The 122,688-nt window shown below is 46.6% G+C and overlaps 7 protein-coding genes and 1 non-coding gene across 23 annotated transcripts; 4 read left to right on the top strand and 4 right to left on the bottom strand.

Moving 5' to 3' along the window:
* Positions 1 to 12,941: 12,941 nt before the first annotated feature.
* Positions 12,942 to 36,455, top strand: gulp1b (GULP PTB domain containing engulfment adaptor 1b). 5 transcript variants are annotated; one of them, XM_035527298.2, is made up of 12 exons: positions 12,942 to 13,242; positions 23,245 to 23,339; positions 26,816 to 26,878; positions 29,586 to 29,647; positions 30,431 to 30,502; positions 31,248 to 31,346; positions 31,505 to 31,642; positions 31,742 to 31,858; positions 32,114 to 32,200; positions 33,234 to 33,369; positions 33,561 to 33,655; positions 35,556 to 36,455. In XM_035527298.2, exons 3-12 carry the CDS (start codon positions 26,851 to 26,853, stop codon positions 35,622 to 35,624), a joined length of 903 nt encoding a protein of 300 aa, XP_035383191.1. In that variant the 5' UTR covers positions 12,942 to 13,242; positions 23,245 to 23,339; positions 26,816 to 26,850; the 3' UTR covers positions 35,625 to 36,455. The 5 variants fall into 5 exon arrangements, with proteins under 5 accessions (XP_035383191.1, XP_035383189.1, XP_081566447.1 ...); XM_035527296.2 differs by lacking the exon at positions 23,245 to 23,339 and having other exon boundaries at positions 12,943 to 13,242; XM_081710321.1 differs by lacking the exons at positions 12,942 to 13,242; positions 23,245 to 23,339; positions 35,556 to 36,455 and adding exons at positions 25,112 to 25,335; positions 34,716 to 35,270.
* col5a2b (collagen, type V, alpha 2b) lies at positions 36,449 to 57,600 on the bottom strand. Of its 2 annotated transcripts, none has more exons than XM_081710319.1 (55): positions 57,466 to 57,600; positions 56,993 to 57,287; positions 51,299 to 51,535; positions 51,018 to 51,034; positions 50,889 to 50,921; positions 50,757 to 50,789; positions 50,539 to 50,592; positions 50,300 to 50,389; positions 49,688 to 49,765; positions 49,474 to 49,518; positions 49,339 to 49,392; positions 49,099 to 49,152; positions 48,879 to 48,932; positions 48,721 to 48,774; positions 48,453 to 48,506; positions 48,268 to 48,312; positions 48,052 to 48,105; positions 47,833 to 47,877; positions 47,634 to 47,687; positions 47,360 to 47,458; positions 47,224 to 47,268; positions 46,966 to 47,064; positions 46,730 to 46,783; positions 46,436 to 46,543; positions 46,242 to 46,295; positions 46,044 to 46,142; positions 45,848 to 45,901; positions 45,405 to 45,503; positions 45,015 to 45,068; positions 44,862 to 44,915; positions 44,705 to 44,758; positions 44,268 to 44,321; positions 44,114 to 44,158; positions 43,928 to 44,026; positions 43,560 to 43,667; positions 43,170 to 43,223; positions 42,990 to 43,043; positions 42,793 to 42,846; positions 42,630 to 42,683; positions 42,428 to 42,535; positions 42,142 to 42,195; positions 42,002 to 42,055; positions 41,622 to 41,783; positions 41,137 to 41,244; positions 40,652 to 40,759; positions 40,504 to 40,557; positions 40,215 to 40,322; positions 40,059 to 40,112; positions 39,863 to 39,970; positions 39,685 to 39,738; positions 39,387 to 39,494; positions 38,914 to 39,226; positions 38,076 to 38,263; positions 37,625 to 37,867; positions 36,449 to 37,272 (listed from the first exon to the last, which is right to left on the bottom strand). In XM_081710319.1, exons 2-55 carry the CDS (start codon positions 57,081 to 57,083, stop codon positions 37,126 to 37,128), a joined length of 4,512 nt encoding a protein of 1,503 aa, XP_081566445.1. In that variant the 5' UTR covers positions 57,084 to 57,287; positions 57,466 to 57,600; the 3' UTR covers positions 36,449 to 37,125. The 2 variants fall into 2 exon arrangements, with proteins under 2 accessions (XP_081566445.1, XP_035383178.1); XM_035527285.2 differs by having other exon boundaries at positions 51,299 to 51,511.
* A 1,467-nt stretch (positions 57,601 to 59,067) lies between these two features.
* On the top strand, positions 59,068 to 62,439 carry pjvk (pejvakin). Its single transcript, XM_027018701.3, has 6 exons — positions 59,068 to 60,153; positions 60,414 to 60,609; positions 60,782 to 60,923; positions 60,991 to 61,108; positions 61,392 to 61,535; positions 61,735 to 62,439. Exons 1-6 carry the CDS (start codon positions 59,943 to 59,945, stop codon positions 62,031 to 62,033), a joined length of 1,110 nt encoding a protein of 369 aa, XP_026874502.2. The 5' UTR covers positions 59,068 to 59,942; the 3' UTR covers positions 62,034 to 62,439.
* A 2,079-nt stretch (positions 62,440 to 64,518) lies between these two features.
* senp2 (SUMO specific peptidase 2) lies at positions 64,519 to 71,308 on the bottom strand. Of its 2 annotated transcripts, XM_027018700.3 has the most exons (17): positions 70,938 to 71,298; positions 70,090 to 70,145; positions 69,838 to 69,950; positions 69,648 to 69,732; positions 69,462 to 69,549; positions 69,174 to 69,324; positions 68,974 to 69,080; positions 68,706 to 68,779; positions 68,457 to 68,514; positions 68,287 to 68,368; positions 68,048 to 68,203; positions 67,558 to 67,689; positions 67,193 to 67,399; positions 66,830 to 66,909; positions 66,654 to 66,738; positions 66,443 to 66,538; positions 64,519 to 66,361 (listed from the first exon to the last, which is right to left on the bottom strand). In XM_027018700.3, the coding sequence occupies exons 1-17, from the start codon at positions 71,102 to 71,104 to the stop codon at positions 66,296 to 66,298; spliced, it is 1,803 nt and encodes a 600-aa protein (XP_026874501.2). In that variant the 5' UTR covers positions 71,105 to 71,298; the 3' UTR covers positions 64,519 to 66,295. The 2 variants fall into 2 exon arrangements, with proteins under 2 accessions (XP_026874501.2, XP_081566446.1); XM_081710320.1 differs by having other exon boundaries at positions 64,519 to 66,538; positions 70,938 to 71,308.
* Positions 71,309 to 71,458: 150 nt separating this feature from the next.
* Positions 71,459 to 74,742, bottom strand: c3h21orf58 (chromosome 3 C21orf58 homolog). Its single transcript, XM_027018729.3, has 7 exons — positions 74,374 to 74,742; positions 73,563 to 73,620; positions 73,231 to 73,304; positions 72,892 to 73,077; positions 72,547 to 72,658; positions 72,102 to 72,226; positions 71,459 to 71,991 (listed from the first exon to the last, which is right to left on the bottom strand). Exons 1-7 carry the CDS (start codon positions 74,428 to 74,430, stop codon positions 71,815 to 71,817), a joined length of 789 nt encoding a protein of 262 aa, XP_026874530.2. The 5' UTR covers positions 74,431 to 74,742; the 3' UTR covers positions 71,459 to 71,814.
* A 2,405-nt stretch (positions 74,743 to 77,147) lies between these two features.
* Positions 77,148 to 106,024, top strand: pcnt (pericentrin). 7 transcript variants are annotated; one of them, XM_027018691.3, is made up of 54 exons: positions 77,148 to 77,324; positions 78,871 to 79,044; positions 79,962 to 80,147; positions 80,937 to 81,086; positions 81,368 to 81,460; positions 81,577 to 83,574; positions 83,721 to 83,909; positions 84,001 to 84,096; positions 84,169 to 84,312; positions 84,527 to 84,770; positions 84,879 to 84,958; positions 85,066 to 85,297; positions 85,401 to 85,501; positions 85,605 to 85,716; positions 85,798 to 86,029; positions 86,319 to 86,397; positions 86,570 to 86,786; positions 87,051 to 87,292; positions 87,475 to 87,908; positions 88,074 to 88,668; positions 89,083 to 89,283; positions 89,393 to 89,545; positions 90,075 to 90,221; positions 91,265 to 91,425; positions 91,563 to 91,741; positions 91,833 to 92,056; positions 92,207 to 92,369; positions 92,465 to 92,656; positions 94,141 to 94,373; positions 94,551 to 94,670; positions 94,823 to 94,843; positions 95,392 to 95,628; positions 95,762 to 95,926; positions 96,055 to 96,207; positions 96,502 to 96,666; positions 96,881 to 97,849; positions 98,580 to 98,750; positions 98,844 to 99,308; positions 99,401 to 99,503; positions 99,604 to 99,773; positions 99,859 to 100,053; positions 100,211 to 100,378; positions 100,505 to 100,700; positions 101,460 to 101,682; positions 101,783 to 101,933; positions 102,054 to 102,716; positions 102,826 to 102,990; positions 103,126 to 103,269; positions 103,559 to 103,705; positions 103,801 to 104,027; positions 104,114 to 104,178; positions 104,288 to 104,471; positions 104,573 to 104,703; positions 105,587 to 106,024. In XM_027018691.3, the coding sequence occupies exons 1-54, from the start codon at positions 77,277 to 77,279 to the stop codon at positions 105,628 to 105,630; spliced, it is 12,741 nt and encodes a 4,246-aa protein (XP_026874492.3). In that variant the 5' UTR covers positions 77,148 to 77,276; the 3' UTR covers positions 105,631 to 106,024. The 7 variants fall into 7 exon arrangements, with proteins under 7 accessions (XP_026874492.3, XP_081566443.1, XP_081566444.1 ...); XM_081710317.1 differs by having other exon boundaries at positions 81,667 to 83,574; positions 84,001 to 84,312; XM_081710318.1 differs by lacking the exon at positions 94,823 to 94,843.
* Positions 106,025 to 108,033: 2,009 nt separating this feature from the next.
* Positions 108,034 to 108,106, top strand: trnak-uuu (transfer RNA lysine (anticodon UUU)). The gene has a single exon. It is a non-coding gene; the product is annotated as a tRNA-Lys (tRNA).
* A 166-nt stretch (positions 108,107 to 108,272) lies between these two features.
* atg9a (ATG9 autophagy related 9 homolog A (S. cerevisiae)) lies at positions 108,273 to 115,010 on the bottom strand. 4 transcript variants are annotated; one of them, XM_027018708.2, is made up of 16 exons: positions 114,858 to 115,010; positions 114,473 to 114,615; positions 114,107 to 114,237; positions 113,958 to 114,001; positions 113,715 to 113,779; positions 113,401 to 113,550; positions 113,158 to 113,299; positions 112,213 to 112,961; positions 111,956 to 112,109; positions 111,246 to 111,425; positions 110,918 to 111,157; positions 110,530 to 110,768; positions 110,222 to 110,339; positions 109,916 to 110,111; positions 109,575 to 109,717; positions 108,273 to 109,485 (listed from the first exon to the last, which is right to left on the bottom strand). In XM_027018708.2, the coding sequence occupies exons 3-16, from the start codon at positions 114,207 to 114,209 to the stop codon at positions 109,477 to 109,479; spliced, it is 2,532 nt and encodes an 843-aa protein (XP_026874509.2). In that variant the 5' UTR covers positions 114,210 to 114,237; positions 114,473 to 114,615; positions 114,858 to 115,010; the 3' UTR covers positions 108,273 to 109,476. The 4 variants fall into 4 exon arrangements, 3 of the variants coding, with proteins under 3 accessions (XP_026874509.2, XP_026874508.2, XP_081566438.1); XM_027018707.2 differs by lacking the exon at positions 114,858 to 115,010 and having other exon boundaries at positions 114,473 to 114,851; XM_081710312.1 differs by lacking the exon at positions 114,858 to 115,010 and having other exon boundaries at positions 108,273 to 109,393; positions 114,473 to 114,851.
* Positions 115,011 to 122,688: the final 7,678 nt, after the last annotated feature.

Here is a 122,688-nt window from a genome sequence, read left to right as displayed (position 1 = left end):
TAAATTTCATGCACTTCAGTTGGAAATTGATTCGTTTGCTTTTTAAAATGTCTCCAAAAAGCAATTTGGAGCAGAATTCATTAAACGTTTTAATACTTCAAATTTCCTACAATGCCTAGGTAGCTGTGAAATAATTGAGGTCTGAAACAAGATCTAAATGTACAGTCTATTCTCTGAAAGCATATTTCATGGTCTAGCAATGCTATTTCCGAAAGCAATCTTTTCAAGAACGCTAAAGCTTTTATGTTATTTACCTAAAAGGGAAACGTCTTTTCCACTACATTAAGAAACTCGTGATCTTGCTTAGGTCGGAGAGGAAGCTTTGGATGTAGTGGTTGCGGTTCTGGAGGATTACTCGCGTTCAGCCCATCACGTTGGACACTCAGCACTTTAACAACATTGTACTGCTACAGTCGATTCCATTGCAATCAACACCATTACAGCCAACAGAGCAAGAGCACTGTCCAGCACGTGCACAATCCGCTTTCCCACGCATGCGAAAACGGAGCAACGGTATTGTTCTGCTGACGCATCACTTCCCACGGTGTAACAGCATGTCAGTAATGGTGTGGTTTTGCACGGGCTGTTTGATGCGTTTGTAAGCTGCAGACATTTAAAAGTCAATAGGTGACTAGACTGCGCGTGAGCACGCGAGTCTCCAAATACATCACCAGTGTTCAGATCAGCTTATATAATTATTTTACATTTCACTGAGATCTTCAGGCCAGTCTATTTGACCCTTTCCCCATGAAGATTAGCAACAGCTCATTTCAGTTTCGTCTATTTTTGTGGAAGTTGAGGTTATAGTGCAGAATATCGGATGCGGTACAGGCCACGAGCGTCAGTGATATCAATCTGTTTAAATGTTTGGAGGAAAACCGTAAGTTTGGGTTGTTATTTGTGTTTACATACAAATAGTGTTGCTCACTGTGAAAGTGGAAAAAAGCAGAACATTGCAGCATGATAACGAGTTTGAGAAGGCTTACTATCAATAATGGCTAAGAATTCAAGACTGCAGACAATAACATGTGGACCCTAACAATTCCAACTGCTTCCAGTAGAGGGAGCTCCACAATTACAAAAACTTAATAATAAAGGCAAATCTTAATAAATAACGCAAATTGAAACGAATAATCCGTTTCTTAATAAATTAATTAATTTATCGAAGGAATAAAATAAAGGCATGTTTATTTATATAATACCTTTCATACACTGAGGTAATCCAATGTGCTTTACAAATGAGAAAAACAACAGAATAGAGTTCAACAGGGTGCATCACAGAGTGTTTTGTATGATGAGCCTTTTCTGAAATGAGTAATGGGGCATGGGGCATGGGGCAGCACCAGACTGGGCCGAGTCCCTCCTCTCTGAGAGACGTGGAATTACACACACCACAAATCATTAAAAAGCCTTTTTTTAAAAAGCCTTTCAATCATCCTCACGGGCGGGAACTCCGGGACGAGCCGCCTCTAGCAAACAAGGAGAGAAAATGCAAATCACAGCCGTTTTTGTAATTTTATTAAGAAACCCTGGATAAGACGCATGGAATAATTTCAGCAATTAAATCGGACCTTGATTGTGCTGGAGTTTATTAAGCGGATACCAATTTGCAGAAGATTGTATTTTGTGGTTGTGGAATGAGAGGTGTGTGTGTGTGTGTGTGTTGGGGGGCTGTTGATCACTTGTGTCTAATCATTGGATGTGATCGCCAGCTGTCCCCAGTCCTTGTGTGCTGTGATGAGTCACTAGATGGAGACAAAAACATGCACTGCTTCCAAAGCTAGAACCCCAGGCCATGTGACCACAGCTAGAACCCTAGGCCATGTGACCATAATTGGCCATGTGACCACAGCTAGAACCCCAGGCCATGTGACCACAGCTAGAACCCCAGGCCATGTTACCATAATTGGACACCAGGCTACGTGACCACAGCTAGAACCCCAGGCCATGCTACGTGAGCTCATTAGTCTTTAATTCTTTCTTGGGACTCAGAATGTTATGGCAGTAAAATGTAAGCAAATGTTTACATTTTATAAACAGAGAACATATCATTATAAAATAAAATGTTTATAAATTCACAACTAATAGTTTTAATTGTAAAATACTGTATTTGAGTAATATTTATAATCCTAAACTACTCTTCCCATGACAAACAATTCATGGTCAGATTTCTCTTTTACAGAATGACTGTTTTAATCCCTTTTCCATCATTTTTGAGGCTTTTTATTAAAATGAGGTCCAGGGTTATCAGATCTCTAATCAGTTTGACATTGATTGCTGTTGTTCTTTCTCTCTGGAACATTCAGTGAAGTATGAAATGACATTCTCTCTACACTCTAATGACAGTGGACTAAGAGGCTAGCCCTGTCCTGCTCCGAAACCGAAGTGCTTTCTGCAGGCTACATAATTGGTGACCTCTATGACAAAAATGAATTCCTATTATTCCCAAATCTCATTTCCATCCGTCTCAGTCCTATATTCTTAGAAACTACACATTTTTTATTTTCGATTTTCTTTCCAAAACTACATAATTTTATACATTTTCGGCATATGATCTTATCAAAGCAACTTTTGTATATATATTTATCAGTACAACAGTGTGTGTGGATCAAAGCAATGACCTTGGTGTTGCTGGCATCTTGCTCTGCCAGGGAAGATACAGGAGCACTATGTCAGTAAGCTTTCTCAAGGTACACTTTCACAAAGACATCTTCTGATATAAACATTTTAGGAGTTTAAAAAAGTGTTTCCATAACAGAGGGGGACAGGGGACCATGACAGACCACCCAGCCAGTTGTTATTAAGGGGACAGGGGACCATGACAGACCACCCAACCAGTTGTTATTAGGGGGAGAGGGGACCACAGTAGACCACCCAGCCAGATGTTATTAGGGGGACAGGGGACCATGATAGACCACCCAGCCAGTTATTATTAGGGGGAGAGGGGACCATAACAGACCACCCATCCAGTTGTTATTAGGGGGACAGGGGACCATGATAGACCACCCAGCCAGTTGTTATTAGGGGGACAGGGGACCACGACAGACCACCCAACCTGTGGAATGTGGGAATGTGGGAGCACATGGGTTATAGGTGATGCGGGTTAAAAGTTGAGGCTGTGCTCTTTAAGCGTTGGCAACGAGGGGACATATTAATCAGTAGCTCTCTCTCAGTGGATAGAACCATCTGTTATGGTAGTGGGAAATATGATTACTAAGGTAACAATGTTGTTGCGATATTCTTGATCTTGCAGTATGTACATGTAATGACTTCACAAAAACTTCACAAAAGAAAAAATTCTCTGTCACTCTTGTTATATGACTATCTTGTAGCACCTCACTGTATAATAGACTATTCTGGTGTAAATCAACACATTATTTCCTTCCTTCAGACATTTAAACTTTTGTTTCAACTGGGATTATCATGTACCAAACTCAGATGAGCTCTACTAATATGAGTGGCCTTTGTGAACTCTCTCACTTATTACCGGCTCACTTCCTTTAAATCGTGGGACGTCCTAAGAGCTTTGCAGTTTCAGATTTCTCTTTCCTTATGTCCAGCAGACTTAGGCCCTTATGTGACAAGCTGGCGTTAAGACCCCAAAAAACGCCTCATTTCCTTCTCCTGTGCGACTCTATTCTTCTTTGATGCTAAACCCTGTCCTTGCACACAGATCTGGGAGGTGGATGGCCTTACACTTCCTGTTGATGCTCTGTTTGGGCTGTTAGACCTAAAAACCCGACATCCGTCTTTCTCTGGTGTCGTACCTCGAGATCCTTGGGGCTGCAGCGGATCATCTTTGATCGGATCAGGGACTTCACACTTGGAACCATATCAGGAACTGTCCGGCTTGGTCTCCTTCTTACTGCTGCAGCTACGTTAGGTCACGATTTGGAGGTCTGTTAAAAACACACACAGAGAACAGAGCGCCTGGAGCCCGTGAGGTGCAGAAACAAAGACCACTTCTGCTGAGGGTTTTCCTTTAAGACCCTTCTCCTCAGTTCTCCCTCATCTTGCCGAGAGCTACATGCCGTTTCCACTTTGTAGGAAATCGCATTTTCCCCCCAATATTTCTCTTCCTCTCCTCATAGCTGCCGATCAAAAATCTTGGAAGTTGGAAAGGCATCCAGATCCTCACGCTTGCCTCTTGGAAGTTTTATTTTTATCCTTGTGATGGAAAGAAATTTTAGGTCAGAGTTTGTTGCTGTACGCCTTGTCTGTGATTCCAGCTCTGATTGGAGTGAAAAAGGTTACAACGGCTCCGTGAGAGGTGAGACCTGTTTAGGGAAGGGTCAGCATGCGCAGCAGGCTCGAACTCTAACAAATCACGCCTCACCTGAGATTTTTTTTCTTTCTTTTTATAAAATTGAGTCCAAGTCCTAATTTATTTATTTACATTTTCTCACCACCTGCACATATGGTGGATTTGTGAATTAGAGCATCATCGCTGATTCGGTTTGCTTCAGGTCTGGATCTCTTCATCAGTGCTCTCTCTCTCTGTCTGTCTGTCTGTGTGTGTGTGTACACACCTGTCCATATGGCGTATGTCTGGGCCTCGCTCTCCCAGTCGGCTCTGGCTCGCCACGAGACCCTGCGGCATTTGGCGACCGTAACCGCGCATGGCGAATCAATCAATAAAGCACGTCAAATCCCAGTGAACGGTGAGCAGCCGTATCACTCCGAGGAAAAGAGGTCTAAATAGAGAAGTGCCACCAAAATGGGGAAAGATAACAGAGAGGAGGCTCATTTGAGGCTCTGGCGGATTCTAGTTTGCAAGGTTTTTTTGTTTTGTTTTTTTTTTGCATTGTTTAGTTTTTCACAGGCCGATAAAGGGATTCCAGGAAGAAGTTATTCACTTATCTTAGCTCGTGACAGGCGGTGATGCCTGCTGAAAAGATCCTTTTTCCATGAAAAGCGGCAGGCGCTACAGCGTCACGCCAGAAACTCTAGGGAGAGGCACACGCGCGAGGAACGCGAAAAGGAACGCGCAGGCTATCTCCACCCGCGTGCCGCGGCTGCATACATAATGCACGGCTCGGGAAGCGCACTTCAATCACGGGAGGCGCGCTGCAACCTCGGGGGATTATCGGTAACGAGATGACACGAGGCATCCGTAATCGATTGGTCAGTCGTTCTTTGTTGCAATTTTTCTTTCTGCCTCATTAGCATAATGCACAATTCATGAGGCTTTATGTTAATATCGAAGGGTTCATCAGGCACACATAATCGATGGCCGACATTGCCATCGACCAGGGTCTTTTGACTATCAATATAATTGCAACATACGTATCGGTATGTGTAAATGAACAAGGTGCGTTCCTCGCCTTGATTTGCGTCTGGTTTTCTGTAAACAACCCCCCCCCCCAAAAAAAGAAGAGAGAACTCAATAGAGTGCTAATGCAGCAGTTTGAATGTCTGGGTCTTTGTTCGCAGGGCCAGAAATACCCGTCTACTTTAATGAAGCTGTTAATATTTCACGCCCTAGAGACAATGAGGCAAAATGGGAGCCGCGTTTACAAATGTAGGTTGAAACACATCGCAGACGCGTCTCAAACGTGCCGTTAGACAGGTCGGAAACACATCGCAGACGCGTCTCAAACGTGCCGTTAGACAGGTCGGAGCTGCAGCGGGTCCTCACGCCGCGCGGGGCTCGCGTTCTCCGGGCTTCACAAGCAAACGGTCTCGCCCAAGACCTTCGCGCGAGCTCCGACAAGCCGCCTGTCTTCGACCCGCGATGCCTGCTGCTCTGTGCGCGCAGAGAATCCTGGTTGCCAGGTTCGCACAAATGCAAACGTGCACGTGAATGATACGGGAAAACCCTGCTGTCCACTCACGCCGCCCCGTGGTCTGTGCACTTTACAGTCTAATTCGCATCGCATCTATATCCCTCTTTTCCGATGGTCGAGGCCCACTTTAACTCCACCCCCTTTTGCCTGCATCACAGGTAACTACATTCTTAGCTCAATGCAAACTGATTACAGCTTAGAGGCCTGAAAGACACACGAGAGCTTTTCTCAATCACATTTAAGAGCGGGGTTCTCTTATAAATGCCCTTTGCCTCTAACAGATCATCACAGAATGTGATGAAAGGATTGTAAATTCAGACCCAGTCAGAAAGTCAGTTTTTTTCAGCCGCCATCATCCCAGACAAGAGCCCGGCACGCTGAAGACTGCAATTACCAGCAATTATTCAAAGGGAACTAATGTGCAATTGTAGTTGCTGCTGGAGGGTCACGGATGCGGTGAGGTTAAAACCGATGATGGAAACAGCTCAGAAGTGCGAGCGCACGAACAGACACGGATAATGGAAGCCGCTGATTGTTCAGCCAGACTTTTTTTTAAACTAGATGAAAGTTATGCATTCATAAATGGATTTTCAAGACTGCCAATTATGTTGTTTTTTTTAAATCTTTTTTTAAAACTATGTATTGTAGAAGGAGTTCCTTGTGGCATATTCAGTCAGGCAGTATTTTAACAGTTTTATTCATTTTGCTTAACAACTGGTGGCATGTCTGAGTCATCTAAAGAAAATTACCACAAACCGGAGGACTGCACTCAGATTACAGTTAGTAGTGTTTACAGTATATTTAGATATACATACACTCTAAGTGCTACTGACAATTTGATGATGATGACAATGATGAAGAGGAGGAGTATCACAACCATGATAATGACCATGGCAACAGTGATCATTGGCAGTAAACATTCATTCAGAACTCTTGGGTTTACAGTGTTACCCTTTAATTGTAATCTATGGGTCTATTTTGGTGAAATACACAAAATGCTAATGGATTAACTACATGAAAGCAGTTCTATATCTGGCTATGAGCAGCAATTTATCCCGATTCTAAATTTCTCCGTGAGCACTTTTTATGATGCTTCGTGAGGTTTACAGCCCTCCTCTAATGAACAGCTAAATCCCACCGGCAAAAAGAAACATTATAGATTAAAGTCCAAGAAGCAGCCTTGTGCCTTTTTAATGGTGTGTGTAGTGATCTTAACACCATATAGCAACGTTAGACATATCCATTTGAAAGGAGTGAAAGAGCCATTTGTTGGATATTACCATTAGAGATTGATAAGAGACTCCAGCACCATGTATTCTTTCGTGTGGTGTGTGCAGTACAGTTGACGGCAGAAACAGAAAGATAACCTATCTCTAGCTCCCTTTCCATTCTTGTTGGTGCTTTCTGTGCACATATTGCACACATTGCACACATTGCACACATCTTTACGTGATGCTGCAGCTGAGTTTCCCAGGTTGATGTTTCTATTGGCTGAGCTCCCTGCTGACAGTGATCTACAGCGCAGGGCAGACGAGAGAGAGAGACAACTGGCTGATCGATCCGTCTTATATCTGTGGGTGGCCCAGGGCTCTCTGATTGTGTGCTAAGGCAACAAGATTCCACTGCAGGACAACACGTCACACTTTCAATGAAGTGTCACCGAAAATCAATAACAGGTTATACTAACCTTGGGGTATTTTTCACTTAATACAGCACAGCCTGCATGGCTCCAGATAGAGAGAAATGCGATGACACATAAAATCTTTTTTGTTTCTCTCTGAGTTTGTTGAGATGGACATGTCACTGAAAAAGATGCATCTGTATTTTGTGAAGAAACTTTGTGACTTTTGAATCCGCGCTGTCACGGTACATCTCTGGTCTATGGTCCGCAAAGTTCCAGGTTCAGATGTTCCTGGGGAAGATTCAAACACATTTGTGTGCGACCCACACATCTTTTGTCTGACATTTGATTTCTGTCTCCTTAAAATACCATATCACTACAAAAGAGCAGTCATGTATACTTCACATATGACAGGTGAAACAACACTCACTTAAGTCAACACACGCTTAACTCAATACACCCTAACTCAACACACACTTAACTCAATACCCACTTAACACACACTTAGCATACACTTAACTCAATGCACCCTAACTCAACACATACTTAACTCAACATACACTTAACACACACTTAACTCAATGCACCCTAACTCAACACACACTTAACTCAATACCCATTTAACACACACTTAACTCAACACACACTTAACACACACTTAACTCAACACTTGCTTAACTCAGTTTATCTCTATATTCATCTACATATGCTATATTGAATCATTGAGGATATAATGATGGTATACGTTATATAGTTACTCAACACCTATCAAATACCTACACATCTTATCCACATTATTACAAACACTTATCACTTACCCACACGTCTTGCCCACATTATTACAAACACCTATCAAATACCTACAAGTACCATGGTAAATAGAGTTGCATTGATATGAGCGTATGTTCGGCACGGCAGGTGCACGCTCCTGTTTCACTATTACTCGGTGTACTGTGACTACTTTTTAAACAGCTCTTGCGAAAACTTTTTATTTTTTGTCATTTTTTGCCCAAACAGAAGTTGTCACACCTTAAATGCTCTTAAAGAATAAAATGTAACTCTTTTATGATATTCATTAAGTGTGTAAAGTCATGTTAATTCCTGCAAAGGTTAATTTAATTCAGTTTAGCTTTACCGTAAAAACACAAATATGCAAAACATCTTAAACACTTTCCTGCATCATAGAATATTTAAATAATTTAAATAAATTACATTTAATACATGATAGCATTAAGGCCTGAAGCCTACTTTAAGTACAACTGCAGGAAGTGTGAGGAGCCTGCTGGAGAGTGCCCAGGATGTGTAGAAAACACCTGCCAGGCAGTGGCAACGCAGTCATGTGGTTTAGTGTTTGGCCTTAGGGGCTGAGAGAGGAATGCAGCTTGGGATGCATTTGCATCGCTCTGCTCTCTACTTCAGATGTCTGCCGCCTGTTGTGATCGAGGGGGAGAGGGGACGGACTGGAGACAGAGAGTTTGGAGTGGCGGGGGACGGATGCTGAGTGGGGAGGGATGATTCGCGTTGAAGCTCGACAGCAAAACGAGTCTTAGATTACAGACGCACTGTGATGTAATGGATTCCAACGAATCTTATAAAGGACCTAGTCTGTTTTAAAGTGATACAAATTATAGAAGGTGAACGCTTTACATTTTGTAAATCTTTTAATAGTATTAGACGACTTATGGTTCAACCAATACAACACGCAGCTAAAAATAAATAAACAAGGAATAGTGAATAATGAATAAGAAATTGTGTTTGTGTATACGCACAGTGTGTGTGTTTGGTCCTTCCAAGTGCATGTGGTGTCTGTGTGTGTGTGTGTGTGTGTGTGTGTGTGTGTGTGTTTGTGATTAAGAAATACAGTGTAGCAACACCAACATTTTCCTGATGTCCTGGTGTTTACTTAAGCCTTGGATTAGTGTACCGCAGAGTCTCCGCAAATAATCAGGTTGCTCTATACGTCATGCTTCAAATCAGTTTTACATCCTCCTTATCTTTCAAACACACAGAAACACATGCAGACACATATACACATGCACTCGCACTCACACACACACACGCACCCACACACTCACACACTTAATCCACTTACTGTAAAAGATAGATCAAGGGTCCTGAGTGCACTGTGGTTGTTGTGTCTGTTCCAGGAGCCAGTAAAGATTAAAGCCTCCATCTAATCCCATGAAGATGCACCAGATTTGGGAGAGACAGAAGGGGAAACTGAAAGTGTGTGATTGTGCTCATGTGACAACGAGAACAAAAAGGTCTCGGCTGGACCAACGCCGTTGTGTTAACCTCGGCAACACACTGCATTCTTTGGTCACCTTTCCATCAAGCACCTTTAAAAAGTGTGTGTAGATATCTCAGTGTGTGTATAAGCAGTGCGACTGTTCTCCCGTGCTAATCGAATCAACACAGCCTTTATGCACTGATCTTTATCTACATAATCCAGACTACATCAGCAACACAAAGCAACGTTAAAAGAGAGGTTTTATCGCTGACAAAGGAATAAATTGGACCTGCTTTGAAACTAAGAACGTGAATTCATGACCTAATTTATTTACCCCTCAAATCCTCAGATCTCTTTTTTGCTTTTCCTGATGTTATATCAAATCATCACTGAATTGGATGAAATGGAATTATTTTTGCATGCAGCAGTGATCACAGCCAGCACTAAACAGTTATGATAATGCAATCTTAAATACAACTCGTGAAAACACCCAAACTCTCCAGGTCAAGCTTTATGGACAAAATCCCAGTTAACACAACCAAAAATGAATGAATGAATGAATTTATCTATCTATCTATCTATCTATCTATCTATCTATCTATCTATCTATCTATCTATCTATCTATCTATCTATCTATCTGTCTGTCTGTCTGTCTGTCTGTCTGTCTGTCTGTCTGTCTGTCTGTCTGTCTGTCTGTCTGTCTATCGATCTATCGATCTGTCTGTCTGTCTATCTATCGATCTGTCTGTCTGTCTGTCTGTCTATCTGTCTGTCTGTCTATCTGTCTGTCTGTCTCTCCTTCCTCCCTCTGTCCCTCTATCTCTGTCTCTGTCTCTCTCTCTTTCTCCTCTGTCTCTCTCCCAGGGTTATTTTCAAATATTCACTTTGTCTTGTGTCTGTCCCCCTATCAAACGACCACCTGACAGCTGTTAATGTTTATGCTGCCGCTGCCTGGGGTCTCACGTACATCATTTCCATCACTGTCTACAACAGCCTCCCCAAGGAGTCACAACCAGAGAGAGAGAGAGAGAGGGAGAGAGAGGGAGAGAGCGAGAGAGCGAGAGAGAGAGAGAGAAGGGGAGAGAGAGAGAGAGAGAGGGAGAGAGAGAGAGGGAGAGAGAGGGAGAGAGAGGGAGAGAGAGAGAGAGCGGGAGGGGGCAGGACTGAGAGGGTGGGAGAGGGGCGGAGGGAGAAGCCACGCTAGTATTAGGGAAACTAACCATGGTCCTCTGAGTTTAAACCACACCGTTAGTCTGTCCGTGTGATGCAATTCTCAGACACCCTCACTGCCTCCTCTGTGGAGAACGACTCAGTTGTGACATCCCATGGTTACACGGTTACCGTGACAGCAACAAAAGGTAACAGTTATTCCTAGGCAACCTCTTCAATTAGCCTTTTAAGAACTTGCTCTCAGTTGCACTTTTTATTAATGAGGCCTAATTTGTACCTATACTCACTGGACACTTCTAATGATCTAAGCACAAAGACTATGACTTTTGGCCACACTTTGTAATCGTGATGAGTTCATAAGAAACCTATAAGCTTGTTTGATAATAAACTGATCAGGAACAAATCAAGTATTTCAGTTATTTGTAATGTACATTCACGAACAACTTCCCTACCCATATTATGGTGATATTGGAGATGGACATATTGATACAGGCATTCTTAATCAAGCTAAGATGCCTTTATCTTAATTTTAGTCACCCGTAATCTGAAAATGCCAAAGGAGTTGACAGGTTTGATGTGCCATGCAGCCACTCCTGCTCATCCGGATGTGCTGCTCCTAGATCATTACTATGACAACAATGTTTCCACATGGCATGTTTGATCCAGACTGGTGCAAAGGTAGCCCGAACTGCTCAGGAAGAGGATGAGAGAGGTGGGACGAAGATGATGAAGGTACTAATCATTGATAACGTACTAAATACCTGTTTTCTAACATGTTTAATGAATTATAAAATAAAAGCTCATAGATGTATTTAAACCAATGCTAATTAGGAAAGTTTTACTGACTTATAATGAACATAATGTAACATCAACCAACAAACTTACAGTAAATTATTCTACAAATGTGTCAGCAAAAACTATTTATATCCATAATGCGGTGCAATGGGTATGTGTATCTGCAATACCAAAAAAACTGATGCAACTACAAATTATATTCAGGGATACTCAGAGAGTCCTATGACTGACCTTTTAAAAGTTATTTCTCACTGAAGCAAAGAACAAGATGACAACATTAAACTGAAGAACCAAATTAACTAATGTAGGCCAAACTGTCATGATACCACCCAGGAGTCTCAGAGAGAGAGAGAGAGAGAGAGAGAGAGAGAGAGAGAGAGAGAGAGAGAGAGAGAGAGAGTGTGCGTGTTCTTCCGTGCTGACGGACGGGGTAAACTCTCAAGTGTGTATCTGATTCATTTCGTCTGTAATTTGGTTTATTTGAGAGATACGCTTTCAAATTATATTTGTAATTTGTGTTTTGTCATGAGAATTCCGACCGCAGGCTGTTTCGACATGCAGTTCATTGCGAGCTCTCTGAAACGTCGATCTGCACACCTGCCGCGCTTTGGTTTAATAAAATATTCACACAAAATACATTTTAATGTCTGTATGCAAATTTATTGTAGGCTATTTGCTTGCTCATTAATTTAGCGAGCATAGTATTCAGAATGGTAGTGTTTCCCAATAACACCTTAAAATGTCTCGTGATACGGCTTCGTTCTACTTTTAAAGTTTTGATCGAATTTCTGCAGCGTTCCATAAAACATTATATTCCAAATAAACTAATTACTATTAGGATGAACATATCAGTGCCATGCTGCCACAGCAGAGAAATCTTACAATAAACAACGCAGTTGGTTAATAAAGGGACTGAAAGCAAAGAGAGTTCTGACCGCGCGTCCGGTTGGCACGGAACACGACATGCGTTTTAACCGAGATCGGCTCTTGTTTATGCTCGTGACTAACATGTGCAAATGCACAGAAATGAAACAGGCAAACACAGGTGAACGGTATGCACCAATCACCTCTGCAACAGCTGACTGGCAGCAACACCCAAAACACTTTTTTCACATCATTGTGTGTCATTTAGGCTACTTGGACTCAGTCTCGAGTTTGCCCAAGTTTCAAACCAAAAAGTCCACCTGTAAAAACAAACGGCACGCGCTCGTTGTGTCGAAGCAACGCGCGACGCCTCCGCTATCCTGTCCTTTGCCTACGCACGTCGCCGTCATAAACTGGGCTACGGAGGCCACACGTGGAGCCCTGCAATCTCATCCATTACAGCACGGCCCCGAAGCGCGAGGCGAGCGCGAGCAGCGCACAACATTCCGCACTGCGAAGTGTCTTTATGCATCGTGAGCGCTCGTGTGGTTTTATTAAAAACATCTACAAGAGCGTCGTTCTTCTGAGAGGATATAGCGTGCGGCCCCTTTAAACTGGTGGCAGGTTGTATATTCCAGTAGAAAAGCGCCGTTTTTAATGTCTTCCTGACGTCATTAAACTTTTTTATTAGCTAGAGTAAAGCCAGGAGTGAGCGCGCGCCGACTGCTAGTAGCTGGGCGCAGCTGGCGCGGAACTACAAAAGGAATCACCACTTGTGAGTTATTCTTTGACTACATATACAAGCTACATTTACCCTGCAGCCTGTGCTTTTGATGGTTTCCTTTATGCTTAACGATGTTCCAAATATGTGGAAGGCATTTAAAGTTGAAGTTAACTTTGTTATTCCGTGTTTAACGTCTTAACTTGCTCTGAAACCACTTTCAAAAGCTTGATGCATTTAAATTTAGACCATTGCTTTGTTGTTTGCATGATGTATCGGCGTCAGACAACGATATCGTAGCCAAGTCGGTGTTAAACGTGTGGAGCTACGACACGGAGCGAGACAGCGCGTGTGGCGCGTGTGCGGCTGGGTTGTGGTGGACGGTGATAATAAAATGTGCGCTGCCGTTTTTTTTTAAACCTTGTTTAAATATTTCGTGCAATTGAAAAATAAAACAACAACGTCTACATTCCACAAATAAAGTGGTTGGAAGTGCACAGTAATCCCAACGTGTCGGTTCAAGTTACCTGCGTCGTTGCGCGCTAGCTCCAGAAGAACCATCCTACATGGGTGTTTAAGACTTACAGTGCTCGTGACATGCTTCTTGTTGTGCAGGTGTCCTTGAACAGTCACCGAGAGGACGACACGGTTAGATTTTTTACCTCAGGCTTGTCGATGGGGAGCAACTTGCCCCTTTCTCAACGACACCATGATCCATGTCTGTCTCGAGAGCCTGGAAGGTACAAATGGAAGCATAAAAGCTCCTTAAAATAGTGGGGTTTTTAACTGGGGGAAAAAAAGTCAGCGTGGTACTTAATCAAATGTTTCCTCATGTTAATTTAGTTACAGGGGCTGGGAATACATGCATAATTACCAGAGGATAATTTGCATGCACCCAAGGGTCCCGTGTACACAGATCCATTTGCATAGGACACATTGCTCTACCAATGTGAACATGTTCATTACTGTGGTGCTCACGTTATCGGGCGCTCTCAATGTTTCTGAAACCGCTGCCAGACGTTGTCTCTGCTGTAGACACTGGTATGTCTTACAGTCATGATGTGTGGACACAGACCAGGGCCACTCAGTGCAGTTTATTAATCATCATAATTGATTGATGATAATTGTTTATAATGGTTATGTCATCGGGTTAATAATAATATATTGGTTACTGGTAATTGTGAGGGTGTAGTCACAGTTTTGTGGTTGCTTGATTAGTTTTTGTAACTAATTCTTTTCCTTTCAGTCTTCTTCATTACATGGCCATTCTGTCTTGTACAGTGTCTTTTAAATGCGTCCATAAGCTGGCTCGTGTTTCTTTGCTGTCTACATCTTCACTACTGTCCTATTTGTGTGGCGGGGTGTAGCCCCCGGAGACTACTGTAGCGTGCGCACAAACTCAGCTTTCTTCACCATGCGTTACAGTACCACTCGATCGCTAAATCGCGCATGCGCATACGTGGGGGGACATTTACGGTCAGTAACGGCTTCTAGGCCGCCACTCCTCCACGTTGGTGCTGTAAGAAGTCAGATTCATCTGACCTCAAACTGGTCCCTGTTGCTTTTTTTTGTTTGTTGTATAACTGGCTGTTATGGCAGAGCTCATTACCGAATCACAGACCATTAGATCAGGCGAGCTCCTCCACGGCCATTATGTGCTATTACGGCATCTGTGCTGCGCTGTTATTTTAGCAGGGAGGTGGAACACGGGAGAAAGAAACAGACATGCATTCTGTGCAGAGGCTCTGACAAAAACAGCTGGAGACTTAGAATTAAGGCTAGTACGAGCTACGCTTGCCGTAAACCCTCCAGTAAAAGGCTGGAAGCTGTTGGAGGTCTTCATCCATTCCCGTGCCAACACACACACACACGGAGATGAGGCGACCCGGGCAGTGAAGAGTGCTGTCTGACAGAGTAATCCGTTCCTTTTGTGCTGCCGTCAGACGTTAAGAAGTATTTTTGACGCAGGAATTTGCAAGTTCCGCTTTCCGGCAGCTCAGTAAGCTGGATTGGTCAGGTTCCAGCTTCTGCCTGTGAACGGTCACTACACTCCACTACGAAGGGTTACCAGACATGGAAGAGTCATCACTACACTCCACTACGAAGGGTTACCAGACATGGAAGAGTCATCACTACACTCCACTACGAGGGGTTACCAGACATGGAAGAGTCAAGCGCATTTGGGCTTTTTGGGGGGGTTTATTTTCAGCTTCTGCATGTTACAGGCAATCGAACGTGAGCCTCCCATCTGCTCAGATCTGCTCGGATCGTCTTCCTAGGAGGGCCGCTGTCCGCAGCACGCGTTCAAAGCGCTCGCTGTCTTTTGACCCATAGAGAAGTACGTCCGAGACGTGCGTGATGTTGCGCTGCTCTCCTGCTAATGGCTGAGCAGGCCCAGGGTATGCCTAGCCGCGCATACTGTGATCCTCGACGTGGTGATTTGATAAGAGTGCTTTATTGATCTGAGATTAAACAAGAATTGCAGTGAGTGTGTTTCCTTTTTTTTTGTTTTCCTCTGACGTGCTGTGGCCATGTTGATTTCTCAAGGTAAATTAATGACTTATTTCTTCCCATAATGGGAAAAACTGATCCATGGAAGAATCATCTCATGCATTTGCAGGGTTGTGTGTGTGTGAGGATGGTGTTTAATACTGACAAAGCTATTAGTGTTCACTCCATCATGTCTGGCACCCGCCAGTGTGTTATCGATACGTTTTGTTCAGATTTACTGAACAACTTTCTAACAACTGTCCTTTTTCTCAGTAGGACGGTTGTTGTGTTTCCCGGCCATGACAGGATGGTCTTAATCACAAAGACCTTAATAAATAGACAGAATTATTTCATACCTCATAAACAGGTATAAAATAATACAGCCAGGACATGATACAATTCATAACACAGAGCAGGCTTCACGACACACTATCTCTATAATATATTATTCTCTTCTGTCACATTATATTGCACTATACCATTACAATGAAAATTTATTTGACTAGAAATACCTTTTTCCCAGAAGTTTGCCCTTTAGGACACAGTTTCGTTAAAGTTGGGACAATCAAACGGGGCGGTGCTGTTTCAGTTTGAGTTCTAATCTCAGTCATTCAGCACTTTCCTATCGCAATTTCTGATACAAAGCACAAAGACGTGCCCCACCAAATGATGAACATCTATGTTTTAATGTGCTATTGCTTTGAACGCGTTTAGCTCCCTCAAAGATTGGATTCCTCTCCTATGTTTACATCAAGCTGGGACACACACATGCATTTCTCAAGGCCCTTTTCAGGGCAGCCTGGTGAGTGCTGTCCTCCGTAACCCAGTGAAACGGCTGCTCTGTTATGTACCATCTCAAGAAGGAGAAGTTTAGAACCTGCCTGCTCCATTCTGCTGATGCAACCTGGACTCTCAACTATTACACATTCTTTCATCTAGTGTCCACCACGCTTGAGCGTCTGTTCCAGAACGTCGAGTTTTCAGTATACGTGTTTTTCGTGTGTCTGAAGTCATCTAAAACTCATTTGTTCATAATGAATTGGGTTGGTAAGCGAAAGCCACTGTTTAATGACAATAATGATTCAATCCACTTAAATTTAGATGTTCAATTAAAGATTGTTTCTTTGTGATTTGGTGCGTAGATACTGATGCCCGACCCCTGAGACAATCAGTCTGACAGCATGATTTAAACAGAAAAAAATTTTTTCCCTGTGGGGTACAATTAGTTAATAATATCAAAAGGCCATCAAAAATGCACTGTATTGACTGCAAAAAACAGGATCTTTACACGTTATTATAGGCAATGCTCTGGAGTTCTGTGGTGAACATTCAGTGCATTCCCGCTATACGCAGCGCCTCCGTCTCGCTCTAACGGCTCTTGATGGTTATTCACAACCGGACTTACTGGTGGATTGAATGAATATACCCTTCTAATGACATGTAATTAACACACCTTATGTGACAGCCTTGCAGGTCTACGTTAATAACCCAGTACACTCTGCCCATCTTATTGACTACGCTTTATGCGCTCAGGCGGTCACTGCATTACTGCAGTCTTAGAAGTGTCTCCTTTATTTGGTTTCCAAAAGTTGTTCATCTCCAGTCCCGAATAATCATGAGGCTGTTTTTCGGGGGGGGGGTTGCCAACCCTGAACTCCCAGTAGCATCAGGCATCCTTTTAACTTCAATTAACGTAGCAACAGTGCGGCTCGTGCCGTCCGAAGGCGCGTGCATTTACGAGACTTGCCTGAGTCAGACACTGAGATGAAGGGAGCGTTTGTGGGCCCACCACATTGATCAGACCTGCTACCTCAGGGAACCTCAAGGATGGTTTGTTTTAGAGGCTGGGCAAGTGGATGCTAAAAGGTGTCAGTTAGACGCAGGCCAGCACCGGCGATAGGCTCCTAAAGAAGCTGTATGTAGGTCACGCGCCACAGCAAAATGCAGCGAGACGGAGGGGCAGCTTTTCTGCAGCAATGCGCGGAGTGCTCTAAGCTCACTGGGGCAGAGATGACCTGTACATCACCACCTGAGTGGGCGATGCTCTCAGTGCAGGGGACCCAGGTGAGATGAACCCTGGAAGTCATTGTGGCCCAACAGGGCACCACAGAGAAGCAGTCACATGATCCTCCCAAGGCCTTCTTAGAAGCGCCTGTCTGGCCCCAATCTGAGCAAACCGCGGCCCTTCCCAGGAAGGGCGAGACATCTGCGCTCACTAGCGCCCGCTTCCCCTCGGACATGCATTCTTTTACACAATTTCCTCTGTGGGGGGAAAACAGGAAGTGCCTTGTGGGAGATAGAAGATGATGGAAGTTATCTAAAATTAACATGGGTGTATGAGCCTTTTTTTCAGGGTTTTGGGTTTTGCTGTTTGGTGAAAGATCAGATATGTGAAAACAAACCAATTGCTAGTGGCTGCCTTGGAACCAAAACAGATATTTTACATTTTAGGAAATGTTTGCAAACCATTTGTAATTACATGGCTGTCTGCATGCCATGTTGTCTGATCTTTATTCAAGTCAGAAATAATTACAAAGGTTATTTCACATTACCATTTTTTATTAAACAAATGGCTTAAATGTTTATTGGTAGAAAAGGTACACGAACCTCTAGGAGAATAACAACTTGAAAAGAGGGCAATCAGAGTTAGGTATTCAAGTCAATTCAGACATGGACTTGTATTATGCAATATTCTAGAAGACCCCAGATGACGAGTTCTTTAGGTTTTAAGACCTGGGTTTTTGTCGGTCCACCATTAGGCACCAGAACTTGAGCACCACTGGTACTTCACCTGGAAGCAGGCCTCTCACAATCAAACAAACAAGACCACGCTGTGGAATTAACTGAAGCCAATGAACTCTGACTTGTGTGAGGATTCTGCACTAGAACGTCAAGGCATGTTTCTGCTGTCCAAACACTGAACGCAAGACATCTAAAAATATACACTTATGCTGAAATAGACTTGCATAGAGTGGCAGGCTGAAGAACTTTCCAACTGCTGTGATGGACTTAATGTGTGCAACACAGCTGAGGTTATTGCCAGTGACTAACCAGATATAATGATTCAGACCAACAGTGACCATAAATGATCCTGATTGGTTAAGCCGTTTGTCTAATAAGGACGTGGCACTGTACATTCCTGTGTGCTGATAGTTCATTTATGATTTAATTGAAGATAAGACGTCATTTTAGGAATAATTCACGGAGAAGTCTAGAATATTCCAATGTATTCACAGACTTGTTCCTGTCTGCTTATGTTTGGCAGTGTTTTAAAACTTCATTCATAATGATCTGAGCACTGTAAATCTGAACAAAATCCCAAGCCCTTTGTGTTGCGTGACGCCTTTGAAATTTCAAAGCCGTGAGTCGGATCAGATAACGTGCTTACGTATTAGTGAGAGATGCTGATTATTTTAAGTAGTAAAGGAAACCAGGTGTGATCCAACATGAGATTTTTAGTATAACAGGGATGGGTTTGAATCCCCACCGTGCCATGTGCTGTAAACATGCACATGACGTGTCTATGTCAGCTGCTTACCAAAGAAAACACACTGAAAATGGTATGTGGTGAAAAACTCAATCATTGTGGTCTACGCCACGCACGGGGTGTGCCACCTGGGCGTTCTCGTTGCTTCCAGAGCTATAGTTTCGCTCGTCAAGGCGTGAAATTGCGGGCTAAATTGCAGTCATATTTCCTGTGAGGTCTCTTAATTCTGCATTCATTTGCCGGTATCTTGAAGACACGTGTCTTGGTTCGTGCGTTCCGTTTTATGAGTAATGAATTCTCAGCCTTTGTGTTTTATCGGATGGTCAAACGAGGCCATGGGGGGGGGGGGGGGGATGTCTAATGAAAGAAACCAGTGCAGAAGACAGAGAGGCCAGCCGATGCAATGCCGTCGAGGCAGAGGTACAGCTGAAGCTTCCGGTGTTCCGCCGCATCCATCACGCGGGGAGCCCATTATGAAAATGAACGACCATTTGCACATCCGTATAGTCCGTAAAGTAGAGAACGCCACGCGCATTTTTCACTGTTGCATCGTGCCTTCTTATGCAAACCTAGACCATCGTTCACTGTGAGAGACCGACAGCCCACATGCTGGTACCTGTATAAATTAGGGTATTGTGAGCAGTACATTAAAGCTAAATAGAAGAGCTAACTAGGTATTGGCCTCTGATGAAAGTCCTGTTCAAAGCACTTGGAAGTACGAATTCCTATTTGGGAGTATGATTTCTTCAGAATTCTTGAAATGTGCTTTAAAGCTGACGTTCGGGTTTGAGTTCCAGTCCTGCTGTGGTCAACAATGCAGGGTAATAACGATGGGTAATTTAGGCTGTAGGGTCATGTAAATTTTAGCCATTGTATCACAGACAAGGGTCAGAGTTGTGTCCTAACAGTGTAGCCCTGGGTACAGTCTGTTTCCTGAGCCCCACTGGCACAATACCAGGTGCTTCGCTACCTGGGCAGGAGGAGGCCCCCTGCAAACACACACACACACACACACACACACACCCCCGCATGTCTGCAGAAAAGAGCCCTATGCCAACAGTTTCAGCTTAGCCAGAACATTCCCAGCCTCCCGTAGTGGTGCTATCGTGTGTTTCCTGAGCCAGCATGGTCTCCAGTGGTGCACAGGAAATAATGTGGCATTGTTGGGAAAAGTGCACTGTGTGTGTGTGTGTGTGTGTGTGTTTGTGTGTGTGAGGCCCCCACGCTGTTTGTGCTGGCCCAAGTTTGTTGTGCTTCTTCTGAACATTCAGTAAACAAGAAGAAAAAGTGAATGTAAAATATCAATCACTGTTCTGCTTATTGTGTGTACAGCAGAAGCACAAGTTTGAGTTAGTTGAAGTCATGGCTAAATAAAAACTTTATTTGTGTGTGTGTAACCAGGGCTATGTTTGTTGTCTGTGTGGTATTAGTTTCAAGGATTTGTTGTCCACCCATAAAATGCTTATTTTAATGGAAATGCGCTTAGAATTAACTACCAAATTATGACATTTCGTAATGGAATTATTCTTAAGAAATACAGTATTACTGATCAGCAAGCAGGATTATGAAACCCACCGAGCCTGGCGTTAACCCAGTCTCACACACACACACACAGACACACACACACACACACACACACACACACACAGCTGCTGGCTTGGTTTCAGTAGTTGCACAAGCTGAAATGGATGGCTGTAATTTCTCTGCTATTAAATTCCTGACAGAGTCCATTTAGCATTAAGGTATGATGGATGATACGGACGAGGGTGATGAGACTGCCCTGTCCGTTTCAAATTTAACTCCCCCTCCATAAACCGCGCGTTCAAAACAACACTTCCCACTTTGCAACGCGAGGACCGAATCTCATAAACTGAGATTATGAAACAAATCTGAAAGTTCAAGTGCTTTTTTTCCTTCTTGAATCCACAACATCTGTCCTCACGAGGAGCGTAACGCGCAGCACACGTTCACGTTTTCAATCCTGCGAGGATTCGGAGTGGAACTCAGCCACGATGCTCTGGAGTTCTGGGGAGCGGTTCAGCCAGATGAGCAGTTTTTCATTATTCAGTGTGGTAATGCCAAAAGCCTTTTATTATTTAGCGCAGTGAATTATGAATTTGCTGCCATTTGCTTTAGTGATGCAGGTCCTTTTGCAGACAGGATGGGTGGGAGCACACAACGTTTAGGCCCCTGAGTCTTAAATTTCATCATGAAGTCACTGTCAAATGAATATAATGTCTAAGCGAATCATTTTCTTCAGCCATTTATTAAGTCACACCTAATTTTAATGCAAAAAAAGAGCACAGAAGAAGACAGGCGTAGCTTTCATACAAGGACACACTCTTGGAGATGAAGAAAGAGAAAAGACCTCATCTGTTATTTTGACGACAAGCTGTTATTGGGTAAAGACGCTACATTTAACCAAAGGCACTGTTGTTAAGGCTCCATTGCTTAACGGATCGTGTGGAGCTTCACTGTTCTCAGACAGACTGGTGCTCTGCTTCTGGGGACACACCAGTTCTTTAGCATCACCTTTTTTTTGTTGTTGTACTATTTTTATTTTTGATGCTCTTGTTCAGAACAGATGAATTTGCAGACGTATTGCACCATCTCAGCTCCGATTTAGAACACAGCAGGGCCCTTTTGTCTGTAGAAACAATGTCGCAGTGGCGTTTGTTTGTTTACTTGTTTTCCCGTGTTGATCCGCTCAGCTACAGGGTTGCGGCGCCACTGTGCCACCCTGCCTGGCGCTTCTCCAAGCATGCAGACCTCAGACAGCAGCAGAATAAGTGGCACTGTGCCATTTCTACATCAATTCAATTTGGCTGGGCGTGGAAACCCGCTCGGCCCGTTCCGTCGGATCCCCTTCTCTGTTCGAGACGGCATCGCACCGCCCCATTCTCATCACTCCTTTATACGCATTTCTTATAAACTCTGCGCTCGAGCAAAGCACCCAAACTACCCAAGCGTTTTACGGTTTGTCTGACAGCCCACACAACAAAGACAAACACAGATGAGTGCGACGTGGGGTGTCAGGACTGCTAAATCGTGTATCGTCGTGTTTGTTTTCTCTCTGAAGGCCTCATTAAAGCTCGAGCGCTGTAGGCCTCGCGAGCGTCTCTTTGCCCTAGCAGGCAGGCCACATCCCAGCTGGGTACAGTTACAGGTACCTTCCTCTCCACGTGTCCTTTCAATAATATGCAAGAGAAGGGAAACAGGACACGTTTATTTCGGCCGCCCTTGGACTCACACTGTGGAGGGAAAGTGACAAACCCACTGGCTCGGGAACGGACAGATGACAGCGAGACTTGGGCACGTTTGAAGTGAAGTGGACATCCGCGGAGCTGTGTGAGGGCCGCGTCCTTATCACGCAGAAACAGGCCCGAAGATTACGGGGAAGTTATTCAAACGGATTTTAGCTCAGAACGGGCACTCCCGCCATCACCGCCCAAAGATTTATGGACCTGCCTCGTTATTCGCCAGCGATTTGTCTTGCCAAGAAGGTGAGGCAGTGCCCCTATGATCCGCGTGCTGCTGATACATTTTGTATAAGGGCTTCATTCTTCTGCCTGATTACCAGAACACAAGAATGTTCACTTCATTAGTACCCAGTCAGTATACATGAGTCATGCATCATTGCTTGAATACAGGTCAAGTCTTCTAAGTAAACAGCACCACTGATCAATGTCTACCACTGTGTCTTTGCTGACATAATTATATCCTGCTGTATAGCCAGATGAGCTGTGCATTGTGTGTCTTTTATATGGAAATGCCATTCAATGTAAAACCATAGAGAGAGAGCGAGATCTCAGTTGAAAATATATATTTGTCAATTAGAATAACATTAAATTACTTGCTTATAACAGTAATTGGTCACTTCAATGAAAGTTTGTTATGAATATATTGATAACGCTGACCTTAAAGGGGATTTGACCCAGTGTTTCTCTAATGGGTCCACCACAGGACAGCAGAACATGAAAACTAGAGCCAGTGCATCTGCATATTCCACATTTAGTCATTCCCCATGCGCCGCTGTGTTCTAATTGGTTTTCCTAACTGTCCGTTTAATGAGATTACAGGCACCGTGAAGCATGTCATCACCCCGCCTCTGAACCCCGTATATGTGGAAAACTCTGGCCCGCCTTCTTAGCTGGAAAGGAGCACGGATGAAATGGTGTGTCAGTAGTTCTTGTTTATACCTGTTCATGTATTGCTGGTCATTGCATAAAGCTGCACAAACATCACCAATGCTTTGAAAATTAATTGCACTTTTCAATGAATCTAAGCAAATTAATTAATTGCTGGTTTTTCTCCTAATTTCCATGATTTCAAATGATTTCATTCACCTGTTGCAACTGACAGGAGCACGCGAGAGCACTTAATATGCGGACACGTGAGATGATGTGCCTCACGACAAACGTGGCGCAAGCAAGAATGCTACACACTTCCATGTGGCTCGTGGTTCCCCAGAAATGAGCTCCACCGACTGGAAATCCAGATCGCTTGTGAAACGCTAAGCGGTGCTCGGCTGGTTTGATCAAATCGAGCTCAGCTTTTAACGGGACGGCAGTGCGCGTGAGGCAAATGTGCGCAGCCATCCTCGGTCTGCGAGCGGTGAGCGTCACTCATGGCACACAGACTCCGTGTGTGACTTAGTGACTTATTTTAGCCCTGGCCCATCAGGATTGCGGGCTTGTCAGCTTTTTTAATAAGCTATCCGTCACCCTTGCGCACATACCTCTGGGCTGTTTTGTGTGGCACACGACTGGATTTTAGGGGACATTGCAAAAGTCATTACAGGACATGCAGCCCAGAATATTAAAACCAGACGGAAAGGTGATACAGGACATTCACTGGAGCAAAACTGGGGTCATGTTCATTCATCTGGAGGCTTTAAAATCTAATAATAAATATGCGTTCTGCTTGTTGCGATTACGGTTGCAATTGCGGCATTTCCGTGATTGGCTGATGAGCCACAGTATAATTAGTGCATGTCCAATACACGCTTGCAGTATTAGAATATTTAAATTGAGGTCCATGTTTGGCTCTCACCAGACCTTGTTCCGGTAATCCCTGTGTGGAGTGTTGGGGTCAGCAGGGCCCCTCTGGTTATGCAGCACCCCAACACACCAAACTGCGATGCTCAGGGTAATTTATGCTAATACAGCTCTTCTGTGCGATCGGACTAAGTGTTGGCTTTCGCTCCAAACACACACTCAGCCCTGTGCCCCGTTCCCATCACCAGTTCACTGGTTGTCCTTCCTTCGTGGGTACTAACCACTGTGCACTGGGAACACCCCATGAGACCCGGCGTTTTGGAGACGCTCGGACCCAGTCTGGCCACCACAATTTGGTCCTTGCCAGAAATACTCATGCTCGCTGATTTTATGGATTCCAACACATCAGCTTCAAGAACCGACGGTTTACTACTTAAAGGACTGTAGTGTAAAAAACTCCATCTGTTTGCCACAATGTCAAAGAATTTTAGTCAAGCAGGTTGTGGCGTGATTATTGTTCTGAGTACCAGGGCAAAAGTCTTGCAGTCTTGCCTTCGGATGCTGGTGTGTGCTGTATGTTGCAGTAAAAGATTTGTAGGTTTGTATTTAGGGCACGTGAGTCATCTCTGTTCAGGACACCCCGAGACAGGGGCATGCATGCGCGTGACACGCGTTGATATTCACGAAGCGGCACGCAATCGCAGCACCGCGCGATTTAAATTCCCGATTTAAATGTGGTGGAGTTGTGTTTGATCCGAAAGACGATTGAACTGGGGTTGGTTTTTTCAGCCGCCCGGTTTTCGAGTCCAACTTTGAAACGACCCCGTCAAGGTTGCTCTGCGCTTTCCACGTTTCTTCCGCGCGCGGAACGTAATTAAATGGACATTACGTTACACTGCACACGTTCCTCGCGACTCCGCGCTCTGTTTAACCATGCAAAAGCCTCGCTTGCCCGGCAGCTCGCGACGATAAGTCCCACCGTAACGCTCTTTGACGAGACACTTAAGTAAAAGTACATTTTGATGGTCTGAAATGGACCGCCGGTACTGGAGGCGCGTCAATAACCGTTATTCTCCACCGCCGAGGACATCGATCTCCACGGAATAACTGTCCCGGTCCAACCGTGCGCCGTTAGGTCTCCTTTCTTCTCCACTGGGCTCTTCACACGGATGGGTATGTTCCACCTGAAGGCTACAGACTCGACGCTTGCTTTTAACATTTTCTTTCCCTGCTTTTATTAAACGTTGTTTGATAAACGCAACATAAGAGGTCACAAAAGACATTAACGAGGAGACAAAAGGAAAGATATTCGCAGGCAGCGTCAACTGAGCAAACAAATGGGATGAAAGTCAAAAGAGACAATTAAATCTGATTTGAAATCTTTGCCAAAGTTAGAAGCGGACGAAAAAGAGTCCCAAAAAAAAAACAACAATAGAAAAAACAAGGAAAGAAACTAAATAAATAGGCGTGTCTTTATAACCAGGAATTCTGAGAATAGAGTGCTTTAAAAACAACATCATTAAAAACTGTAATCCAGGCTAAATCCAAGATAAAACTGTTATTTGTCTCTTTAAATAGCATGTTTTCAAATACTGCAGACTTTTATACAGTAAGAGCTTGCTGACAGCTGCCTGGCCGATGCAACAACACTGGGTGAGAAACCAGTCTCAGCATTGCCAAGGCAGATCTTGGTGGTGGCTTGCTAATAATGCATACTGTTTTGGAAGGAGCAGCACTTCAAACACACACTTCACAACACAGGAGTCGAGTTACAAAACGGCAGGTTTAGTCGCAACAGCAGTCTGTGGTCATGACAGCAGTGTTCCTTTTCACCGGTCACTGCTGAGTTTCTTGGCATGCTGTCGTGTCAGGGCTTTCAGCGCACCTGGTTAAAGGTAAGTATCAAGTGCACAAGGGGTCCCTCTGACATGTCTATTTGAGAGCGATCTCAATCTTGCAGTGGTAAATTCAGGCTGAGTGCTCTTAATCTGTGTTAGATGATGTGCACACTGGCATAAAGCAAAGGTTGTCATTTCCACCTCTTCCCTATCAGTGTGACGAGTGTTCTGGTTGTGGGCAGATTTCAGTGTTTAAGAGGGAAAAAAAAAGAAGACCCTACTGGGCAGGAACCAGGAAGGCCACTGTGTCAGGGTCATGTCTGTAACCCACTGGGACTTCTGCATCTTCAAACTGCCTCTCTCTTCTGTGGCAGAACCTACTATTATAAGATATACATGACACTTTTATCCAAAGCAATTTACAATCATGACTGACTACAGGAGCTCAGCAGTGGTGGGGCTCGAACCAGTAACCTTCCAATTACTGGTCAAGTACCTTAACCACTGAGCTAAGTCATGTATCCTGACTTATTAAGATTAAGTTAATTCATTCTGTCACTTTACCTGCCGGCCTGAAATGTTCTCAGTGTCCATGACGTCACTTATAAAGTCTCCGATCCGTGCTTTATTCTTGTTGCATTCACTGGAATTGCAGGAATCGCATTTTCTGTTGCAAGTCTGTCTGCAGGGCCGATTCAATTGCACTGCATCAATTAAACAAGCTGTTGATATAGTTCATTTTGGCCACTGATGCAATCAAGATAGGTTACTCCTCTTTTACAGTCTCGCTCTCTCTCTCTCTCTCTCTCCCTCAGGTGGACCCTCCCCAGATCATCTCAGCCTCTTCACAATGAACAAAGCCTTCGGCAGGAAGAGGGGTAGGAAATTAGCCAACCGTTTGATTGACACCTCCAGCCAGTTGATAATCCTTCTCTTCCACCGGGTTCGGCACTTCCCCGAGACACACATGCCGAGGGCCGCCCTGTTGACTCTGCACTGGCCATGACCGGAGCCGCTGTCGAAATTCCGAGCAGGAAGTGAGCTGTCAGGGACCCGCGCTGACTAAACGGGAGTGCGGAGAGTGCCAACGCCATGCATTTCTCCCCCACAGCGCCCAGCGGTGCTTGGCCTAGATAAAAGCCAGGCCCAACACTTCACAGATCCGTCAGAGAATCGCCACAGTGTGTAATTTAGTGCAGGCATGATGTGTGACCGGGCCCTGGGCCTGTTGAAGCTCTTACAAACGAGGGGTGTCTGCCCCCAGCCAGCACCGGGGCTTTGGATTCTTTTAATCATTTTTATGTCCCCCTGCTAAGACAATAAACCATTTCCTTCCAAACAGTGCGAAAAACAGCACTGAAATGAAGCCCTCACCTAAAATGACCCCGCAAAAGCTATGATTTCACCGCGTCTCAGGCGAGGCAGATTTATTAGCATGATAACTTGCTACAAAAGTCATAAAATGTCATTCCAAATCCCTTTAGCAGCCTTTTCCTGGGTTTCCTTTCTTAGTCTCGGACAAATTAAAACAAGACGGATGGGATGTCTGGAATCCTAGTCATGCCCGTTCCTTCAGGCGGGCGGCTCACAGCCTGCGCAAAGCCTGTCTTGCAGACTGATGTTATATTAATGGTGGCGGCCTCTACACCTATCTGTCGAGTCTGCCCACGCTAGCTGGAGGTTATCTCCTGCTCCGGTCTCTCCTGGAGGCGGGTCGGAATAGCTCCTGGATCCTGTTGGGATTCTCTGCTCGGCAGAAAGTCCTTAGTTTCAGCGTGCGCGCCCTCGCTCGTGCAGAAGAAGATAATGATTCCTTAACAAGGTTGGTTTTTGCTGAGAGTCGCATGTTGTATCGCTTTATTGACATGTGCGACACCTGAAATCAGTGGATCGGGTGAAACTTTGTGTTGAAACGCCTGAATGTCCTGAACTTAATAACCATTCAGGTTTGTGTTGCTGAACACACTTTGGAATGTCATCTTTTATGTGAAAGGGTGGTATGTTGGTTGAACATCCAGGAAATGATTACTTGTAACTTTTGACTTTTACATGACAAAAATCCGACATTACTTAAGAAATACGCATGAGGCCTGTTTTTTTGTTAATGGTTTAATAAGTAATATAAATGACCTTCTGATCTCACAAACAGACAAGAAGGTTGCAGTTCAGAAACATTTAACTATTTCTACAATAATTTGTTTAATTCCTTCTGGAAATCATGAGTGCCAAAATACGGGGGAACTCCACGTGCCAACGCTTCCACCTTCCTGACCAAAGATCAGTTTGCAACTCCTCATACCTGTAGCATGCTCACCAATCTGGACCACTGAGTGTTTTGCATTCAGGTATGATTAGTGATGATCAGTGTTTCTCTCTGTGCCTAATGGCCATAATAGAGCAACTCTTTTACTCAAGAGAGGAAAAAAAGTCACCCAGTAGCCCTGTAACCTTTCTCCGGGCAACACAAATTCTACTGCGCAGGTCTCATGTGTCCTAAAACATCCACACCGCCCAACGTTGGACGTGGGCGATGCCTAAAAAGCATCTGTGTTGTTGTTGAGCAATTGATTTGCTGGTAACGTAATCGCAGTAGCGGTATGCCGCTATAATCGGTTGTGTTTTCCCTGCTTGGACAGTTTCGTTTAGTGCCCGGGTGATTTTATGTGCTTTCTTGTTTTATTGCCGTCGACTCCGAGTGAGAGTGCGCCGTGGTCCCGTCAGTCCCCTTGACCGTACTGCTTTAACTGCAGTGCTCGGGCCAGATGGAAACTGCACTAACAGACGGGTCTGTGACAGCCAGAGAAGGGGGTTCTATCGGCTCTCTGATTGAGGTGTCAAATAAACAGTGTTCTTGTCGAGCACTTCATTTTACAAAGAGCTGTTTTTGGACAGTGTTGTGGCGTTGCTCTGTGACTCTAGGGAACACTTTCTCTCTCTCCCTCTCTCTCCCCACGTCCCTCTCTAAACCAAGCCTGCTGACTCAGGTCAACACAGTGGCCACAGTCCACCCACATGCCGTTCATCAGTGTACGTTTTCCCCTCCCATACGGAGAGGTGCGGGGGAAGCAGCGAGCGCATGCGCGACATGTTTGTCCCCCTGCGCACTGGCAACAGCAGCACACCCCAGATACTTACTGCATGGGCAGAGCAAGATTTATACCTTATAAAGATACACTACACACTTCCTCCCTGAGGAGGGTTGGACTACAAAGCAAAGTCATTAGAAAACGGTGTTGAATAAAGCAGGTTTTCCAGCTTTCTGGACTGATGATGGTAAAAAAACAAATTCCTCAGGCTGACAATAAGCACATGACTGCTCATAAACGGAGAAAATCAACTCTGCAGTGATGTTGAAAATGTCAGCATAAGCCATATTTTTTGCTAATGCTGGCAGATCGGTATGAAGGATGACTTTCAGTCATGTGTAAGTCTCTGCCTATAAACACCACAGCTAGTGTTCCACTTCCTGTATTTTGGGCCAAAATGCTTGCACTATATATATATATATATATATATATATATAAAGTGGCACTACAAGTTGTATTACTTTATTTTTCAACTTGATCTCTTTGTGGTTTTTTGCAGATAAACCCAGCATGCATAACCCCGAAGTCCTCGTCCAGCACCACGTGACCTACAGCGCTAAGGTGGTGTAAGGGTGGAGTAAGATGGTGTAAGGGTGGAGTAGGACGGTGTAAAGAGCTGTAAGGGTGGTGGAATAGGGTGGAGTAAGGTGGTGTAAGGGTGGAGTATTGCTCTCTCTCTGTCTCTGTTATGAGCTCTGTGTGGTGTGCATTCGGCTCATTACAGAAAAATCAGTATCAAACTGATTAAACTTTTATTACAATCACACTGTAATACATCAACCTGAGCGATTTAGTCTAGACTCAGCAGTGCGAACCTTGAACAGTTCTTGCCATAGAAAGGAATACACACACATGCACTTCTATCACCTTACTGTGCTGCTGTGTGACATTGTATATATTCTATACAGTGCAGTATAGAGTACTGTACAATGCACTTACTGTGTGTGTGTGCCTGTGTGCCTATAAATACAGGTATTCTATAAAGTATACCATTTGTTCATAGCAGATTTACAAAAGATGCGCAGATGCTTCATTTGCTCTTAACGAGGATGATGTTAAATGCTTAACGAGGATGATGTTAAATGCTTAACGAGGATGATGTTAAGTGCTTAACGAGGATGATGTTGAGATCTTATGGGGGGTTAATGGCTGGAGCAGCTTAAAGACCCCTTCAGCACCCTCCTCTTCCTCACTGCCTGCACAACTCGCATGATTTCCCCTCCCCTTCTGAACAGAAACGTAAACACATATGGGCATTGAGGTCCTCTACAGTAATGAAGTAGTAAGATTTGGAAATGTATTGAAATGTTTTTTCTTTGTGTGTGTGTCTATTTGTTCATGCAGTTTTTGGGAATCACAGAGGTCGACCAACCAAAAGGCACAGATGTTGTTCGCATAGCTGTAAGAAAACTGAAGGTATGTGTGAGAGAGAAAGAGAGAGAGAGAGAGAGAGAGAGAGAGAGAAAACCACACATTATTCACTGAATTTACAGAACATAAATATTTGCTGACTGTTTTTTTAATGTTCCCAAGTGTGAAGCTGTAATTTCCACACTAATTAAAAATCAATCTTCAGACATTTTAACGGGCAAGTTCATTTTAATCTTCTAGCCCCTACCAAATCTTAACCCTAGGAATGTGGATAAAAGTGCAGCTTTAGTTGACTGAAGTTCCACAGGTCTTGGCTCTGATTATAATGAGGTTTTATCACCTTAACCTGACATGCCCTCGGGGCAGTTTTTCTGATAATGTGGATTTTCAGACAGTGATAAAAGAGATTCACCTTTTCAGCTAATAAAGTGGGTAAAATTCAACACCTGAACTAGAAGGCTCTGATTGGAATTTAAATCCTGATTATACTAATAATTTATTGTAAAACTGATGTGTATTTTTAAACTGATGTAAATCATGTTGACGTTTACTTAGTCCATATCCAATTAAAACTGCTCATTTTATTAGACAAACGTTTGGTTCTTCAAATATATTGGACGACGCACAAATTTATGATGATTTTTTTATGATGGTTTTCTGAATTTTTGTTGCCCTCTAGTGGCCCTCTAGCATCATTGACTGTTATGGACTGTCCTGTTGAAACAACACGTAATGATGGGATTGGTTGGTTGGTTGGTTGGTTTGTTTGTTTGTTCGTGTTTTCCCCCAGTTCCAAAGCCACATTAGAAAGTCAGAGGGGGAAAAAATTCCCAAAGTTGAGTTACAAATCTCTATATATGGAGTGAAAATACTGGATCCAAAAACAAAGGTAACCAGTAACGGCCCTTGCACACAGACCTACTGCATAGTTTATGTTAGTAATATATAGTACATTGTTATATTAGTCTTATAGGGTTAATACTGTCACGATGTTCCGGGTGTAAAGACCCCACAGGTGTCTGTAATCTCACTCCTCGTGCTCTTCAGGATATCCTGCACAACAGCCAGCTACACCGAATGTCGTTCTGCGCTGACGACAAAACCGACGAGCGAATCTTCGCATACATCTGCACGGAGCTCAACACCAAAAAGCACCTGTGCTACGTGTTCGACAGTGAGAAATGCGTACGTCTGTGTCGCCACCGTAACAACGCCCGTTAACGGCGATGCACTGTACACGCGCTCCTGTTATTAACCGCCCCTGTGGGCGATTGGCTGTCTCAGGCGGAGGAGATCACGGTCGCTATCGGGCAGGCGTTTGACCTGGCATATACAAAGTTCCTGGAGTCTGGAGGGAAGGACGTGGAAACGAGACAACAGATAGGCAACTTCCAGAAGCGGGTGAGATGAAGACTTGGCACGCGCGTTTCCTAACTAACTGCACGAATGCAAATCCAAAACCACAAGAATTAATTACTACTACTGTACATATGTGTGAATTTGTGTCTATGAAAAGAAGTGTTTTGACTACAATTACAGTTTCAATTACAAGCAGTTGTAAACATGAATTTGATTAGTTTTTGTTAAATAGATGTGCATTATCAAGGATAGGACATTTTATGGAAAAAATATTTTTTGTTGTTGTTGCTATTTTAGATTCAGGACTTGGAAATGGAAAACTCAAAGCTCAAAAAGCAACTTCAGGAACTGGAAGATCAACTGTTGAGCACCCAGGCATCACCAGTAGGCCCACATCAGATTATTTAGAAGATTTGTTAATTTGTTGAATTATTAAATGTATAGAAGACCCAACTACTAACTGCACATCCTTTTGACCTTTCTAAAGAATGTTTAGCACTTTTATTCTGTAGTAAACAAGGTCAGTTGTCTCACTGTGTCTCTTCTGTCTGCTTCTGCTTCGTGTACCATGTTGTCTCCCGATTTCTGTTCCACACTTCTGTAACTGACACGCCTGGTGTGTTCTGTTCTTTTGTAACTGCAGCTGTTACGTGTTGACTCACCTGGTGTGTTCTGTTCTTTTGTAACTGCAGCTGTTACGTGTTGACTCACCTGGTGTGTTCTGTTCTTTTGTAACTGCAGCTGTTACGTGTTGACTCACCTGGTGTGTTCTGTTCTTTTGTAACTGCAGCTGTTACGTGTTGACTCACCTGGTGTGTTCCGTTCTTTTGTAACTGCAGCTGTTACATGTTGACTCACCTGGTGTGGCGCATCTGCTGCAGAGGCCCTCTCCTTCCAGCTGTGGAGATGATGTCACCTCCGTGTCCTCTCTAGAGATTTCCTCTGTCACACTAACACCTGTCAGTTCACCTGAATCCAACCAGTCGGCAGACCTGTTAACCCCACCTCCCGCTAAGCCCGCCCACTTTCAGATGTTGAATGAACTCAGTATTCCTCGACCTCGTGTAAAAGTGTTTTTCTGCTTGGCTGTTAAGTGTTTGATTCACATGTATTAACTGTATTAACAATATATGTATTAACAATATATGAGCCAATGGTATAATGAATATACCATGAACAATGTATGTGTGTGTGTGTGTGTGTGTGTGTGTGTGTGTGTGTTTCTATATATATATATATATATATATATATATATATATATATATATATATATATATATATATATATATATATATATATATATATGTGTATGTGTGTGTATATATAATGTGTATGTGTGTGTATATATAATGTGTATATGCTTTTTCTATTGTTTACAATGTACGGTATAACATAAGGATCTTGCCCATGTTCTCAGGCCGGGAGCATCCCAGCGAGAGTGCCCTCTACAGACATATTTGACATGGTGCCATTCACGCCCACGTCTCCTGTGTCAAGGATACCGATCTGTAATGTGACTCTGCCTCTTCCCTTGCTGTCCCCCAAAAACAGAGGTGGGTCCCCATCATTCAGACACACACACGCAGGAAAAGATGCTCCTCAATAAACAATGAGTGCAGATTTCCACAAATAGGTCCCATTTATCAGACTGCACCTGCCCGTGCGCCCGAAGCAGGTGTGAAACAAAGCGTGATGGTTGTTGTAATGTCTAATAAACTTAGTCATGGCCCTCACTGCTCCCCAGGTGTGGATCTGTTTGGCGCGGAGCCCTTTGACCCGTTCATCTGCGGCTTCGCTGACTACACACCTGACATCCAGTCCAAGCTGGACGAGATACAGGTGGGCTCGTCACACTGCGCTCAGAAGAGCGACAGCGTCGCACAGAGCAGGCTCTCCACAAGAGTTCAGTTAGCCCGTTCACAGCTGTGGAGATGTGCTGGTGATGGTCGCTGCATAGAAATGGCTTTTCAGTGGAGGTAGACATAAGAGCCAAGCTCTTCAGTGGAGGTAGATATAAGAGCCAAGCTCTTCAGTGGAGGTAGATATAAGAGCCAAGCTCTTCAGTGGAGGTAGACATGAGAGCCAAGCTCTTCAGTGGAGGTAGACATGAGAGCCAAGCTCTTCAGTGGAGGTAGACATGAGAGCCAAGCTCTTCAGTGGAGGTAGACATGAGAGCCAAGCTCTTCAGTGGAGGTAGACATGAGAGCCAAGCTCTTCAGTGGAGGTAGACATGAGAGCCAAGCTCTTCAGTGGAGGTAGACATGAGAGCCAAGCTCTTCAGTGGAGGTAGACATGAGAGCCAAGCTCTTCAGTGGAGGTAGACATGAGAGCCAAGCTCTTCAGTGGAGGTAGACATGAGAGCCAAGCTCTTCAGTGGAGGTAGACATGAGAGCCAAGCTCACCCTTAGATCAGCTTGAGTCGATTCTTCAGACAAATGTTTTGGCGCGATGTGTGTAAAGATGACTTTTAAAATATGCAGCCCTGACACTTTGAAGTGGGATGAAGACAGCAATCCTAATCTAGGGAAGAGGGAAATATCAGGCACGTGTGTTCATCACAGACTCCAGACATTTTTTTTCAAAAACAGGCCAACGGTGTTAGTAGATCAAATAGATCATGCAGGCAACAGCCACTTGACTAAGTCTCTCTGGATGTGCACACCTTTCAACTTTTAATATCCCCTAATGTAGAATTATTCATGAATATTAAGGAGGTTCTGGGTCTAAGACCACTCAGGCTGTTATCTCCTGAGAATGGCATTTATATGCAGCATCAGTAAATTTAGAAGCGAATATTAAATGACCTCCCACTCTATCGCTCTTTCTTTCTCTCTTTCTTTCTCTCTTTCTCACTCTCTTATTCCCTTTCCCTCACCTCCTGCTCTCCCCTCCCACACAGCGGCAGAGATGGTTCGTAAAGTGTTCATAAACCCCCCCACCCCACTAATCACACACATCACATCCTCTTCTCCTTCATGATGTGAGGTGCTTGGTGGGTTTAATAGAAGCGCATTTGCAACTGCGACAGGACGCACCCGCTGCGATGACACAGCCCGTCGATATTGCCCTGCATGGCGACGTTTCCATGTTGCACGAGTGTGCTGCGCTTGGCGTGCTGTGAAGCATGGTATACATCGAGACAGCCAAGGGCCGTGCACACCCGAGTGTTTGAGCACGTTTCAGTTGTGCCGTCCTCGTTAGACCCGCAGCGAGACGTGTCTGCGGGAGCCGGCGACCCGCCGGCAGGACGAAATTGCATGTGAACGTTTCAGTTGCAGTGCACACTTATTTGGTCCACCTGGCCCCACTGTGACATGTGCATGCCTTCAGGGTTTGGGCCCTCGTGTGTTGTAATGAAGACCTCATTTCCTTCATGAGTTAAACTAGACCTAGTTCTCCATGATAATGAACACACAAAGTGTGTAAAAAAAAAAAAAAAAAAAAGTAAAACAAATTACAGATTCAGAATACAAGAAACATATGAAACCAACTCTGTTAATTTACCATAAACACACTGGTGCAGCTTAAGATATAAAATCCATCTCTTTAGATTTTAATTTTCATCCTGTAATTATACACCCAATGTGATAAACTCAATTTCTTTGGATAAATTTTATTCATGTGCTTGTTGAATAAATTTCCATATCATTATCATGCCCAGTCCATATCACAGCAGTTGTAGCTGCTAACAGCGTTTGCTGCGGTCTCGCCGCTCCGGTACTGTGTTTTACTCTATTAGGAAGGGTTCCAGATGGGTCTGACTTTGGAGGGCACCATATTTTCCACGGATCAAGCAGACAGATACTGATGTCCAAGACCATGTCTGTGTGGACATCTAAACTTCTAACAACGTTGGAGAGCTTCTATTTACATTTGACAAAGCCATGGGACAGGTTGTTTCTATTTTTATACTGTATATAATCAGACTACAGAGATTTTCCATATAATTTTACTGATGATCATTGTTTGTATTATCTGAATGTTACAGTTAAGGAATTGTTGAGACTCATACCAAGACTTAGAACTGAATTCACTGAAAGTACTGTTTCCAGCGTACAAGCCCACACATGCTTTTGGCTTCAGGGGTGATTGCCAGAAAACTGGGTTCCAGCTTCTTGAGAAGTCCTGGAAACTATAAAGGGTTGCCCTGGAAACTGCTAGGGGTTGCCCTGGAAACTACCAGGGCTTGTAACAGTGGGAAGCTCCACAAGATTTTAGTGTTAATTTTTAGATGGATTTTTCTCTTTTTCACAGAGACATTTGCATTTTCTCTCATACTACTACTGACGTGTGCGCATACAGTAATTAGTGCAGATGTCTTTTTGCTTTATAATGTGTTCAATATTATATTCAGTAAATACTCACTGATCATTAAATATTTTTATCTTTACCAAAGATATTCACTTTTAAAGTGTTTTAAAAAAAATATATTGCTACACTTGATAGTTTTCAATAAGTATTGATTTGCGTTGTATTTGATATGCCATGTATTAAATTTGCTTTTAATATTCTTAAGCCATCTGGATCCTGATATGAAGATTAATATATTCTGATGGAAAAACAAAAATAGTGATGTCATGATAAGCATGTGTATATAAAAGATTATATCACAAATTAATACAATCATTCTTTAATGAAACACTGTGTTCAGAGAAAGTTTAAAAAAGACCTATTAATGTTCACGTGTAAATTAATTCTCAGTCAAATGGTTCCTTACTGACCGAAGCACCATCTCTCGGAGGTAGCACATATGAAGTTTACACAATGGTCCAATTTTGCAGTTTTGTTTTCCTCTCCAGCGAAAGATTGTTGGGAGCAGCCAGGGAAGAGGTGTAGAGGTCTCATGTGAGAGTCCTTTATAACTGCATTTAAAATTATTTGTAGTTCCTGTTAGTATCAAATTACTCTGTGAAGCACCTTTTTGCAACTTAAAGTGGAATTTGATGACTGTGATAAAATCAAACAGAGGGTGTTATTGTGGCCCTGACATTAAAATGTAATACTCATCTGTACTTTTTCAACTAGAAAACATACTAATTTATTAATATTACACAACAGTGCATGGGGCACATGATTTATGATCAAGGCATATATAAATTAACAGGTCCATATAGTCTCTCAAATATTCATCTGTCCCAAGCTAGCGGAATTCCGTAATAAAGAACAATAGTGTGGGTGTTGGTATACTACTGTGGCTCATCGATCTGGACGCGCTGGCAGAGAGCTGAAGTCCTAAGATTGGGCTGTGCAGTGTCCACATGTGGGGCCACAAGGATGGGCCCAGTGGGGGCCCTCTGTCCTCAGGGGCCTCATGAGAAACACACTAGGCCAATGTCGATGCCAAACTCCTGGTGCGCACCGCCCACGTCCACTGGAGCCATGTCCACAATGGGCAGCCTCGACGGCTTCTGGGTACGATACTGGAAGACGGTCTTGCCCCACTCGCCGTTGGATTTCTGAGGGAAGGAGACAGGAGAAAAGGACAGAATGAGTGCAAGTGTAGGTGCACAGGCAGGATTTGTGAATGAAAATATATAGCCCTACACGTGACTACGGTCATGCTCTGGGTCCGTTACTATATATGTAAAAAAACAAAATTAAAAATTTTAAGTTTGGCACAGTTTCTTAATTGTGATGGACTGAACTTAAAAGTTGGACATATTTCTAAGTTCTCAAAGAAACAAAGATTATAATTCATGACTGACATAGTACCAACTCAAATGAACAATTCTTATTTCTCAGAAAAGTCAGGAGCATCATTTGACTCATGACGGGCAACACATTTTCGCTGGAGAGCCGTCCCCTCACCGAGCAGCTGTCCTCGCTGACGGTGTACTTCAGGCGGTTGTTGCTGTATGCTTTGATCTCCTGCCCGTCAGCGGACTTGAGGATGACGGACTTCTTTAGGTTGCTGCTTTTCTCGTCCATGTAGGCCACACTGTTCTTGCAGTGGTAGGTGATGTTCTGGGATGCCTCTTCGGAGAGGAGACGCAGGAAACGCAGCTGGATGGCCACCGTGTTGACAGACGCCTCTTTGCTCCCGTAGGCGAACTGGAAGGGACAGTTCATGTGTGGCATTGTGAGGCGAAGGAATTACGTGAAATACCGAGAGAAGGTTGAATGACTAGTGCAGAGTATCTCAGGGCAGACAAGTGAATGAAAAATAACATTTTAATCACTTTGATGAAATAAAAATGTGTTTTATTTGCTAGTTTGAAAACGGTAGCGTCCGGTAGTTTGAGCATTAGGGTGCACCAACCTTCATTCCTCTATTCATGGTGGCCCCAAACCAGACAGGTTTCGGCGTACTGGAGCGGGAAATCCACCAGGTCTTGCGGGGGACACTGGCAGGTTGGGCAGGTAGGCACGTCTCCCCTGTCTCCATGTTGCAGTGCACCTGGACGGCATCGTTGGGACTTCCCTCGTTAGGGTCCACCCAGTAATCACCTGCAGGGTCAAGAGTTCCAGAAGTGATCGTGCGTTCACACACACAGGAGTTCACATCTGTTCACATGGGAGTCCTGTATCCAGAGATTTTTATTTAACCTTTTTTGGTGCTTCTTAAGGAAAACTAACCCACGATTGGAATCAGAGAACAAGACGAAATAGATCCTGTCCTCACAAATGCTAAGTTACTCCATCTAAAACTGCACAACTCCTACGTCTGATGAAGTGGCAAACAACAGCTTTGTACATCCTCTTCACAGGCTTGATGTTATTCTGCAGTGTGGAGAGCAAAACCAAATACGTCACCCAGGACACGTGAAAAAAAGCTGCAACATCTTGAACTGCTGCTCATGCAGTGACAGAGGTGCTGGACCACAGTTCATATATGATATTAGCCATGACTGCCTGACTTTCTGTAAATTCACAAAGTCCCAACTCAACAGCGAATTGGAGCACTTATCAGCAACCTGCTAATTGCTAATCAGCTCATCTCATATCAGCTCAGCTCATCTTGCCTGAGCTCATCTCAGCTCATCTTGGCCTCATCGCAAATCATCTCAGCTCATCTCAAATCATCTCAGGTCAGCTCAGCTCATCTCATCTCAGCAAGTCTCCACCCCTACAGAGTGCTCCCCAGCCTTGCTCCTCACCGCTCCTCTTTAGTGGATAGTACTGCTTCAGGTCCAGGCAGGTCCGTGCCGGGTGCTGGCGGCGTCCGTCAGGACTGCGAATGCCATCCAGCTGGCCGCCCAGGGCCTTCAGTGAGGCGTGGACACCGCCGTCTGAGTGGATCACACCCGAGGTTTTCCCAGGCCTCGCTTCGTCCTCGTTAAACTCCGGAGGGGGCGGGGCCTCAGGCTCGCCATAGTAGTTGAGCATCGCGCCAAAAAGGTCATCCACAGCAGCTGTAGGGGGGCCAGGCGCACCAGGGGGACCTGGGGGTCCGGGTTCTCCTGGAGGTCCCTTAACAGAGAAATAAAGATTAGGACTGAATGACACTTCCTTAAACTTACATCGCTAACAAAACAAAAGGTTTTGCTCATTGTTTGCTCCTTGTTCATGTCCCTGGGTGAGGTCATTTTTTTGCTGACATTTCTAAGAAGAAGTTACTCTTGCTTCTCACCTCCGGTCCGATGTCTCCGGGAGCACCCCGAGTTCCAGGTGACCCCATTGGTCCTGGAAGTCCCATGATACCTTCTTTTCCAGTAGGCCCAACAGGTCCTGGAAGTCCCTAAATACAACACAGAATTTCAAGCCTTCACTGAATGGAGGTAACTCCTACAACATTTGTGTACTATTTATAAAATGCAGCAGAGCTCAACTGAACACTAACACTATATTATAAATTTTTTAGCCTTCCTATGTAACTAATAAGAGTCTCCTGATATTGTTAGTAATGTGAATCACAGTAGGGAACTTACTCTTTGGCCACTTGGCCCAATGATTCCTCTTGCACCTGCATCTCCTGTAACTCCCTGTGTGCAGAGGTTGGTGTAAGCATCTAACAGGCAGCATCATCACCTCTGATCATCATTGGCGTGATCCTCATCACTACTGATCTTCTTTCAGCGAGATGCAGTGTCACCATCTTGTACTTACCGTTGTTCCTGGGAGGCCTTGCAATCCAGTGAACCCGCGGTGACCTTTCTGACCTCTCTCACCAGAGTCTCCTTTATCTCCTTTGTCTCCGAGAGGTCCTTGAGGTCCCTGAGGTCAATCAGACAGTAATCTATCAAATGCACTCCCATAACCGTTTATACAAATGCAGTATATGAAGTTAAGGCAGCTATGCAACCTTCTTTCCTCGGGTGCCTGGCTGGCCAGCTGAGCCATGAGGACCCCTTGAACCCTGTAACCAAGACATCCATTAGCTCAGAAACCACTCTAGAATATATACACACCGTATTGAGTGGTAAAAATTGACAAACGCTGCACAGGTCGATTAACTCACCTGATCTCCTCTGAGTCCTGGACCTCCAGGAGTTCCCACCGGTCCAGGAGGTCCTGCAGCACCCTGGGCTCCTGCCAGACCCTCGGCACCAGGATTTCCTCTGTTGCCCTGAAAACACACATCCACCAGTTTATCCTCAGGCTTGTGTTTGGCATAAATGCCAGTACAGATGGAGAATTAACTCCAGAAAAGGAGTTTCAAAAACCAGTCAGCATTGATTTGCTACTTTTTTTTTTTTCAACAGATGACTTGCTTTGACTTGTGCTGATTTACATCAGGTCTCACTTACTCTGATTCCAATTGTACCGTCAGCACCAGGGATTCCATCTGCTCCTGTAAGACCCTTGCAATAAAGGCGAAAGACAATGTAAATATGAAAATATGAGGCATTTCAAACAACCTCACTGAGCAGACCGTCTCAGACTGACAGTTCAGACCTCTGGGCCAGCATCTCCTCGAGGTCCAGTTGTTCCAGGCAGTCCAATGGGGCCTGTAGCTCCTTTGACTCCCTGAGGTCCTGCAAGGCCTGGCTTCCCAGGTGCTCCCTGGAGGAGGAGTCATAAGTGTGAGCGCAGGTATATGCTCAAAATAGTGAAGAAGGCACTGAACATTGAAATGAAGATTAAAAATAAAAAACTTTATGTAAATTTTACTGATTTAATTCTTGGCTGGGAGTGGGAGTGATCTGAGCTTTGAACTGAAAGCTCTCTGCCTCCAATGATCTTCAAATGCCAATAAATAACAGCATACTCATTAAGCTAATAACCATCTGTCTTGACAGCAAAGAAAAGTATCCACTTAATGACTCATCAAGTGATGAATTTCTTATAGAATTACATAATTGCATAACTGCATCTCTCACTAGTAGCTGCACGTTAGCGTGAACCTGTAGTTGGAGTTCTGTAGTGGTGGCCATACTTACAGCAGGACCAGGGAGGCCCTCCATCCCACGCTCTCCTCTCATTCCTGGCAGACCCACCAATCCTCTTTGTCCTGAGGTTCCCACAGGTCCTGGAGGCCCAGCAGGGCCCTGAGCAATTTCAAAAGGTGGATTAAAAAGAGCACCCAATTCCAATCCTGGAGGACCCCAGGTTTAATATTTCTTGGTTTTGCCACACTCCTTGTCCAGCTCAGTTAACTTAGGTAAAGCAAGATTTACTGAATTTGGGGGCATTTGGTTGGATCTGTGCAGTAAAGGCACTTTTAACATTCTGAACTTGAACCATGTGACTAGTGTTACATTTTAAATCCTTCATGCCACAACCCAAAGCCAAACACCACATATCGTGTCTCAGTTTAGGCACTTACAAACTACATTGCATACAGCAACCAATTCAGACTGACATTGCAAAAATAAAGACTGATCTTAATATTGGTGACTGCATCTGTGTGGAACTTGGATATTACCGGTAGTCCATCTTCTCCAGAATCGCCTTTATCTCCAGGGCTTCCAGCAGGTCCAGGGTTCCCACGCTCCCCTTGATGTCCAGTCACTCCTGGATCTCCTCGCAGTCCAGGTGGACCTTCCTTTCCTGGGGTACCTTGTGGCCCAGGCTCCCCAACTGGACCCTGGCCAAAATGTGTTGCCCACGTAACATTCAGCCATGTCCTGCTTCAATTTACTGAAGTGAACATGTTATTAAGCAACCACAATGAATTATTCAGTAGCTCCCCTGAAACCAATATGTCACTTATGCCTTTACAAGAGTGAAAGAATGAATGTCTAGACCCTTCCATAAGGGCTTTAATGACAAACACATTAAGGTTTCAATCTATCAAGAACTCACAACCAAGCCAGGTGGGCCTACTCCTCCTGGAGACCCTGGGAAGCCACTGGGGCCCTGAAGGTACATAGAGAAACAGCCCAGGCTGAGCATGAAAGAACACACTGATGGTCATGTTCAGGAGAGGTTCGTCTGAGACTTACAGCAGCCCCCTGAGTGCCTCTGCCTCCTTTTAGCCCAGATACACCAGTCGCACCCTGAAGAACAATGGGACATTTATTCATTACCAGTTTCATCTGCATAGCATAGACTGTCATAATAAATTGTTCCCTATGAAGGTCATATGACTAGTGTGTGTGTGTGTTATATATATGAACCTCTGTCTGAAACATCCTGGATGCCCCAACTGGGATTTAAACCAGGAACCCTCACTTGTCACTGCAATATGGGAGCAAGGATAAAGCCTTCCATGTACGTCTACTCACACACCTGAGGACCTGGTTTTCCAGCTGTTCCCTGTGGGCCCGGGGACCCTGTGTCACCTTTCACCCCTGGCTCTCCTGTCTCACCTTTGACACCAGGTTGACCATCAGGACCCTGCCAAAGGAATACAATACAGTATGTAGTTGACTAAAGTAGCGATGGATGGATGGCTGGATGGATGGCTGGATGGATGGATGGAAATACTCACAGGCGGCCCAGCAAAACCAGCTGGACCAGTGGGACCAGGCTCACCAGAAGAACCCTGACATACAGAACAAGGGGAAACACAAAGTCATCCCATCAACAACGTTCCATCAGTAACCTGGCAGGTGGGACATTCTCTCTGGGTGTGTAAGACACATCATACTCACTGCCATCGCTCTGGAACCTGCAGGTCCAGGGGGCCCTCTAGGACCTGACTCTCCCTGAAACCAAAACACAAGAGGTCTGCTCAATAAGCACTGGCTTCTTCTATAAGGCCAAAGTACGGACCGATGGAAACCTATAAGGTTTATTTACTAACAATAGCAAACAAGCATAAATAAATGGCTAAACAGGTCTTTCTTGCCTTTTCTCCAGATGGCCCAGCTGGTCCTGTTGGTCCGGTTGGTCCAGGGAGACCCTGCAAAAAACAGATGCGTTTTACCATTGTTCTTTCCCCACAGGAGTTTGGAGCAAAGTGTTTAGAAAGCGACAGCTGTCCCACTACAATATTTGCTATGCATAATAATTCATCCATATGACTCACTCGAGGGCCATCGTTACCAGCAGTTCCCTCAGCTCCTTTCTCACCAACTGAACCCTGGAACAAGAAGACACAGGGGCTCTGAAACCACACAGCAGCATATGGAACAAGCATTTTTGATGGTTGGATATTTCATATAGCCATGATTTCCAAAATCCATAGTGTATCAGTTTTTTGTTTTTTTTTAAATAAAATTGGACGTGTCGTAGCTATCATCAGTATTCGCTTTTACGTCTTCATCCAAGCCTCTCGTTCAGACTGTCTCACGTCACAGACACCCTTCATCATTTCACCAACTTTCTGTTTCTCGGCTGCATCACTTGGCTTTTTATTCCTGCAAAATTTAGTGGCAGTTCGATGCATCTCATCACACACACATGCAGTCATACTCACCCGTTCTCCTTTTGGTCCTGCGGGGCCAGGGATCCCTCTCTCTCCAGGCATCCCCTGTAGGCCAGGGGGACCGGGCTCCCCTATCACCCCCGCCAGTCCTGAGTTACCCTGTAGGACACGAGCAGCACACGTTTACTGGGCCAGGACACAAACCTCTCAAACACCATCATTCATGTGTGGTGTCTTCACATTTAGAATACTGCCGTCCAAAATGAGGTGCAGTCAGGGCATGTCTGCACGTGGTGGTGCAATCGCCCCTATTGGAGCTGTCTGTCAAATTGAAATGCGTAGCTAGTACAGATCAAACATAAGGTAGAGGCAGACAATGCCTTTCATATGCTTGATAGGGGATGGTGGAAGTGAATGACCTTTGGTCCATCATGGCCAGGGCTCCCCTGACTGCCTTTGGACCCAGGGAGGCCATTTGGACCTGGGTCTCCTCTTTCTCCAGGGGTCCCACGTTCACCCTACAGGGCAAGTAAAGAGGCCGTAAGAGGTATAATACAGTACATAGTATATGGTGTTCTGTTTTGACCAATGTAACATGAACTTACTCTAGGACCAGTTTGGCCAGCAGAGCCTGCTTCTCCATGGACACCCTGAACGGAGAATAATGCCACAGTAGAACAGTTAATATACACCTCACACAGCAAAACCATAAGTTTCCTGATGGTGTGGCAGATGGGTTAAAAAACATGGTACACTCACCTCATCACCTGGTTTGCCTGACTCTCCAGGTGGGCCTGGGGGTCCAGGTAAACCCTGAAATGTAAGATGTTACAGATACCTGGTTAAGTTTCAAAATAACAAAATAACTATTCTCTGACAGTCAGTTGAGGCTACAAGACTTGGCAAGTTTCATGATGAGATTATCACTAATCAGCTATGCTAAGCAGTGCTAACCAATCAAGTCCTTAGTCAACTTCCTCAGAGTGCCCATAGCTTATTGACTATAAGCTCCTTTTTAAAATGTACATGTATGTGCACATAGTTTCAAAAGCCATGGACTCACTACCCAAAGAGAAGATCAAGACACACAAGCCTTCACTCATGAAGAATTCAGCTTCATTTATCAATAGAGGACTATCAGTAAAAGACCCCACATCTGTCCCCGTGTGTGTCAGCGTTTGGTTTATTTTACACACCTGAAAACCTGTCAGACCAGGAGGACCTTGTTCTCCTCTCTTTCCTGCTACACCCTGAAAACAAAACATGCGGGTAAACGGATTACAGATGCAGATCTAATGTGCGACACTCCAGATGAGTCAGTGATCCATTCGTGATGCATCTGAGAACGCTCACAGGCGGTCCGGTGGCCCCTGCAGGACCCTCCTCTCCGTCCTTCCCACTGGGCCCCTGGGAAAATGACATATAGCTCCGTCTCATGCCATAAAGACTACAACTTCTCTATATCCCAGCGTTTTCCTGAGTAGTGTGATCTGTAGCAGTGCTCACCCTCTGCCCTGGAACTCCCGCAGTGCCAACCTCTCCCGGCTTCCCTGGATCTCCCTGCATATCAAAAGACAAATAACATATGTTAAAACATGGAAAACTCACTTTCTCATGCAGGAGGCTAGGAATATGTTGCCATGCTGCAGCGGTTCAGTACCGAGTCCACGTGGGCCCTTAGCCAGTCCACATATTTACTCTGTTCCAGCTCTCAGAACAACCTGGCCACATTAATTGCAGCCCTTGATTATCTGTTTCACCCCTGGGAGAAGCAGGAACAAAACAAAAACCTGGACTGGCATAGGGTCTGCCAGGACTGGACTGAGAACCTCTGCCACACTGAAGTATCTACAGTATCAAGCATGGTTTAATTTTGTAAAAATGTTGATGGATTACACTGAAGCCTTTTGGTCCAGGCAGACCCATAGATCCTGCCAGGCCTCTGACTCCAGTAGAGCCAGCAGGGCCTGGACTGCCATCGTCTCCTGGTGCTCCCTACAGAAAACAGTCCATAGCACAGAGACGAAAGCATGAATAATACACTTTCATGTTTTTCAGGTGTGTCTTATCAAAACCGTTTCCAGAGTCATGCTAATCATAACTCATGCATATGAATGAAGGATTTTTACCTAATTACGACATTAAAATGTTTCAGTCATCCAGGTTACAATGCATTAATTTCTTGAAATTACTCAGCCCTTGCCATTACAAATAAAGATCATCCTTTCATGAAGAATGTTTTCTCTGTTAAAGGCCACTACAGTCATATCTTAGTTTCTGAAATAATTAGTGATGAGGTTAGCTCATATATTTTTCTTCAATATGGTGAAATGAATTACCTGATGTCCAATTTTTCCTTCTGGTCCTTGGAGTCCAAGAATACCAGTCAGACCCTTGAGAAAGGGTAAAGAGTATAAGCGTGATGCATAACGATGACACACTTTGGGAACAAACACAGGCTCACTGATGCAAAGCACCATTCTTACACAGCTCCCACTTGCCTGCGAAGCGCAGGTCTCACAGGCGCTTTCTTACCCTTGCTCCTGGAATGCCAGGTTCACCGAGGCGACCAGGATCGCCGCTTGCACCTTTCGTCCCTGCAGAGCCAAGGCCGCCACGCTCTCCTTGAGCACCCTGGTGATGAGAACCATAAAAGAGCAATCTGAAATACCGCAGGACAACAAAAGCAGAAGGGCAGTTTTACGTGCTAAAAAGAAGAGAATCTTTGCATACCTTCGGTCCAGGTAACCCATCGGCACCTGGGAAGCCGCGATTTCCTGGGGCTCCCTAAAAACATTGACCAAAACATTGACCAAAAGAACAACTTCACGAAATTCAACAAAAGCCCACATGTAACGATGCACAGTCCATAATGCCTTGATATAGCAGAAGTTGCTTATGGTAAGTCAGCTGAATTTGGACCTTACTCTCTCTCCAGCTGGCCCCGGAGGGCCGAGAGCGCCAGGATCGCCTCGCGGCCCACGCTTCCCTTCCTCCCCCATTGGTCCAACCTCTCCGTGAGCTCCAGTTAGTCCCTGGGAAAAAACGTGAGCTTAATCAAAAGAGTAATGAGCCAGGTCACAGTGGAGTCAGAGAGAACTGATGCACTACTGATCTAGAATCGCATTTATTCATGTACACACCTACACCTACACCTAGAATGGGAATTGTGCACATTAAAGAAGAGCTCATTAGATTTAGCAAGTGTTTTAAAAACTTACAGGTTCTCCTTTTAATCCAGGTTCTCCTTTGAAACCCGGGGAACCCAAGTCACCCTATAAGTGCACAAATATAAACAGATGCAGGATCTTAAGTCATACATGCTGCCAAATTTGGCCTGTAAATCATTGAAGAAATTATATTTTTAGAAAAATATGAATAGATCTCAGCACTGAGAGGTATGGATGACATACCCTTAAAAAAAAGTTACATATTCTTTTAAAGAGTGTGTCATTACCACTTGACCTTTGATCCCGGAAGGTCCTGTCGTTCCCTGTGGTCCAGGAGGACCAGGCTGTCCAATCAGTCCGACCGGCCCCTGCACGCCAGGCACACCCTACAACAAGTAGCAAAAAAATCCACTGCATACCACATACTCAACGGAACTGACAAGCAAAGCATTACTGCGCAACACTTGGACATTCAGAAGTTTAATTGGTGTGAATTTTAAAGTGACAACAGTGACAGCCTTGATGGATGAGAGGCTGGGACTCACTGATGACCCTCTGGCACCAGGGGCACCGTCCATGCCTGATGGCCCCTGGGAATGACAACACGCACGTATGTCACGCTTGTCACCGTGTCATAATACATACAGCGGTGCTGACAAGGACAGGCAAGTGAAGGCAAACCTGGTTTCCCTGAGCTCCAGATAGGCCCTGACGTCCTGGCTCTCCTCTAGGGCCCTGGAGCCCACCCGGACCTCGAGGTCCTGTTGCCCCTGGTTGGCCCTGTAGCATGACAGCAACCAATATCATGCCTGACCATACACATCGCACCAGTTGCTCTTTCAGTGTATGTTATTAACCACAATTAAATGGAATTTTCAGAACTTTAGCTGGCATGTTGATTGGACTGAGGAATGACGAATTACTGTGCCTTTATAAAACAAACAGTCAGGCTAACCTTCATGCCTGGTCCACCAGGAAACCCAGGAGCTCCAGTGATACCCATGGGCCCCTGTGAAGAATACAAAACTAATAACTCCACACTAACTACAACTGATGTTGCGGTGTCCTTTGGTTTTAATGTGAGTTAATGGGTTTTGTGTATGATGGAGTAAGTACTCAGACAGCGAAAAGAGCAAAAGCTGCATTTAACATACCAGTGCTCCCCGTTTTCCAACATTTCCTGAGATGCCACGTTTTCCCTAGGGGGAAAAACATGTAACTTTTTTTTTTTATCTTGGGCATCTTTCAATGACAATCGCCATACAAGTCCAACAGACCAGTTTAACAGGCAGTGATATACGAGCTTAATCGTCTGTGGATTCCAGTGTCAATCACATACAAGCACATGTAGCGGAAAACAAGCGTAATCTTACCACAGGGCCAGTGTGACCGATTCTGCCCCTCTCACCCGCCATTCCCGCCGGACCCTAGAAAAGTGAAAAATAATAATAAGCCTGACATTCATTTTTACTACATGGATTTTAGCATGATAAAAGCTGACACGATGTTCATTACCACTTAAGAATGTTAATATATTACTGTCTGAACTGATTTTGATTCATGACAGTCAAAATCACACGGTTACATACCGGTGGACCAACAAGACCCATAGTACCAGGAACACCCGATTCACCCTAAAACAAAGCAACCACTTATAAGCACTCAAATCCAATATTCTCTGCTAAAACTTTCAAAGATGACGAACAAGTGATATAAATTACTGAAGCATTCTGTATGTTACAGTAGGTAATAAAATGGGTGGTGTGTATCTGACCTTTGAGCCAACAGCACCTGCTTCTCCTCTTGGTCCTTGTGTACCTGGGTGCCCCTGAAATAATAAAATTAGACATCACTGTTTGAACTTCTGCACAAGTGGCTTTCGCTTCTTCAGTCAAAACAACATGTTGATTGACACGAGGTAAAAGACCACGCACAGAGCTTCCTTTCTGAAATTTCTTAGGCTGCTTCTTTAATTTAGATCAACCCACAAGACAATTTGTAACCACATAAATTTGGCAATCTTGCATCCAACTCCATCTCACCCTGTGACCCTTTATTCCTGGTTGCCCTGGTAACCCTGGAAAACCTCTGGCGCCCTGAAACCAAGCATCATAAAATTAGGATCCGACCTGAGCGTTCGTACGCACACATGCGTTAGCTCTGTGCATGGGAACCTTGTAAAATAGAGGGAGAGATTTACCACGGAGCCTGGATATCCGACTTCTCCTTGCTTCCCCGGAGATCCGGATTCGCCCTGACAGGAAAACGCACACACACACGCACACACACACACACACACATGCTAGCATTATGGGGAGAATGCATGCCCTCAGTACTCTTACGTAGGTAGATGGCATTAGTGCAGTGACGGTCCATCAGTGCAGTGAGATGTAGGTGAGCAAGCTGTCTGGACTACGTACATCTGGGCCGGGCTTTCCAGGAGCCCCGTCTGGACCTCTAGAGCCATGGGGTCCCTGTAAGGACAGCAAAACCAGTTCCTTACTACATAAGAACTGCTTAACTGCTTTTTTTACAGCCTTCTTCTTTAACAGATCTTGCACACTGGATTAGTTTATTCAGTAACATTCCAAGCAAGCACCAATATATAAGCTATTCAACACATGGGCTAAATATCAGCTTCTATCCAGTTCTTCTCTTACCATGGGTCCAGGTTCGCCTGCATCTCCTGGGGTACCCTGAGCTCCAGTAGCGCCCTGGGGACACAGAAAACATTGTTGCACTGCCAACTGCTTTGCATCCTAGATGCCCTGATAGGTCTGGAGGTGGGGACTTACTGGGGGCCCTGCTGGTCCTGGGTGTCCCCTTGGTCCTGGTTCACCCTGATTCAGAGTAAATAACCAATTAACAAACTAATTATATAACCAATGAATAACCAATTAACAAACTAATAAGGAAAGCCTTTCTTTGATGTCTTTACAAGTCTTGTTTATTATTTACAATTTATTTACAAATATAATAAAAGGTTCTAATAATCCACACCGGCCTTACCGGTGATCCGGAGACTAATCCAGGCATTCCCAACTTCCCATCGTGAAATCCTGAGGCCATGCGAGAGGCAAATTCACTCTGTAGAGTGATACGCTGGAATTAGCACCTTGAAAATTGCACTGCAGCCTCTTTTGTCCCTTAATACTTGCCATACACGACAAAATAAAGCAGATAAATAATAAAGCATGTCTTCGTGATCAGGCGTCGGGCTTGAGTCTGCACCACTGTAAGTGACAGCTGTGCTCGGTTTTCCCACTGTTTCCCACTTTAGACGGTGACTGTCCTGTTCTGCCATTCCAAGCCATGACTTCCACGCTATATACAACAAACCATCACAAACTACACTGCCCACAGGCATTTGGCAAATGGTCAAGGCACGTTCAATATGGTGTGGAATGACTTGGGGAAGTTTCAGAACAACACTGCTAGGTCTTTGTTGGGTTTTTTTTCACCAAAAAAATAATGAAAGCCATGAATTTACGATTTTAGAAGCTTTAAAGATGATAAACTATATTCTGCCTGCAGCCCTTTCATAATACCACTTCCTCCAATCATACGCATTTGTTTGTAATTCCTCATGAATAATTCATTAGGCAGAGATAAGGCACTTACCCCTGGTAATGAAGGCCCGGGAGAGCCAGCCTCACCGGGCAAGCCTGGTACACCTGGTTCCCCATCAAAACCAGGTGGACCTGCCACACCCTTATCCACAGAAAAGAAGTCATCAGAATATCATTATTAAATGAGCAACATCATTTATATAGACAGATAAAGAAAAGAAATGGATCCATGTATCTTATGCATTCACATGATTCAGTGAAATAGCAGTGTGTTTAGGAGTGGGAACAAACTTTTCTTCCTTTGATGCCTGGATATCCTGGACGCCCATCTGTCCCTAAGGGACCCTATTTAGCGCAACACACAAAGACTCATGTACAAGCAAAATCTGATGTAATTATTAACACACAAGTGTTCAGCATTCAGCCGTATTATTGTTAAAAAGAAAGCCATATAAGAAAGACAAAGTGCTAAAGATTAAATGTAAAAGATGTGTGTGAAATATTCTCACCATTGGTCCAGGCCTTCCAGGCGTCCCTACAATCTGAAAGAAAACATAGACAAGGTTAAGGGATCCATAACTAATCTATGAAATCCAGGTCATATTCCTCTTATATAAATGTAATATCCCCTATATACTTACATAAGGAATATCACCCGGTTCTCCCTTTTGCCCCTTAAAGAGTCCAAAGAGTGATTTTCAGTGATCATTAAGGACAGTAATGTAACAATACAAAGAGTATAAAAACTAAAGTTTTAGGGTGGCACGTACCTTGAGTCCTATTATCTCTGAAAGTAATGAAACAAAATGCGTTTAAGTATTGTTTACTAAATGTACCACTCCATCAGTCAAAAAAATACAAATGTCACTTATACAGAACAGCCTACTGATGCACGCCTAACCGCTGCAAAGTTCTGTATGATAAACGCTGAAGTAAATACAGGTTATGTGGACAATATTAGGTTTCTCCCATAACCTAGAGTCACTCATTCAATGTGCTATTAAACCAAATTCATTGCTGCCCTCTAGAGGGCATTGTGCGTATTGCTCACCAATGCGTCGGAGAGCGCTGGCAAATTTCTGGCACACGGGACAGCACTCTCCCTCCGGGATGGAGAAATCCTCGCAACCCATCAGGTCCTCACAGCGTATCTCTTCGCAGATGATCCGGCCCTTATCGCACACACACATGCGGCACGGCTCAGGTTTCCAGAGGTCGTTATCCGCGTATGTTACGCCTTCCTCCGTACAGCTTTTTGTGTCCTCTGCGACGAGGTAGTGCGAGAGAACTTCATTAGATTCGCGTGGACAAAAGAAAAAGTGGACAAATTGCTTGAAGAGCGTCATCTTAAGATATTCATATATTTCGCAGGTGAGAACGTTTACTGTATTGCATAGGATTCATCTCAGAGTTCTGAGAGTAAATGTCAAGAATGGGTTGGAAATATTGTGGGTTATAATATTTGGCAACAATAATTTACTTCTCACTGATAATTCTGAGGTAATAGAGAAGTCTTTTTGATAAAGGTGGATCCTCCAGGGGGGAAAAAACGTCATATCTGATACCATCGGACCATGAAGAAGTGGTCAACAGTCGTGTACCCTGGATCCTGTAGCTATTTACAGCTACTATACTTAGTGGTCATTGGGGATTATGGTACAAAAGGAGAGTGTGTAATCAGGGATTAGCTGAAATATCCTCTTTCAGTGGAACATGAAACATGTGTGTTACACATGCCCGTGCATGTGAAGTTTTTGTAGAAGGCCATCCAGCTGTTATAACAGAGTGCTTCACTCTTTTCTGTATTTTAAAAACAGAGGAATTGGTAGAACAGTGGATTGCCAGGCCATCTGAATTTTCACACACTCCATAGTCCATCTAATAACTACTAAGATCTAATATATAGTACGTAATGTGGAGAAGGCCTGTTGTAATATCATAGCAAATTAAATAAATCAAAACATGCAATACTATCTACAGAAAACTATATATTGTCAATTGCAACCACAGTCTGCACCTCAGAGGTGTAATATCTAATTGTCATCCTGTCCACCTGTCATCTTATCTAAATACTGATGATATTAAAATACAACCCAGCAAACCAGCACCTGACTGTATGTTAGACAGAGGCGAGTAATCCAAGGTCGTTTGTTCTTGATGTGTTGCCACACCCTGTATTTACGGCTGTAGCTGCTGAGTCAGCCATATGGCTCCAGACAGGGTCTTCCCTACAGAGGACCACATCAAGACTCCAACCAGGATACCATCCTCCCCGTAGAAACCACATCAAGGCTTCCCACCCAATCAGCACTGTAAGGTTCTGCACTGTCGAAAGAGGAGGCAGCCAGGAGGGGGCAGTGAAGAGCCCAGGTCTCACCTATTGGTTCTGCCACTCTGTTACTCTGCTGATAGTCATGTGAATATATGCTGAGTCAGTCCTTAGTGGTTACCATGGGGATTATTGTAACAGAAGGTCTGTAATCGGGGTCTAGGAGTAATATCCTCTTTCAGTAGTTGATTGGTTGAAAATATAGTCAAGGATATTTTGATGTCGAAGGTAGGTAGATGATGAAGATGGTCAACCTTAGGGGTGTGTGTGTTTGTGTGTGTGTACATGTGTACTAGCAGATATGTGACGGATGGTGTTGAGAAGTGGAGAGGTGTTAGAGGCACTGGCGTCATTAATATCATTTCTAATGGGAACGGCACCAGAACAGTATGCTCCCTTATCAAGACCCCTTCCTAGATAGGAACAGCATCCTTCTTTGCATGAAGGCTGTGTCCCAATCACCACCCCATTCTCCCTACACAGCACCACAAGGAGGCTGTGTCCCAATCACCACCCCATTCTCCCTACACAGCACCACAAGGAGGCTGTGTTCCAATCTCCACTCCATGCTCCCTATACAGCACCAAAAATTGGATCTTTCTCAATCAGTACACCATTGTTCCCACAGCCATCTCCCTATGCAGGACTGTGAAGACCATCTGTACTAATGAGAGCAGCACACTCAGTTTCTTTCAAGAATCATGTTTAAAAAAAAAAAAGCCTGACAACCATATGTGTGCATCTATAACTGATTGATTGAGAGGAAACTCCTCAAAAGCAGGTTGTCTGGAACAGACATTACTATTACTGTTAACTGAAGAATCAACATCACCTGTTAATGAAGGAAGCAGTTGTGACAGTCCGCAGCTGTCAGACACACAGTCTGAAGTGTGCCACAGTATCACTGTGTGAAAGTGCATCTTTGGCCTTCTGTTTGTCAATTATAGTGCACTCACCACAAACATCCCCATGCCAGAAGCATATAATTCATGGTTTCATAATAAAAACACGAACTGAGGATGATGATAGCCTCGCTTTTCCCAAGTCTCTTTTTAAACTACGTAAGCTGTGCTTGACTGGAACTCTGGCTCATTGCCCAGCACATTTAACTTTTTGTCTGATGCTCCAGAAAGCTCAGGTGTTAGCATCTCAGGTGATAGCATCTCAGGTGTTAGTTCAGGTGATAGCATCTCAGGTGATAGCTCAGGTGATAGCATCTCAGGTGATAGCTCAGGTGATAGCATCTCAGGTGATAGCTCAGGTGATAGCATCTCAGGTGATAACTGAGGTGATATCTCAGGTATTAGCTCAGGTGATAGCTCGGGTGATAGCAGCTCAGGTGATAGCTCAGTTGAAAGCTCAGGTGATAATTAAGGTAATAGCTCAGGTGAGGGCAAAGGCTACACTGGCTGAGTGTATGTTTGATATGGCGGCATGTATGTATGATCACCTCAGCAGAGACTAAACTCTAAGAGGTCTCACTAACATCAAACAGTAGTATGATAAGCCATAAACAGGCTTTGATGTTGACTTCTGGATATAAAGAACTGTATCGTGTCCTGAACATCTCAGTGGACTTCAGTAGCAAATGAATTATATCAATTAAGGTTTTTAAATTAGTGTTAATGCATTTTAGTTTTTAGTTTAGTTTTAATTTAGTATACCAGTAAGAGTTTATTTGCTGTTATACACTCACCAACACTAGTCTTGTACCTTCACTGATCAGCTGCCTTTGGGTACAGCCATCCTACAGGCGCTCTATCTTAAATATCTTAAATCTTTTTACCTGCTACAGCACAATTCACCCATCAGTTTCTTTCCTTCATTGCTGGTCAGATTCTGATCGCAGATGTGATTCAGTTGGCAGAGCGTTTTCTACACGGCATTACATGGCGGCAGCAGCATGACAGCAGGTGTGGACCTGCTCCACGTTCACCAGCTATGCCAGCAGTGTTGCTGGGGTTTTTACCCGGGCCATCGTCACTGCTTGGTATATATCTAGCTAACAGCAGTTGTTTGGTTAGGAACTGACCACTGCTGAAGGGCTAGAGGATGGTTAACACACACCACGCATGGCCACACATCGATGATGTCCGTTTTATAATGCAGTGACTGGTGAGGCTATGACTGAATGACTGGAAAATAAATGCATATATTGGTTGTTATTTTCAATGCTGCAGACAAAAAAACCCTGTAAAATGGAAATAAAGGTTCACTGAACTGAACTGGAAGGGATTCTTTTGTGGCAAATACTTTTTAGCACCTCTCTCAACAAACAAACTCTGGACTGTGGTGGTTCGTCATATTTCGGTTGTTTACAGGTGGACTTTTATGACTGGGTGGTAGCGAGGCAGCTGTGAGGAGTTCCTGGAGGCCAGACTGGGTTGTTTGAGGCGCAGGAGGCGGGGGAGGGGCCAGCGACTAATGTCTCCCACCCACTCGGTCGGCAAGAAATGTCCAGTACTGTTTACAGTAACATCATGGCAGTAGAGACCCGCCACAGTCCAGAACCAAGCAGAGCAATAAGAGACTGCAATGGCAGTCCATTAATAAGAGTCTGAAACATCCAATCTTCTGCCCAGGTAACGAAAGGAAAGAATACCTTAATGTGACCATTATGAACATACTGATTGTGTGTAGTAAGGTGTGATACTGTCCATCAACAATACCCGAGGCCCCAATAACATGACTACACACTGAATCCCATCCAGTAACAACCCAAACACCTGCTGTAGTTGGCCAAAAGCATATCTGAAACGGCATCTTTTCAGGCTGAGGAAAACGAAAACTGCAAGTACCAATTTAGTGGGAGAGCGCAGACATTATTTCAGGGAAACCACAGAGCCCTCTATTATATGTTTAGCTTAACTTCTGCCTGCAGGCCAGTTTTATTTTTGGCATAAAGAAAAGACACACCCTCTATCTGGAACTTTTCACGTAAATATCACACTATTGTTGAGTTTACATTATATAGGTTATAAGCTATGTACAGGATATAACCTTTCTTATATAGAGCCTGTCACTTGTCCTACTACCTAATTGTCTACATACAGTATAACTCCATGGTCCATGGCTGCCAGTTCCCTGCCCCTTTTGAAACGTTGTAAGACGGGCGTCCTGGTGGCCATGATGTTAGCCTGTCAGGTGCCTTTAGTGAGAAAGGTCACACTGGACGCTTAGTGCTTATCTGATTTCTCACTACAGGGGACCCCAGGGTGTACGGATTATCCGCTGAACAGAGGACAGTGGAAACAGCTCTAGCATAGCACAAAGCACGGACATGAAACAACTAACCAGATCTAAAGAACACTAAGCTGGATCAGCCCGAACCCAAATGAAAATTCAAAGAGCTGCAGAAACTGAAGCTATGGAGAGTTATCTTAAGATTCACACATAGCTGTCTTATAAATGTTCGGTAAGAAGGTTACACCATGGTTGGGTGTGCCGGGCATATCCATTTGGGAAGAGTGCTGGGGCAGAGAGTTGACCAAAATTGGTGGGCCACTCTAATCACAGCGAAAACCTCACATCATTAAACACAGGGCCATAAGAAACCTCTCATTCCACACAGAGCCTCCCACCCGACTAGCCCTGGCAATCTGAAAACCAGGACACCTCAACAAGGAACAAACCACCATCTTCTGAGACCATTTCTGGGAGACTCAACAGTTTCAAAAGTGATTTTGCAAATAAACACTTGGGTCAGCAGAATCCATGGCCAGTGGAAGCAAGTGGGTAGCTCTACTTTATAAAGTTTAAAATGGAATAAAAATAAATAAACTGGTAAACAAAAATAGAAAAGAAAAACCATCAGCACCTGAAGTGTAGCGTCATAGTCAGACCCAGTGTGACTATCTTCCTGTGTAGAAAAATCTCAAACACACACATTGAATGGGATGTGTGTATATGAGGCAGCTTCAATAAAAATATTAGCCTGAAAACCACAGACTTCTTTTAGAACTTCTCTAAACAAAGCAATATGAACATAAAAATGTGTCCAGCCTTGAAAACCAGGAGCCATTTGCTGTAAAGACACCTGTGAGGAAAAACTCAGTCATGTCCCCTCCTGCACACACGCTAATGTAAAGAAATAATGACTCAATAAATGTATATAGTTAACACGGTAAAGTATGTTTTCAGCTAAAAAGAAAAAAAAAAAGACATGAAAGAGTTTTATTTGTGGATTTCACTGTTCTGTAGATGCAGGGGGAAACTTTAAAACTAAAGTTTAAAAGTAAAGCTCAAACAACAAAATCACCAGAAGACAGACAGACTCTTCATGTCAGCGAACAGCGGGACTGTGAGGTAGCTCAGGTATGAACTACCGTCTCATTTTCGGTGTAATTCTGTATTTTATTCTTTCACCTCCTCGGGATCAAACAGAAAACTAGATTTATTCCGAAATATTTCACTCACCTTTCTGAGCATCCTGGCACGTCACCAATAACGCTTGCGTCAAGGCGATCGCGAGCCACAGGGGCGTCCTGAGGCGACGAGTAACGGTCATTTTCTCGCGCGCTCCCAGGCGAGAGATCCGCGCGACGGCTTTGGCTTGCGCTCGAGCAAAGGCCCCGCGTCGTCAGGAGCGCTGCAAGCACGGGCGCTCCCGGTATGCGACCGACAGTCTGCGCACGCGTCCAAGACCCAGAGCGCCCACGCCCTCCGGCGCTCGCTCCACTTTGATTTTTTGCAGCCTCTCATCAGGTTAAAGCTAAAATAGCACCAGACATGAGTCATGAAAACATTAGTGAAGAAAAGTATGAAATGTTTATTGCACTTATTTAAAGCCAAATTGAACATTCAATATTTTTATATTAAGGTGTTTTATTCTTATTGTTGTTACGATTATTTTTCAGTATTTTCAATATTTTTCAAAAAATGTTTCATACCTTGTTGCAAACTCTGTTTATCACTTCCACATTTATAACGGTACCTTTCGGACTGCTGAGGAACCTGACACATTTCCCATGTTTTTGTGTGTGGGGTAGTCGGCAGTGCAGGGGGTAGTTTGTTGTGCACCTCGATACCTCGAGATGCTGAAAACAGCTGCGCACGCTGAGTGACGAAAGGTGTAGATTTATCGCCCTTACTCTCAGACCCACGCCACCCCCTCCGGCTCTGTGGGTTCAGGCCCCACGCGAGAGGGAGGTTTGTCGGAGTACTGCCTTGAAGCCTGCACGTCTGCACGCGCAGTGCTCGAGAGCCGGGCCTTGCATAGGCCTGTTTCAATTCACCTTGTGTGGGGCAGCGCTACAACTACCAGCACATGCTGGTTTCTGCGTGTTCTTCGCCAGTACGACTCCACTAAAAAATACTTCCTCCTCAAACCCACTCACTGGCCTTCCAACACAACTAATGCTCCGAAATCCGTTTGTGATTTTGAGAAAAAATGATTTGTAATTCGTTTTCTGAAGGTCCATCATTGATAATTCACATTAATTTTGTCTTTCCTCTGCAGCACTCATTAAATCGATAGGAGCTAATTTAACGAGAATCCACGGAAGCAGCACTTGGTCGGCGACGTGCTATTCCTCGGTTTCTTTACCAGGCGAACTCTGCGTAAGACTTTTATTCTGGATCTGCTGTTCAGTTCCAGCGCGGCTTCTCGAGGGCACTCGTCTCGAGCATTACGCATAATTTGAAAACTTTCCATACGACTGTTTTGCTTGGACACGGTAGCCATGTTGCCCTGAATTAAAGACCTTTGTTGAACGACACAAACCGTATCTCTGTATGGTCTTGGGGAACTAAATATATCCTGCAAAGGGAATAAAAACAACAAACACTGACTTTACGCTTTATTCCTTCCCCTACAACTACGCTCTGTACTCAGTTAGGTCATTTGTTCCCATGTGAAATTACCCGTGCACGCCGGCTTGGTCTTATCGTCCTAATTGCCTGGCTGACGCCCTTGACCCGAGGGAGACTCCAAGACTCCACACCGGCCCAGTGTAGCACGAGCGTGCGCTCGTGCCTACCGGCGCGAGAGCGCGCTCTCGGACAGAGATGTTTCGTAAAATGTTCCTCGAACAGGCTCTGGCTGCACTTTCTGCACCCAGCAGTGAGCCACATGAGGTCATGTGTGAGTGGCTTATTCCGTAAATACGACGTTCTTACCGTTACAAGAATGAAGTGCTGTTTAAAGAAGTCTACACTCAGTACGCCTCTGCTGAAAAGCAGCAACACGGCCTCTTTTTGTACTATTTGTGTTCGTGTCGTGCACAGATTTATGTTGACCGGTGGAGGATGGGTTCCCCTCTCTGAAGCTTGAGGCTCCTTCCTCTCACCTCCAGTGAGCTTTTCCTCACCGCTCTCAGCTCTGGTTTGCTCCGTGGGCGCCGGGACGTGGACGCCCGTAAAGCTGCTCTGTGACAATGACTTGTAAAACGCGCCATATAATTAAACATCGATCGATTAACTTAGCCGAACTCTTGATTTCTTGAGTACAATAATCGTCCGTTGTTGTTATTCTATTAAAGAAAGCCGTCATATGGTTAACCGGAAGATACCGAATTAGCCAAGATTGCTTCACTCTCCAGCTCTTGGTGTCTATTTGGAAGAACTAATGGCTATTCCAGGGTTGCATTTTCCACATCCTGCACAGTTACCGAGTGCATTAGATTAACAGGCTGTGAGTCTAATATGTAACGTACACAAAATCAAGACACCAGATGTTACAGACGCTGTTCTGGCAGGAAAATAAATGTGCTATATCCTATATCATGAAGAGCCAAACGCCTTTGCACACACAACTAAAAAACACAATCTTAAGTATGATTACTTGATTGATTTATGCAAATAATAAAAACATAATTTATATAAGTAAAAAGTATTGTTGCTTTATCTCCTTATAAAAGTATTGTTGCTATGCTCCTTGATCTCTGTTCGCCGGTGTTGCTGATTACTTTTTCAAATTACACCAAGAGGCACTCAGTACATTATGCATAAGACAGCCCGGCCCACAAAGTACGTTATAATAAGAACAAGCCAAATAATAATAATAATAATAATAATAATAATAATAATAATAATACAGTACATGCAATGTAGAAAAGTGACAACAAATTCACAAAAGGTATTGTAAATTCTACTACAGGTCCTCATGAATAATTTGTTAATGTTGTTGGAATGCAGGGGTCGTCTAACGTGATGCCAAAGTTGACGCGGCGCATTCGACAGAGGACACTCCTCTCAGCTTTCTGTCACCTCTTCATTATTCATCAACCGCACGACCGAAGCCAGCACTCCACCCCACCTTCATTCAGCTCACGAGAGGTCAGCGTGTCGGCCAGGGCGACGGCGTCTCGAGCTGCGACGCCTGTGGAATGACCCGCGTGGCTCCGGCTCGCCGCCCGGCGCCGTCACCATGTTCGCGGCGGCCACCAAGAACTTTGTGAAGCAGGTGGGGGACACGGGGCGGCTGGTCCCCGTGCCGAGTCTCAGCGAGGCGGACCGTTATCAGCCCCTCGGCCTGGTCACCAGGAAGAGGAGGAGGCATTTCTGGAAGAAGACCAAGTACGCCTCGACGCCCTTCTCGCTGAAAGACATTCTCGTGGGCGAAACGGAGATTACTGCAGGTAACAAGCATGACGAACACTAAAGCTCTAGTATTCTGATGATAGAGGAGATTGCTTTGTCAATTGTTTCAGTAACCTAGATAATACATATTTAATTATGGGAGACCTACATGAATGACACAGAAAGGGTGACGTACATGTGTTCATGAAATTTCGATCTGCTGTGATAAAAACATGCATTTTGCACGTTGGTCAACCACAGAAAACAGTGCCACATCATGAGGGGTTGACAGGTAACCTAATCTATTTCTGGACATTAGGAGTCTCATCTTACCAGCTCCTCAACTATGAAGACAAGTCAGACGTGACCCTCAATGGGCGTCTGGGCAACCATCTGATCCACGAAGTGGGTGTCAACATCAGCGGTTCTGACTCGGTGGCGGTCAAAGCTTCCTTTGGCATCGTGACCAAACACGAGGTGGAGGTTCCCACCTTACTGAGGGAGCTGAACGCGAGGTAGAGATTCTGCAATGAGCCCTAACCACTTGCAGGAGAAGACGCCGGCTTGCAGAGAGATGCAACGATGAACGATGCGTCTTTTCATTTATTCACACGAATTAGATTTGGTGGATGCATTGCAGTTACAGGTTTCTCAGTGTCTGTGCGCCGAATGTTTCTCTTGCTTTAGGAAAGTGGACCTGGACCACTGTCTGATCCGCCAGTCAAAGGACAGTGGGCGGACTGTGCTGTGTGTCGTCATGGAGAGCATTCGCACCACACGACAGTGTTCTCTTAGCGTCCACGCTGGTGTGCGTGGAACTACCATGAGGGTAAACAAATGCATACACTCCCTTGTGGAGGTCTACACACACACAAACCTCATACAGTCTCATACAGTTTCAGATAGACGTCGGCCGTAACCCTAAAGGCCAGGACAAAGCCATCGTTATTCCAGCTCACACGACCATAGCTTTCAGCATATGTGACCTCTACGTCCGACTTGACGGACGTCTGGGTAAGCAGTGTTGGAAGCTGCTGTTGCACGTTGCTTTGTTAACAACATTTACTACTGTGGTTGCATTCCATTTTACATACTTGCATACTCAGTGTGCATCCTCAGTGTGCGTATTCAGTGTGCATACTCAGAGTGCACAACATCAACTCTCAACCAAAGGCACAAAGTGTACTTGAAGGGTCCATGCATGGAATTGGACTCACCATTTGAGCATGCAATTACAAACATGTAGACCTGCATGTATCAAACCTTCCCTCATCCCTGCGTTCGCCCCTCTGATCAGAGATCTGTGTAGCACCGGAGTCAGCGGGAGGCTTTGAGCGGGAGCAGATCCGAGAACAGCTGGGAGGAATCGTAGGCAGGTTCTCTGTTGGCAGACTGCGAAGGTTCCTGTCAGGAATCATTTACGGCAACCCCTTTAGAGCAGGTAATGCAAAGGAATCCAATCCAGTATGAGAACATTATGTGGTTGAATGTCTGTCATGATACTGATGAGCTCCAGTGTGATCTTCACCCTTCTCACTATAACAAAATTAATTCTCCATTTTCCAAGGTCTAGTTTGGTATAAGCCTCACCTTCCCAGGACCAAATACGCGGTAAGCATTCATGTATTTCCATTCTGCAGACGACCGCACTTTTGAGGAGCTCACCCACTCCGACGCGTACATGGACGACACGGCCGACTACTACGAGAGGGCAGCCAGCATGACAGACGTGTCCACGTCTTACCTTCGTGAGGAGAAGCACACGCGGGTCAACCTGCTAAACCACAACATCCCCAAAGGGCTCTGCGCGCTGTGCGGGATGGGCCACCAGCGCCGGGAGACCGTCTACGGATGCCTGGAGTGTTCCTCAGGCGGAAACAAGTACGTGCGTCTGCACGCCGTGCCCTGTTTCGACCTGTGGCACAAGAGCATGCGGTGACCTCACTGTGTGGAGGTGGGCTCATAGGCCCAGTGCAAGGATACTGATTGGGCCATGTTTTGGCACTGAAGTTGATTGTCGTCAGGGAAAAAAGTGGAAAACATTCAGGTGAATTCTAGCACCAGGGTTAACCTGATGTGAGTGCTGATGTGATGCGAGTTTCTGACTGGTTTAATAGTCGTGTCATGCAGCAAGAACAAAAATTGCAATGTACATATATAGAGACACAAGAAAAGTAATTATATTTTGAAATATGCATCAGGACAGATTTCTTGGAGGTATTAGAAGGTAGGCCTATTGTTCTTGGCCTGAAAAAAGGTTGCTAACAGGGATTCATGATTTACATTTACTTCAGGACAATCACATCTGAGATTTCTTTATTAAATGTATCTGTGAAAGTAACAGCCATTTATAAAGGGAACAGAGGTGTTACTTGAGCGTTTGGAATAAAAAAAAAAAATCTGAAATTTTTTAAAAGGTTGGAAAATTGGAAGATTTGTGAATTTGTTTACACACCATCTGCAAAGTCCAGATCTTTCATATCTCTGTGGTGCTTGGTGTTTTGTTTACATTTCAGCTATGAAGTCGTTCTTTCTTAGAATATGAATTGGGGGTGTTTTGGCACCAAGATATCACTGGCAGGACAGCGGGATGGCTTGCACATATCCTCTTACTTTTAACATGAGCACCAGCTGCTGACTCTCTCTCTCTCACACACACTCACACACAAAGGTACTTGAATAATTAAGGGTTGTAATAAATAATTAAGCAATGGATCATGTGATGGCAGGACAGGAAGTGAATTCCGTCCCATCTCAGGTGAGAATTGGTATGAGGTTTTTTTTTCCAGTTGGTAATCTAGGCTAGCTTCCACCACACTTAACAGTAGCAACCTTTCTGAAACATTTGCACTATGAACATTTCTAGTTGGGTCATTCCCAACTTTCCTAGGCTTCCTAGTTCATGTCATGGATTTTCATGAAATATAGCTTTTGTCTGAGTGTTGTCCCTTCAATGCATCCCCTTTTCCCACTTGCTTCTCTGCTTCAATAAAATTTCACTTTGTAATATTTAATATTTCACATTCCTCTGGCTTTGTCCACCAAATGCTCGTTTACAGAATTGTATTAAAGGGGGTGTAATAGAACATCTTTATTAAGCCCCTTAAAATGTTTAAGGGAAATTAAGTTTGTCCTTCTGGGGAAAGGATACAGTCAAAATATCTTAAAAAGTGGGTATTTCAGTTCCAAAGCTATTTAGCCAGATAGGTGGTACTCAATTTTTAATGCAGCACTAAATAACTTATAGATGTGATAATACAATTCTAACACTAATTTGTTTGCAAGAAAATAGAAACTAGAGATTAATTTTTTAAATGTACATTTTACATGATAAAAAATGGCATTCATTTGATTACTGTAAAACATTCAGTAACATTTACATGCATTCATTCAGCAAATTATCCTTAGGGAGTTTCTTGCATGTGGAAAATGGACAATCTTAGAATAAACTTACAAATAACTGATGAGTGATCATTTAGTTGTGAGGGCCAAACGTCAAAACTCCATAACGTTGTAGTAGACCTATTCTGTAGGGTCTCATGAACTTAGAAGTTTGCTTTACTTTTTTCAAGAAAATACATGACAACTGGGAGCTGAGTCAGCATGGAATGACCCATTTTCTCTGACTGGAAAGATTTTAACAGCTTAAATTGAGTCCTGCCTGAAATATTCTCCTTTACTTTTCAGCAGTGGTGTTTTTGCATCCCGTGTCAAGGTTTTAAGGAATTGTTTAAAAAAAAAATGTAATATTAATAAAGGCTCCAGTTGCCTCGTGTGTGGAATTCTTCTACATTGACTTGTGCCACACAGGGACCTACTACAGGAGATCTGGAGTTAGCCTGGAGTTAGCACATAAAGACAAGAATTTCCACAATATTTTCACTCCTTAAGACTGAAGTCCGTTCATCAGAAATATCCATTTTGTTCTTCTCACCACCCTTAAACTGTTATCCAGCTAACTGCTTCCACAAGCAAAATTTCCCCACTGTACAATTATGAAGTGTAATAGCGGCACCTGTCGGCAAAAGTCTATTATCACAGTGCAAATATTATATCTTCACAAACCACCTTAGCCTATAAATACCCATTTATAGTATTTCTGACTATTTCGGCAGATAGCTTATTTCAAGATAAAATACTTAAAACCAGAAAACCGAAATATTCCATAAGAGAATTTCCATATCAGCCAAGATAATGAAAATTTGACTTCATAAAACTTAACAAGTAAAAAACAAAACAGCCATCTACAAATAACTTCTGTAACCTTAATATCCTTACAAATTACAAATATCAAAATGAGGTACTAGATATTTACACTAGACGCATGTTGGTTTAAATTGCAAATACATCTTTTCTGGGGAGTGCACATCTAACATTAATAGAAAAGTCCTAACCAGGCCAAAAATAAAGACAGAAAAAAAACCTACCTTTTCCAGTTTATTACTTAAAAAAATAAAATTACCAACATTTTGCAATGAATGCCAAACCAGCACACAAACTGCAGACCTGGACATCATCTTAGCTGTCTGTAGAAATGCACAACTAATTAACCCTACACGGGGCCCCTCATTGCAGTCTTTCCACTCTTACAACCCGTCATGACAGATGAACAAGGTATTAATACTCAAGCTCCAAAAAAAGACAAAGAAAATGCATCCTCAATTATAACCTTGAAACAGAAGTTACCTTACCTCATCCCATTTCCAATTAAAATTAAAGTAGCTTTTTAAAATTAAAGTCTAATGAAAAACTGGGACCAAAGCAGATTACAGTGGTGATGGAATGTCATGACTGTAACACCCAAAGGCGTCGCCATCGCTGCACATCTCCCTCAGCGCTCGCAGCCCACATGAGGGTGAAGGTCTGTCCCGAAGCAAGCCGGTGCTGCCATGACAACAGACAGATGACGGAAATGCTACTGCACGGGTTATAGAACACAAGGACAATGCCGAGAGAAAGCACTACAGCTGCATCTGTTTGTCAATAATCACGCTCACCTGTTTCCAGTTCCGTCTGAAACAAATAAAAAATAAAAAACAACAACAGCAACAACAAAAAAAAACAAAACCTTGCATTACAAATAGTTGGTTATAATCAATGAGGAATATATATATATTATATATAATTTAAAAAACAAACAAACAAAAAAACAACAGCTACAAGAATCCATCAGCTTTGCCACTGCATACCCTCCTTATAGTATAGACCCATGTAATGGCTCACGCACGCACGCACGCACACACACACACCGCGCGCGCACGCGCACACACACACACACACACACACACACACACACACACACACACACACACACACACACACACACGTTTCTGGTAGCTTTTAGTGTTTCCATCCTTAAAACACACTGCTCTACGTAGTATTGAAGATTAGAGTCTGAGAGGAACAAAAGATTGCATCAAGGCACTTGGGCTGGGTGGGTATATCTACACATGAGGAGAGAACCAGTCTACTGAATAAATACTGATGCAGTCACTGCGTTCCACAGCTCAAGTACCATAGTTCTCATATACATTCACTCCTGCCATTGCTTATAATTCTTCAGAGGAAGTAACAGTCAAAAAAACAAATCACAAGCAGGTGATTTAGGACTCTCTCCTGCCTATATAGCAATAAATAGATAGCTCGTCATCCTCCCCGTACGGACGTGACGGTGAGTGTATATTTATACTGTGCGACCATTGGTAGGTTCAGTCCACGCACCTGGTCACCTCGAGAAAAGGAACAACTGTTGCTGTCAATTTACCCCCAAAATCGCACCAGTCCATTCCATTTAGCACACATCCAAACCCTCAGAGCTGTGTTGTTGAACAGGGGGCTAAGTCTATACACAGACTAACCTGTAAGGGGAAATAAGACAATTCTAGGAATGGCTAGTGTTAACAAAACTACTTTTAACATCACCCCCCCTCCCAAAAAAAAGAAAAACACCAAAGAACTAAAACAAAACAACAACAACTAAAAAAACAAACATACACACCACACTCTCTGCTTGCTGTCTTGCCTCTACAGTCCAGTTCCTTACTGTTGAACCTAGACCACAACAACTGAAAACCTAGGAGGAGCTGTGAGGCCTTTCTGGATAAACAGGACAGGGGCGAGGCCGACGTGAGCATGGAAGCGGCCGCCCGCATGCATTCCGGTGCTGCGCTTTGGTCGCAATCAGTCTGATTCATCGCCCGCTTACTGCAACAGCCTCTGCTTAAGGATCTCCCAGATCATGGCCTTCCGGAAGTAGGTCATGTGACACTGTGGAGGAAAAACACGTGGTACCAGACACCATGTGCAGCACTGACCGCCACCTTGCCCATCAGACGGCCCATTCATTACCTGTCTGAAGGAGAAGGGCTGAGCACGGGCGATGCAGTCGGCGTACTTGCACACAAACACGCCGCAGTCGCTCCCGTTCCTCTGCTGGGGGACCTCCTAAAGATTTTCACAAACGGCGTGTTTGTAAAAATGCTGAAGGTATCTAAAACAATCGCTGGTCTAGTTCCGAACTTTAATGCAGGGAGCCATTTGACTTCCTGCGCCGGCTTACAGCGGATCGCGTGCTGGTCACCGTCCACTTCAGGGTTTCCAGATCTTTGCCCTTTTTGATCCTGTACTCCTCTTTCAGGTACATCCTACGAGAGAGGGAACGGCATCCATCGTGTGAGCCTCTGGTAACCTGCGTGAGACCGTGTGTGCGCACTGGAGCAGATTCTGGCCACTCACATTATGAGGTTACATATGTCATCATGCCTCTGGCCCATGGAGTCATATGACCTCACCGACTTCGATCTGAACTCAACAGCCTAGAAAACAGAGAAATTAAAACAAAAAAACCCAAAAACAAAACAAAACAAAAAAGCAGCAGCCCCTTCAGTACAAAATCTACACCACTCAGCCCCTCTTCAACAGTTTTCCCTACAGCAGAAATTTGCAAACTGAGGTTTGATTTTCAGTTATAAAATCACCACTTAATTCAGCTGTGTGTGCGTTTTCCTGTTCACACATAACAGCGAGTTCATTTCTGATTAAAACCCAACTCAAAAACAACGGGCTGACAGAGTGTGGGCGTGACGGACGACAACTCACTGCGAGAGACCAGTGCACGCCCAGGTGGAGGGGCACGAGGACGACGTCGTACAGGAAGAGGTCAACGGCCTTGGTCCAGCGGCGCACGGCATGGTGGCCTCCGGCCAGAAGCTTGGGGAAGAAGAACGTGCTGAAGCAGTAGACCTTCCTACCGCCCAGAGTCTGCTCACCGCGCGCCATCACCAGGTTCAGGTAGAAATTTATCACCTGTCACAAAAACACAACAAAAACAAACAAAAAACAGGGAAGAGGGAAGGTTTAACGCCTCACTGTGGGCAGATCCCATCTCCAGCAAGGCAAGGCTTGTGAAGCGGTAAAGGAACAAACAGACAGACCTAGGTATCTGGTAGGACGTGAGGCTGTACCTCGTCATTGAGCCAGCTTCCTTCCTGTAGGGTTGCCAGATCCCTCTGTGTGATGCGTAGCTTGAAAGCGCTGCTCAGGACCAGGTTTGGGTCCCTCTGGGCAAGGGCAGCACTCACCTCTTGCTGCATCTCCTGAGATACACATCACGCATGCACGCACACGCCTCAACATGAAACTGGGCAAATTCACTAAAGTAAATATAACATTAGAAACATCTACATTGAATTACTATTTACATTGTATTATTGATGCATTTAATGATATAGAAATTAAAACTTTACCCTAAACATTATTTTTAAACATTGTACATTTCACTGCATTTTTGTACCAGTTATAAATGCACGTGAAAGTTCTTGAATTTTGAGTCTTATATTTCTTAGCAAAGCTAGGGTTGTTGGTTTTTTTTGCACATCCTAACAACTTTAAATATTTAAACCCTGTCAAAGCATACGTGAAAATACAAGGGAGTAGAGGTCTGATGCTACTAACCTTGGTCAGTCTGGGGAACTCCTCGTCACAGCGCTTCCCTGTGTCTGGGAGGAGCTCCGACCACGTCTGTGTAGAAGGTAGGTACACCGCAAACGCCTCTCTGTCCTTCAGGTTCAGCCTAGTCTCCACCTCCACAGACAGGTCCACGTCTACTGGCTGCAGGGACAGGGGCAGGGTGTCTCCATGGGACAATTTAAATACCGCTATCTATTATAAGGCAGACATGCAGTGTTCCTCACCACTGTTTTTTTTGAAGACCGCTCGCCTAGTGTCTTGTCCCGTGCATCGCTGACTAGTGTGCCACAGGTGACGTCAACCTTTCTGCAGCAGAAAGGTAGCAACTGTGTAAGAACCACCATGCACATCTATATGAAATATAAAAGGGTCTTGGCAGAGGTTAAGGAATTACCTGTCCTTTGTGTGACTGACTAAAGTGGAACCCCTCCACACTGACACAGTAGGGTTGACTACAAAAGAAGAAAACCCATATTCAAGGTAACATGACCCAACTCACAGGTATCACTGATTGGAGAGAGAGAGAGAGAGAGAGAGAGAGAGAGAGAGAGAGAGAGGGAGAGGGAGAGGGGGAGAGAGAGAGAGAGAGAGAGTGAGAGAGAGAGTGAGTGAGAGAGTGAGTGAGATTCATAGTTTAGCTCACCTCTAATTGGAACTGGTTTGCTGAGCTCAACAGTACGGCTAAAGGGCTTGTGACCATCCAGAGGAAAAGTTGTGCTGAAAAAATTAAGCACTGTCAGTGTCCTGAGTCAACAAGCTCACCAATCACCACATAAGCCCTTTACTGACTTTATACATTGTAAATGAAGGAAATGTAATACATTCGTAAATACACTGAAAGTGAAATATTAAATTTGAACAACAAGCAATGTAAGAAAAAGATTTTTATTTTTTTTTAAATGCACTCCTACGTTTGTGGCTTCACCCGTCCAAACGGTAGGGGTTTATTCTTCGAGTATTTCTCAGACACCATCTCCACTAGCTTCCTGTAGTGCTCTCGGTCACTTTCTTTCAGAGCCTAATTCACAGGACAAGCCAGACATGTCACTTAGTCCTTAAGAGACGAAAGCAGCCTGCAGTCAGCTAGGCCTCAGTGTCTGCTGTGCCCTACCTCCTCCACGGTAAGGGAGGGCTTGTGGGTACGGGCAGGGGGGTCCATCTCAGACAAACCCATGCCAGCACAGGACGGCAGGAGCTGCAGTGACATCCGGTGCTGCCGCTCTCTTTGCCGATCCTGGTTCCCCATATACAGGTTTGGTCCACTAACAGAGAAAGAAAAGACAGATTACAGCAATCAGTGTTGCATTGCATGCGTTCAGAATGCTGAAGTAGTATAAAGAGCTAAACGCAATACAGTAAAAGTAAATGTGGCCAATCTGGGCATGTGAAGAGTACTCACTCCGGTTTTCTCATCAGGGGCTGGGCACTCTGGTAGAAATTCGGAAAAGCCTTCTCTTTGCTAGGCAGTCCGATTTCAGCCGGTTTTTCTGATTAGATAAAACAGACGTAGAAGGACAAATCACTGAGTGAGTTTCTCTGTTATCTGCCAAAAATGTTTGACAAGTGCATGCTTAAGCACACTCACCCATTTTAACATCACCACTAACCATCCACTTATTTAGGCTATTGCTGTTAAGTTCATCAATACCCATTACAGCAACATGTCCAACCTGTGGTAAAGGTGAAAATATTTTACATTAACAAAGTGCAAAACTGCTCTTGGACAAAAGACGCAGACCCATATAGGCAGAATAAACTTTGAAGTGCTGTCAAACCTGTGTTTTTCTTTTCCCTTTCCCTTTTTCAGAATGGCACGGCTTGTGCTGTCGCAACCGAAGCAACCCTGTAATCCCTGCAAACGTCTTCTTGAAAACTCTGACGATCACATCTGCAAAGGACCATACGTTTATCAGCAACCCTAATTAACGCCTCGTAAAACAGGGTGCAACGCGTACACTGAACTACAGCGCGACGAAGGAAGTGTCATAACGGATGGCCATGTGGATCAGAAATGTGCATCGTTTTACCTCGTCTTGGTCTTTTGATCTCCAGGTGTTCCGATATACCATCTGGAGAATGGACACTGCAGGAAAACATCAACAACCCTCAGCTCACGTTAACACGGAGTATTTTAAATTCTACTCAATAGCATTATCTACCTGCGGTATACATAAATGGCAAGACAAATTATACCGTATTAATATAGCTAGCACATTTAAGACAATGGTTGACCAAACTGCTGTACAATCTTAAAAATAAAATAAAATTTAAATCGCCATTAAGCTAGCTAAGGTTAGCTAGCTAACCTTTAGCGTTTTACCGAGATTCCGCGGACGTCCACTTTGTACACTTCTCTTTTAGCTAGTTAACGGACCATCTTACCAGCTCGTACTCTCGTGCTTTTCAAAAGTCACAATTGCTATGCAACAAAACAGACGTTTTTTCAGCGAGCGCTGACCACCCTGTTATCTCTAGGTTAGCCTAGCTATGCTGCTACAAGCCGGGTAAATTCGTTAGCAACTACGCTGGCCAACTAGCTACGAATTACCCCGCATTTCTCAAATGGGTGTTTTTTAAAACACCCTGTGCTGAATATTTATTCGGTGAAATGGAAAATAAGCTAACCGGTGTGGTGCTACCAGCTGCTCTGACAGTCCAACAGCATTAGCGTCAGCGAGCTGGCTAGTCTGTATGTGTTAGCTAACAGCTAGCAGGATAAACCCAGCTAAAGCTAGCTAGATTAGCCACAGTTACGTTAGCACCCGAAAGCTAAAGTTTACAGCAGCACACGAGAAAGTCGCCAATTGGTATTTAACAGCTCGGACGCGTAGTGAATATCAGGAGTCAACAAGTCCGTGAGGGCGTAAACACCGACCTCTCATAGCTGCGTTTAGCAGGCCTAACGCTACAATCTTGTCCTGTGGCGGCGGTCACCGTAGCCCGCGGTGGCGGGCGGCCGTTACCGTAACCGTGACCGTGACTGTTACCGCTCGTAAAAGGCACGAAGAGCGACGACAGGCCGTCGACTATCCACCCGTACATCACAAGCCACCAAGGGGAACGGGACTCCTGCGTGCTCGGTGAGGCCAGGTCTGCTGCGCCGGGCTTCGCCACACCGAGCGTGGCATCACATCCAGTCCAACGTACGATGCCCCCCCCCTCCCGCGCGCGCGTGCGTGCGTGCGTGCGTGCGTGCGCCTCGTCCAGCGATTCTCCCCGTCGCGTGAAGTGAGGACGCGCGTAACGTCGTGGGTCAAGAGAGCGCGCGCTCAAACTGGGAGTGTGACGCGACTGTTCAGCTGTGCCGTGCGAAAACACGCGAAGACCTGCAGGTTCAATTATTCTAGTAATCAGCATGCATTTATAACCAAACTCTGAAGAGATTAAAAACCTCAGTTTTATGTTTAAATTAAAGCTTTATTTTTATTACATATTATTTCCATTTTTTCCAATAAAGAATGTTTAGGAAATTATATTGTTAATTGAAGTTGGAGGCAATAAGTTACATATAGAGTACAAGCATGCATGATACTTCTCAAGTCTCTTAATAGAAATCTGAAAGTGGCTGCCATTACACGGGCATGTTATGATGTTTAGCTGAAGGGTGAGTGAAGTAGACACATAGATCACTGTAATGAGTATATAAGCTTTCTATCTTACCTCGGATTTTTCAAAGTGCACTACTGTCTTTAGCAGTAATGTTTTTTTTCTTCTGCCTAGTCAAATTGTCAAACTGCACATTACACTGAATCTTATGTATTCAGTGGAGGAAGAGTCACTGGACCAGTCACATGCTGCACGGATGACCCATACGTTCCTCCTCGGCTTGTGTTAGGATGCCAAGCTGAGTAGCCAATGGGAGGAAGTGGAGGTGGGCCATAGTGGTGATGATGGTGGATGGCACCTCTCTTGGCTTTCAAATAGTTCTCCTTAACACCATGACAAACGCTATGTTTAAACCTTTGCCACCTCTAAATAAATAGCCAAACACGATCAAATGATCAACCGGTGACGGTAGACATTATTACACAACAGTCACCTGGCCTGAGTGGAGGGGGCCTGTTGCTTGAGAGGTGGACTGTGGGGGCAGTGCCTTCAGCATCATGTTGTGCATAATGATCTGGTGCATCTGAGCATTCTGCACGAGCATCAGTTCCACCATGTCTAGGAATCAAACCAGGAAAGTCTACGAATCAAATCAGGAAGCAGTCTCCCTAGTCCTTCAACAGTCTATGAAATTATAAAGAATTTCAGTATCTATCAACTTAGAAAGGACAAGCAAAATACACCACAATTTAAAAAAAAATGCTTCACTTAAATATAATTGGTTTGAAACAATTGTTTTGAGGTTTATTTTTCCAGTCTGGTAATTAGGTACATTGCGGTTGTAATTAGCAACGATCTTAGCAAAGTATAAAGTGATGGAGACTATTTGGTATAGTCAGTGAATCTCTACACATTAAGACTGTGTTTACAGCATTCACCTTCTTTAATACTGCTTGTTCTGTATGGGACTGACTGTGGAGGTGTAATCTGTGCTATAAGCGGCTGTTGCTGGGGCAGCTGCTGAATGATGGTGGCTGGTTGCTGTGGAAACTATAGTAAATAAAATTAGTATCACAGTGAAAAATGAAATTGAATGGAATTCTCAGTGCAGATCAATTCAATCAGATGTAAACTTTTAACCACTTATTCTCCATAGTTTGCGAACTGTTAAGGTATCTACGTTACAAAACGAAAGAACAATTTAGAATGAGTAAAGGAATGAACACTGATATAAGGACATGAATGAGCCAATTGTGTTGAAGTTAGAGGAGAGATTCCCTCACCGGTTGTTGGATAATCCTGGGAGGCGGGGGTGGAGGCGGAGGACCAGTCCAGGCTTGGAGAGGGGACGGATAGACAGGGCCGGGAGACACAGGTGGAGCACGTGGATGGAACGCATCGTGGTGATGCTGTCTGCGAGTTCCAGCCCACGTGTAAGGCCTTCGCATCTCCTCCAGCATGTACTGTTCCTACCTCAGACGCACAGGGACATGTTGCACAATAGCATAAACGTTGGGGTTGACCATGAGAAATGAGTTGCCTGGCAACATTAGGCTGCTGAGTCTGAGATAACAGGACAAGGCATTATCCCTGGTATTATCCGCATGAGATGCCGACCGTACCCGCAGTCTCCGGAGTAAGTCCCTCTTATGTCTCAGAGCACCATGTAATGCATCCCTCTGTGCATCATAACTTCCTGTTGTAAGGAACAGTCACATTGTATCTGTCATTACCATGCCAAGAGCTTTCATTTGTCAATAAACAATTTTCTCCTTCTCCTTCCACATCTCAATCTCTCACTTTCCTGTTTTTAGGTTACATCTTAAATAAGTGACTTAATTATGTATGTCTAGGTCACGATACCAAAACTAAAACTTTCTATTAAAGGCAACATAAAGTGAAATGTCCCTGATTCTGTTATCTAATTTGTTTCGTATTTAAGAGTTTACAGTACTTGTGGAAAGTGCAGAATCCCCCCTGTCTTCATGAGTTTCTCTCGCATTCTCCAGTCTCTAATATGAAGAAGAAAAGGAAGAATGATTTGAACACATCACTTAACGAAGCACAGTGAAAAGCAGAGAAGCACAAGCTTGCCAGGGCTGAGGGAGTGTATCATTCAAAATATGAAAATCAAAATAGTGTGTAAATAAGTTTTAGATTTCTTAGCCTTTTGTTGTTCCTAAATCCCCTAGTCAGCTAGTCTCAAAGTAAAACATTCAAATATAAAATGAAGATGCAAACTTCAGATTGCAGGTTAACGTTAACAAGCATTATTGAGGCACCCTCCGAACAATGCCTGACAATCACACAAAACACCAACATTTTTATACATTTGTCAGAAGTGATTATGTATTCACCTCACCTTTTTTTTCACATTAGTGTTTGTATTCGCCACCATTACATCCAAACCATACATTAGTCAATATATGCAAACTGATATTCAACACCCACACCAGTTGGAACCTGTTACCACCTCATTCCAAGAGGAGACTTCTCTTAACCTTATCCTAAAGAAGATTGTTTTTCTGTACGGTCCTGAGCCTGGTGGAGAGGTCATATATCTTACCCTGAGGTCCACCAAAGCCTACCCAGGATCCTTTGTTTGAAGCCTGCAGAGGCCTCTGCCCTGTACCCAAATCATTCTGAAAGGACACAAAATCTCTATACTCCCTTATGTTTTACGTTATTATTATGTCTAATGCACTGTTAAGCCCTTTTCCCTTGTTCGCACTCTTTTATCACCTCACTTTCTTCATGAATCTTACCCTTTCCAGCAGCTTTAATTTCAGACGAGTCATCTGGTCCACCATCTCATCAGCCATTGCAGCAGAAAACCTGTGATGACCTCAACAAAACAACTGCACTATGTAGAGGATCACAGCAGTTCTCGTGTAGCTTTTTCTTGCATCCGTTTCGCCACAGACCCATGCTCGCTGTGATTTTTTTTTCTTGGTTGCCAGAAACATAACCTTGTTCTTCTTGTGAGTCCTGCCCTACCTACCTGTTGCCATGTTACAGGTACACATCTATTTGTTTGACTGCGAGACGCAGTTCTGCACATTAATGCTGTAGATTGTAGTTGTCAAAAATTCATTAACAAAATTCTCTTTTGTATGACAACCAGGGCTGTAACTAGGATAAACATTTGAATGAGGTCTATACTGTAGAAATGGGACTTACTTCACATAAGGTAACCACACTGCCTGATATGCGCAGGCCTGGTACTGCACAATCCACTCACCTTTATGTTTTGTATTGCTTCATTGTTCCCTTGGTTTCACCATAACGTCTACAATGTACATCTGATGCTTCGAAACACTCTTACTCCCTCGACTTTTAAACATTTAACATGTCATTTTGCAAGACTACCATACTTTTATATGGCTTCTGCACAACACTGATTTTATTTAGGTATTTCTTTCAAATTACTACGTTAAATTATTACTTATCATTGTTTTAGTTTTTAATTTATTTAACAAATATTTTTACTGGAATTCACACATAAGCCTAAATCTAAAATACATGGCTTCAAATTGGCTTTGTTGTTAATATTCTTATTTTAATTTATACCAGCCGGTCTATACCTGTGTTAATTAGCCTACCTCTCTGAATCTCACTCTCACTTTCTCTGCTTATTATTTGTAAACTATTTAGGTCTTGGAAAATCCAAAATAAATGATCATTTTTAAAGTTAAGGTGGTAAAGCTTTTCAGTAATGGCAGTATCAACACAAACAAAACATTCATGCTTGATGTAGTAACACTGATGTCACAGCTCAGCATCTGACAGAATAGGTTATTTTGAGAGGAAAATGTAGTATACCATTAGGCTACTTCTAGTTGAGACAAATTCATGACTAGTGCCAGTTGCTCTGAGGACCGTTGAGAACGATTCGACCAGACCACAGGAACCTCCCTGAACAGGATCCAGTAACCATCATGCTAGCAGACATCCAAGAAAGGGTCTCATGCATGAAGAAACTGAACAGCTTCAGGCCCTTACATGGTCCACGCCTACTTGCTGAAGCAGTTGACTGCTCTCCATGAGTGCCTGGCAGCACAGATGAACCAGCTACTAACGGAAGGAACCCACCATGAACGGTTAACTGAAGACTTGACCATTCCAGACAGTCCTGATCCTGACAGACCCCAGAAAAGGGGCAGTTCTATCTGGCTACTGGCCAATGACCTGTGGCTAAGATGAGTAGGCACATGGCTCAGTACATGAGCAGGGCCCAGAGAGGCATTGGCAAGAACACCAGAGGAGCCAAGCACCAGCTGCTGGTGGATAAAACAGTCACTCGAGACTATAAGACCCGACAGACCAACCTGTGCACCGCCTGGATTGACTACCAGAAAGCCTGTGACTCAATGCCCCACACATGGACCCTGGAATGCTTAAAGCTGTATGACATCCACGGGACTCTAAGAGCCTTCATCAAGACTTGGGGTTGTGGAAGATGGCCATACTGGCCAAGACGGCCAACTTCAAGCCAACAGCAGGAGACACCATTAAGTACGGGGTTTACCAAGGAGATGCCCTGTCCCTGCTGCTGTTCTGCATAGACCTGAACCTCCTCAGTGAAACTGTCTCCAACAGTGGCTATGGATACTGGCCACGGAATGTAGCAACCCTCAACCTACCCCTCTACATGGATGACATCCAGCTGTATGCCAAAAATGAACAAGGCATCGACTCACTAATCCGTCTAACCAGGATATACAGCAATGGCATCAGAACGTCATTCTTACTGGGTAAGTGCTTCCACATGGTTACAAGGAGAGATAATACAGTGCATGTCATTTTTACCTAAATTGCCAACTTACCTAAAAAACCCACACATATCAATATAATTTGTAAATGCTGAATTATAATTTAACTTGAATAATTTTTTGAATGGTATATAAATATGTCGATATAAATCTCTAAATTCTTTTGTAAATGATTAAGAACTACAGAAAACCATAGAAATAAATAAAATAAAAAATGGAAAGGACCCCAAAACATACCACAAAATCAAAAATACTGTGTTAACCTTTAATAGAAAACGCCAGGGTTTCGGTTAAAACTAGCAATAAAACAACCAGCGTTGCTACTGGTCCAGTTGGTCCCGGGTTAATGCGCGCGTTTTACTTTGGGCGGTGTGGGCGTCACATTTTCAACCAGTAGAAAACGAGATTGCCAACTGAAAACATATGAAGAAATTCACGTTTTCCCAAGCTGTTACAAAAATGAGTTCAACATAAAATAGAAGTTCTTAATCAAACTTTATAGTCAAATATAGTATATTTATCTACTGCAAGTGTCGCTTTCTGCAGATGTTTTGATGGCACAGGTGTGTGTGTGTGTGTGTGTGTGTGTGTGTGTGTGTGTGTGTGTGTGTGTGTGTGTGTGTGTGTGTGTGTGTGTGTGTGTGTGTGTGTGTGTGTGTACTGTGAAGGCGTCTTATTGGCTGTAATAGTGCTATCTGTTGTTGTATAGGCCCATTCACAGACAGAAGCGCATAAGGGCGGGGCCAAAGACGCTTCGCGGCCATGTTGAAGTTTGACAGTTATTTCACAGCAGATTTTCTAAAGTTCTGAACGGACCTGCCGTTTTCCACTTAGAGATTTCACACTAGGTGGTCTCCACTTGAAATTGATTCTGTCTCTATGAAATCATTCAAGAGATGGACCAAGATGAAAGGCAAAGAAAACTAGAGGCCGGGAGAGCGAAGGTATGTTAATCTAAATGCTAGCTGTGGGTTAAGTAGCTAGCATCAGGTTAGCCAGATTTTCGGCTGCAAGATGGGTTAGCAGGTAGCTAGGTTAGCTTATTTTAGCTTAGTTTAGCTTAGCTTTATTCTAGCTTGTATTATCTTAGCCAGTAGTGCCAGGTAGCTGGGTTATGTTAACTTAGCTAGTAGTGCCAAGTAGCTAGTTTCAGGTTTGCACTTGCACCAACTAAGGTAATTAGGCTAGCTAACTTTCCAAGCTTGCTTGTTTGTGTTGTTGAAAAGTTGGTGGTCAGCTTGTCTGATTTTATTTTGAAGATCGTTGTGACCCGAACCGTTAGTTGGTAGTTCCCATACGACATGTTAAATGACGGCTATGTGCTACTAACACGTTTAGTTATCCTAGTTGGCTAGCTAGCTGGCTGTTTTGTTGTGTAGTAGCCAACTTGGTCAACTTCAGATCAGTGCCAATTCTAGCTAATTAGCTACCACGGCTAGCTATAGTTTCTGTAAGATAGCTAGCTGACCTAAATGTTGTGTGAACAAAGGATTGTGGTGATGGTTGGTAAAAGCATGCTTAATTCATTGTGTGTCGCTGACAAACTTGGTTGGGTTGGCAAGTTTTCCTAGTCAACAAATCTGGTTGAAACGGAAGGTTCGTTCGTTTTGTGAAGTGATAAGTCGGTCTTGTGATGAGTGTTCACTTGCTTTCTTTGAAATATGTGACCATCTTGAAGTAAACATTTATTGAAATGCATTGTTTTGTTTTTTGGAATCAGCCCTACAGTGCATTGTATTCAGGTGAAGGTCTAACATGAATAAAGTGTAGCGCTCTCGGCTTGGGGAACAAAAGCAAGTTACTTTCTTGGAAAGGAGTCGACTTGTCAAGGATAAACAGGACTAATGCTAGTTCAACCCCACACTAGTTACAGGAGACCATTTTATGTACCCCTATTTTAGGAATGTATGAATGCACATGAGCTACAAGATATTAAGCCCTTCCCTAATTTGCATGTTTTGAAAATGCATAATTTGGCTTTTAAATATGGATTTTAATATTTGCTTTCTTACTGGCATGGGTCACCTGCCCAGGCAAAGGCAGTTCTTGTCTGTAGAAGTATGTGTGGCCATGTGTGTCTGTGTGAGTGGTTTCAATGATTTGCGATACCCTCTCTTTTTTGTTTTTGGTGTCTTCTAGAACCAAAACATAGTTTTGGAAAATGTGGCATCTGTTTTGTTTGATAGGTTGATGCTGTTGCATGCTGTATGTTCTGAGTGTCTCCATGGTTACATAGGAACGTCATAATACGCACCATCTACATCGGTCTCATGCTTTCTGTACAAGTATATAGCCCACTGTACCAGTGCCATCTGAGATGTTTGCTTTGACTATTTCTTTTGCCATATTTCACTTGTGCTTATGCTTTTGAGAACTTTGTGAAATGGAACAGGAGTCAAAGGGCAGCGCTGCTGACCCCATGTCCCTCGACCTTGGTGTGTGTGCCCGCTCTTTGGTCCTCATGTATCTCTCCTCTTACCTGTGCTGCAGCTTGCACACTTCAGACAGCAGCGAGCGAAAGGCGACAGTGCCGGCGTGCAAAAAAAGTCGACGAAGAGGAAGGGCCAGGCTGTGGAGGCGAATGCACTGCCAGCGCAAGAGCAACACCCAGAGCAGGGACAAAATGACCGCTCCCATGGACATGATGGCGAACAAGTCTCAGAGGTTTTTAATCCTAATACGAGATTGTGCCCAACCCTTCCTCGGTGAACCTCCTTCATTCCCTTACCCAGCCCCATTGGCATTGTTAATGCATGTTAAGTGCCACCAGTTCCATCTGGATCTACCACTCTATACACGACAATGACATGACACCACTTTCCACTCACCTGCCTGGGCTTCCATGTACCTGAGCCATTGAACACCTCAGCTATTCCACCTTTTATGATGCATTTCCCCAACTAGCATGTGCTCATCTGCAGCCTCTAGCCCTTTCAGCTACTTCTTTATCCCTATCTCGCACCCTCTAAATGCAGATTCCATAAGCAAGGCTATGGCAGACCTGGCTACACATCCCTGAAACCTTATCTCTATTGGCATTGTATATGCCTGCCACACACATTCTCTCATCTCAACTACCATGTCTTCCTTTAAATGCTTCATCTACCACATCAAGTGGAATTGCTAAGTCTGTAAAATAAACTTGCTTACTTTGTGTACACTACCTTATCTGGCAAAACTTTTTTTTTTTTTTTTTTTATATAAATAACCTACATCCACTGTCAACTTTCTGTCCACATCCATTATATTTTTAGCCTGCACAAACCAAACCTGATTCTCTATTCATGTCATTACTGGGCAAATACTTAACCGCCATGTGTTTATACCTATTAAACATGCTAATGAACCAAGCACCTGATTAATTCTCTGCGGCCAAGTAACCTGACTAACTGATAACATGTACATCTTTCATTTAAGCCATGGATTTTACACCAAAAACCTTTGTTTACAGAATAGATTTTGCATCCTTTTATTTTCTCTCCTCCTATATTGGGTGGAAATATAGGTTCACAAAATTGAAATGGGGGGGTTATTGTCATAGTAATGCAAGCATGGGTGAACATATGTGATCAACCCTGTAGGAGTCACAGCCTGATGGTACCTGCGATAATCTGGCAGCCTGCCAGAAGAGAGAGGAAACAGACTGGACGTGTACCCAGGAAAAGAGCTCTGTCTCGGGGGACAAGGCTGCATCGGAGCACCCTGTTGAGACGGTGGACCTTCTTGGAGAAATTATAGTTACACACACTAGCAAAGAGCAACTGAAGGTAGACTCATTGAAACATGTCTGCTACCTTTATGGGTCACCAAAATATCCATTTGCTATGTCTGATTTTAGGGAAAATTGTTTCTAGATTCCTGTTGATGGGAGTTTAGTAGTTTGTGCCTGATCCTGTCTATTTTAAAGTATAGCTTCTTCAAAAAAACAAATGACAATTAATGATGACTGAATGTATTTTGCAGGTGTAATAAATATATCTATCTTTTAAAATGGGACTTGGAGGCATGATTCTCTAGCATGATACACTAGATTATTTTTGTCCAAATAAAATGCATTTCTGTTCATGCACATCTGAGAAACCAACACAGCCTTCTATAAATGTTTTCCAAAAATAGTTTAATTTTACCCACACCTTTCTCACTCCTCACCGCAAGGAGAAGAAACCAGTTTTAAATATGTTAAAATAAATCTTTTCCTACTGCCATTTTTGAACCCATGACCTGATTGAAGATGGCCTGCAATGATGATGGCAAAATTTAGTGCTTTTGGAATAAATGACAATATACATGTTTTTATATTAGTTTACAGAACTTGGAATAACTCTTCTTAAATTATTGCTCTAATGATGAATCTTCATTGAAAGTGCTTCCATATTTAGGAAAATGCATTTCATGTCTTCAGGCATATAGCATATTAAGTTTGGCACATTGCCTATTTGATGCATATAATTTTTTATTTTTTTATTTTTTTTAATGTATTTTTTTTTTTACAGCCGGTGGTGGATATTACTAATTACTAATGACTAAATTGGAGGTTTCTTTTCACTGCCTTACAGCAGTTACAGGCTGCAGTGGAGAAGCGTAATGAAATCATCTCACAGCTGAGTGTCAACCTGCAGGCGGCGCTGATGAGCAGAGACAAAGTGCAGCTCGAAGCCCAGCAACTGACCAGTCAGATACAAGAGCTGCAGCAGCAGCTACAGCAGGTGTGTAACAGATACCAGCCAGGAGAGAGAGGATTTTGCTTCTCACCATTACTATAGCAGCTATAGGTGACCACTCAGTCTTGGAGTATGTGAGTCTGCTGTAGCTCACCCAGCAGAGTAGAGGTAGGTGCTAGAAACACCCTGTTTGTGGGTTCATCATATCATACTGATAAATATGTCTAAGTCGCTCTGAATAATGGTGTCTGCCAAATGCTGAGAATGTTCAGTAGTTTATTGCTAAAAACAAAATGTGAATCAGAGATGAACCTCCTCTCTTTAAGGCTAAAGAGTACCTGCGTAGTAAAAGTGCAGGATGGCTGGATGCTCAAACTCAGCAGAACCAGTGGCAGCTACACACAGAGGACTCGCAGCAGGTATTACGGTCCCCTCTTCTGTCAGACATCTGCGCTAATATTGGACTGTTTGTCAGCCTCCATGGTTTTCAGTGTTGTAATTTTAAGTTCAGTGATTCTGGTTTTCTCCTCTGAAGGTAAATAAAGAGTACCTCTCCTCTGAGAAGGAAAGTAAACTCTCAGCTCTCCAACAGAAGCTGGCTGTTTTGAAGGATTCTCTTTCTCAGTTCCAGAGTGCTTTTGCATCGAACAGCGTGGAGCAGGCCGAGACGAGACCGAACCACATCAAGTGCCAGTCGGGTACTGAACGGAGCCTCAACTCTGATGCTGACCTTCTGCTTCAGAAATTGAGAACCGAGCTGGATGAAGAGAGACAGAACGGCAGGCGAGCCCACGAGCTCGCCGAGTGCTTGCAGAAAACCGTGGCAAGTCTAGAGGCGGGGAGGGCGGCGATGGAGGCTCAGCTAGCAGCAGCCCGGGCGGCACTCGAGAGGGCCGAAGAGCAGGCCCACGAGGCACAGCGATACAAGGCGGAGAAGGAGGGGCTGAACCGGGAAGTGGCACGTCTGGATGGCCTGGTCCAGGAGCTTCAGAGCCGGCTTGGCGAGGAGGAGGAAACGGCCAAGCGCCTGCGGTTCAAACTCGAAGCCGAAATCGCCAACTACGAGCTCCGGCTCCAGACCCTGGAGGAAGAGCGGAAGATGAACGTAGTTCAGTTAGCAGAGACCCACGAGGCTGCGCTCAGAAACTTGCGGGACGAGCATTCGCTGGAGGTCCGGCATATTCAAGAGCTCCTAGCCAGAGCCCAGGAGCGTAACCACATGCTTAGCCAGCGTGGCATCTCCGAGGTGGATGGAACGATCCTGAACTCGGTCAAAGAGTCCAAAGAGCTGCACAAACAGGAGACGGTTGACGGGGACTTGGTTCAAACAGAGCCTGGCGCGGACGACTCTGGTGCAGACGTCCCGAACGACTTGATGGAGCGTTACCTGATGTCGGCAGTGCAGCGTGAAGGTTCGCAGGTGGAACAGAGCCTAGATGAGCATAGCCTCTTGGAGGTCTCAGAGCTGTCCAAATTTGAGGTGGACAGTGAGGCCATGTTTGAGTCAAGGTTATCCGACCACCAGGACCCTGCTGCCGATCGCAGCGGTCCAGCGTTGCTGGTGCTGCCATACGCTGTGGAAGCGCTCTCACCCGAGCTAGGTGGCATGTCCTTCAGTCAAACCCAGTGGCAGAGCTTCACCTCTTCCTCCGGGGAGCTGCACGAAAGTGTGGATGTTACGGACCTGGGCAAGGAGCTTCTGATCCAGCAGTGCCAAGATCTGACGGAGCAGCTGGAACAGAAGGAGAGGCGGCTAGAGGTTCTCGAGGGGGAGGTGCGACACTCGGCCGAGGAGCTGGAGGAGGCCCGGGAGCGTTGGAGCAAAGCTTCAGAGGAGCTGGAGGAGGCGAAGTGGGAGCTGGAGACAGAACGGGAGAAGCGGCTTCGCTGTGAGGAGCTCATCGGTCAGCAGAGACAGGAGCAGGATAACCTGACGAATAAACTCCGCCACTTGGAGAGTCAGCAAGAGAAGGAGTGCATGGCGCCTGAAGACGTGGACCTTGGCGAGAGGACCTCGTGCAAGGAGGAGCTTCTGAAGGAATTGACTGAGGAGAAGGTCTGGCTGGTGCTGCAGCTCAAACAGCAGGAGCAGCTGGTCAGGGACATTCAACAGCAAAAAGTGGCAGGAGACTCTGTGAGCAGTGAGGTCCAGGCGCTCTTTGGCAGGCAGCTCTCAGCCCTTCAGTCCCAGCGGGACCAACTCATGGAGCAACTGGAGAGCCAACGGGAAAAGAACCAAGCCACGGCTGTGCTGCTGGGCCAGAAGACGCTCGAGGTGGACGCTGCATCCAGGGAGGTCCAGCGACTCCTAGTGGAGATGCAGGAGAGAGTGGAGAGTCTGCAGCTTCTGGAGAAGGTCAACTCAGACCTGGAGTCCAAGCTGACGTGCCTTAAACAGAATTTGACCAACATGGAGGAAGCCTTGAGCCAGGGGACCGCGGAGAAGGCTGTCCTGGAAAAACGGCTGCAAACTCTGGAGCAGCAGGCTGAGAACATGGAAAAGATACTGGAATCAGAACTCGAGAACTTTGAGGTTTGGCTGTTTATCTTTGGTCTTTTCTCTTTTATCGAAATGCTAAGTAAAATGCTTTTGGAGACTTTGAATCCTTTGTCAAATTGTAACATGAGACAAATCTCTGCCGATCACTTCACGCGCTTCCCTGTCGAACCTTTCATCAGGTCTGGCTGGAAGCGAAGAGTGTAGATCTTGAGCAGATGAAGGAAGCCAAAGAGAAAGCAGAGGAGGAGCACATGGAAAAGGAGGGGACCTTGAAGAGAGAGCTGGCTGAAATCCGACGGTCCCTGGACAAGTGTGTGCAGGAGATGGAAGACGTGAAGCTCGCACTTGAGGAAAAGCATCAAAAAGAGGTAAAATTACCCACATGTCTGACTGCAGATGGCTGCCATAAATCCACGCGACTTTAAACTGAGTAAATGCCAATCATTTCCCATCCGACAGGTTAAAGACCTGAGCCTGCGCTTGGAGAGCGAGCTCGCCGCCGTCCGAGACGCTGCGCAAGAAGAGCAGAAGAAACAGATCAGCCTCGTTAAACAGGTAAAGGTCACATCTGCCTTCTTCCTTCTGAGTTTCTCTTTCCTTCCTCACCCATGTCATGTTCCCGTGCAGGTGCACGAGCGGGAACACCAGAGGGCGCTCTCCCAGCAGGCCTCCCGGCAGAGGGAGGAACTGAGCCGGCTGAAGGCAGAACTGTCTGACGAGCTCCGCGAGAGCATGGAGGCGGCACACCAGGCCGAGCTGTCGCAAGCACAGGTATCCACGCTCGTTTCGGGGCTGCGTGTCTCTCAGGCTTTCCTCGTGTGAACGCGGGACTAGGCTTTTATGAAACGCGAATTCCCGCACTTGTAATCTAACGTCCGTGTGTGTGCACCGAGGTCATGTGTTGGTGGGAAGAATAGCCTGGATTAAGCAGATTAGCAGGGGTGACTCGAGCGGCTTGCTGCTCCACCTGTGTCCCCGTGCTCAGATGCAGCACGCGCTGGAGCTGGATGCGCTGCGCCTGAGCCTTACCAACATGCACACGGCCCAGCTGGAGCTGTCCCAGGCCAACCTGCAGAAGGAGAAGGAGGCAGCACTGTGCGAGCTGCAGACCAGCCTGAGAGAGAAGTGGTCCCAGGAGAGCGCCATGCTGCACACCCGCCAGCAGTTTGAGCTGGAGAGGCACCGCGAGCAGGAGAGACGAGCACAGCTCCAGCACCAGCAGCACATTGGTCTGTGTGTGTGTGTGTGTGTGTGGTCAGTCGAATAAAGCTTTCTAGCTTGTGCTTTATGTTTAGGACTCGTCTGAATGTGCCCGTTATGGTGTTTCTCCCTGATAGATGAACTGAAGCGCGAGTGGGAAAAGAGCCTCTCCGATGAACGGACGTCACTGCAGCAAGAGCACACCAGAAAGCTAGAGGTGGAGAATAGTGACCCCCTTTAGATTTTATGCACCCCTGAAAAGTGTCTGTCATGAATTAATCATTCCTCTCTGACCCCAGAGTTATTCATTCAATCTCTGCCCAGGATGCAAAGAGCCAGTGGGTGCTAGAGGCCGAACGGGAGCGTTCGGAGCTCCAGAGCCGTTTGGCTGAGGCCCAGCAGCAGCTGTCCAAGACGCAGGTGGCCCTCGCCGAGGCCGAGGCGCGTTTGTCTGAAGCGCGGGACGACCTGCAGGAGCTCCGGCGCTCTGAAGAGCAGATCGAGCACCTGGAAAAGGAGCTGAGCCAGGCATGGGCCGACCGGGACTCCGCAGCACGTGAGCGTCCGCTGGGCCGTCGCTGTACCCGCGCCGAAGCGGTCTGCTTCATGGTAACGTGCTCTCCTGCGCTTTGCCCTCAGCGCTGTGTTTGTCTCTGTAGGGGCGGTCGAAGAGCTGGTGGTCAGCCACAAGCGGGTGCTGGAGGAGCACCAGGCGAGAGCGCGTGGTCTTGAAGATGAGGAGAAACGGCTTCGGCAGGAGGTACAGCCATGCCCGGACGTGCTCGGCATGCTGAGGAACCTGCGAAATGTGGTTTCCTCTGACCGCAGCCGTTGTGGTGTGGTTGTTTTGTCTGCTGTTTCAGGTGGATGGGCTGATTGCCGAGCGGGACACATTGAAGTCCAGCTCGGAGCAGGAGATCTCTGACCTCCAGTCTCAGATGGACAGCATGAGGACCAGCAGGCAGGAACTGGCAGGTGAGCGGGGCCTCGTTTTTACGCTGCGAATCGCTGGGTTCCGACTCGCTCCTCCACCATGTTTGTCTGCCCACCCCACAGAGCTGAAGGAGCAGCTGGCGGCACGCTCTTCGCAGACGGACGATGTTGTGCGGCTAAAGCTGGAGCTCTCGCAGCAGCGGAGCGCCCTGGAGCAGCGGAACGAGGCGGAGCTGGAGGCCCTGCGGGCCTACTTCGAGCAGCGGCTCCGTGCCGTCGAGGACGGACACCGCGAGGAGATCGCCCTGCTGCAGTGCCGTCTGGAGGAGTCCATCCTCAGGACTGCAGAGAACAGGTGGGACCAGCTCACATGCCCTGGATGTGTTCTTGGAGACGTTTTTCAATGGCCAAGTTGTATTTAACCTACTTGAAGGAAACCTTTAGAGTTTACCTACGCTTAAGCTGATGTAGCTGCCAGCCCTGCTCCTCATTCTAGCGCTACAGTACCACCAAACCTAGACCGGCCCTGCCCCTCATCTCCAGTACAACATTCACAGTATGAATGCACTCCTTATACGCTCCTACGAGCTCCTATTACACATTCCTATGAAATCCTGTATGTTTCTATGTACTGTCACCAACAGCTTCCACTCAGAAGAGAAGTCTGAGGAGGCGAGAAGTGATGCACTGGCTCAGATCACAGACCAACTGGAGAATCACAAGGTAGTGTTGACGAACACAAGTTGTGTGCTGCGTGCCAGTGATGTTGTTGTTTTGGATCCAAGCTCAAATTGTAGTGAAATGTAAAAGTGGATAAAGTACAGCTATACAGCTGCTATCTGAAACGATGCTGTGTGGACAATGAGACATGCAACCTGAAAATCGTGTGCGTCAGACGGAGCTGGACGCACTGCGGCTGCAGCTGGAAGAGAAGCGCAGGCAAGATCTGGAGCAGCTGCGCTGTGACATGGCGCTCTCCTACAAGGAGGAACTCCTGCAGGCGCGCACAGACCTCACCGACGGTTACTATAGCGACATCGAGCAGCTCAACACCAAACACGCGCTGGAGCTCGAGCAGCTGCGCGCCAAGCTCTCCGACAGCCACCTGAAAGGTCAGGCGAACAGCAGGCGTGCCACGGACCTGCTGCGTCTCTCGTAACGCTCGTTCTCACTTTTGAACTCGACTGGGTTCGTTTTTGCTCCGTTTCTTCTGTTTCATACTTTCACTTTTGCGCCCCCACCCTCCTTTGCGTCAAGTTTCAGTTTCTCTTATGCTCTCTTGCTTTCTCTCTTACCTTTTTATCTTTTTATCACTCAATTTAAAAAAGAAATTTAATTTTTTTTTTTTGTTGTTCTCCTTCTTTTCCATCCTTCAGACATAACCAAGTTGCGGCTGCAGTCACTGGCGGATGTGGCGCACCAGGTGGAGGCCCAGCTGGAGGAGAGGGCCCGGCTCCAGGCGGAGGAGCACCAGGCCAGGCTGGCCCAGCTGGCCTCCGAGGCGGAGCGCATCCTGGTCCTGGAGAACCAGCTTGCCCAGCTGACCCTCCAGCACGCCCGGGAGCTGGAGAGAAGTTCCGAGCTGCACACGGAGGAGCTGAAAGACCTGGATGCCAGGGTGAGTGCGGCGTAAAGGTTTTCACCAAGCCTGTGACTGTAGTGCTTTTGCTACAGGCCTTTTATTAATCCACAGCGGATTTTTAGATATATTTTTAGATACCGTCACTGCTTTGTCCAGAGTTTAAAAGTCGTTTAAAAGTTTCTTGTGACTGAGCATTCCTTTTATTTTGACGCCATCAGCTGCAGAAAACCTTCGACGAGGAGCTGATCTCACGTCTGGAGGAGGAGAGGAGTCGCGTGACGGAGGAGCTCTCTCAGCAGCACAACAACGAGCAAGCCCAGCTTCGCAAGCAGCTCCGGGCTCAGGCGGAGGAGCGGCTGGCCTCCCTGAGAGATGAGCTCCAGCAAGCCACAAGGGAGGCGAGAGGGGAGGCAGAGCTGAAGCTCACCCAGACCCAGGAGCTCCTGGCCGGGGACAGGCTGAGGTCGCAGGCACCGCAGGCGAGCGTGGACAGAGAGGAGAGTCCTCAGCTGGCGGCTGCAAAGCAGACGCTCCAGGCTCGGTACGAGAGCGAGCTGCGTACGGCCAAGAGCGCCATGGCCGCGGAGGTGAAGGAGCTGAACGCCTTGCTGCAGGAGCAGGCCGAGAGTCGGCTACAGGATGCCCTCTGCAGGTCAGTGGTGGAACTGAACTGTGCGGACGCAAGGCGCATTTGCATATCCCGCAAAATCTCTGACCCTGTCTGGGAGGTTTCCCGTCAGAATGCAGGAGGAGTTACTGATGTTGATGTTCATCTTGTGGGTTTTTGTGTCGAACTGCTGTTAAATTTTATTGGCAGGCACCAGGAGGAACAGGGGAAGCTGGAGGAGAAACTCACCCAGCAGAGAGAAGCTGACCTTGGGTTGCAGAGGCAACAGTATGACCAGGAGTTGGAGTCACAGCGAGGCCTACTGGAGCAGCACGTTTCAGAGCTGCAGCGTTTGGAGAAAGAGTGTCAGGAGCTGAGAATCCGACACAAGGCGGAGCTCGAGACTCTCTCCGCCAATAGCAAGGCAAGCCTGCAGGCCCTGGAGGCGGAGCTCTCTGAGAAACACAAGGCGGAGCTCGATAAACTACAGGTGGTCCTTCAGGAGACTAACTTGGCACAGCTAGAAGCCCGGGAAGCGGAGCTCGTCGCCCGCCACGCGCAGGAGCTGGAGGAGCTGGAGACCAGGTTGTTGTGCAACATGGACACCCTGGAGAGCACGTACCTCCGGGAGGTCCAGGCAGCCCGGGAAGAGAGCGGAGAGGCCCTGAAGGAGCAGCATGCCAGAGAGCTGGAGAACGTGCGAGAGGAGGAGCGAATGCTCCGGGAGCAGCTACAGAGGGACATGGCTCAGGTCCACATGGACAAGTTTAGCGCCATGGCAACTGAACTCAGACAAGCCCATCAGGTGAGCAAAGGGAGGGACCGGGTTGGGAGAGCGTCCTGTGTAATTACACAGGTGTCTTTGCACGAAAGATTTCTTGGGCAGTTAGAAAATGGCTCGTGTTTGTAAGGTTGTCGGAGAGGGGAGGGACGAGAGTAAGCAGTCCCTCCTCCCTTCTCCCCTGATAATTAGAGCTGTGCTTTTGCCAGTAGAGTCTTAATTGTTCGTCTGTCATTGTGCGGTTTGAGTGCTTACGTTAGGCTGCTCTTGTCTTCGCTGCCATGGTAATGTACTTGTGTTGTGCTTGCTCAGTATGGCTGTTTCTGGGACTAACGTTCTTTCATCTGCTTAGAACGACACTGGTGTGCTTTTGCAGTAGTGTTTGAGATTTTTGTCTTTCTTGCCAAGTGTTTTTTTTTTTTGTGTGTGTGTGTTTAGGAAGAGCTCTCTGCTGCACTCTCCTTGCAGAAGGCTGCTCTAGACGCCGCTCACCTCTCCGCACTGGAAAACCTGCAGCAGCACGTGCTCGACCTGGAGAAGCAGCACAGCACTGCCCTGCTGGAGATCGTGGACATGACCACCGTGGAGAAGCAGCAGCAGCTGGACTCCCTGACTGCCCAGCACCTGGTTCAGCTGCAGGTGTGTGCGAGACGCCATGACAACCAGCCGTCACCCGCGCCAGGACGGTCCTGAATACGCGGCTTTGTTGGGGAGAATAAAGGCTTTTGTGTGACTGACACCCCCACAGGAGCTGAGGGGAGCGTCTGCCCGGGAAATGGAGGCTCTGCGCAGGGAGCTGGAGGAAGGGGCCACGCGACAGCGACTTCACTTCCAGGAAGAGGCGGAGCTTCTCAAGTGCCAAGTGGAGGAGCAGCTGCAGCAAAAGATTGCACAGATAAAGGTGTGCGCTTATGACCTTGGTACACTGATCAATCGATCGAACATACTCATATTGGGGACCTAAATCTTCATCTCCACCGTCATATAATAGGATTTAAATTTGTAAAGCCACAGTTCAGTACATGGTGGTTTTTACATGTTTGCATTGCAAAACAGCCTTCACGTTTTTTGAAATGTTTTTTTTTTTTGTTTAAAAAAAAAATATATATATATATATATATATTCATCAGTGTGCCAAACCCCACCTAAGGCCTTTTTCAGGGTTTTTCAGTCATTGTGTTTAAAGATGAGTGCTGCTTGTTCCACCTGTGGGGAGAAGCGACGTCCTTGTGGAGCACTGCTGTCAGAATGGGGATTTATGCTCGCGCGTACAGATGTTTAGACGCTCTGCACCTGCTGTGACGAAACTTCCTTCCGGGGGAGTGCGGGAGCGAGGCGGGCGCCTGCGTTTGGCCGTGTCCTGCTCCCTCCCGGAGCCCCGAGCGTGAGCTGCTGACCTCCTGAACCCGTGTCCCTGCTCAATGCCATAGGAGGACGGCGAGCAGGAGAGGGCAGCTGCGGTAGAGGAGGTGCAGCGGAGTCTACGGGAGGAGCACCAGCAGAACGAGGTCCGCTACCGCGCCAAGATGAGCCAGCTCACTGCACAGCTGCAGCAGCTGGACACAGTGGTGGCACAGGTGAGCTGTGCACAAGGATGGACACACACAGTCCAGGTCTATATTTAGACAGAAGCTGTGCAGGTTAATAAGTGGAAAACTAATTCACTACTTCAGTACTTTTATTGAGACCATAAAAGTATAGTGTGTGTAGAATCACACAACTTTATATTTTTTGAATAATGGGTGAACTTTCAGAGCTCAATCCCCTGACCCCTAAGCAGCTGAGCCACTGCTACTCCAATCTTACATACTGAGTGCTGGCTGACGAATGTGTTTGTAAGAAATTTGTTTAAAATGATTACGTAACGGAAACTCTTAACACTGTGTCTACCTGGCGTTGTGTTGAGGTTCTAAGCTTTAATGGCGTATGCCAGGCTTCAGGAAGTAGGTGGCATGTGCCGTGTTGGTGACAGTCGCCACGTTTAGTTATTGTTTTCCACTTTTGAGCTGATCCTTTGTTGCATTGTTAGCGCCCGTGTGTCCCTCATGAATCCGCCCTCTCTGTTCATAAGCAAGACCAGACAGGCCTCAGTGAGGTTGGTGTGTTTTGGTCATCTCTCTTGGGGGTTTTTTTTTTTTTTTTGGTTGTAAGATTTCTAACCTGGCGTCCAGCCTTGACTGGCTGTTCTGTTGTGCGGTCGTGCCCGTGTTCACCATGGTGTCTTTAATCTCTCCTGAGGAGGCGTTCTTGTTTGTGATGGCAGGTTCCATTAGGTTAGTGGAGGGCAGGTAATACCAGACTCCGGGAAGCCCAGCCACTGGTTGCTGTGGCTACGGTGTTGTGTGGTGGTTGCTGTTAGGTGGTGGAATAAAATAACTTGTACACGCTCTCGCGCATTCTGTCTCTCCCATACTTCCCTCATGTCAACACTGTAAAGTCTTAAATTACATTTCCATCACATAGAACTTAAGCATGTTTAAAACACATCAATACACTTTTTGGTGTAGCCAGATTTCATGACTTGCTTTTCCCGAAGTTTGTTCCCCTTGGCGGTCATTGTTGCTGCACTTCCTGTCTGTGTGCTGACTGGTTTCCTGGTGTCTGTGCTGTCGCTCCCCAGCTGCGTGCGGAGGTGAGCGGCCTGCAGGGAGAGCTGGAGGGCAAGCGTGCAGAGATGGCCACACTGGAGACTCTCCTACAGCGGCGGGAACGCGAGGGCCAGGAGGGGGCCAACCTGCTTGCCATGCTACGTGATGACCTCCATGCTGCCACCCAGCAGAGGTCAGGGGCCAAAGGGTGGCACACTGTTTTTGAAAATGACCTCTACTGACCTTTTTTTTTTTTTTCCTCTCTCTTTTAAATAAAGTTTGAGGATTTGTTCAGACCCCCTAACTGCTCATCTCTTCTGACCCTCACAGACGAGACCTGCAGTCGTCCAATGACCGACTTCAACGACTCCTCCTCGAGACGCTGCGGGTTACCATGGCGACAGAGGACCAGATCAGCCGGCGGCTGGGGGCTTGTGTGGTAGATCACCGCGGCGACCACCCTCCCAAGCCCAGGACCCACTGCAGCGGTCAGGTCTCCCTGCAGACAGGTCTGTATTCCCGACCGTCCGTGCTGTGAAATGCGGCCGTGACATTCGGGAAGCTTTCGGCCAGATGATCTGTTTTCCCACTCCTCCCCAGGGGATAAGGACGCCAGTGCCATGGAGGGAGGGGTCGACTGCAGCGCCTTCTCCTCGGCGACGGACGAGGGGCTGGAGGTGTCGGATCGCCTGTGTGAGAGCGTGCTGGTCGGCCCTGAGGGTGAGCTGGATCCCAGCAGGGAGGAGCTGGTGCTGGGGACCTGCGTCCGCCTCCGTGCCGCCATCGACAAGCTGCTGGAGCTGGTCTCTGACTCCACGCAGCAGGTAGCCCCGCCCCCTAACGCGTGCGCCATGTGCTCAATGCGGTCTCAGCCTGCTCTGCCCTGTCTCACTATCAGAGCCGTTGAAGTTTTGCGCTCTGTGACCTGTTCAGTAACTTTGGATTGGTGTGCCGCTCTCTCGGCCCCTTCGCAGCTGGAGCAGGTGCACGCTCTGCAGGCCGCTCTGGATGAGCGGTTCCAGGAGGGCGGAGAGGCCCGGGACGCTCTGGTCCACCACCACTCCCAGATCATGGAGCAACTGGAGCAAGAGGCCAGCATGAAGAACCATCTCCAGCTAGAGCTGCACAAGGCTGAGGGTGAGGGAGGGAGAGGGACACACACACACACACACACACACACACAGAGACAGACACAGACTCTACAAGCTGTGGGGCCCTTGGCTTCCCCTCAGGTCTGATGGAGGGCTACGTGGCGGAGAAGGCCGCCCTGGAGGAGGCGCTGCAGCAGAAGGAGGCACGGGAGCAACTTCTGGCTGAGGAGCTGGAGAGCACGCGAGCCCGGCTGCAGGAGCTGGAGGAGGAGCACGTCCTTCTGCAGCGGCAGAGAGACGCGCTGTCCGCAGGCCTCGGGGACACCGAGAAGGGTGAGGCAGGGTGGGGTTACTGTGGCAAGCGGCCGTAGAGCGGTGATGGGTCAGGGAAATTTATCTTAACAGCGCGATGTTATGGTTTAGCAGCACTTTCTTTTTAATGAAAGGTTTTTGAATATAAACAGTTTTGAATGGTGGCGAGGGAAGCGGTCACCATGGGTCGGTTTGTATCACGAGTTGTGAATAAAAGTCTGTGGCCGGCCGCCAGGTCTCGGGCGGGGCTTTGACGCTGAGTGTGTCCCTGCTCTGTAGGTTGTCCTGCCGTGGCGGAGCAGAGAGGTTTGTCGCTACTCTCGGCGGGACGTGAACTTGCTCCTATTTCAGTGCAAGCTAACTGCTTCTCTCTTTGTGTTTGTGTGGTGGTTTGTTTTTCTTTGCTATAATTCTGGTTCATTTGTGCTGTGCTGTGCTGAGTTTTGGTGTGTTGCAGCCTAAACTCCTAAAAGTTTGTAATAGCCCTGAAATATTGGGCACAGATCCAGGGTTCAATGTTCAAAACGTTTTCTCCCAACTTGCCTGGTGGGGTCCTGAACCAAATTTCTACTGTCCGGAGTAAATGTATATTTTAAAGTTTCATTTGCGTATAAATAAGCAAACATTAAAACACACACACACACACACATATATGTGTATATATATATATATATAATTACACCCACAATATACTTTCACTGTCATTCTTCTTTTTGTTGTAAGTATTCAAAGGTTTCATAACAAACATATTTCTCTCTTAACCCTGTGATGTGCTGTTGTGACTAACATGGTCAACTTGGAAGTGGTCGTCACTGTTCATCTGTCATGTACACATGTCCAGTGTTCCCGACACACTAGTGGCTTTTTCGCTGCTGTACACAGATGTGACAGATTTGTAGTTCCAACAACAAAGAGCCAGTTTTATCTGCCTTTCTAGGATATTCTCTACAAACCTTACAGGACATCTCAGGTACTGAGGGGTCAGAATCGACGCACGAGGGAACAAAACTGTGCTTTGCTTCGTGTTTGTGCTTCGCCGTGTTCTTGCACATCTCACTGTAATGTTGTTTGTCCACAGATATCATTGGCTTGTTTTGGATGCATGCATGGATAAAACCCTTTTTTTTTTTTTTTTTGCATGACGAGGGGTTAAGTATTGAAGTGAACTGAGTTTGGCATCTGTTACGTTAACACATTGCACTGCCACCCCAACATGAACTGGCCCAACCAGGCAAGGTTTTATTTATTTATTTATTTTTTATTATTGTGCTGCTGTCCCAACGTCATATTTGACTTTCCCCGGGACTTTGGGTGATTTATTGTTGAACCCTGCAGAACTTTATTATTGTTCCTTGTTTGTGCATTATTAAATGCAGTTTATTTCAAGAATGCACAGGCTGAGATCTGCTGCATGACTCCTGTCGCGTGCGTGTGTGCGTGCGTGCGTCCACCTGGCTTTCTGCATCTTGTGGCGGAGCCTCACCTCCCCTCTCACCCCTGGGCAGCTCTGTTGGAGGAGGCGGAGCGTCTCGGGCGGGAGCGCGTGGACGTGCAGCGGCAGGCGGAGAAGGACCGCGGTGGGCTGGCAGCGCGCCTCCGTCTGATGGAGCTGGCAGCAGAGGAGGCAGAGGGGCGAGCCCAGCAGCAGCATGAGCAGCACCGCACACACACCGACGACCTGCAGCAGCACATCGCCGCGCTGGAGAAACAGCTCAAGCACCACCGCCAGTTCATGGATGTAAGGACGTGTGCGTGCGTGTGCAGTTAAAATGGGAACTTTCTCTCATGGAATCTGAGAAACCACCATAGATTTAAACATCTTTCCAAAAAGTGCTTGAAAGTTCAAAGCCCCGCCCCGGCATCGCTGTTGAGGGAAGACTGCGATGGTTCTGCACTTGTGCCTTGTGTTTTTCAGGAGCAAGCGGTGGAGAGAGAGCATGAGAGGGATGAGTTTCAGCTGGAGATCAAGAACCTGGAGGCCCAGCTCAGGCTACCCACCAAAGGTCACTGCACAGCGGACAGCAAAGGTCAAAGGGTAAGTGGCCCAACTCCTACCAGAGCATCGTTTTAAAGGGCCAGAGTCCACGCTGGCCTCATCAACAACGCGTGCGGTGTAGCAGTTTGAAGATGGTTGTGTCTATCGTTGACGTTTGCTGTGTCTTTTTGTCCTTTCAATGAACCCTGTAGATTGAGGACTTGGTTCTTCAGGTATGTTGTCTAGCCGTTGACCAGCTAGGCTCATCTCTGCTTCTGCATGGCCGAGATTTGACCCGGTAGATGTCCGGCACGAGTGCTGCATGTCGCTGCTCTGCTCTGGCTTCTCTTCTGCTTTTGGTGTTTTGTCTCCCGTACGATAACTAGCGCCTTTGTTTAAGCTGGCACTCGGTTTCTGCAGCGCACTGTACCGTAGCGTCGGAGCAGGGTGTGCTTCGTCTGTGTGCGGTACTGTGGAGTTGCTCCACCTCATTGGCTGCCGCAGTAGAACGGCTCCACCTCGTTGGCTGCCACGGTGGAGTAGCTTTAGTCCCACTGGTCAACACCCTGGTCTGTGCTTTCCTCCAGCTGCTGTCCCCCTGTAGATCGTGCCTGTGTTGGCTGTCGCGTTAGTCGTGCTCTGCTTCCGACTCCCTAAGTTGGGAAGTTTTAAAGTGCGACGTGTGCAACTCCGTCGGCCAACTCCGACCGCACCATAGTGAGCTGCGTTTTAGTGTCAGATCCCAGGCTCTGCCGTGACTGCTCCGTGATGTTCCCATCAGGTGGAGAGCCTCCAGGCCCTGCTCAAGGACCGGACGGAGGACTACGGTGCCCTTTTGGCGGCCAAGGAGCATTGCAACCAGGAACTGCGGGATCGCGACGAGGAGATCGACAAGCTGGCGTCCCGCGTCCGCGAGCTGGAGCAGGCCCTGCTGAGCAGCGCCGAGGCCACCAGGGCTGTCCTGCAGCTGGAGCAGGACCTACAGAGGACCCGCAAGAGCCTGCAGGACCTGGAGCAGGTCAGCTACAAGCTCGTGGTCTCTGTCCACCCCATCAACCTGGAATGTCTCTTCCAGAGGATGTGTTCGTTTCCAGTTTTGTGAATGTGTTTACATGTCATGACTCATAAGGGGTCGGTCGGTCTGTCTCTAGGATAAGGAGTCTCTGCAGCAGCAGCTGTACTCCAGTAAACTCCAGATGTCTGCTCTGCAATCCAAGCTGGATGAGACACGGCACCGTGTCCCCACCACTGTGGACCCCAGCCTCCGTCAGCAGCTGGAGGAGCTGCAGCGGGACTTGCAGAGCAGAGAGCAGCAGGTGTGTGTGCAGAAACCCCGGAGAGCTGTAATGCTGTCTGAAACTCCCTGAAATGGGAAGTGGGAGAGGTTAGGGTTTAAAGTGAAGATTTTTGTGTTGGGAGAAGAAATAATGCTGTGTGTGTGTAGGTGGAGCTGCTACTGGAGCAGGTGGAGGAGCTCCAGAAGACTCTGGCAGTGAGGGAGGAGGACACCAGACAGATTACACTGCAGATGGAGCTGAACAGCAGACAGAGCAGAGCCAGTGAGGAACAGCTCCAGAAGCAGGTCACACAGCTGCAGGTGTGTGTGTGTGTGTGTGTGTGTGTGTGTGTGTGTGTGTGTGTGTGTGTGTGTGTCGATACACACGATAACGATGTTTCATAATTGGACACTGAGAAACTAAACATTATGCTCTTGCATGCCAGTGTAGAATTTTGCCACTCTGGCACAATTTGTACAGTCATGTGTGTATGGTCACACACTAGTTGTTCTGGGGTGAGCGTGTGTGGTCACGCACTAGTTGTGCTGTTGGGCGGGGGAGGGTTTCAGTTATGGTCTGAATGTTCTGTGCTCTGAACATTTGGTGGTCTGCAGGAGACCGTGAGCTCACTGCGCAGGCAGCAGGAGGAGGCGCAGGGGGAGCGCTCGCTGCTGCAGCTCCCTGTAGCTCTGCTGGAGGAGAAGAACCTGGAAATCGACCACCTCAACCAGCAGATTGTCCACCTCCAGCAGGAGCTGGACACCACCAAGGACAACAAGGTCTCAAGCACCGTTGGCATATTTATATAAGTACTAATAAGTGTGTTTACCTGATACTTCTGGCTTCTTTTTTTCTGACTTGCACGAGTGCAGAACATTCCTAATCTCTTCAGATTACTTCAGATTGGGAATGATGATCTAAATATACTGTACTGTTTCTAATGAGCGGATTGCTTTTGGTTTCGTTTTGTCTAATCCTTGTTTCCTCTGTCAGATTGTGGAGGAGACGCAGGTGGAGATCGAAGAACTGCGTGCTGAGGTGGAGCGTCTCCGCGGCGACCAGGAGCGCTTGCGTCAGGCCAAGGAGGAGGAGGCGGAGCAACTGCACGAGGTCATCCACAAGCTGCAGGAGGAGCTGCAGCAGCTGGAACCTGACCGCCACGAGGTCAGCGACCCGGGAGCGGACAGCCCTGAGTCGTCAGACTTCCCCTGGTCTCCGCGGCCCCAGCACGGCCCCCAGGAGAGCCTGTGTCACGAGCTCAGCAGTCACACGCTGCAGGCCTCCCGGACCAAGCTCCGGGAGCTCCAGGCTGACCTGGAGCGCTCAGCGGAGGAGAAGGAAGCGCTGCAGAGGCTGCTCCTCTCTCAGGAGGAGCAGTACGGACAGCAGGTGGAGGCGCTGGGCCGGAGCCTGGCGGAGGAGAGGGCCCGGCTGGCCCTGCTGGAGCAGGAGGTGGCGGAGCTGAGGCAGCAGCTTGCTGAGAAGATGGTGGAGGTGGAGGAGCTTCGGGACCACGCCCGCCAGCTGGAGGACGGAGAGAAGGCCGGGCACGCCGCCCTGGCCGACTCAGCGCTCCGGCTGAGGGGTGCGGAGGAAGGGAAGGAGGAGGCACGGCAGGAGCTGAGCAGACTCTGCGCGGAGGCACGGAGGGATAAAGAGGAGCGGGAGAGGCTGGAGGGAGAGGCAGCGGAGCTGCGGAGGAAGTCGGAAGCGAGCTGGAACGCCGTGGCGGAGCTGGGGGAGAAGGTCCGGCGGGGCCAAGCAGACGTTGCCACCCTGGAAACGGCCAAGAGGGAGCTGTACGCAGACAGGCAAGCGCTGAGAAACCGCGAGGGACGACTCCAAGAGGAAATAGAGAAGCTGAAAAAGGAAGTGACGTCAAAGACCGAACAGATACAGGAACTGAACGCGCAGCTGGAGGAGAGGGCAACCAGACAGGAGGAAGTACATAAAGAAGTTCTGGTGAGATTCTTGTGCTGTTTCCATGCGTCTCTTTACTCTGACTGCCATAATTTTACACGCATGGTGTGCTAAACACAGCACACTGCCTCTCAAGTCATGTTTTTGCCCTTTAGGGCTGTTTGGGGGTCACGATCGCAGCCTTTAGGGTCTCTGGGTAATCGGTCACAGACGCGCGACCTTCTGCTTGGCATAAAGTTCAAAGTGCAGCTCAGAATGGCCGACCTCACGAAACGTCCTCGTACAGGAAGTAAAACGCGAGAAAGGGGAAACTGTTTCAGCCAGTGCTGTTTGCCGTGTAGGCTACGCTAACCGGCTCCGGGACGACCTGCAGCCGGCACGGCGTGCTCTAGAAGGGAAGAGCAGCTGCTGGTGCTTTGGACCTTCTGTAAGACCCTGACAGTGTCTCAGCCTGGCGCTGTTCAGGTTTGTGTGCCAGGGAGCGTCTGGTTTGAACTGAGCGTCAGGTTCCAGTCGCTCCAACATGCTGAGACACCTGCTGCTTGGAAAGGTCTTGTTTTAGTATGAGGCGTACATGACGCATATTTTTAAAAATGTTAGGTGGATGGCCTAAGGGGAGGGTCTTGGCCTGGTTTTTCAAATACACTGGCCAGTGTTATCTGCCCTTCTGAGATCTTTGATGGTATGAGAAGCCCAACCCTGATTTGGTGCTGGTTTGTGGGGGGGCGTGGTTTATTACTGGTGCTTGTCTTATGTGTTGTTGCTCCCACAGACGTGTGCAGAGGAGACCCTCGCCAAGGCAGAGAGAGCTCTGCGTGAGAGGGAGGAGCAGTTGGTTCGTCTGAGGGCGGAGCTTGATTCGCTGAGGTCGGAGCTAGCTGCCGTAAAGGAGGGGCTCAGCACCAGTACAGAGAGAGCTGATAAGCTACAGGAGGAGGGACAGGTGAGTGGATGACATGGACAAAACGGTGCCCTTGGATGGTTCGTTAAGAGGGACGTGCGGGAGTTCCATGATGTGCGTTTGTCACCCATCCAGACCAAGGACCGTGCCCTGGCTGATCTGGAGGTGCACAACCAGCACCTCCGGGCCGAGCTACGCAGCCTGCAGGACGACCTGGCCGTGCAGGAGGAGGAGCTCGCCTACCAGCAGAGGGAGTTGGAGGAGCTCCGCCAGCGCTACGAGCACGCTGGCCCCAAGCGCGAGCCCCGCTTCCTGGAGGGCCTTTCGCGCGACGCCTCCCTCTCCTCCCCGGAGGCGCTGCGGCAGATGGACTGCAGCGAGGAGCGCCCCTCGCACCTCCACGCGTCGCGTCTGTCAGAGCTGAGTGCCCTGGAGTTGGGCGCCAAGCCCTCGCCGGCAGAGCGGCGGAGCAGGCCACGCCGGCCGCCTGCCCCGCCCCCTGACGCAGAGCCGCCCAGCACGCGCTCACCCTCGCTCTCCACACGCTCGCTGTCCGTCTCCGAGAACCTGTCTGTTCTCGATTCGCTGGACACCGACAAGGTGATCGTTTGGCACTCAGTTACGATCCTGAGAGAACTGAACACATACAAGCGGAAGTGGTTTAACTTTGATGGCCTGGTTATATCCTTTAGATGCGAGAGGTGGAGAATCTGGATATGACTCCATCTCGCTCTCCGCTGTGCTCCACCTCCCCTGTCTCTGTGCCTGAGTGGGCCAGCGACGGATACGGCAGCAGTGAGTGAAACACACACACGCTCTTAATTACGCTCCTGTGGCTGTTATTCCAGTGACTGCCTGTAGGTGGCGGATCTGAGTCTGTTCTTGTCTGTTGTAGACGTGAGCTCGGAGCTGGAGGCTAACCTGAAGCTGGAACTGGAGCACTCGGAGCGGCTAGACGCCCACTTTGTGGAGTACCTCCGCTGCCGGGGCATGCACCCAGCCCCCCACCCCGACGATGGCGCCGCCCGCAGCCTGAGCCAGGAGTTGCTCTCGCCGGAGCTGCAGGTAGGCGATGGTCTGCGAGACGTGTGGCTCGCGTGCCGGTCCTCGCTGTGTGACGCATGCTGACGAGCGTTGATGCCGTCTACAGGCTGTGCTGAAGCGCGTGTACCAGGAGAGCTGCAGGGTGCTGTCGCTGTCCCATCGGCCCGCCCCTCCCGGACAGCCCCGCCCACAGGCTGAGGAGGCCCCACCCCCTTCCTGGCAGCAGGAGAGGCGGGCTTTGCAGGAGACTGTGCTGTCACTCAGGGAGCTTCTCTGCAGGATGGCTGCCCATGAGCCCAAGGTCGCCGACCTCCAAATTTTTATTTATTTATTTTTTTAAAACCCAAAACATTGTTTTTAGAACTGGTATAGATTTCCTAACTTGTCTACAGTTGCTATTGGAAACATTCTCGTCACTAAGTGAGAGAAATGTGTGTGGGGGGTGTGTGGCTGTGTAGGCTAACGATGAGGTTGACTGGCGGCGGGAGCTGCTGCAGGCTGTGCGGAGTGTGTTTGACAGCGAGAGGAAATGGCTTCACGCCCAGTTCCAAGCAGTCATGGCAACCAGTGCTGGCGCAGACCACACCTCCCTTGTGGAGCACCTGGAGAGGCTTCTCCAGAAACAGGTACTGATCAGAGCGCGAGCGCGCACACACACACACACACACACACACACACACACACACACACACACACACACACACACACACACACACACTCCAACTCCCTTCCCTTCTGTCCTCTGCCCCCAGGAGCAGCAGCAGAGGGCTTCCCTGGAGCAGTTGCTGGCAACTGACCATGCCAGTCTCCTGGCTGAGGTCAGCAGCCTGCACACACAGCTGCACGCGTGTACCCTGCAGAGCCAGGAACAGTTGCGTGAAATGCAGGGTTCCCTCCATGCGGCGCAAGAGCGCAGCGAGCACACACAATGGCAACTGCACACACGAGGTGAGCCCTTCATGTAACTGGGACAACGTCGAATCTGTGCTCTGACCTGTGACTGTGCGTACTACGAGATGGTTCGCCTGTCCTGAACCAAAACAAAAGGCGTCTCCAGACTCTCTGTGCCCTTCAGTAGGACATACCCTGTGGGTCATACCCTGTGTTCACATTAGATCGTTGTCGTTACCTCAAGCTTGTCTGTTTTGTGTTTCACTGAATGCTGTCTAGTTTGCTGAAGTTCTGATATCTTGTGCAGTTATTGCATTTTTAATATAGCTAGATTTCAACACATGAACTGAGGATTAATCTCTGTGAAATCTTTAACTTTTCTTCCTGCTGAAAGGTTCATGTTGTGGCAGTTTGTTAGCTAGCTAGCTATCAGATGCATTGGTCAGACTACAACAATCGGGACTGTTTTCAAACACTATTGTTTTTTCTTGGTATTCTTTGCACATGTAAATGTCCATCTTTTTATAGGATAAGATATAAACTTGGTTTATCTTCAAAGCTTTTCAGAACCAGCAGGATAGGAATATGGGTGGGAACAAACGTTTGTCCAATTTGATTGGTCCCAGCACTTTGCTTTGGAATGTAGAGATCATGCTTACCTACTGTAAACCTGAGATGGTGCTAATGTGATCGATATGATTGAGCACCTGTTGTACGAACCTATGCTTGGTTACAAGCTGGTCCTCTGTTGACACCTTGGCTCAGGAGTGCGTGGTGAATAACGGAGGTGTTGTGGGTGACTGCTCTGTGCCGTAGTCGAGGAAGTGGAGAGACGGTTGCAGCAGGAGCAGACAGTGGTACATGAGCTGCGTCACTCTCTGGAGGAGGAGCAATCCCGAGGGGCAGAGCAGCACACGCAGCTGGAGGCGGAGCGGAAGGTGGTGTCTGAGATGAGGGCGGAGCTAGAAGAGAGTCGTCGGCAGCTACATTTAGCTTGTAAAGGCAGAGAGGAATTACAGAACCAGATTCTTCAACTCCGGTAAAACGCACACACACGCTGCTCATTCTTGTCTCACACTCTTCTTGGCCAGGATTTGTTGTTAAAGGGTGTGGGGATTTTGTGTCTGCCCGTCTTGTAGGCTGAAGCTGGAGAACAAGGATCGGGAGTGCCAGGCTTGTGTGGAGGACGTGGAGAGAGAGCAGACCAGAGTCAAACAGCTCCAAGAAGAACTTCACCACGAGAGACTCAGCGGCCAGCGTGCACTTGAGCAGAGCACGCACACGCAGGAGGTGCGTCACACGTGCGCATAATGACAATATACTTTAATCCAACATGTGCTTCTGTTCTGTGGTGTGTGTAAGTGTAACGGTGCTGTGTGTGTGTGTGTGTGTGCGTCTGTCTGTCTGCAGTCTCTGCGCGCCTCCCTGTCTGAGCAGGCGTCGCGTCTGTGCCAGCTGGGCTCGGAGTTGGAACAGGAGCGTGTTGCCACTAGCAACCTGCGCTCGGAGCTGCAGATGGAGCAGTCTCGCTGCGAGGCGCTGCTGGCCCACGAGCGTGAGCGCACAGAGCAGGCCCTGGTGCACCTCGATGCCGAGCGTCAGCGCGCCACCCAGCTCTCGGACGCACTTTCACGCCAGGCGCAGGAGGCGCGCGCCCAGGAGGTAGCCAGCGCCCATGACGGGAGGTTCATCCACGATCTCCGGGCCCAGCTGGAGCATGAGCGGAACCGGTCGGAGGAGCTCGCCACCACCATGGAGGAGCTCCGTGCCCAGGCGCTCCAGGGGAGGCGCAGGCAGGAGGAGGAGGCGCACAGGGGACAGGAGGAGGCGAGGAGGCTGCGGGAGGCCCTGGAGGGTCTGCAGATGCAGCGGGAGGAGGTGGGCCGCAGCCTGGAGGCGGAGCGCCGGAGGGCCACGCAGCTCCAGGTGGAGCTGGACGAGGTGAAGGGGAAGATGAAGGACGTGATGGACAAGGAGAGGGTGCGGGAGGAGAAGAGGGAGAAACAGCGGAGGCAGGAGATACAGGAGCAAGAGGACAAAGAGAGGAGGCAGGAGCGCACCACGGAGAAGCTGGTAGGGGGAGGATTGTGCGTGTGCTTCCCTGGCTGGAAGCTATGGACTTGTGATGGACATGCCATTGTACTCAAGCCAAAAGTAAGTGTGCGTCTCTGTGTGTGCGCAGCGGGAGCTGGAGGTCCTCCGCGAGCGCGATCAGCAGCATGTCCGGCAGCTGCAGCACACCCTGGCTGGCCTGGAGCAGCAGGAGAAGAGGCTTGCCTCGGAGCGCCTGCGCAGAGCCCTGCCCACCTCCGATGAGCCCCGCCCTGGCGGACACGCCCACACGCAGGTGGAGTGCACACTGGCGGTTCTCCACCAAGGGTTCATTGTACACACTGGGCTGCACAGGCCAGGTGTTTAGAGAAAACACTGGTCTGTGTGTTCCAGTAGGAAAGTGAACTGGTTGGGTGTGGGTGTGTTCTAGGAGTCCTCGCTGATTGAGCGCGTGTTGAAGGAGAACTCCGAGCTGGCGGAACGTCTGTCGTGTCTGAGTGAGGAGAAGGTTTCCCTCACACACACAGTATCCTGCTTGGAGAGGGATCTGCTCAACTTCAAACGTAGTGAGCAGGTACATCTCCCAGGCTCTCCCTGGAAACGTGTCAGGGTCTTGCATGCACGCGCGTGCACACACATCCCTTCACAGCTTTTTGTGTGTGTGTACCTGTTTCACAGTAAGAGGGGAGCAGAGTTCCTCTCCTCTAAGGCTCATGGAGCATTTAGAGCTTCAGACAGCTGGAATGAGTCCAAACCTATTGGTGTCCACTAGAGGGAGACAGAATGAGCATGAGAGTTATGAGGCCATCCTTAACAGGCCAGAGTTGCTTGCGCTGAATTGTGGGTCTTGGTGTTCTGTGCAGACAGGCTCGTCGGCGTTGGCGGAGAAGCTGTCCTGGCAGAAGGAGAAGGTGGCTTTGCAGACGGCGCTGCACAGGGCTGAGGCCGACCTGGCCAGGGTCACGGCTGGCATCGAGAACAGGGCCGTCCCTGACCTGTCCAGCACCAAGGTGACTCCTCCGAACCATTCTCCTGCCTACGCCTCATCCTCCCAGTGGACTCTGTAGTGAAGCTCACCCTCGTCTGTCCCCGCTCCCGAGCGCAGGTGCAGCGGCTGTATGAGAAGTACCTGCGTGCGGAGAGCTACAGGAAGTCTCTGGCCTACCAGAAGCGTTACCTGCTACTGCTGCTAGGGGGTTTCCAGGACTGCGAGCAGGCCACGCTGGCGCTGATCGCCCGCATGGGTGCGCAGCCCTCGCTGGGTCCCGCCCACGCCCCCACGCCCCTCAGCCGCTTCCGCAGTGCCGCCCGTGCCCTCATCGCCATCTCCAGGTAGGGCCGCGGGACTTCCTTCCCCATGCGAAACGCGAGGTAGCGTCACCGCTGGGATTTGATCTCCTTCTCTTCTTCCTCCTCAGACTGAGGTTCCTCACCAGGAAATGGCAGAGGGTGACGAGGAAGAGCGCAGGAGGGAGCGGCGCAGGTGACGACCGTGGCTTGAAAACCCACAGTGCTCGTTAAAGTGAAATAATAAACTGAAAATGGTTTTGAATGTATTGTAATTACTGTGCTTCTTTGACACACTCACCCAGCTCTGAGGACAGAGGCTCTGAAACCACAGCATTCTGGGGCTGCTTTCAACTCTCCGCCCACCCGTGACCATGTCATCACACAGAGGGGTGTGGTCTCTCCTCTGGTGGCCACCCATGACCACGTCCTCTCACAGAGGGGCGTGATCTCGCCCCCAGTCAAATCTCCCTTCAGGCTGCACAACGGGTGAGGCCGGCGTGACCAGGGCTTCTGTCCCCTTCACCAGTCACTGCAGTTACACCCCAGGAGCCGTTTGGCTGATGTAAGTTGACCCATGTGGTTTTCAGGGGAGGCCCCGGCAGCGTCTCCACCCTGGCAGAGCGCACCCTCACGCCCTCTCAGGACCAGGAGCGCTCCTTGGCTGAGTACATCCAGCACCTGGAGAACGTTCAGCAGCGTCTGGGAGCCATTCGACCAGGTAAGGGCCAGGATGCACCGTGATGCTTCACACCATCACACCTTAACAAGCTTCTTAAGTCACTTCTGTCTGCCAATCTGTCTTTCATAATAGTAATAGCAGTAATCACTTCTCTGAACATTTTTGTATAGAGCATGGTCAGTTATTGCATACATTCTCTGTAGCATTAGGTGTTCCTCTTGGTCTCTCCTTATACTGACCCCTACTGGACATTTCAGTGTAAATCACTCTGAACTCTCAGGTTGTTTGGCTAACTGCACTGGCGAGTATGAGTGAGGGACCCCTGGTCCCTTTAAACATCTGTGTAATCACGCGCCAGCTCTCAATAGCAACACTTTAACAGATTAAAATCTGGATCTTGTCTGGTAATTCAGACCATCGGGTTACTTTAGAAAACATGTCCTGTTGCATGTCCGGAGTAAATGTGACTGATCACACAATACGGTCATTAGCTGTGGGGTGGGTGTGGAGGGCTTTAGGGTCCTGTGAGGTGCTCCTGCAGTCGTTCACACGCTGCCGTCCGGTCCCGTCCAGCAGTCCTGCGCGAGGCGCGCAGACGGTCTCTCCCCGATATGATGGGCTTTCGGCAGAAATGGTTGCTCGAAAATAGAAGCTGGCTGTATCTGAGTTGCTTATCGCCGGGTTACATGTGGCCCTTAGGTGAGTGAGAAGTCTCGGGGTGCTGAGACCCGACTCCGCATGCTCCTTCACCGCTGGGCGAGGCTACGTGCGCCGTCTTGTGCCGTCAGTCACGTTTCACTCTCTCTGGCCTGGTGGCACTTTGGCTGTAGATGGGAGAGGCACTGAGTGGTCACTGAACGTCTTCTGTACAGTGCTGGGAAGGTTTTTCTCATCATGGCGGTTTTTCCTCATTGCTCTCTAGGGTCCCCCTCCGTGCACTCTTATTCCAGAAAATCTGACCGGTGAACAGCCGAGTGGGTCACACATGGCAGCTTTCTGTTCCTGCCGTGTATGTTCTTTATACACGCGAGTTGAGGTACTTGATTATTTTTGACATTTGTTTTATTGAACTTTTTTTTTGTCAACCTCAAACTGATAACACTGACCACCCAAAGTGTGTTTGGTAATAGTGCGAGCTGTTTTATGCTTCTTCCGAAATGTTTCACACACCAGACGGTCTGTAAATGTTCACCATGGTTGTTATTGTGTAGATTACCTGTTTTTTACAATGTTAGCACTGGAACCTGTAAAGAATCATCACCGTTATATTGTACAAAGGTGCACGTTTTGTAAACTTTTTAACTTTTTTTATGAAGCTGCAGCATTTCTATGTAATTCAATAAATATTTTAAGATTTGGAGTGTGTTCATTGTGTGTAATATTGTCGAAGTTGGTCAAAATTGGTTATAGTTAAAGTATAAGAAATATCCTGCGTAATTATGGGTAGTGTTGGCGTTTTAGCGACTATTGCTACATGCACTTAAGCACAGCCAGGTGCTCACAAAAATTAAAATCCTTTTAATTTTAACTAAAGGTGTGGACTTTGAAAATCCTATGTGCATTACAAAAGGTATGAATAAGATTAATCTAAAAAGATGACATACAGCTCTGTAAAAAATGAGACCACTCCAATTTTTTCTTAAATCAGCATTTCCACAATTACAGCAGCCCTTCCATTCAAGTGTTTGAATTCCTTCAGACACCTCATTCTCCTTAATGAAATGCTGAATAGGTTGATCACCTGAACAAAATCCCATTCTAACAAGCAACAGGATAAAAACCACTGCTGCTGTCATCACTATTCTCTTGTTATAGAACCAGCTGGATAGGAAAAGCAGTGCTAGGACTACCCAAAAATTAAGTGTAGTCAAACTACAGCTCCAGACCGTGACAAAAGAGTTGAAAAAGGTTCTTAATGACGAAAAGAAGGGTTGCTTCCATCCTGATAAAAAAAAAAAAAAGAAACTATGATTCATAAGAACAAGGTCAAGCAGCAAACACATGGAACAATAGCTACAGACTGGCGGAGGTCAAAAACGACTGCCACCTGTGATGATCGCTACCTTATTTAAGTGTCACTTAACAACCGCAAGATGACGTCAAGTGTGCTACAAAAAGGATGGCATGCAGCAGCTGGGGTGAATTGCGCAGCGGGGACGGTGCGAAACAGGCTTCTGGAGGCAGGGCTGAAGACGTGCAGTGCTAGAAAAAAGCCCTTCATCAACGAGAAGCAAAGAAGATCCAGACGAAGTTTGCAAAAGGCCATAAGGATTGGACCGTAGAGGACTGGAGTAAGTCCCTGAGTGCAATTTTCAGTTTTGTCTAACACCTAGTCATGTAATGGTTAGACAGAGACCTGGAGAGGCCTACAAGCCAGAGTGGCTCGCATCCACTGTGAAATTTGGTGCAGGAACGGTGGTGATCTGGGGCTGTTGCAGCAACGCTGGAATTGGGCAGATTTGTCTGTGTGAAAGACACATGAATCAAGCCACTTACAAAACTGCTGGAAGAAAACGTGCTTCCTTCTGCTCTGACAATGTTCCCCAACTCGCATGGCTTTTTTTTTTCTTCAGCAGGACAATGCTCCATGTCACACAGCCAGGTCAAAATGTGGATGAGGGACCACCAGATCAAGATCCTATCATGGCCAGCCCAGTCTCCAGACCTAAACCCCACTGAAAGCCTCTGGAATGTGATCAAGAGGAAGATGGTTAGTCATTAGCTGTCAAACAAAGCCGAGCTCCTGGAAGTGGCATATCCAGGATGAGTGTGAAGTTATCCAACAGCATGCCAGGATGCATGAAAGCTGTGATTTAAAAATCAGTTATTCCACCAAATATTTTCTTGACGCACCCCAAGTTGAAATATTAGTACTGTGTTTATAAATTAAGGAGCTTGCTTTCGTTGCAGTATTTGTATATTGGTCATTTTCATTGTAATAAATAAATAAATCTCTAAAATACAATATTTTTTATCTGGAATTTGGAAGAAATGTTGCCAGTAGCTTATGGAATAAAACACAACTGCTCAGTCTGGTCAAGCGCATACCAATCACTATCTCTCTAGCGTAAGTCCGCTGGAGTCTGTCTAGCATCGCTAACGCTAAATGGCAAATACAAGCAGTTTGAAGTTGAAGGCGCTGTGTGTTACCCTGGGGAAGAACAGCCGCTTGTATATGAGCTCAGCTGGCGCATGTGTTAACGTCAGAACCTGAGACTTAAGTTAATTCTGCTTCGGGAAGTGTTAGTCCCGTGGCAACATTTCCATCCCCGCACAATATTTAACGACACGGCATTTTAAAATGATATTGTATCAATATTGGCGGGGTTTTTTTTGTTCAAAATGGCAGGCCATGCTACCTCTGCCAGAGCCCGGATAGCTCAGTCGGTAGAGCATCAGACTTTTAATCTGAGGGTCCAGGGTTCAAGTCCCTGTTCGGGCGGCTCAACCTTTTCACATGGAAACACTTAGCAGAGTATTTGCAAAATATACTTCTGCGAAACCTATTGGTAGCCTTTGCTTCGTTCGTGTATGTGGTTTAATTGCAAAATCCATTTCGTATTAGATTTACCGAATATTTGAGGAAAAAGATTTCAGTACACAACTGCTTTCACTGCACAAATTATTAAACATTTTAATGATGAATTTACAGCTGTACAAAATTTAAATATACAACACAGTCTATAAAAAGGCAAAATATATATCAACGGATGAGGACATGGTATATATGGTTGACAAGTTGGCTCAGGTAACAAATCTTTTCAAAGTCTACCTGGCCAACTATAAAATGATGCACAATGATAAAAAGGTCAAGAATCATGCACAGGTTTCCTCTCGGAGACGTCGTAAGTAAGTGCTGTACACCAGTGTGAATCCTCACTCCTAAGTACTAAACCTTTAGAATTCTTTATAACAAGAGCTTCCTTTTCGATGCCTGTAAACCATCTTTACCCACTTTTCCTTTGCCAACTCTTACAAACACGACTTTGTGTAATGTTCACAAAATGCGACTTATGATGAGAGCAAATAAAAACTCTGAAACCTCCTGTGGATTAGAAATGAAGTTTAAAGTGCATTCTTATTTTCAAATCTGTGCAAACCCTAGGACAGAAGAAAGCATGCAAATCGGACTGCGGTGTCTTTTCCAGGGCCATGCTTGGAGAAGTGTCAGTGGCTTGCCCTCAAGATAAAAACTAGATTTGCTAGACAATAATCTAGTGTTTCAAAGTTTTCTGTGGCACAGGACGTAGTTATAAATGGATTTAAGACAATAGATTAATAATCATGAAGATACTCGAGCAATGGATATGCATTTGTTACTATAATGGAAAGAACTAAAGAATGTCAGTTTAAATAAAAGTTTATGCATTTTTATCTTACTAATTTGAGCACACACTAGTGCACCCTCCCCCTTCACCCATCTTAAAAAACAACAACAATAAATGTAAATTGCAGACAAATTTAAATAAGAAGAACAAGTGATGATGCAGTGGAGGGAGGATAATGCATTACAGCCTCAGACGTCCCCTATACCCCAGAATGTGGTGGCAGAAACATCCCAGAACGACGTGCCTGGAATAAGGTGGTTATCCCAGGACGATGAAGCTGATGCCACTTTGTCAGTGAAAAGGAGGGGAATGCCGTCGCCTTCATGTACGACTCTCGAAGGCATTTACAAGTGCGTCAGCCGTTGATTGTGCAGGGTGTGAAGCAGGGTCCAACCTCAGTGCTGCCAAAGAGTGAATAAATACACACGTCGCTGGAAGGTCGTCACCGTTGCATGTCTAAACTACGCTGTTGACAACACGCCCGTTATGTCACCTAAAAAACAATCAACCAAACGTAAGCCAGGGTTAGAGCTCCACCCAACACTCAGGTTTGCAGTTATGTGAAGTTATGCTCCTCCCCACCTTATGAATCTGTGGTGGGAGTTTGTCCTCCAGCTCCTCTTCCGGGACGGGATCGTGGTGCCGGCTCACCGGTGGAGCCTCAGACCAGCCGCCCATCGGCACCCGGGGCGTCCTCTGAAGCTGATGGCTTCCGCACAGAGTATCTGCACAAAACGATCACTTCTTATAATCGTGTTCGTCAAGCACTTCTGCCCGCGGCACTGTGACAACACAGGCCCCTCTTCACAAACCCGGTCTGGTGTCCTCACCCAAAAGTCAAAAGGTTGCAGCCGGCAAACTCGAGGCTGTCATTACTGTTTGTCAGCTTGTCAGTTTAGCCTGAAGGGCCCCGGTGCCGCTACCTGTGGTCCCGCCGTAGCGGCGTTGGCTGCTGCTCTGGAGTGCTGCCCCCTCCTGGTTGGGAGTGGCGGTGCAGGGGAAGGTGCTGGAGCGCGGGAGGTGCCGGGCGGCCTCGGCGTCGTCGTGGTCGCTCTCGTCACTCTCCTGCCTGTGCCAGGTGTGTCGCGACAGCTCGCCGTGGGACTGCTGCTTGTGCAGCTGAGGCAGGAACACGCACGTTAAGCCTGCACGCACCGCTGTGTGTGTGTGTCCGCCTGCATCGAGGCGACCGCGTCACGTGTACTGTGTTTCCGGGCGCACGTCTTTACCTCATGCATGTAGAGGGCGTGAATGCTCATCTCTGTCGAGGCATATTCTGATAGGACCATGCTGGTCAGCTGACCCTCCCACGCGCTACTGCCCGAACTGACAGTATGAGCATCAGTCCTACGAGACAGGAAGTGAAGACGTTAAACGGGTAAGTGGCGACCAACACTCTCCCATTCCCTCTGTAGCTCCGCCTCCTAAACCCTCCAGTTATTGGGAGAAAGATTATGAGTGATCATCTTTTCCATGATAAAAGAAGCTAAATCTACTAAATCTACTGAAGATCTACTAGATCTACTGTCTCTCGCACCCTGAGCCTGCCATGGCGTGGGCCCCTGGCCCCGCCGCGTGGTCGGTCCGGGGCAGGCGTGTGGTGGTGTAGCTGTGCCGCAGGTGCACGCTGGTGCTGAGCGGCGAGAGGGAGCGCAGGACCGATGCCCCCTCGCTCATGCCGATGGACAGGTGATTGATTAGGGAGGCTTCTCGACCCAGGTGTAAGGAGGCCAGGGATGGTGGTCCGGCCAGGAGGTTTGCAATGAGGCTTCGAGGCTGGGGTTGGGAAGGCAGGCACACACACACACACACACACACACACACACACACATACAAAATAGTCTTGGGTAAACTTGTTAAACCGTGGTAGTGCATAAGACACCGTTCCTAAAACATTTCAAACCTGACTGCAGTTTGGCACATACCTCAGACTCAGACTGCAGGGAGTGGGTGGACGCCAAAGCATGAGCTTCTGACACCGTCCCTTGCTGCCCTGCTGTGGCCTCCCGGTGAACTTTCTCTTTCAGCTGGCTGATGAAATGGGTGCTCTCCCGGGGTGGCTGCCACTGAGGGTTCGTGATGGCAAAGTGCATGAGCGACAGCTCCGTCTTCCCGTCCTCCGCCTGCTGGTAGATGGACGCCTCCGTTTTTCCCGCAGACATCCACTGCAACGCACCAATCGGAGTTTTGAGTCATAACCTCCGGGGGGAACTCGTCAGGGTTCTAGTGTCACCTGAAGAGCAGGGTCCTCACCGCCGGGTGGCCGTGCTGACGGACGTCCATCTGAGCAAAGGAGCAGGTGTCCCCCACACCCACCACCTCCACCGTGAAGTTCCGGAAGAAATCGATGATCTCCAGGGACTTGCGGCGCAGGCAGAAAATGAGGATGAAGGGCGTGATGAGAGGACTCAGCAGCTCCTCGAGGATGAACACCTGCCACAGAGGAAATAGAGGGCGCAGCACCACAGGTCAAAAGGCCAGGGGGGCGGGGCACGAAGCACTGCCATTTGAACCTCCTTAACACCTGGTCTTCTGGAAACGCCATAATTCATGCTTAGCCACCGGCTACGAAGACACCGGCACTAGTTTTGGGAGAGGACGTGATGGACGCATTTTGTTAAGTCTGGCTTTATTTTGTGCTACTATGTTCGTGACTGTTTACAAAAATTAGACACTACTCGTCACAATTTGAACAGAGCAAACAAGATAAAACGAATGAAATATACGAATATGCGTGACGCCACCCGAGTCCTCCACAAATATGTGGACAGGAAATGGTACAACACATCTCTCCGTCTCTGGAACCTGAGCGAAGGATTGGCTGGTAGACATGACCTGCACATGCATAATGACTGGACTAGTGAAGGGAACTTCACACAGTGGGTCATGTGTGCTGCCTCCTTGGGGTTTCTCTGACGTAGGTGGTGGTGTGGCTGATGGCATGGGTGGTGGTGCTTGCTTACTGCTTTGTATTGAAAGAGCTGAGCAAACTCATCTCTGGTCTCGTAGCGATGGGCGTTGCCTTGCCAGTGGTCAGGCATGTAATGGATGTGCGCTAGAATCACCTTGAGCAGCTGCTCTGGGCAAAACACCATATGCTTGTCGGGAATAAATGACCTGCAGACACACACACACACACCCACACACACAGAGCAGCGAGGCCGATCAGCGCCGGCATCAGGGGCGGATGCCCCCGGGTGCCGGCGCAGGTTCTACGCACCTGCACACCGTGATGCACACGCCCAGGAGCGTGATGCTGCTGAGCACGTGCTCGACGGCCAGCACGTCCTCGTCATAGATGGTCAGCGCGATGAGCACGGCCAGGATGGAGCCGGCGAAGAACGCCACGTTCTTGGCCACCACAGCCAGCAGCGGTGACACGAAGCAGTTCATGTACTTGGACGAGGCCTTGTAGCCCTTGTTGAGGCGCGAGGCCAGCTCGTGGTCCAGCTCGTTGAAGTGCCGCAGGTAGCAGCGGCCGTAGAGGGACCAGCCGCGCGCGCCCAGGCTGCCCGGCTCGCGCTTGATCACCTCCGTGTAGCTGAAGAAGGCGTGGAGGGTCTGCCAGACCAGCACCACGGGGCAGAGTAGCAGGTTGGCCACGCCGATCCACAGGATGCGCGAGCTCAGCCTCTCGGCCAGGTCCAGCCGGTTGCCGCCGCGCTTGTACTCCGCTTTCAGGCTCCACTCGTTCTCGAACAGCGAGCCGGGGCCCCAGAAGAAGATCAACTCGAAGTTGTACTTGAGGCCACGGGTGTAGAAGACAGAGTCGCCCAGCAGGGGGAGCCGGAAGCGGACGGGCAGCAGCGACTTGTTCACCATGGCGACCATGTAGTTCTTGAAACGCAGGATGCGGTGGTAGATGTCGAGCTCGGTGAGCTCTTTCTTGTGGATGCAGATCTGGTGCTCCTTCTGGATTTCGATGATCCGCGACTGCACTTCCTGCCATGTGAAGTTAGGAAGGTCCGCCTGCAAAAGTCGAGACAGGACACGGTGCCGCGGTTTGAGCAGCAGAAGAAGAAAAAGAAAAAAACAACAACACACTCAAACCCCAGAACCTGACGTAAATAAACTCAAATCCTCGGATCCACTCAGAGCACTGCGAAAGCCCTCACGTAAGCACGGCGCTCACATCAGCAGACAGACAGCACACCTGCGCACTCACCATGCACATTTTCAGAGCGTTTGTGTAGAATGATCGGATCTCCCAGTAGCAGCAGACGTTGTAGAAAAACTTCACCAACCGATGGAGCCAGAAGACCCCCGAGATAATCAGGATGAAAATGACCAAGACATTATCACGGATCCTGAAACAGCAGAGAACAAGAACACGCACATCAGAGAAAACACTGACAATTATCAGTAAAGGAGTTTTCTTTTTAAATGCTAAAGAGTTCACCGGACTTACCGAGCACTGCACACATCCACTGGAAGAAAGGCGTCTGGAAGCGTGACCTTGGAGGAGTCAGTATGATTGACAAACTTGTTGGCAAAGAGGATGTCGTAGTCTACACAGTTGGCCAGGAAGACGGTGAACGTCACCACAAATACCAATTGTCTGAAATAAAATTGACAGCGTATATATTTACAGTCACCTAGAAAAGCTCAGATTGCAAACGGCTAAAGAGCTAGAGCAAGAGTGTGGAGAATGTGTTTGTACCAACTCAGCAGGATGTGGTGACGCTAAACCTTTTTTCCTGGTGAGTAGTACTTTGTACTTACACAAGCTCAAAGATTTCACCCAAAAGCATGCACGTGAATCCATTCTTCTGGTGAAGATTATAGACGTTAGCAAAAGTTAAAGAGAATTTGGTACTGGTGCTGACGGCTGACTCAGAAGGGAAGAAAAATCATCATGACTCATCATATCGCTTGTCATAAGTGTCTTAAAAGTCTCTTAATGGCACCTTAAACAGACAGCAGATGATTACACTCTCATTATAATCACTCCTGCATAAAGGATATTCTCTGGAAGAAGAGGTCCAGGTTTTCAATGTGGTGCCACTGAGCTAGAGAGAGAGAGAGAGAGAGAGAGAATGAGTCCGGGATTTGACAAAAGCACGCAAAAATCGGCTGGAGGTCAGACTGCAACAGCACGACAGGTGTCGCCTTACATTTCGCCCCCTCGGGTACATGGACCAGCAGATTCTCCTCTCCTGGAGGGGAGTCGCTATAGGACGCCTCCAGCCGCTGGTACTCCGTGTCAAAGTGGGCCATGCCGCAGCCTGCCGCGAGAGCCTAAGGACTGGACACGAGACAACGCACGCGTGTTATGGTTTCGCAAACTCCGATTAGTGTGTGTGTGTGTTGCGGAACTTTAAATAAAAAGAAACACAACACGACAAGGTTAATTGGTTAACCAATATGAAGAAAAGATCAATATGCTAACGTGGCATGCAATGACATCTTAATTAAAGGGCAAGCTGAAAACTACTGACAGTCGCTATGAGCCACGCACAAGGGAAAGCTGCTCAAATTACCTCAGAATGGGGCCAAACAAGCGGGAGCTGCCGTCCCACAGTTTCTCTCTGCCATGATCTCCCGTCGACTCGAATAATCGTTCGGGTATTGCGTCGCGTGCATTCCGGAGTCACGGAGCGAGCGGCCTTCCCGCGAGCTCGTTCTGCGGAAGGAAAATGCGCGTTCGTTCCGTTTTGCGCTTCAGTCCAGCCGTCCTTACGCGTGGCCCACAGTACACAGGCTAAACGTTACGCCTCGAGCATAAAAGAACCGACAGAACCCCCCTCCCGGTTGTAGTGACAGCTTCGGTAACGTACAGTAAACAAGCGCAACACCAGCGGCCCAGTTCAGCCTTCCAGAGCAATGCAGAAAACCCGGGCGGCGCCTGCGCGCTTTCACGCCTACCGTCTTTTAGGAATGCGTTTCCGCAGCGCCTCGCCGTGACTTTCTGCTGAACATTCGTTTCCCTTTTGAATCACATTTTTTTTCGGGGTTTTTTTTTTTTCCAAACGTTTGGTTTCGTTTCTAAGCGGCACGATAGCCACTTATCGCATCTTTTTTGGGTAATCAGCGACCAATCGCGTGCGAGTTCCCTGAGATGGACGTGTGAATTGACCAATGAACTCCAGAGGGAGGGTGTCCCCCGTGGCCAAGCGCGGAGAGCTGGCAGTCTGTGAAGCAACATGACTTTTCCCACGTTGTTGTGGGTTTTTCGTATGGTATTAGTGGGATAAAATAACCCCGTCTCTTTTTCTTCAGTTTATATGGGTGTGATGAGAGCCCTGTCCTCTCGTGATTGTGAAGTTCTTGTGATTGTGATATTCTACATATTCTACGTTGGGTATCTTGTGTTGACTGTGAGGCCACTAGAGAGAGTTCTTTTATTTGATCACGTGCATTTTGCATCGCGGATTCTTCGTCGTTTTTCACAATAATTTCGATGTTTAAAGATGTTTCAAAGAATTTCAGAAAGCAGACACGTTTCTCGTGTTAGTATTTGAAGGATGTTGCTTTGAATTTAAATTATAGTCACTTCATTTAATGCATGCGTTACTTTGTAATCCCTGTATGTTATACGGTCAAAAAACTTAGCATAACCTAATATTATAATATTAAACTCAGTCTCCTGTGCTGATCATTCAGACAGACTGCCCACTTGTAGATAAACATTTTATTATAATATTTGTAAGAACCACCTTCTTTATTAAAGCATTTCACTGATTTTTTATTAACAGAATAACACCTCCGTGCATTTGGTCTCCATAAGGAAAAAAAAAAACCCATCAGGTTTCTAAGTGGACCTCCTAGGTTGGACACTGATGGAGAGACGTGGGTTGTCTCTGTGTTCTCTCTGATCACCACACTCATGCTCTCCTGCTTTGGAGGGTTTGTAGTATGCCAGGGTGGTACTCATGCCCAGTCCTGGCCCAGAGCCCGGGTAAGGCATCTGCCCGGGGGCCCTGCTGGGACCAGACGAAGCCGCAAGTGCCGCTCGTCCCCGGCAGCAGAGCCCAGCAATCTCTTCTACTGCATATTCATGACCTACAGGAAATGCCATGACAGATGGCCTTTTATTTTGAATTTCATCCTATTTGTCCCTCTGGGTTTCCTTAATGTCTTACGTACAGAGAGGCCAAAAGAGTTGTCTTTCCAGACCCATTCAAGTTGAGTTTAGTCAGTTCATGATGATTCTCCATCGCTAAACCTGCTGTGTTGTCCAGAATTAATCTTTGCCTATCCGGTCTTTTCAGAAGCTGTCCATAAAGTTTTAAGAAATTGTCCATAACTTTTTCATGGTCTGAGAATGTGACGACCGTCCCGCTGTCCATATTTGGTCCATGATCAGTGAATTTGGAAACTGTCTCTGTTTTCTACTGCTTAACTCTCAGTACAGTATGTGAGAGAAGACATAAACGATGGTCTGCCCATGTTCACCTGGTCCGTGTGCGCATGTGTGCGTGCTGGCAAAAGTGCATGTGTGCTGCAGATGGTGTGCTTTGGTCTTTGGCTTTGGGTCTAAAGGCTGTCATGATCATAAGAGCATCTCTGTAAACACATTTCCCACTGACCCACCCAGACAGTGACAGACAGGTTATAACACTGCCATTATTCTGCCCAGCTGTGAAAGCACACCGTAACGCTGCAGCTACAGACACTTCTTTATTCCCTGTTTGTTTGTTTGTTTTTGTTAGTTTCTGTTTTTTTTCTATATTTATACTCTTTCTTTCATTTCTTCTGCACACATCATCAATATAATAGAAACCTTAGTTACAGCATGTCAACCTGGAGGGTGTGTGTATGTTTGCCTGAGTGCGTGTTTAGTGTAATAACACTCAGCCGCCATCTGTGGCCTGAACTGTTACTGAGTGTAATCTTGACAATGGGCCACTTTCATCAGTGGTTACGTATTTCCCACCTCAAGCCTGCCAGGATTTCCTTCAAACAAACCGGCTATGTTAGGGACTGCTCGACAAAGATTACCATTCATCCTAAACTAAAGATTTTCTGTCCACAATTCTCATTCCCACTGTAATTTAATCCAGAATAAAATCTCTATTGAAAAGAGTTCAAGGAGAAAAGAATATTTTAAAGCCCAGTGACACACATGCTTATCGAGTAATGATTACGAAGCCTCTTTGAGAGAGTGTGTGTCTTGGGAGTGACGTGAGGAGTGGGATGTTTCACCAATATTTCTAAAAATTGTGTCTGTATAATTCAGACTGTATAATTTTTTAGAAGTGCCTAATTGGATCTGGATGGATTTGGATTTGAAATCAGTTTAGTTAATCTTTAAATAACACTATTAGGATGAAGTACACTAATTACATTTTTGAGCCATCAAACTCCCATACTAGTCTGATAGCTCAAAACTAGCTTGCTGTCCCAATGGCAAATATCACTGATTGACACCAAATAGATAATGATAAGCATATTGGTATTATTCAGAGTCAGACATCTGGGACAGAATGGGTAGTGACAGACAGGAGATATTCCTTAGTCACGTGCCATGGTGGAAGGTCACACTCAGACTGGCTGCATTTCTTGAATCTGATTGGCTGAACAACACAGACTCTATCCCGCTGCATTAGTACTGGGTCAGGAGGAGAGCTAATTGGTCAGACGAACTCTTGTTGTGATGGAGAAGGAGGTGGAGCAGACCATGAGGAGGTGAAGACCCCTGGTAGGCTCCAGCAACCGATGATGAGGTCATTTCTCTGAGGACACTTGATTAAATTGATCTCCTGCTAGTTTCTGGGAACCATGAATACATATAGATACACAAGTGTATACACACACACACACACACACACACACACACACACTCATGCACGCGCGGGTACGTACACACGGACACATATTTCTGTCTCTATTACTACTCTAAGGGCCATTACTCTTCTCCTGAAAAACCCATTAGCCCCTGTATCCTAGAAGGCATGTGTGTTTTTGTCTGTGTGACCACAACGCTGTGATACACTTCACCGCCACCTATAAGACAGTCCACCCTGCTATGCTGGAGTTGTCATGGGAACAAGCAAGCGTACATGTAGAAGGTGGCCCTGTTATGGGGGCTGTGTTGGGACATTTAGGCTTTCCAGAAGGCTGGAGAAGAATGGAGCTACCTTTGTAATTGTTTCCTGCTGAGATCGTGTGTGTGTGTGTGTGTGTGTGTGTGTGTGTGTGTGTTTGTGTGTGTGGACTAGACATATCATGATGGTCAGGTTATTCATAATTTTGGGAAGGTTATTTAGCTGTCAACATTTTCATTATGAGGACTCAAAGGGATAAAGGTGACTAGGATTGTGTGTGACTCATCAAGGCTCATGTGTGGCTCATCTAGGCTCGTGTGCGTCTCATCTGCTGTGCTCCAAGCTTCAGAGCTCCTTTAACTGCATGAGGCCAAGTTCAAAGAGAAACACACATACACACACACACACACCCTCTCTCTCTCTCTCTAAAGAGACAAAGAGGCTCCCAGGTCAAAGTGATTCTATGACATCAACACTGAAGCACTGGGATTTCATTTCTACTCAGCCCTATAGCTCACATGGCCTTGATGCTGCACTTCCAGTCTATCTGGATTTCATGTTTATTTTTACAGTCTGAATGCTGAAACACATATAAGAGTATACAACTAATGGTACAATTCCATCGTTCAATATGAGCCAAACACTATCACACTTACCTGTAAATGAGCTAGTGAGTATGGTAGCATCACCACATCTCTTGTGTGTGTGTGTGTGTGTGTGTGTGTGTGTGTGTGTGTGTGTGTGTGTGTGTGTGTGATAAACACTAAGAGGAGTGGATTGGAATAGACTTCTGAAAACCAGTTTATAGACACGACAATGAGCAGCAACACGTTAATTACTTTTACGTTTCAGTGACCTTCCACGGATTTCAACTACCTTGTAGCGAGCTGTGAGGCTTAAACACAGAAGTATTGCACACAACCCTTTAAAAGTGTGGCTGTAATTTCTGAACATCTGAGTCACACAGACATGACAGCAGTGTAAGAAAAGGAGTGTCTCTTCTATAGAGAGTGTTTCAGTGTGAACACAGGTCAGTTTGTTACGCACTGAGGACATGATAATGGTCTGGCTTCAAAGTAAACATGGTCACTACCGCATGTATTTACCTTAACACATATACATATATTTACCTACACACATATTGCATGTATTTATCTATACACATATGCATGTATTTACCTTAACACATATGCATATATTTACCTACACACATATTGCATGTATTTATCTATACACATATGCATATATTTAGCTACACACATATGCATATATTTATCTACACACATATTGCAAATGTTTATCTACATACTTACATATTGTAAGTAATGAAGACAAAATAGCTACCTCAAAATTTAAATGTAGGTAAAAAAAACCAAGAACTCCAGATCAATCTTCAGTCCTAGTAGGAACCTTTGAATTAGATACCTCAAGACATTCTTTAAGGCTTCCCCTAAATCTGTCATCTGTCCTGTGTTCCTGCAGTAATGTCATTATGTCTCTGGTACATTACCGAGACCTTTAGGCAGGCTCAGCGAGAAGATTACCGAACTCTTGAATGATCTATTTCCTCTATCACCCAAGTGCCTGGAGACACAACAAGGCACTTAACTGTAGGATAAAAGGCCACTGCAGTCTGGCGTTAGCAAAAGCGTATTGATTAATCATAGATCGATGCAGGTGAGGTGACCAGCTAAGACTCCAAATGTGCCATCCTCCATCAAAAATGTGCATTAACACCACTGAAATCAAATTATTTCAAAGGGCATTGGAACGGGGGATCTGAGGCAGGATTTCTGCGAGAACTGTGCAATGTTGCTGTAAACCCAAACTGCTCATAATGATTCTGTACCTCAAAAAGTAGCTGATGATATCATCATCCATGTCCTGGTTCATGGAGATAATGGTTTGAAAGCATGTGCATTTCACTTTGCTCCTTTGCCGCACACTGGTTGCCGGGGGCAACATTCCTTTCTGAGGGACGGCCCGCGTTCATTGTATCCCTGTTCTTTGAAAGAGCTGGTGAGAGATGGCACAGGGTTGAGTTTTGACCTGCGTCTCCTCCCTGTTAAAGGGAACCTGCTCTATTACTGCAATGCCCAGATTAGTGAAATATCCAGCATTCACTGGTGTGTGTGTGTGTATTAAGAACACACACACACACTCATTCACACTCACTCTGTACCCTCATAGACAAGCCTGTTTTCTTCTCTTTATTCATATGAGAGAGGGGAAGAATATCTGATCCATTTATTGATCTTGGTATTATATTGCTTGGAGGTTAATCAAATATAAATTAAATTTGGCAGCTTTCTTAGTCTTATTTGGCCTGGTGACTGGTGTGAGAGAGAGAGAGAGAGAGAGAGAGAGAGAGAGAGAGAGAGAAAGAGACTGTGTGTGTGTTGGTGTGTGTGTTGAAATCTTTAGTCCTTAGTTACTTGCTAAAAGTGTATGCAGTCTTAAAGTCATATCCTGCCTGTTACTGGTCCTGGCTTCAATGTTACCCACCGAAACACCACCAGCAACCACAGGAAGCTGTGGAAGACGCCTCAAACACTTCATTGCTTTCCTCTGTTGGTATTTATGGTCATTGCCACGGGCCGGTGCCCTTGACACAATAATCCGTTTACGTTCGACCCAATGAGCAGCGGTATTGATCAGCTACCAGGCAGAGACACATCAGTCTGATTTAGCTTGAGCGCTTCTGTGCACCAAAACCATCCGAGCTGAACCACGGCATCATTTCCTGACAGAAAAACGTCAAGACCCAGAGGTTATAAGTGAAGGACAGTAAGAATAAGAAATGGTAAGAATTCAGGACAAAGGAGGAGGGAGGGGCCAGAATATGACTGGCAGGAATAAGGGGAGGGGCCTGTTGTATTACTCTGTTAGAGAACGTGTTGGAGAGAAGAATCAGAGGCCGCAAGTCTGGGACTCCCCCACTGTGGCTCAGTCAATGATTTACTACACATGGCATTTAAATAATCTGCTAGCCTACCTGTTTTAGTGCAGATCTACAGATTCTCCTCGTATGTTGCATTGCACGCTCACAAACATTCTGCTCTCATTTCTGACCTCTGCCAGAACTACGTATCTGCGGTGGACATTGAGCCGCTCTCTAACCCTAACCCTAACCTTAACCCTAACCCTAACCCTAACCCTAACCTACCCCTACCCCTACCCCTACCCCTAACCCTAACACTACGTATCTGCGGTGGACATTGAGCCGCTCTCTAACCCTAACCCTAACCTTAACCCTAACCCTAACCCTAACCCTAACCTACCCCTACCCCTACCCCTACCCCTAACCCTAACACTACGTATCTGCGGTGGACATTGAGCCGCTCTCTAACCCTAACCCTAACCTTAACCCTAACCCTAACCCTAACCCTAACCTACCCCTACCCCTACCCCTACCCCTACCCCTAACCCTAACACTACGTATCTGCGGTGGACATTGAGCCGCTCTCTAACCCTAACCCTAACCCTAACCCTAACCCTAACCCTAACCTAACCCTAACACTACATATCTGCGGTGGACATTGAGCCGCTCTCTAACCCTAACCCTAACCCTAACCTTAACCCTAACCTAACCCTAACACTACATATCTGCGGTGGAGATTGAGCCGCTCTCTAACCCTAACCCTAACCCTAACCTAACCCTAACCCTAACCTACCCCTACCCCTACCCCTAACCCTAACACTACATATCTGTGGTGGACATTGAGCCGCTCTCTAACCCTAACCCTAACCTAACCCTAACCCTAACCTACCCCTACCCCTACCCCTACCCCTACCCCTAACCCTAACACTACATATCTGTGGTGGACATTGAGCCGCTCTCTAACCCTAACCCTAACCCTAACCCTAACCCTAACCCTAACCTACCCCTACCCCTACCCCTAACCCTAACACTACGTATCTGCGGTGGACATTGAGCCGCTCTCTAACCCTAACCCTAACCTAACCCTAACACTACATATCTGCGGTGGAGATTGAGCCTCTCTCTAACCCTAACCCTAACCCTAACCCTAACCCTAACCTAACCCTAACCTAACCCTAACCCTACCCCTAACCCTAACCTTAACCCTAACCTAACCCTAACACTACATATCTGCGGTGGAGATTAAGCCTCTCTCTAACCCTAACCCTAACCCTAACCTAACCCTAACACTACATATCTGTGGTGGACATTGAGCCGCTCTCTAACCCTAACCCTAACCCTAACCCTAACCCTAACCTAACCCTAACCTACCCCTACCCCTAACCCTAACACTACGTATCTGTGGTGGACATTGAGCCGCTCTCTAACCCTAACCCTAACCCTAACCCTAACCCTAACCTACCCCTACCCCTACCCCTAACCCTAACACTACGTATCTGCGGTGGACATTGAGCCGCTCTCTAACCCTAACCCTAACCCTAACCCTCCCTGCCGCAGATGAAACAGGCTAATGAAGTAGATGAGGGCACTTCACTGCCGTCACCTTGTAATTCACTACCATAGCAATATGGTTGTCAAGGTTATGTAGCCGTGACATTAATGCACCGTTGTTACGGTGATCCATGTTCTGCCTTCCTGCCAAACAGATCTGTGTGCTACTTTAGAGAATCCAGCACAACTGCTAATGACGTGTAATGTAATGTTCAGTCAGCCCCAGTCAGCTTGAAGTCCTACGTGTGACATTTCTTAGGTCTTTAACTAACCTCCC

Source organism: Electrophorus electricus, chromosome 3 (assembly GCF_041902795.1).
Source record: "Electrophorus electricus isolate QZ-2024a chromosome 3, ASM4190279v1, whole genome shotgun sequence".
Classification (NCBI taxonomy): domain Eukaryota; kingdom Metazoa; phylum Chordata; class Actinopteri; order Gymnotiformes; family Gymnotidae; genus Electrophorus; species Electrophorus electricus.
This window is presented reverse-complemented; position numbering and strand designations above follow the sequence as displayed.

Bases quoted from the DNA above. Each gene is read 5' to 3' on its own strand.
- pjvk (XM_027018701.3), top strand. From the start codon at position 59,943: ATGTTCGCGGCGGCCACCAAGAACTTTGTGAAGCAGGTGGGGGACACG. The intron at 60,154-60,413 runs GTAACAAGCATG...TCTGGACATTAG, and splicing joins CGAAACGGAGATTACTGCAG to GAGTCTCATCTTACCAGCTC. The intron at 61,536-61,734 runs GTAATGCAAAGG...TCCATTCTGCAG, and splicing joins CGGCAACCCCTTTAGAGCAG to ACGACCGCACTTTTGAGGAG.
- c3h21orf58 (XM_027018729.3), bottom strand. From the start codon at position 74,430: ATGGCTGATGAGATGGTGGACCAGATGACTCGTCTGAAATTAAAGCTG. The intron at 73,078-73,230 runs GTACGGTCGGCA...CGTCTGAGGTAG, and splicing joins ACTTACTCCGGAGACTGCGG to GAACAGTACATGCTGGAGGA. The intron at 72,227-72,546 runs GTGAATGCTGTA...TTTGATTCCTAG, and splicing joins AACAAGCAGTATTAAAGAAG to ACATGGTGGAACTGATGCTC.
- atg9a (XM_027018708.2), bottom strand. From the start codon at position 114,209: ATGGCCCACTTTGACACGGAGTACCAGCGGCTGGAGGCGTCCTATAGC. The intron at 112,110-112,212 runs GTGCGTAGAACC...GTGTGTCTGCAG, and splicing joins GTGTGCATCACGGTGTGCAG to GTCATTTATTCCCGACAAGC. The intron at 110,769-110,917 runs GTATGTGCCAAA...TCCCAACCCCAG, and splicing joins CCCTGCAGTCTGAGTCTGAG to CCTCGAAGCCTCATTGCAAA.
- pcnt (XM_081710313.1), top strand. From the start codon at position 77,277: ATGGACCAAGATGAAAGGCAAAGAAAACTAGAGGCCGGGAGAGCGAAG. The intron at 102,717-102,825 runs GTAGGGGGAGGA...GTGTGTGCGCAG, and splicing joins AGCGCACCACGGAGAAGCTG to CGGGAGCTGGAGGTCCTCCG. The intron at 103,270-103,558 runs GTACATCTCCCA...TGTTCTGTGCAG, and splicing joins ACTTCAAACGTAGTGAGCAG to ACAGGCTCGTCGGCGTTGGC.
- senp2 (XM_081710320.1), bottom strand. From the start codon at position 71,104: ATGTACGGGTGGATAGTCGACGGCCTGTCGTCGCTCTTCGTGCCTTTT. The intron at 68,515-68,705 runs GTGAGCTAAACT...CTTCTTTTGTAG, and splicing joins CAAACCAGTTCCAATTAGAG to TCAACCCTACTGTGTCAGTG. The intron at 66,539-66,653 runs GTAAGCCGGCGC...GAAAATCTTTAG, and splicing joins TGACCAGCACGCGATCCGCT to GAGGTCCCCCAGCAGAGGAA.
- col5a2b (XM_081710319.1), bottom strand. From the start codon at position 57,083: ATGACCGTTACTCGTCGCCTCAGGACGCCCCTGTGGCTCGCGATCGCC. The intron at 42,684-42,792 runs GTGAGTATGATG...TCTGTATGTCAG, and splicing joins CAGGTTCCAGAGCGATGGCA to GGTTCTTCTGGTGAGCCTGG. The intron at 39,739-39,862 runs GTAAGTACAAGA...CTCTGCACACAG, and splicing joins AAGGCCTCCCAGGAACAACG to GGAGTTACAGGAGATGCAGG.
- gulp1b (XM_035527291.2), top strand. The intron at 29,648-30,430 runs GTGGTGTAAGGG...TTGTTCATGCAG, and splicing joins ACGTGACCTACAGCGCTAAG to TTTTTGGGAATCACAGAGGT. The intron at 30,503-31,247 runs GTATGTGTGAGA...GTTTTCCCCCAG, and splicing joins TAGCTGTAAGAAAACTGAAG to TTCCAAAGCCACATTAGAAA.